The sequence below is a fragment of the Acomys minous genome (assembly GCF_964271855.1).
Source record: "Acomys minous genome assembly, chromosome: 18".
Taxonomy (NCBI): domain Eukaryota; kingdom Metazoa; phylum Chordata; class Mammalia; order Rodentia; family Muridae; genus Acomys; species Acomys minous.
The window spans coordinates 50,700,536-50,812,483 of NC_140501.1; the positions used below are offsets into that span (position 1 = coordinate 50,700,536).

Consider the following 111,948-nt stretch of genomic DNA (forward strand, 5'->3'; position numbering starts at 1 on the left):
TACATGGTAGTCCAGGCTAAAAATAGATTTCAATGTCTGTGTCAATTTAGGAACGCAAGGGGAAAAAAATCACTTTTTTTTTCTTGGACTTTCTTGATAAAGGCGTAAGAAGTGAGCACTTTCACAGTTGCGATGAAGCACAGCATAGGCATGCTTGTTTTCCCAGCAGCCAAAAAGGTAAAAGAAACTTGTTTGTCAAGTTGATAGGATACGAGGTTGAGGTGGCCAAGGAGCAATCAGTTGAGTGTTCCAAGTGGGATCAGGGAAGAGAGATCAGAGCCTGTCTCTGTGTTGGTTTCGTCCACATTTCTCTACACTCATCGCTATGCTCTGCCTCCCATCCTAAGCAGATATCTATTCTGTAGCATTGCATTTCCAAGCTGTAAAGAAATCCAGCATGCATTCCCAAAATTGTTATAGCATAAGGTGTCAGAGCCTATGACCCTAGGCATTCTGCCTTGTGAGCCAATAGTCACCAAGCCACTACTCACTTCTCTCTATCCCCTGGCAATCACAAAGGTGGTCCTTTCCAACTCTTTGTGCTTTTTCTAAGTATCACAAAGGTAGCTTTCCTGTTCAGAGTTGTCAGCAAGCAACTGGACATGTATTTAAGCTGTTTCCCTCTCAAAACTTTATTTTAAAAAAAGATTTATTTACTTATTATGTATACAGTGTTCTGCCTGCACATATGTCTGCACACCAGAAGAAGGCACCAGGTTTCATTACAGATGGTTGTGATCCACCATGTGGCTGCTGAGAATCGAACTCAGGACCTCTGGAAGAGCAGCCAGTACTCTTAACCCCTGAACCTTCTCTCTAGCCTCCTCAAAATTTTATTCTTAAATACAGAAAGAAAAAAAAAACAGAGACTTTCTTATTTTACTAAAAATCGCAAACACAAATTCATAAGAGATCACCTGGAATCAAAAGAAAGAATGGACTCTGAAGTAAAGACTTAGCTGACACCTTTGCTTAGTGTTGGAGCGTTTGCCTGGCTGACGTGAAGTTCCAAGTGGGATCCATAGTTCCTAAAGCAAAGCAAAAAATGAGACGTATCTCCCTACTTTTATTTTCTGTTAATGAATCTCTATTAAAACACAGTTTGTGTGGCTCTGGGCCAACAGTTCTGTCAGTAAGAACACCTGCAGTTCAAATACAAGGACCTGAGTTCAGTCTTCAGTGTGCACGTAAAAAGCCAGATGTGGAGGCATTCACCTGTAATCCGAGCTCTAGGAGGCAGAGACAGGAGGATTTCCGGCCTTACTGGCCAGCCAGCTTAGCTGAATTGTCAGACTTCAGACTCCAGACTCTGACTGGCAAGGATGTCTTCTGACCTTCACAGACACATGCACATATGTTTTGATAAACGCTTCTTAGAGAAGAAATCAAGGATTGTATGCCACTCTGGTAGAAGCTTTTTGTTGTTGTTGTTGTTGTTCAGTTTCAGAGCAACGGGTCTCAACCTTCTTAGTACTGTGGCCCTTTAATGCAGTTTCTAGTGTTGTGGTGACCCCCCAACCATAAAAATATTTTCATTGCTAGTTCATAACTGTAATTTTGATGTTATGAGTCATAATATAAATGTCTGATATGGGACTCCCAAAGGGATCATGACTCTCAAGTTAAGAAACGCTGAGTTAGACCTTGTTTTGATCCCAAGACATCCAGTTGATTTTTAAAAGATTTCTAACTTTACATAAATACTTAGGAAATATGCTAATGAATAATTATTACTGCAAATTCTTAGAGGGTTTTCTTGTTTTCCTTTTTATTTTTGGGCTACCCCAAAGTCTAGGATATGCTTGTGTGAGTGGGTGTGTTCTCTCATACTTGTGGGAGACATGGGTTGGGATAAAACAGAGGAAGTTGTCAAGAGAAATAAATGGTAGACATACTTTATTCTGACATCATGAGGAATGGTAGCATTTAAAATCAAGTGAAGAAAAGAGTGCAAAGAGCAATGCATCAGTGGGTACTGTCAATGTATAACACTCTGGGAGGGCAGAGTGTGTGTGCTAGCAACCACACCAAAAAAAATCATCAAAATTCACTGGAAAAACACATAATTTACATATTACTTCCCAAATAAGACACTCACATTTTTTGTGTGTTTTTAATGATTCACTAACTAAATGCGTTGTTCAAATGGGTTGAATTAACTCATTGAATCCTCCCACTAAATTAATGAGACAAGTACAGTGCCATCTCTGTGAGGCAGACAGAAGTCGTGCATGACAGTTCATGTGCAGTGGATCTGCAATGGCAGACAGTCAAGCAAAGACTACTGATGTTAGAAATGTTGCCAAATTGTCACTAAGGAGGTAATGACTACCACAGAGTACCACAAAACTAAAGAGCCAGATGGGCCTTTCTGGTTAGACAATGTTCTTTGGGTCTCGGAAGGCAAGACAGTGTTTTTCAGGCATCACAAAGTTTGCTGAAGCACGGTTGAATGAAACTATGGGAGCCTCTGCATCTTTTCCTAACCAGCTATCTGCAGGATGAGTTCAGTTATAACAGAATAGAGGTGGGGATCTTGGTGGGAAGAAATCCAGGGGTCTTCTGACCAGAACTTATACTTTTCATCTATTCTGTAGGGTGGCCCCAGAAGCCTCCCAGACAGTATAGGCTAACCCTGTTGCTCTTGGTTGCCTACCTTTAGTAGATGGTCAAGACTCTATTGCTGAGGAGTCTACAAACTTAGGTTATAGATGATAAAGAAATCAAAGTAGAACCAGCCTGAAATCTTCCTCCCTTGTGGTTGGCTTTCATAGTGCCAGAGGGTGTTATGTAGGCAAAGAAACCCATCAGTGTTCGTATGCAGTTCTGAACTCCACATACTATAATACTGATTGGCCAGGTGGTGGCCTGATTGTTATGGGGGTAAACCACCACATTTTGGATAGATTTGAGACATTCTTCTTGGGAGAGAATTCGTGTTTACTACTATAAACTTAGTGAAAAGGTGATGGTTGGGAGGTCATTGGTCTTAGGGGAACACCTGCTATTGTTTTACTAAATGGTTATATTGTCAGATTGACACCTAAATATTTATGTTTATATCTATAAAGCCTTTGCTACTCTCAACCGTCATCAGTAAAGCTCCTTTGTGTAGTGAGCAATGATTAATGTAGAGACTTGTAACTGGTTAAAATTCACAGAATAAGGAGCTGTTCCATACTCAACTCTAAATGGGACATCTATTTTATTCAGTGCTCATAGAACATTGAAGAGGAGGGGGTGGGAAAGGAGCCAGAGGATGTGGAAGAGAGATATGAAATACTGTCTTCTGGGTATGGCATGGCCACTCTACCTATGAGCTCATGGTATTTGTGGCATCTAAAAATGGTCCGTGTAACCTCAATGCAGTGAAAATTTCAGCATTGGGGAGGGGCCCACAAGACCTCAACATGAGCTGAAGAGCTATTGTCAATCAATCAGTGCTGCAAGGGGGCAGAGGATTACTATGCTTTGATGATATGGCTGCTGGCAGGTTGTCCATGCTCCAGTGTTTGTCTCAATGAGCACATGCATAGTGGCAACACTAGGTAGAATCAGTGGGTTAAACAACAACAACAACAACAACAACAACAACAACAACAACAACGACAATAACAATAACAAAAACAGGGTTGCGAATTTGGGAGGAAAACATGATATGAGTATCCAGGAGGAATTCAGGAGTGTGAGGTATAAATATGGTCAAAATATGTTGTAAACATGTGAAGTAAATAAATAATGCTTAAATATCTGTTTTGTGGACTTGAAGGAAAACAGAAAGCATTAAACAGGAAGTAAAGTAGACTAGAAATAAATATGAGAGACTGCTGTTTATAAATCAAATTAGTTTTGTTTCTTTCACTTTCAGTAAAATTATACACAAATCTCAAATCGTTTCCAGTTCTTTAAGAAGGGCTGGAATAGCTGGGCATGGTGGCACAAGTCTTTAAACCCATCATTCAGAGGGGCAGAAGTAGGTGGGTCGCTGTGAGTTCAAGGCCAGTCTAATCTCCAAAGTGAGTCCAGGACAACCAAGGCTACACAGTGAAACCCTGTTTTGAAAAACCAAAACCAAAACAAATTAAAAGAAAAGAAAAAAGAAAAAAGAAGGGTTAGCATTTCTCAAAGTGGGAAAGGGCATGGTGAGCTGTGCACTGCAGGTAGGAGGAAATCTTTATCTTACTGGCTTATGTGTACTGTTTTCTTTTGGTGCCATAGCCTTAAGCCTGGTGACCTCGATAGTCACTTAGGTGACAGAAGGCAGCTCTTGGGGCTTTTTAAATCCTCAAAATATTATAAAAGTTCCCATAAAAGAGGCTTCTCTTTGTCCAGCTGAGGACAGATGTCGTTCCACACTGGTTTTCAGTTTCCCAGGGAAGTTTGAAGAGCAGCCTTTCATTGTATTTCACCCCCTCTGAGTCACGTCTCTGCACGATTCCACAGCACACCCTGGGAAAGAATGACAGCATGGAACAGGGAAGCAAGAGCAATGGGTTCCATCATAACTGGGTGTTTACAAGGTGAGGTGAAGAAGCAAAGAAGCAAAGCCATCATCCTACATTTTCCAAAACTGGATACTTTGGTCAAGTTGTCTTATGGGCCAAACGGCTGAGATTAAAACTCCTCAAAATTAGGCTGAGTATTGTACACACTTGGGGAGTCCTAAATCCATACAAAAATCTGGCCTTCACCTCTGGATTTTTTCAGTCCAGTTGACATGGGTGATGACTGGGCAGTGGTATTTTTAAGAGCTCTCCAGACAAGTAGAACATGCCTTGCTAATTGTCTCAGTTGTTCATGTGAAATAACCATGTGATGTATTCCCACTGCCCTTTATTTCTGTGTTTACTGAAAATTCAGTTTAGCTGCTCCTTAACTTCCTTCATTTCCAGTAAATGATATCCTTAAATACACAAACACAGTAAAACTCTGGGATGATTCTGGCCTCTAGATAAATGCAGAGGGTTTGACCCTTAGCAAGGCCTTTGAAAGGCCGCTGCTCAAATTCTTCATGTGGGAGCCGTTATTTCAATAATAACCACTGGTTTGATAAACATAAGGTTGCATGGATATTCTTCTAAAATCAGATGGAAGCTCAAGCTCTTGTCCAGTAGGCTATAGGTAGGAGTTGGCAATTGTTTTAGCAAGGCTGCCAGTGTCCTGTTACTCCTGCCTCTTGAAGCTGAGGTGGTTACCTGATAAATGAAAGTAAATAAGTGAGGTGAAGTGCATGCTCCCATCAGCTTTCCCCACTGGGAAAGCGCTATAGCTTAAAGTAGCAGGGGCCAGTTGTGGCTGCAAGACATTGGGAAATCAGTCTGTTGACAGCAGAGCATGTGCACTCATGCACACACACACAATTATACACACACACGCACACAAACACACACACCATACACACATACACAAATAAATACACATATATACACATACATACACATATATACATGCATACACACATTAAATAAATGTGAAAAATTAAATGCAATCACTTTGATGTAAATCTCATAGAAGTCTTGAATTGGTACTTTGAATTTTTATTCCTTAGACTTGCGTATGACACACGAAATACTTTACTAGGCAAGAAATAAATGTCAAAAGAAATGAGCAGCAAAAGAAACAAAGTGATCAGGTCTGAGGATCACAGATTTTCATGATCTTTTTACCTTACACAGGGAGAGCAAAATTTAGAATTTACTATCAAGGGTGTATTCTACAAACTTCAGTCAAATTATGTGATGAACTGCCAGTGATAAATCTTTTTAAGTTCGCATGTGGCAATGTAAATCTTAGAATTCTTATGCCATCTGTAATTTGTAGAAATATTAAGTGATATGGGTAAGCTCAGGATGTAAGTTAATTCTAATACAGACAGCTACCTTCTTAGTGCCAGGAGAGATGTTTCATTTCATCTTCAGGAGATAACATATTTTATTCTGTGACACTGGCTCCAAGACATGGAGGTAACATACTTCAAGTGTGTTTTTGTGTATGCATGTATGTGTATATGTACATATGTACTAGGTACATAAATATGTGCATATAACATGTGTATATAAGTGTATATATGTGTGTTCATGTGCGCATGTGTGCACATGCATGTGTGTGTGTGTGTGTGTGTGTGTGTATCCTATAAGAAGAAGAACTGCCATTAAGTTTGTTATCACCTTAGAGTGACAGGTAAGTGTGCCTATTGCTCTTCATATTTTGGAAAATGGTCAACAACTTCTAACTCACATTTGCCATTACAGATGCTCAGAAAAATGCGCTCTTGGCTATCTCTCTTGTTGGTTAATCCTATCAAACCCTCCAGATTTAGGACTGGCCACTTCTGGAATCATCCACAGTTCTAAAATGGAAAACTTAAATCATCATGAGGCTGGAGACAGCTCAGCACTTAAATTCCCTTGTTCTTGCAGAGGATCTGGGTTCAATTCCTAACACCGACATGCTGACTCACAATTGCCTGTAACTGTAGTTTCCAAGGGTCTTATACTCTCACCTGACATTAGTAGGCATCAAGCGTACATGTGACATACACACCTACAAGCAGACACAACAATCATACACATAAATACATCTAAGAAAGACCCCGATTTAAAGTATTTTTATCTGGCTGCATTGATGTCCAGAGAGAATGTGTGACAAACAGGTAAAGTAAAGCATCTAAAGCTCTACGGTCACCACCCTGAAGCAGAGCCCCAAAACCTCAAGTCAAAATTGACCCCACATTCCTGTCTATATAGAGCCATCCAGTTTTTTTTTAAAATTACTAAATAACTGGAGTTGAGAAAGAGGGCATTCTAGGAAATGGGTGAAATGATGCAAGACCTGTCCCCTGGCCTACGTGGTCCTTCCTGCCAGAGGAAACAGTGGCAGTCTTGCTGGAAGCTGGCCCTCACTCTGTCCTGCCTGGCTGGTTTGCAGGGGTGATGAGGATAATACTTAAGTCCTGGTTACAGTTGGCATGCTGTGTTACAGCTTGTCCTTGATACACAGACTCAGTGTGTGTTCCAGAACAGTGATTTTGTGATGGGCCTACAGAATGACTTCAGAGAAGCACTCCCCACATAAAAGTCTTTTTTTTTTTCATTTATATGAGACAAAGTACATAGCATTTGTCTCATTTTAAAAAGTGTTTTATGAACTAAAGGAAACTTCACTGTTGCTTACTTACCCAGACACTAAGGGAAACTGAGTCATGTCATAACGCTGAAGTTCATATTTTCATCTTCGGATTTCCTGGTCTCAATAATATTTTATCTTTGTCCATAGTACCCTCTTGCTTAGCCCCATTCAAGTTCTGATCTTCAGTATTATCATAGTTTGTTTCACTTCAAATTCATCCGAAGAAGAAGAAGAAGAAGAAGAAGAAGAAGAAGAAGAAGAAGAAGAAGAAGAAGAAGAAGAAGAAGAAGAAGAAAGCTCTTTAAAAATGCATTCCCAGCTGAGATAAAGGTGTCCCCTAAGGTGTATGCCTCCCTACCCTTTCTTGCAGAGTTAAGCTGGCGCTCAGAGACAGATCAACCACTTCATACTTCGGTAACAGGAAAATGTCCATCTAGGTGGTGGTGGCACACTTCTTCAATTCCAGCAGGAGCAGGCAGCAGAGGCAGGCAGATTTCTGTAAGTTCGAGGCCAGCCTAGTCTACAAAGTGAGTCCAGGTCAGCCAAGGATACACAGAGAAACCTTGTTTCAAAACAAAACAAAAACAAAAACAAAAACAAAAAAAAGTCCTACACAGTGTCTATGGGAAACAGACATAGAGAAAAGGTTTGCCCTTCAGTGTTACACGTGTGGGGTAACCTAATGGCCATTGGAAGGATGGTTGTTGCTGGAACTCAAATATTAGATTGTGAGCTAAGAGAGAAGTTTGGTATTTGTTTTACATGCATGAAAACAGTCATGCAAATAAAGACAACCCAGAGGACATGTTTATGTCTGTCAAAGTTCTAGAGGAAGAAGCAAAAGATGGCGCTTGGTAAGTTAAAGTGTTTAGCAAGAGACTATAGGCAAAAGCGGGGACAGAGCTTAAGGGAACAAAAGTCTGTTTATGAGTTTGGTAAAAGTCGGGAAGCTCCATCAGCAATGAGCTCAGTGGGGAAGGGGAAGGGAAAGGTTCACTGCAGGAATCCACTGAGATGGCTGCTGTCTGGGAAAGACGCCCATAGAGGTAGAATCACCAGGGTGAAAATGTAGTCAGCTCATAGATACCTTGCATGGAAAATGCAACCGGAAGTTCCCCTAGCTACCCTCTCACACCATCTCCCTACCCTCCAACTGTGCCTCCCTTGGCCAACCCTTTAATCCAGGAGCAAAGTCCATCTCTGCAGGCCACCTGGGTCAGCTCAGTAGGAAAGAGCAGGATGGAGCCAGTCATTCAATGGATCTGAACAAACAAGATCCACAGTCTAGAGGGCATTGTGAATATATAAAAATAATCTCACTCTCTGGAGTCATCAGGAGCTTCAGGAATAGAAAACAATAACAACAACAACAACAACAACAACAACAACAACAACGGGCTAGTGATATCCTATTAACAGGAACTAAGGAGACAGACCAGGACCTCAGCGCCAGGGAGTGGGAGTAGACTGCAGAAAGGGAAAGTCCAGTCTCAGAGAAACTTCCTGGTAAGCACTGTGATAGTGAGGAGGGCCTTCATCAGTCACACAGCAGCAGCGGTGATGGAGGGTCCTCCCAAGGAGGCAAGAGAAAGCGCAGGTGTGGGACAACACCGGCAGCCTTCACTTTTCTCCAGTGGTCAGCTCCTCTTGAAGTCAATGGCCATTTTCACACTTTTCCTGTGGGAGGACAATTTCTCCCGCATTGTTCAGAAAGTCTATTCAGCAAAAGTTTTCTCAATGACTTTATAATACCTTAAACTGTGTGTAATACAAAATTGATTGCCAATATTTGGTCAATGATGGAAGCACCTTTGGTCTTTTCTTATTAATTTATTCCTATTACATCTCAATTGTTATCTCATCCCTTGTATCCCCTCCCCCCATTCCTCCCTCCCTCCCACTTTCACCCTATTCCCTTCCCCTATGACTGGGACTGAGGGGGACCTCCTCCCCCTCTATATGATCATAGGGTATCAAGTTTCTTAATTTGGTCATTTTGGTGATGGAAAGATGGGGATATGTATGCTCAGGTGTTTATAGAGAAAGTTTAGTGGTCAAATCTCTGAAATGGACAGGTCAAATTCTTCTAGCCATTTATTTGTCCAGCTGAAAATCTGCCTGAAAAGCTAGAGAAATATCTTGGCAGACTTAAATCATGATGTTAAGAACAATATAATAAAAAGAAAAGAACTTCCGTGCCAGGGAAATTCCCCTCAGTCACAGTCATAGGGGAGGGGAGTAAGGGGAAAATAGGAGGGAGGGAGGAATGGGAGGATACAAGGGATGGGATAACCATTGAGATGTAATATGAATAAATTAATAAAATAAAAAAATAAGAAGACAAAAAGAAAAGAACAATGTAATAAATTTAATATGGATTAAATACTGTGGCCAAATCTAAGACTGTGATTATTTGTAAGGAATTCAGTTAAATATATTTTAATTTTCTTATTTTGTATGAATAGTCTCTGAAACAGTCTTTAAGAAGGCAAGCTGTAATCATTCTCAAGAGTAATTCTCAATGAGCTAGTAGGCAAGAGTTAGAGTGTTACTTTCAGAATAAAGTGTTTTATACCACATGTACACATTATTAAAAACTTTTCTATAAAGCAAGAATTTGGAATTTCTTCAGAGGACTAGAGAAAGATTCCACATACATAACAAGGCTCAGTTTCCCCCACTGTATTTGAGTGACTGCAGCTGTGGCATGCTGTTGTGAGTGTTGCTGCAGCAGCGTGTTCCTTCTCACACGCTACAGAGTGCTGAATGTGGCTGGTGGGAGAATATTGGTGAAAATATTATGCACACCTTTTCTGTCTTTCACCTCGTGTTGAAAAGAGAGCTTGTCAACTTATAAAGAGAGGATTATATTCAAGATATACTCTATACTTCAAAAAGACAAAACCCATAGTGAGGGGCATGGATCTCTACATATGTGGTGATTAAGATACTTAAATACAAACTCTTCACAGTTAGCAGAAGACTGCAAACTCAAGAAAGGCTGAAAGAAGGTCGGGTCTGCAGGAGGTCCTGACTCAGGGAGTCAGCCAGTTTTGTTGTGTTAAGGCCATCAGCTAACTAGGCAAGGCTCACTCACAATGAGGACAGCAATCTGGTGTGCTCATAGGCCACAAGTTAAGTCTTAGCATCATGCTGAGACACTTTCACCTGCTAAGACAGAAGCACCAGCCATGGACAATGCATGGACTGGACCTAGGCCCCCTACAAAGATGTAGCTGATTAGCAGCTCAGACATCACATGGGTCCCCTGGTAAGGGGAACAGGGGCTAACTCTGATGTGGATTCTCTTGCCAGCTTTTTAATTACTTCCCCCTGTTGGGACTGCCTCGACAGGCCACAGGGAAGAGGACACATTTAGCCCTGCTAGGACTTGATGAGCTGGGGTGAATAGGAAGGGGGTCTCCCCTTTTCTGAGGACTATGACAAGGGGAAGAGGGAACAGGAAAGAGGGTGGGACTGGGAGGTAAGGAGGAATGGACCTGTGACCAGGATGTAAAGTGAAAAAATAATAAACAAATTTTGAGAGAGGGAGGGAGAGAGAGAGACAGAGAGAGAGACAGAGAGAGAAACAGAGAGAGAGACAGAGAGAGACAGAGAGAGACAGAGACAGAGAGAGACAGAGAGATCTTTACAGAACTGTACAGAAGAACATTTGAACAAATATCTGAACATCAAGGCTCAGTCAAGTTGTCATGTGAGATCAACACCACGGTTTCACGTGCCTAATTCTCTAAACTTTAATTTTTTAAACTCTTCCCTCAATTCTTGATATTTGGCTGCATTTATGTTCTCTGTTATTGAACCACTTTCAAAAAATGGCTTTATTTTGCTCAAAACAAAATGAGTAGAGTTTATGAATGAATATGTAGATGTCTATCATCCGTGCACAATACTTGCATTAATGTCATACACAGTCAGGAGTGACTGCTAACAGCTTTGGAGAAAGTAGAAGAACAAATGGGAAGGGATGACCCACCCCCCTCCCTTGTATGTGAATCCTGTCAGCTTTACTGACAGCCCTGTACCACCTAGACACACGGGCCACATAAGCAGGTCAGAATAGGATGCAGTACACGTGGAGCAAATGTTTACGCACTGAGTTTATGATTAAAAGAAGGAGACTTGAAAAGAAAAGTGGAACAAAAGGTCACAAGTCACAAGCTACTGAGTCTCAAAAGAAATGCAAGGAAAGGGTTGTGAGCCTTTTATTAGCAAAAACAATTTAGAGCCCTGCAGTTTCTTGTTCAAATATAGATTCCACCTGTGGTAAGCTAAAACTGTTTGATTTTCAGCTTAGTAAATATATTTTTTAAAAAGGGAAGCCATGAGACGTTGTTTTCAGCTTTCACTCATTTATATTTGCACAAGATGCTCTCTTGCTTAGAGTCTAATTCGTGATCAGCCAAAAAGTCCTCAAAGTCTGGATTAGTTAGGTAAGTATTTAACCGTGCCATGCTCCCTTGGGTCCCCTGTAGCAGAACGTGACTTCTCTCATTGTGCTTTATGCTGGCTAAATTGTGGTACCTGATCGGCAGGGCTGTTCTTTCTGTGTGTGATCAAGCTGTCACATTATTCACATCTTGGCAGAACACTGCTACCTAGAGTGAGGGCAGATGTTGCCCATACACAGACCTGTGATACATTTGTGTCCTTTCCCTCCACTCTTAGGTGGTAGAAAGACACAACGGAGCCAATTGTACGAGTTTCTTGGTGCCTTTGCATCCGGAGGTATGAGACAGCCTAACCACAAGCTGCATTCCCTGCCCACTCTTTTCCCACAGATATGGCTCTTTGATCAAAGAGCCCTCTTTGTCAGTTCCTGTCCATTTATGAGTGCTGGGATTCAGTTCCATGCCAGCTGCAGAACCACTCAGGTACATCAGTCACGGGAACTGGCCTTTACCTCCCTTTCTGACGTCAGAAGTCTTCTTCCCACAACCCTGGTTGTTCAGCATGGCCAAGTCGGCTGAGTGGCCTGGTAAGGCATACGGCTGTCCTCTTCCCTAGAATGGAGAATATGGGACATGTTCTGCATCATTCTCATCTGCCCATTTCTAGAATGTCATGTGTTCAATTGCCTTCTTAATCTCCTCCCCACCAGCAGGACACAGGGGACCACATATGAAGGTGAGGGACTATCCTGCACTGTGGACCCCTTCACCTGTCATCTGCCTTAGTGAAAAGATGGCGGCTCAGGTCTTCTGGTTCAGGACGTGAAGCAGTTGTAAATGATTAATTTTGAAAAGTGTCTTTAAGCTCTTAAATAAGGTAAACATACAGAGTATATGTATTTATTTAATCATAGGTAATCTCTAAGTCTTGAAAAGTCAACCAAAACTGGATCAGTCTTTCCTTTTCTGTTACTTTCCCACTTCCAGATTTTTAGGACAATCACAGATAAAATGCATTCAACTAGGGGCTCATGTGTTTTAGTGCAAGGTCACAAGCTTGCGCCTTTGCTATGGAAGTTTGAGGGACCTTTAGGACTTAGGGCTCCAAAGTGGATGCTAGAGAGGGATAGTCTAGTCCCACTTCCATCTTGGGTTTCCTCTACCAAGTGATCTGATAAGATGAGCCAACTATACTACCATCTCTCGTTGCCACGGCTACTCCAGTTACCATGCCTTTCTCACTAGGATGAACCAGACACTCTATGAACCACAATAAATGCCCTTCTCCTAGATTGTTTCTATAGGGGGTTTTGTCACTGCAATAAGAAAAGTAAACAACAAAGACCTTGAATACCCCCCTTCCCTCCACTTTTCTGGGTCTTTCTCTAACAATTTATTTCTTGAGATGGGCACCGGGTAGGAAAAAAAGTGAGGCAAAGGGATATTGTGTCCTACTGCAGACATTCTGTTCCAAGCCTGCCTTTCAAAACACAGCTAAATGTACTTTCTCAGGTTAGATATGTGGCAGATTGAATCTACAGCCTCAATCTCTCTCTTCTGGTTGCTGTTTAGTAGAGTGCTTTCTCTAGCAAGAACATCCCAGTTAGCATCCTTGAAGGACAGTTTCACTGTGACCTCCTAGTGAACTGTGTCTCCTCAGTTAGGGGGCCAAAAACCAGGTAAGTGCCTCAACCCCCACAGTGCCAATGGGCCTCTATTTCTTCATATATCACCAGCATTTCCAGTATCATAAAGCTTTCATGAGCATCTTCATATGAGACTGGAGAGATAGCCCAACAGTTAAGAGTGCTTGATGTTCTTGCAAGAGGACCTGAGTTGAATTCCCAACACCTGCACCTGGAAACTCATAACCTCCTTTAACTCAATCCCCAAGGCATCTAATGCCCCCTTCTGGCCTCCGTGAGCATGCATCCATATAATTAAAATTAAAATTAAAATTAAAATTAAAGAAAAAAGTAGTGAAATTACAAAAATGTACTCAAAATGCTATTCGGCATGTATTGCAGGAGGTGGATTTCCCAGCATCCTTTAATTAAATCACACCAGACAGGAGCTGCACAGTTGCATTCAGGATTTAAAGCATTGACGGCCTTTGCATCCAGGTCCAGTTTCATCCCCACTGTTTTTACTGTGATTCTTGAAAACAGATCATCTTGCAGGGATCTTTGTTCAGATGACCTGTAACTCAGAGAAGCTGAGCCTGTAGGAAACACTGTAGGCACTTTACAAATACTTGTCCAATGCACACTGTTATTGTTCCCCATAAAGCCCCCCCCCCACGTTTTTTTTTTTTTTTTGTAAAAATCAACTTCTGGCTGTTGCTTATTGTGTGATACTGGAACTTCCTATTTTTCTAGATGAGAGCTAAGACAAGCAATTCAGTGAAGCATGAGAAGTGATCCAGTGAGGAGGGATCGAACTTGTGTATTCTGTTCAAGAGCCTGTTATCCACCCCTTCTGTAGCAGCTGCTCCTGGAACATTCTGGCTTCTGGAGGGGTGTGAAGAAGATGTGTTCGCAGCATCACGCAGGGTTCTGACACTTCTTCACTCTCTGAAGGATCCACTTTGAAGATTTCTGTCATTATTCTTGCCCGTCGCTTCTACTCACCACTGTTTTCTTATTAAATTCCAAGTTTAGCTTGGTCTGGAGCTCTGTTATGACAATATCTTACACTGTGACTGGGGAACATTTATTCATTGCTCTGTGTACAGCTAGGTTGTCCTATGTCAGAGAAAGGTGGGGAACGTTAATTTCTGAGGATGCCTTGGCCAGAACACGATTGTGATCTCCTGTCCGAGGCCTGTGTACTGAGCCAAGAAAGCAATGGTGCCCAATCTCCCATACTTACAGATGACTACATATTCTTGTTCAGAAAAATCGGTGATCAGGCTCCCAAGTCATATGTTACATAAGAGTTATGGTCCCTGAAGTAGTTGTAGGGAAGAAATTTTATAAAAATATGTTTAAAATTTTTGTTTCTCTTCTTCCTCCTCTTCTTTCCTCTTCCTTTTCCTCTTATCATCATCATCATCATCATCATCACCAGCAGCAGCAGCAGCAGCAGCATGAGCAGCAGCACAGCAGCTGCACCAGTAGCACCAACAGCATTCTTTAGCTCAGGCTGGCCAAGAACTCACCATGGAATCCAAACTGGCTTCAAACTTGCAGCAATCCTCCTGCCTTAAGTTCCCAAGTGCTGGTGTTATATGTAGATTGAAAGTTCTTGAAACTTTTGGTAAAGAAGGCATTGCCCAGCCCACAAGAGATAATGGGCTTTGATCCCAGCCAATGATATTGAAACCTTGAAGTAACACTTCCTTATGTATAAAAGAATAGTTCAAGACAGTCCATTCAATACGGCATGAATGTAGAGCCAAAGTATCTAAGAGAACAAAGATGAGTGACAGAGAAGGGTGGAAACATCTGGCTTCCATTTTCCTTGCTGCTACAGAAGGCAGAAAGAGCCAAGGAAGACGTATACTGAATATCCTGCCCACGAAAAGAACATCAAGAACGGTCCCTGAGTATATCACCTTATCTTGCTTTCTTTGGAGTATTTCTTCTACCTGTTGTCTTGTTCCAACTAGATTCTAAGCTTTGAGGATTTCAGAGGTTTCGTCTCTACTGCTCAAAATGTGATCATTAAGGCTGATTGCTGTCATTGGTTCGAAGCAACTCTAAATAAGCATTGAGTGACAAAACCAAGTCTCTTAAATTTCAGCTCTACCACATCAAGTTGCCAAGTCTTACTACTTTTGATCTTTAAATGCTTAGTAAATACATTCCCTTCCTTCTATCCTTTTTGCTTCTGCCCTTGTTTAGACTCTTCTTTCTTTTTGGTTTGTAGCTACCTCCATTTCTTTGCTGTAGTCTAGCCTCAGGCATTCTATAGTGATTTCAACTGATTGCTTTTATGTTCAAAGCATGGACACAACCTATGTTGTTCCTTATTGTACTGTGGTGGGGTTTTTTTTTGTCTATGGTATAATGATATGTCCCTGCTCTTAACACACTCTTCACCATCCCATTTATTTTATGTCCTCCCAAAATGTAGCCAAAAATGATGACAAGATATATGAGTAATAATATTGTTTACATTAACAAAAGGAGAAGGACAAAAGCAAGATGGCCATTAAAACTTAGCCACTTGTCATTCGATATGCTTACATGGTGCATCTTCTAGCAAGTACTGGGAAGGTAGAGAATACAACTCATTTGGGTTTTCTACTAAAGTACTTTACAAATATAAAAGTAAGCTCTGAAGATTGACCCCAAACTATGAAAATTATAAGTGGACACTAGTCTGGTCAAAATCATGAATGACCACAGAGAATCCCAAGGCTACTGAAAAGCAATCAACAGTTTAAATGGCTCCCACATTACCATGCAAGCTGTAGTCACCCACCACCACACTTCTCCAGGGCGTTCTTCCCTCATAGCTGGGCAGATGCCCAAAGATAATGCAGCCACAGCATTTATTTCATACAGTGCCAAGGTCCAACATGAGCCATTTTATTCTTGGCAGGACCCACTGTCCCAGGTTCTCCGATAATGCCAAAATATGACCAGTCCTAAAATAATACATTGTAATATGGCCCTTTCATAGTTTCTCACAGTCAGCTCTTGGTTGACGACATTGCTCTTTCCTCCAGGAAGTTCTCTTTGCACAGCAGATGAAGAACTCTGACCTCTGTCCATACCTATGTCATAGAACTAAAAAAGAGGAATTATGACACAGGGTACCCCATTATATTCACTTTCTATAATTCCACGGCAGTGGTCTTCCTTATCTCTTTTACCAGACTGGAAGTATCTCAAAACAGTGTTTAGGTCATTTAATTGTGACCTCAACATGTGACACACACTAATGTGAATGTAATTGATTAGTATAATTAATTAGTATGTGGTAAAACTAATGGAGAGAAAAATAAAATGAACATAGTAACTCCTAATGATTTATCATCATACCCATAGATTAACGTGTCACTCAACTCTCATCACACAAGTTTCTGTTTTCAGTAGATTGTCGTAGATTAGCAGAGACCTAAAACTGACTACGGTGTGCAGAATAAGAGACTGAAGAACTCTCAGCTCTAAATGGAACATAGGTATCACATGCCCTACTTCCAGGCTCAGGGATCAGTTTAGAAGAGGAGGAGGAGAGTATAAGAGCAGAGATGGTGGAGGGCATGATCGACGACTGCAATGAAATAGTGTCTTCCAGACAGAGCAGGGAATGTATGGACTCATGTGATTGTGACAACATGCACAAGATCAGTGTGAATTCAAGCCAAGCCAAACCCCAGCATAAAGAGTAGATCTGATCAGTCATTGGGAACTGACAGCTGTTGGGAGATGGCGAGTCAGTGTTCTTTGAGAGTGTAGCTCATGGTAACTCAAGCACACTCTACTGGAAGGCCACCCATTCAAGACGATATGGTCACAGTTGATGGTTCTTTTTTTTAAAAGAGGATATAAAGGTGGATGTGTAAGAAGTGAGTGGATCTGGGAGGAGTTGGGGGAGATAGTGAATATGGTCAAATCTCACTGTATACTATTCTCAGAGAACTAATTTCAAAAGTGAATATACACTTTCTGTTGCCTGGTCAAGAGAAAGCTGTAGAATGTGGATTGAAGAGATGAGCTGTCTACTAGTAGACCACCCAATCTCCATGTTGAAATGCTCTGCAATTAGATCTAAATCCCCTTGGGGCGGGTGTGTGGTGTGACCACAGGAAGGCAGTCCTTTTTACTAACATCTTTCCAGCCCCAAAATGTGCTTTGTACTAAAAATGATGCATAACTCATGTGTCCTAGCTATGGATTTTGTAGTAACAATTTGCTCTCAGGGATATTTCTACTCCATAGGCATCTTACCATCAGAAATAATACTGTGTATGAGAGTCAGATAATCAAGTAAGAACTGTGAATGTGTGTGACCAAGACCTCAGACAGCACTGAGTTCGAATTCCACCCCTTCTATGTTCTGCATGAGTAGCCCAATCCTCTTAATCTATACAATGAAGACAATAAATCTTAATCTTTTTAAGGGCACCTTAATGTTTTTAAACTCCATTTTCACATACAAAATCAAGGTAGAATAGTATTTAAAAGATAAATGTGTCATTAGGACTAATATAACAAGAACAATAGATTAGAAGGGTACCTAAATTTAATAAGCAAACAATACAATTTTTAGTTATAGAGTATGATTTCTGTACCTATCCAGGTTAGCCTCAAAATGACAGTGACAGGCTCAGAGATGGGTCCTGCTCCATCCTTATTGGTGATCTTCTTCCATTTTACCCAGGCCATCAGTTAGAATTCAAATACTGTGGTGGTCTGAAAAGCCTTGTACTTATAAAAAAATTATTATTTCAGGGGATGGCATGTAGTCCAGTTGGCAAATGCTTGTCAGACATGTCTGAAACTCCATGCTTGATCTGCATCAAGTGCATCACACTGCATAAAAAGTGAGTGTGAAGGTCTGACATGTGATCCCAGCACTCAGGGTAAGAGGCAGGTGGACCAAGAGTTCAAAATTCACCTTGAGGTATGTAGTATGTTGGAGGTTAGCCTAGGATTTGTAAAATTCTATCTTTAAAAGCATCTTAGTTCAGGATAGTCTAAGCTTCTTGTGAACATGGTTGTGTAAGAATACAGTGCAAGATAAACCAAAATAACAATTTCATATGGATAGTAGATGTAATTAGAAATTCCTCCATAAAACAAATACATATGTGTAGGAGAATAATAGTCTCCATAACTTTTTATTGATTTAGCTGAAAATGATAAATCTACATTTTAAAATATATTACATATAGCACATGTACACATAATATGCACATGTTTATGCTATATTCTAAATATTATTATGTATATGATGTACAACCTGGCACATATATCAAGATATGTCAAGGCAGTTACCTCATTGTGACCTATAGAGCTATAATAATAATAATACATTGAAAAGTTGCTATTTTCCTTTTTTAAATAATTAATTAATTTATTCAGATTACAAATAAATTGTTTTCCCCCCGCACTTGTTTCCTCCCGTTCCTCCCTCCCTCCCTCTTTCACCCTATTCCCCTCCCCTAGGTCTGTGACTGAAGGAGACCTCCTCCCCCACCATACGGTCACAGCCTATCAAGTCTCATCTTGGTAGCCTGCTTAACCTTTCTCTGAGTGCCACCAGGCCTCCCCACCAAGGGGAAGTGGTCAAATATGGGGCACTAGAGTTCATGTCAGAGTCAGTCCCCTCTCTCCACATAACTGTGGAGAATATCTTGTCCATTGCCTAGATCTGAGTAGGGCAGAATGGGGAAATAGAAGGATCCAGAGGGTCCTAGAAACCTACAAGAAGAACATCATGACAGGCAGATCTGGAGCCAGGGAGGTCTGCACAAACTACTGCACCAACCAAGGACAATACATGCAGTAAACACTGAACTCCTACTCAGAGCTATTTTACTTTTCAAAGGGCAATGCAGAGAAGAAAGAGAGGGAAACAGTAGCTCCTAATACAGGAAATTCTAGAGCCAGACAGGAGGTGGCCCGGACTTCCGCCTGGCATGCCATTGCGCCAAGACCACAGCTCCCACACTGTGCAACACCTTCAGTAAACACTTGGTGAAGCATGCACAATGAAGCAGGGAGTTTCATTCTGTCTCCCTTAAGAGGAACCTGGGGCAGAAGCAGCCTCCCAGGCGTGAGCAGAGGCAGGCGCTGCTCCTGGGATCACAGCATGCTACAGTGGAGTCTTCTGCTCCTCTCTTTCCTCCTTTCTCCAGCTCCAGGTAGGTGTTAATGTTTCTCTGGGTCCTGTTCAGCATGTCACAGGACTTCAAGCTATCCATCGGCTCCTTGTCTCGTGGTATATAATATGTTGGCTAGCTGAGTTTTTCCTCTTTAACTAGTTTTTCTAACCATTTAGACTGGTATTAATCTGTGGTCTGGGAGCTGTGGTGGATGTGAAAGAGAACAATTAGAGAGTTTTTTTTTTTGAAACATTTACATGTCTGCTCGGATATCTTTAAAAGAAAAAGGGAAGCTCTTACACATTTAAACCATTAATGCAATCTTCCAGTCCAAACACAAAACCTATCAAAACTGATTGTGTCAATTTTTAGTTCAATAAAACAGCAGACGGGATTGGTTATGAACACCAAGACTTGGTGGAAAGTATCTGCTCTCATAATTGGGGTCAGTTCAGCAGCTTATATTACTTTGGATGACATATTTTCATGCTTAAAGATAATAGAGTTCATTGGTAGGATTTCATGCCCAGGCTTGCAATTCTAAAGCATTGTGATATTACTGGAGAGGAGGAGTTTCAGTTTGGTGTGGCTTGATAATCCATTTCTGTTTCACTGCTTATAGCAAAATCTAAGAATTTGCATGTGTGGAACACTACTTCCTAACAGCGTGTTATAGCAAGCAAGTCTCCCCATTTTATAAATTCTCAGCTCAGTTTCGCATGCCTGGGATCAGATGACACATTTCTCAGGCTTGTTCTGTGTCTGGAGCTGGAATCTTCACCCGAGCTGGCAAATGTTTTCTTGAACCATAGACTGTTTCCTGGGACTCAAGAATGAACAAATTAGAAACAAAAGTGAAGACATCAGCCACGAAAAGGGTTGTCTTCCTCCACAATCCCCTCTGCACTTTCTTTCAAAAAATGACTTCTCTTTTGTTTTCTACTCTTGTAAGAATTGTTCTTAATATCCTTAAAAATTTAGGATACCAATATGTCCTTAAATAAATAAGCCTGTGACTTCAAATTTCTAGATTTATAAGAATCAAAGAGTAGGACTTCTTTTTTTTAAAAAATAGGAATTCTTTCTTCACATTTTCTAAAGACACAATCCCCAGGACTGTTAGGGACACCACTCTCAGTAGAAACAGAAGGAGTACTTGGGGCCCAGCTCTGTTCAAGGAGAGAAAGTAACAAATCAGGCACATCGAGTTACAGAGTCTCATGGAAAATGGTGGGTCCTACTGTGCTACTATCTTTTCACTGAAATCATGCACCAAACTGTTTCTTTTCCTTCCACTCTGCATCAGCAACATGACAGCCTTCAAGTCATGGCAAGTCATGCCTTCATGTAAAGCCTTCAAGTCATGCCTAAAACTGTGAAATCATTCCAATCAGGCACTAATAGGCATTCTGATTGCTCTCCAGTAAGGAGGCATGCATCTTGAACAGGATACCACCCTTTGCCTTTCTTTACTATCCAAGTTGCACTTTTAAAGCATCCACCTGTCCACTGCAGTTGAAGTACCCTTGATAGACACCCCATGGGTGCTTAGTTTCCAAGACAGAATGCAAGTAACATTTAAAAAAAAATCTCTTTCTCTTTATTTCTCCCTCCCCATCACTGGTCCTCTATGCACATGCCTTCCGGCGATAACTTTTATCTGGTTACACTAGAAATACAGGATGAATATGTAAAATAGGGCCAGATGTTTATAATGAGCTTCACCCTCCCCTGAGAAAAGTGACACAGGATTTCATCATAGGAAAGGTAAAAGCAAGTATTCCAAAGGACATGGCAGGTGTTTGGGGGAGAGAAAAATAAATGAATGCACTGACAAAGGCAAGTCTCCATCCTGTTTCATGAGTATGTCCAGGGAACCGGTGCCTTTCAAAATAATTTTATTTCAAAGTAGCAATTACTTCTGGCCTTCATAAAGTTACTGTAAAGAGTAAGCCAGTGTGCACAATTTAACCTATGTAGACAAATAATAACTTCATGAGAATATGGGTTCTCATCTCCCCCATGCTCGTCTTTACTGAATAACATTTGGAAGTATAAACATCCAAGAGGGACAGAGAGTCTCATTTGAAAAGACAGCCCTGAAACAATTTTAAACAGATATGGAAGGAAATGAAGATGCCAATATTATGCACAAATGTCCCCAGCTAGAACAGCCATCTAGACTGAGGTCAGCTTCGTCAACCTTATCAATGAGCTTTGCTTCATCTTAAACTAATGAACAGTTAAAAATAATCTAATCAACAAACGACACACTCAGTCACATCTCTAGCTCAAACCGGAATGGCTGTCTTCTCTCTTGATCCAGTTTTGCCAGTCACAACTAACCCAGCACATGAGTTTTGTGGGAGAGAGAAAGCAAGCAAGCATTAAGACAAATTAGTAGAAACATATTGTGTTTCGCCTTGGATTTGTGTAATCCCTGGATGGCAGTTAGCTCTGTTTGTGCCACTGGCTTCTAAATAATTAACTTGATTTTATTCACCCGGGAGGAGGTTGCCCCAGCTCCGTCAAATGGGAGTACCTGTGAGGCAAACAATATCTGTGTCTGCTCTACTCCTTTCTGTGCTGTGGAAATCCCTCCATCTCAAATGTCTTAGTTCAAGGGCATTCTAGCTTTCAGGAGAATCAGAGCCTTCTCAGAGAAATCCTACCTGTGTTCTCTAGAGAACCGACTGTGTTGTAAGACTTTGGAGCGAACTGGAAACTTACCTGTTGATACAGCTAAGAGGAGTTGCTGAACGCTTCAAGAGGAAACATTGTTTGCTTGTTTTGATTTCTATTTGGAAGTGTTTCCCCCACCAAAGAGTGAGTTGGGGATACATTTTGTAGCTTATAGGTTTTTGACTCCTTAATTAAGAACTAGTTGGTGCCTCCCCTAGATGGGGAGACCTGGTGGCACTCAGAGGAGGGATAACAGGCTACCAAGAAGAGACTTGATACCCTATGAGCATATACAGGGGGAGGAGGTCCCCCTCAGTCACAGTCATAGGGGAGGGGAGTAAGGTGAAAATGGGAGGGAGGGAGGAATGGGAGGATACAAGAGATGGGATGACAATTGAGATGTAATATGAATAAATTAATAAAATAAAAAAGAACTAGTTAGTGATGACTGGTTTCAGGAAATATTAGGCCTCAGACTAACTGAACTGTGGGTTCGACATGTACAACACAGACCACGCCTTGCTGTTGGATAAGGTGACCTAGTTTCCTGTTCACGTTTCTCCTCAAAGAGGAATGGGACTGATAGCATGTTCTGTTTTTATAGGGAGGACCAGGGGAGTGTTGCTATCACCTTATGACTCAAAGAAAATTTCAGCTGACTTCCTGCTAGAATCACACATGTTGTGTACGAACCCCACTGACATGGTTTTGTTTTTTTTTAAATAAAACTAAAAACATATGTGTATGGGTGTTTTATTTGCATGTATATCTGCCTTCAGAGGCCAGAAGAAGGTCTTGGATCTTAGAGTCTCCAGGTGGGTGCTGGGAATTAAACCTGGGCCCTTTGAAGAGTAATTTAATTGAACCATTTCTCCATCCCTCCAATATGCCATTAAAATGTGTGTGTGTGTGTGTGTGTGTGTGTGTGTGTGTTCATAGAGTGTAGGTACTTACGCAGACCAGAAGAAGGTGCCAAGTGTCCCAGAGATGGAGTTTCATTCAGTTGTGAGCTACCTAAGATGTGTGATAGGAAGTGAACTTTGGTTCTTCTGGAAGAGCAAGAAGTATTTTTAACCATTAAGCCATCTCTCCAGGCCTACTCCTCCCTAGTACAACATTAAAAAAAGAAAGAAAGAAAGGAAGGAAGGAAGAAAGAAAGAAAGAAAGAAAGGCCGCATAAGTGAGATGTGACTTCATGAAGCAATGTCTATGGGGCTAATTGCGCTGATTAGGCACCATAATACACCAGGTAGCTTGCTGGCACCATATGCTGTGTTTGTTCTTTGTCAGTGAATTAAAGGAGGCAGCAGGGAATTGTGCCCATGCCACTAGCTCATTTCTGGCAAGAGCTGTTTCTTACCTCTTGGCACCTCGCTGCTGTGAAGGTAATCATGAAATTTTAACAGGAGGGAATGACCATCCCACATTTTAGAACTTTAAAAACATTTTCGTAAATTATACTACTACTTTTCTTCACCGACATTAGAATTAATTGCCTATATATTTAATAAAGATTTATATTTCAGGTGTATTCTTGGGATTCAAAGTGCTCGTGTAATGTGGAGTTTTTAGTTGGTGACTGTCCATGATGTGGGGGAAAGCATGGAACATGCTGTATAATCTCAATTACCTAAGTGTATGTACAAGTTGCAGAATCTACAAGGACACACCAGCCGAGCTGCTTGTGACTGGGTGACTTAGTTCTTAGATTCTTTTGTTTCTTCTAGTGCACATGTTGAAAAAAAGATTCTTTATAAGCCTTTTAAAAAGAATTATACAACACTTTATAAAAATAAAGAGCACAGTGGTTACCTCATGACTTCAAGAAAAGAGCAACTCAAGAACTTTATGAACTGGCTTAGTGGTGTGTGCCTGTAAGCCCAACATTTGGAATTGGGAAGTATTTGAATTTGAGGCTAGCCTAGTGAGGCCCCGACAAAACAAAGAAGAGATAAACAAAAAGAAGAAAAAAAAAAAGGATAAAGGAAAAAATAAAAGAAAAACTTTGTACAATTGTTACAAACGCGTTACGACGACTTTTCGTCGTACATCTGATGAGAATGTATGTTAATGCGCATGGCCCTTTTGAAGATCCTGCACTGGTTTGTGTTTATTTGTCTAATAGTATAGACTACGTGATACATCTTAAACACAGCTTGATTTGCTACCAGTTTTCAAGCAGTTAAAAATTTCCAAGTCTAAACTCAAGATATTATAAGATCTGTACTGTATCTTTAAATACTATTTATTTATATACATTTTAAGGGTTTTTTTTTTGGTCTATGAATATTTTGCCTATATGCGTATGTTTGTAATCCACATGCATATCTGGTGGCCAAGGAAGGCCAGAAGAGAGCATTAGATTCCCTGAACTGGAGTTACCCACAGCAGTGATGCGGGATGCAGTAGTGATGCGGGATGCAGTAGTGACGCGAGATGCAGTAGTGATGCGGGATGTGGGTGCTGAGCGTAGAAGCACAGTCTTCTGCAAAAGCAACCTGGGCTCGTAGCTGCTGAGCCATCTCTTCAGCTCTAGCTTTGTTTGTAAAAATGTTTTCTAAGAATAAACGCCAAGCCACGGCAAGGGAGGTGTTTCCCTTCACCACCTTAATTGCCATTTTGGCCTGAGCGTGCCCTTCAAGCCGAACAATCTCCCGGGTTAAATTATTCTTGTGTGATCAAATAAATTAGAACCATTCCAAACGGACCAAAAAAAATGACGTCACTAGAATTTTTTTTTTTTGCTTCAGTTCTCAGAAAAATAAAATAAAAACAAGTATGTACTTCATGCTCTAGGAAGTCACTAGGCTACGCTGTCCAAGTGACCCATGGCAATTACGCTTAGTGGATCCCTTCAGTTGTGTCATCTGCTATTGGGCGTTCCACAGTGGTATAGGTTCATATCACCATTATGTGCTTCGTTTGAGTATTTCAGTGAGCCAGAGTTACCTAGAGAAGCTCCAAATCACAACACAAAGAGGAAAAAGAAGCTTCTCTAGACTCGCTGCCTGCACCCTGTCTCCGCCCTCTAAGCTTCACTAGGTCTTCATCCCACGTGGGCCGTTAAGTACCTGTGGCAGGCAGAGTGGCTCCACCCACATTCCTTCTAGGGCTACCCACAGAGAGATGGGGCCAGACCATGTGGACAACAAAAAGAAAAATTAAAAATCTAATTATAAATATTGGAAGGCCCTGGGTTTGTCTTTAGCCTAGTTTCTAGACAAATCTTAGACATGAGCCTCCTCAGGTGTGAATTGGTTGTCTGAGGTGAATTTCCATTTTCCACTTCGTGTGGGACCTCAGCCTCCAAGCAGCCCTTCCCTGGGCAGTGACTGTGCTACAATCCTCTACTTCTTTCATTTTCATGTTGTTTTTTTTTTTATTTCTTATGCCCCATATGAATGCTTGTCAATATTGCTCATGCCAGCTCCTTCTATGAGCTTAGCGTCAGAGCCTTTTCTTACTTGGAACTGTAGTTGCAAAATTTGCTGTTGAAAATTCCAAGGAGTATGTGCTCAATCAGAAATGGTGTGTGTGTGTGCTTTCATTTTCATAGCAGTATGGTCTGCAGTGCTTCTGTTTGATTATGGGGGTGATCAGCTCCCAGGAGAACTGGATTCTGCCTAGTTTTAACCTTGTTTCATTCTCCTGCAGGGGGCGCTGCTGCCCAGATCCAAGTGAGTAAAGAGAAAAGGGCAAATGGACATCAGAGAGGCACTTGGAAATATCTCCCTGAGAAATAGTAAACGTCAGAGATTAAAGATTGGGGAGAGCAGGGAATAGGCTTCCAGTATTGCCCAGTTCTCCTCGTGTCTGGAACCACTGACATAAATCACTAAAGGCCTCTGTGGGGCATCAACCATAGGCGTGATCGTGACGGCCATTACTGAATAGCTATGTCTTCTCTTCCTTCTTTCTCCCTCAGCAAACACAGTAAAAGAATTCCCTAAGGCCAAGAAATATGAAGTGGTTTATCCCATAAGGCTTCATCCGTTGCATAAAAGAGAGACTAAAGAGCCAGAGCAAAAGGTTAGTGCATCTATGATTGTCTTCTTTCTTTCTTTTTAAAAATATATTTTATTAATTTATTCATATTACATCTCAATTGTTATCCCATCCCTTGTATCCTCCCATTCTTCCCTCCCTCCCATTTTCCCCTTACTCCCCTCCCCTATGACTGTGACTGAGGGGGATTACCTCCCCCTGTATATGCTCATAGGGTATCAAGTCTCCTCTTGGTAGCCTGCTATCCTTCCTCTGAGTGCCACCAGGCCTCCCCATCCAGGGGACATGGTCAAATATGAGGCACCAGAGTTCGTGTGAAAGTCAGACCCCACTCTCCACTCAACTGTGGAGAGTGTAGTGTCCATTGGGTAGATCTGGGTAGGGGTTCAAAGTTTACTGCCTGTTTTGTCCTTGGCTGGTGCCATAGTTTGAGTGGGACCCATGGGCCCAGATCTGCCCATCATAATGTTCTTCTTGTAGGTTTCTAGGACCCTCTGGATCCTTCTATTTCCCCATTCTCCCATGCTTCTCTTACCTAGAGTCCCAATAGGATGTCCTCCCCTCTGTCCCACTTTCTTATTTTTTGTACATGCATCCTATGTGTATGTTTGTGTCCAGGTGTTTACATGTGACAATGAGGGGGGTCATAGGTTATTTTTACATTGTTTGTTATGCTATCCACTTTGTTTGTGGAGACCTAGTCTCTCAATGGACCGGAACACACTCATTCGCAACTAGGTTAACCAGTGTGTCCCAAGAGCTTCCGGGCTCTGTGTCCTCTTGGCTGAGATTAGAAGCATGGGCAGTCATGCCAGAGTTTTAGAATAGGCGTGATCTGGGTGGAGAACTCAGATCCTCAGACTTCCTACCAGCTGAGGCATCTCCACAGGTAACTCTTCTAGTTTACCAATGACTCCCCCTTGGTAAACTCCTCTGGTTTTTCAAATTATATATAATTTGGAGACAAAGAGTATTAATGATTATATTAGCTTGTTTTCTCCAAGCTTTTATTCTTCACCACAACCCAAAATTCTCCTAGCTCCATTTATACATTAAGATCCTGAGAAGTGAAGAACCTAGTCCCTGGTCACAGAGTAAAGACGTTGATATTTTATAATTTATGCTATATGCTTCCAAATAATCATATATAAATTGCCTTACCTATTATTTACCTAGCTGCCATCTACACACACACACACACACAAACACACACACACACAATTGTTGCCTTAAATTAGAACCAGAAAGTAAAATAAACGTTGCCGATGAATGCGAATTGGCATTTTTATCTGGAATTTGTATCTTTTCTATGTAGACTGCATGAAATTTCATATAATTCTTACATTGTAATGAAACAACACGTTGTCAGCCAACACTGGCTTACATTTTTAAGTTGTGAGGGTAAAGATATAAAACATGATATCCTGATCTCGGCATAGTGATGCACACTGGTAATTCCCGAGGGTTTGTCTATGTTTGTGATGTGGATGCCAACTTGGAATATATAGTGAGTTCTAGGCCATCCTGGTCTATAGTTAGAAGGCCTATCTGCATAGTAGAACATGGTGTTCCATTCAAGAACCATATTCTAATTACCTGCACCTGCAACATTTGATGGGCGTCAGCAATACCGAGATAAATGAGACATAACTGATAACTAAGATGATCTGCAATGCAGTTAGCCAGGAGTACAGATGCCCCTACCAGAAGACTTCTTCATGGAACTTCTCCCAACATCAGTTGGTGCTAGCGGGACCCTTAGTGGAATCTGCTCCTCAAAATATCTTCACTAGGAAAGGATCCTCCTAACCCTGATGGACTCCATCAGCACCAGAGTCTTCTTCGAGGAAATTTTCCTTAGAAAATTTCTTGCAGTAACAAAAATGTCAGCTACATTTTTTTCCCTGAGTGTTTTGAGGAAAAACTGAATACACTTGAAGATTCTATCACAGCTATGAAGTTATTTCCTCACAAATGAAGGTGGGAATTGGAAATTTTTATTTTGGTATGAAACCATACATTAGTTACTGGCCATGGTAGATGGTGAATTAATTTTTAGAATTATTCATGTGCATGTGCCATGAGTCTGCGTGCACACATGAGAATGTGCAGGTATGTACCTGTAAAGACCAAATGGGCCATCGGATCCTTTGGAGATGGAGTTCCAGGTACTTGTGAGCCTCCCTTCCTAGGTGGTAGGAATCCAACTCAGTCCTCTGAAAGAGCAGCACGTGCTCTTAGTGAATGATCCCTGTATCCAGCCTCATAGGGCTGATTTTCAGAGATTTTGCAGAGGGCTGTGTTTGATGTGGTGTACTTGGTTTTCCTGTAGACATACTGAGTGTCTAACTGACTTCTAAACCGGAGGTCTTTTGTTAGTCTCATGCATGGTTAAGGGTGAGTGCGTGCTCACATCTTGGCTAGGCTGATTCTCCTGTTGGAAACTCAGGCTTTAAATAATCCTTTGCTTTCAAGTGTACACAATAATGGTGATGCTTATACAGTATGGAAGATGGAAGGTTTAATGTATGCAAAGTGAAGTAGGGTGCAAATGAGTACCCCGTGTTCACGGTTATACTTTCTCTGCCTGTGGTACTCATTGTGTCACAAGACTTATGACTCATTTTCAAGGTTTTAATTGGTTTCTGGGAATGGGCTTTTTTCCAGTGCAACACCAGAAACTTGATAGTGGTGTTTTTCCTCTCCTCACCAATGTTCATTTCTGCCCCTCTACACTTATGGATTCTCTGCTTCTTTAAATGTTCACATACTCACACACACACACACACACACACACACACACACACACACACACATTGCGTGCTTCACACTTCATCTTATGATTTCGATGAATGGCATATTTATGGGCAGCTTAACAGAATCATTCCCTAAATCATGTGTGTGTGTGTGTGTGTGTGTGTGTGTGTGTGTGTGTGTGTGTCCATTAGATTAAATGCAACCTTCCTTTGTACTTTGAAGATGCCCACTCAAGAATTTAAATTTTTTTATTTCATTTATTTTTTATTTATCACTTATTATTTATTTATTTAATGTAGTGTGTGTTTGTGTCTCTGTGTGTTAGTACAGATGTGTGTGGGTCCTCAGGCTTATTTGGAACTCAGCTGAAAGGCAGGTGTTGTTTCTCACCTTCAACCACATGGATACTCCAGTTGTCAGGCAAGGGCCTTCACCCCCTAGGCTGGCCCAGGCTAAAGGGACTTTCTATGTCTTTGCCATATCTCTACTCCCCACTCCCATTTGCTCCATTTCCTAACCTATGTTTGCTAATATTAATATTTCTTTCCATAAACAATTGCTGATCCAAATAAAACCCTGCCAAAATTATCAAGGCTGTATAGAAATATGTCAGATAAGGGGCCTAGAATATGGCTCAGTGGGAATGTTCTTAGCCAGCATTTGCAAAATTATGGGATCTATTCCCAGAACAAATACACACACACACACACACACACACACACACACACACACACAAACACCTATACACACAGGCACACACACACACATATATACAAATACATACATAACACTCATATACACATGTACACACATGCACATATACATACACAAGCACACACACAGTTAATTTGTCTCTTTAGTTGGCAGAGTAGTCTGTTGCACAGTGTCTAGACAGAGAGTTGGTCTCACTGCTAGAAAAAAAGCAAGCATTACTTGCTAAGGATTAAATTGATAGAAATGGCCACCTTTTGATTAACAGTAAGCCTTTGTGTATTTTTGCAGGAAGCATTTGAAACTGAGCTAAAGTACAAAATGACAGTTAATGGGAAGGTTGCAGTGCTGTATTTGAAAAAGAACGAGTGAGTATGAGTCCGTCTGCGACTTCCCTCCTCAACAAGTTAAAAAGTAGAAAGTGGCTGGCGATGCTGCCCCTAGTTTTAGTGCTTCCAAAACTTGACCCACCAGTCTTTACTACTAATCGATCCAAGGAGTCAGTAAATATTATTTTCTCTCAAAGTGGTAGAAACATATCAGGCAAAATAATAGCTTACTAGGCGTTTGACACTTTATAAAGAAAAACAATGAGATGCTAGTAGACACGTGTGATTCTTTTACCAAATGATGGGTGGTTCCAATATAATTTACTTTGGGTTTTGTTTGCTTGTATGTGTCTTGAGAGAGAGCCTCATAGGACTGTCCCCTGGAAAGTACTGAGACATGATTAATGCTACGCCTTTGTGCCAAACTGCTTCCAGGTGCTCACCTCTGTCACCTTTGACCTCAGGTCTGCTTCTCAAGTTTCTCCTAGAAATAGCAACCAAGTCCCACGTGAAGAAGGGCTTGTTCCACGGATCTTAGGAATGTCCCTGGCACCCCCTCCCCCTGCTGCCAGGCCAGTGTGAGCAACAGTTTCCTGTGTACATGTGTCTGGGCATGGGAGAAGCTGAGGAGCTGCACCTTGTCTGCGCAGCCTGAGAAGTCTTTGTTTTCGGACTTTGCAGTTGACACATGTAACCCTGCTCTTTCCTTTTCTTTCTCTAGCAAGCTCCTTGCACCAGGCTACTCGGAAACATACTATAATTCCAGTGGAAAAGAGGTCACCACAAGCCCACAGATCATGGTATGACAGCCTCACCAGTCCCTTCATAACGGATTCGTGCCTGAAGACCTAAACACAGTGTCCTTGGCAGGCAAATAGGACTGAAACTGCTTTTACAGCCTCCGTGCTGTTTTGTTTTGTTTTCCCTAGCACCAGTAACTGCTTAACTGGTCTTCTCAAATTATTATATTTTTCTAAGAATGATAAGGGATGACCCCAGTGACCTTTTCCAGCTCTCACAGGAAACAGGCAGAAGGAACATACATTTTCTTTAGATTTGCTTTCTGTGTACAGACCCTGTAATGGGAAAAGCTAACTAAGCACGTCTGTTATTTTTAGCTATTTGCTTTCACACTTCCAAAGTCCACAGGTCTGTCACACTCACGACTACCTCTTCAACAGCAATTGTAAAAATCCCATATTGCCCTAAGTAAATCCACTCTTGAACTGTCCTCTGAACTTCCTCTTAATCCCATGGAGCCTGTTACTGCATGGGTGGGCATCCTCCTCAGGGCCCCCTTATCTGTTGCAAGCCTTTAACCCTCCTGGGGTTCTGCAAGCCAATGCCTCATGTCTTCCAACACAGAAGGGCCTAACATGGGACAGCCACATAGAGAAACAACTCTGGTATTCTTCTCCAAAAGAATCATGGTATATTGTGCAGGTTCACTAAATCAAGTTTGATTCCTTGGACAAACAACCCAAATCACCCATAAGCTTAAAAGGCGGAGGAAAGGTGGCCAGTCATATTGAAGAAAGAATAATTTTTGAAGAGGAAAAATATAAGACATATGTTTGGAGAGTCAGATTTTAAACTTCGATAGTTAAACAGATTTTTGTAAATAGTGGTTAACTATTTTGTACTGTTTCAGCAATGCTAATCTATTGTAACAATATATAGAATACATTATATAGTGTATAATGTTACATAGTATACTGTATTTATGGCACTATATATAATATTCAGGCTGCATAATATAGGTATTTGAGGGTTTATTAACAATCATTAAGTTTTAAGACAAAAATGCTTATATTTAAGTCTTTAAAAGCCTCTAACTTAACCACTGTGTAGCAGAAAATTGTTCCCATTCCAGGATTTCAAATTCTAATTGGCCATGGAGTCTAAAAACTCTGAAGAACTTCCTTTACAAAGAGCTTTTTGTTTCCCTTAGGATAGCTGTTACTATCAAGGACACATCGTAAACGAGAAGGCCTCTGTAGCCAGCATCAGCGCGTGCCAAGGTCTCCGGTGAGCTTTCGGGATTCTACATCCCACCGAAACAGAGTTCAGGCTTGATAAGCCTGGAGACCCTCAAGTATAATTAGTTATATGGTATAATCAGGTGTGATTCCTCAAGGGTACACCATTTTGAAATTTTGCATCAAACCACCATTTCTCTTTAAAGCATGGGAATTATACAACTGAACTGCCATCAGTTTTATTTTTATTCTTCTCCTTGTTTAAAAATGAAGATTTTTTTGAGGCTCAATTTTATAGTCAGACTCTTTGAGGGAGTAGGGCTTCTCTTCTTTGTCTCCTCGCTCTTGTTTATCTCTAGTTTTTATTCCTAAGAACGCCCACATCTTTCTGCCTATTAGTGACTCCCCGTGTCTGTCTGTCTACCTTATGGTATCTTATCAATACCAACAACTGATTGATTTCCTGTTCTGTGTTTCTAGTTGAGCAACTTAACTGATCTAAAATGCCTATCTGTTCTAGACCAAGTAAATCGATTGTCTCGTAAATCCATTGCTTTCCCTGCGTCCTTGAGCTCAGTGGTGGAATAATCAAGTAGTAACTTACCCAGTCAGGCATCACGAAGTCTTTGAAGACTCCCCGCCTCATACCTCCAGCCTCCGTTTCCTATCAATCCCCAGTGACTGTATCTTCCATTTCTTTCCTGTTCGCTCACTACATCTGCCTCTACTGGAATGTCCTGTTTCAACCACCACGTACTTCAACCCAAACCATTTGAAACAAACACCCACACCTGCTGCCTTCCGGTGCTATACACTGTATTCTCACGCCTTCCCACTTCATACTAATTAGATTTAATTGCATACATGTGAATTCGCTAATAATCCCATATACACTTTTATTATTTCTACACATCCATTTTCCTCATTTCGTGAAGGAAGAGACGGTTTCTTTTACCCTCTGCTTTTAACACAGTGCTTAGCTTAGTACATTAAATATAACACAGATTTTTAAACCATTGGAACTCTAGATTAGTTAATGAAAATGCAACTGGGATTACTTATCTTTTGCACAGAAGCAATCAGCCACTAACAGGGAGAAGGGAGTGGGGTGGCCAGTGAGTCAGCTCAGACTTTAGTACCAGGGCTTGTGACGAAGTTGGAAATCTTTGCTGACCCCATGCTTCACCCGCCCTCTTTCCACCCCATACCATCCACTTATTTGGCATTATATTTTTGTATCATATAGACTAAAAAAAAATGGGCTACTTAATTAAACACCATTTCTTTGGATTCACAGTTAATCAGAGGCAGGCCTAGACTTTTAATTCCTTATTAGATTCCAAAGCATCCCTCACCTTCAAGGCCAGGGTAGTGTAGGAAGAGGACGAACATGTCTAGTGTCAGAAGCAGATAAGCTGCCTTCTTTTCTTACCATAACATTAGCTGGCCATAAGGACTCTGAGGACTCTCTGTGGACAACTCCAAAGGAATACCATGTTGTTATGTTCATGTCCCCCAGAGGCTACTTCAGTCAAGGCGATGAAACGTATTTTATCGAACCTTTGAGCTCTGAGAGCCTGGATGAGCAGGCACATGCACTCTTCAAGGACGACCCCAATGAAGTCCAAGAGAACGGCAGCTGTGGAGTGGACGGTGTGCCATGGCTACGCGGGTTGCGCCATGATGTGGTCCTGTCGGCCACCAGACTCTTTGTAGGTGCAGTTTTGTTACTACCTATTCTTTTGTGTCCTAACCTGGGTCCTAATTCTTTTTTTTTTACTTTTCTTCTTTTTTGTATGTGTGTGCATTGTATATGCATGCATGTATACATGATCCTATGTGTGTAGAGGGAGACCCCAGACTGACGCCAAGTGCTTTCCTCAAATGATCCCCACATTATATATTGAGGCATTGCTTCTGGAGGAACCCAGAACTTGCCATTTTGGATAGCCTGGTTAGCCAGCTTGCTCTGGGAATTCCCTGTCCCTGGCTTTTCTGTACTGGCATCTGGGGCAGGCCACTACATCCACCAGTCTTTTACAGCACGTTTGGGGATCTGAATTCCACACTCACGGTTTCGCAGGGAGGGCTTCATGTGCTTAGGCACCTTTCCAGCCCTTGGCTCTAATCTTAGCAGTGTCCTCAATTCACATTGTATAACCACGGCCCAAACTAATTGTTTATAGTTTTATTAACAGTACGACGTTGCTGTACATTAGTAATTTGCCGAATAAGAATCTGTGCAGAAATTGTTATCAGTGACAATGTGCAAGGGCTAAAAGGAAGCCAGAACTATAATATATGACCGCTAGGAGTAGACAACACTCATAGCACCCTCTAGTTCTCACAGTAATGACCGCATGATGAGATTCTGCTTGTGATGTGGAAATATGACAAATTTCTCCCCCCCAAATGTCCAGTGTACTAGCAATGGAGTAGGCAAGCAACATAGACACAGGGCCTACCTGTAGGAACATAGAACATTCTTTCTGTTACGGAATTCTGTTATGACCACAGAAGAAAAGACAAAGCCAGCTGTTTCCAGCTGTGTGGTGTGCACTAAAATGTTTCTGTCCTTTTATTTTCACTGCTTGATTATGTTTTCCAAGTGTTCTCAGAATCTGTAAGCACCAGGTGGCCTGGTTCTAAGAAAAATCTGAGCTTGTTCTCTTTGCTGTGCATTTGCATTTCACCAGCCTTTCCTCGGAAGCCGGCATCACTGACCTTGGCTACATGTTTCTCTCAATATCACCACGGCTCTGGTTGGCAGCAGCCATCTGGGTTCTTTGGGAACCATGTAGAAATGGCCACGCTTTCCTAACATGCGATTGTGTTGGCTTGCTGGAAGCCCTTTTCATCCCCCCTCTTCTGGTTGCTCACTTGATATTAGAAGTCTGGGCAAACTGTTGAACTGGTTTTTGCTTTGGAATTCTTCCCAGATAATCTCATCTTATCCCACACATTCTTTCCTTCAGTGGGACTCTAGGGCTGGGATGTTGCGTGCCATGTTAGGGTGTATGAAACCGTAGTGTTCATGCTAGGCACTTTATAAGCCACGTCCAATGGTATATGCCTGTAATTCCAGGTGGAGGCAGGAGGCTCATGTGTAATGAATGCAAAGCCAGCCTGGGATACATGAATTCTTGCTTGTAAAAAAAAAAAAAGCAGGGGAGGGGAGAAGAGAGACTATTATTGCAAATGTATTTTCAGTCATTTAGCCACTTAAATATTTGATAACACAATAATCAGACGATAAAAAAGAACCACTTATTTTAAGTGCCAAAAGCATTATGCTTCTTTTCTGTATCGTCAACCCCGGTTAAACATTACCACTGTTCATTATTTGTTGTGGCCCATGTATTAGAATTATTGTTGATTTTTCTTTTCTTTCCTTAATGGTGACCATCCCGTCACATATTTCAGCTCCTCACTGATCTCAGTGAGGGTTCCAAGATCATCACGACAACAAATTGTATCGGTCCTTCTTATGTCTGTTCTCACATTAACAGATGCCATTCTCTGTGCACTAGGTTGAGTGTTCCTTCATTATAAACCTTTGCTACTCTGAGCTACATCCCAGCCCCCAGAGAGTCCCATTGAAGGAAAGAATGTGTGGGAAAAGATGAGATTACCTGGGAAGAATGTTTTCCCATTCATTGCATGTTGCATAAAATTCAAACCACTGCCATGAGTTACAGATGTCTATTTGATTCTGCCCAGCATACATTACTTTTTATGTCCCCTCAACCTATGAAGTTTACATTTCATTTATTCTGAAAAAAAAGCCCATCTTTTGTTCTTTTTTAAACACATCATTGTCAATTAATTGTAGATATTAGTGGTTTACATTTTTTTCTGGATTATATTCCAAGTATTTTCATTTTTTGGCTTCCTGTTTTTATGTTTTGTGCTGCGTTATCCAAGACTTTAAAAAGGCCTTTTCTAACTGTCTATTTGAAATCACTATCTAATCACTCAGCTTCACTCTTTGGATCCACCCTGTAGGACTAATCACACTTGATACTTGTGCGTATTTGATGATTCCTGTGAGTTGCTAGGTTAATGGACCACACTGACTTATCTACTCCAATCTCCAGAGTGCTGTGAGTGCATAGAAAGTGCTAGTACATATTCTGTTCCTATGGAAAATGAGAGGCAAGCATACACCCCACTAGATCATATATGAGTCTCCCTCCAGTTATTTGTTCCTGACGATGGAATCATAAAAGACCATCGCTTGCCTTCACCTTCTAACATTCTGAGCCTTGTGTGTATACATGCCTGGATATTGAGGTAGAGTTAAAAATAGTAATATTGTCTGTCTTGATTCTCAGATGCAATCCAGCCTCTCCTAAGATCATACGTGCTAAATAAAAGATCAACAGTGAGAGATACTGTCTTAGTCATGGTCTCCATTCTATTTCAGAAGCTGAATGATGAGGTGGCTCAAGAACCCAAGAAATACATAGAATATTATTTGGTCCTGGACAATGGTGAGGTAATTACATCAGATAAATACATCCCACAGATTTCTCTTGTCTATAGCTTATTGTGTGAAATAGAAATATGTAGATACGTTTAGAAATATCAAGACTATGAACCATATGGAGAAATTATTCTAAGTCTATGAAATTTGATATTTATAATGAAACTGCCAGATGTTTCTTCTCAGAAATAAGCAACTGACAAGTACACATCCTATAAATGTCTTTTCTTACTATCTTTAGAGATCCAAATTTAGTTTCTATTTAAACTTGTTTGTCATGCTGTCCTTGGAAAAGTAGTTTATTTGAAATGTAGGATTTATACTCTGCAGGGAGCATCATATAGACAAAAGCCCATGGATGGGCTCTTTGGAGAAACACAACTCTTGATAGTAGAAACCATTTACTTTCTTGTCATGGAACACATTTTTTGATTGTGGTTTCTAAAAAAGTTCTCTATGTGTTTAATGCCAAAAACAACAGCAACAACAACAACAACAACAACAACAACAACAATAACAAAATGATTTAGATGTCAAAACTGCTGGGAAATTAATTGTCTCAGGACTTAAATCTCTGGTCTTGTTGTTTTGGGCTCATCTACTATACATGTATTTTAAAATGGTAGACTGTGCTTTCTAATGATTAGGAAACCATGGAAATTAAAGTAAAACACATTTATAATGATCCCTCACTTTATTTTAGTGTGGTTTTGCTTGGGACAGAGTCTTGCTCTGTAGCCAAGGCTGTCCTTACTCATGGTCCTCTTGCCTTGGCCTTCCACTGCTTGCATTACAGGTGTGCCGCCATGCGTGGCTAAATTCCTAAGAGCTGGATGCTGGGTGCTACTTCAAGGGTGAAAACAGAATGCTTTTCCCAAAATTATTTAATTTATATGAAATAATGACTAAATTTGTTTTTATTTTTTAAATATTAACAACTAATAATTATAATCACTGTAAAACTGTCTTTTTATCTTCTGATTATGTTAGTTTCTGTCAGCCCCTATTTCTGTTTTTTCATTGTCTTTTAGTTTGAGAAGTATGATAAAAATCTTGCTGAAATAAGAAAGAGAGTGCTTGAGATGGCCAATTTCGTCAACATGGTAGGATATGTTTTATTAAATGTAATTTCAGACCCTTTGCGATGAGATATCCTTGAGTTTATATGGATAAACATGAATCCAGGAAGGGAAGCAAGCCTCTTGAGGCTAAGACTTCCAGAATTTCTAAGGAATGACCATGAATTTTGCTATTTACTTGGATATTAATACCATGTGTTCTTAGGCCCAAAAGATAACAAATCAAGTTTTATTTGGAAGGATTTTGTGTCCCAAAATCCATTTAAGAAAATACTGATAACCAAATTCTAGTAGAAAATCATTTCAGAGACTTAAAGAAAACAAGAAATAAAATAGGCCTATTTTCTCTGGAGCCCTGGCACCTCTCTTACCCACAGTGTCTCATTCAATCTTAAAAACATCCTCAAGAAGAAGTTACTTAAAATGTAATGTTCAGGGGAGCATTTTATCTGGAGAAGTGCATTAATGCTCAAGGTGATAAAGGAAATGTCACACATTATTGCTTTTGAAACATAAAGTTCAGTGGAGATATTAATAGATAATCTCACTCTTATAACTTGTGGCTTTGTGATGTATTCTCTTTGGACAGCTTTATAAGAAGCTTGACGCCCATGTGGTCTTAGTTGGACTAGAAATCTGGACTGACAAGGATAAGATAAAGATAGAAAAAGATGCCAACATCACCCTGAATAACTTCTCTAAATGGAGGAGAAATGACCTGCTGAAACGAAAGCACCACGACATTGCCCAGTTAATTTCGTATGTATAGCTGTCTCTTTGCACAATGAGAGTGAGGTCTTGGGACACAAGTAAGATGTAAGGAGCTACACACAGGGAATCAATCCAAGTATTGGCTTAAACAATACAGATGAGGCACTCTTTTGATCAGAATTTTGTTTTATTGGGTCTACACAAAGGAAGGACAAATTTAGATCATAAAAAAGGAACTGAGACTCTATGTTTAGGAAACCTGACTGACTTTAGCCTTGAGTTAAGGGAAACTTCTAGAATCAAAGTAAGATTCAGATTATATTAAAACTCCATACTTAAGACTATTCTGTTGAAAGGAAATTTAATAAAAAGAGCTGAAATAAATACGATGAGTGAAAGAAGCCATGGACTTTAGTGTATGAGATCAAGAATGTTGATGAGGATCTCATATGATCTAAATCATTATTTTAGTGGGCATCAGACAACAGAAAGCTGCCAGTGTGGACTTGAAATGGCTAGAGTTGGCTTCCTCAGGGATCAGTGCATGCCATGGAAATGGGTGGCCTACACTCTGTAGGATTTGTATTTTTTAATTGATCATAACAAATCAGTCCAAAACTTATATATATATATATATATATATATATATATATATATATATATATATATATATATATATACACATATATAGACACAAATATATAGACATAAATATACACATGTGTGTGTGTGTGTGTGTGTGTGTGTGTGTGTGTGTGTGTATGTGCGAGCATGACATCTGGGGTAGTGTGGCTGGAACAGGCCAGGCCATATTACTCTATATGCAATCTTTCATGTGACCAACATAAGCTTCTTCCAGCATGGGCATCTCAGCAAAACAGGATCTTTAAAAAGGTTTGGCTTCTCTCATACCAGCATTCCATTAATCTCAGGAGAAACCTGGCTCATTGTGATAAAGCCTTAAAATTTACATAGCACCACAATGGATGCATGCTCTTGACCGCAATGGAAGTATGATCTTGACCACAATGGATGTATGCTCTTGACCACAATGACTATATAATCTTAACCACAATGATTTTATGATCTTAACTAGAATTCCATACCACAGGGCCCACCCATTTCCAAGGTAAATGTGCTCATTGGGCAGTGAGCACTAAAGGGATTACTCATTGAAAGACATGGCCAGAGACTAGCAGACACAACTCCCTAGCTTGGATAAATGTCTCTTAAATCAAGACACACTTTGGGGTGGAGTCTTTTCTTTGAGGAGAAACTTAGTGAGTTCTTGAGCTATGAACTTAGTAGCTAGAAAACCTAAATGATTTGAATTCTTCCAGACTGGCTTCCCAGTCAGTCACATTGCTATATACTCATACACTACAGATCAAAGGCACAGAAAGATAAAAATCATAGACAATATTTAAATGTGTAGCTAATGTTGGTGGAATACTAAGGAGAGGTTTCTTGAGGAGTTCAGAGAAGAGAAGAAGAAAACCCCACTAATTCCCTAGATGTAAGATTTATTGTTTCATTTATGAACTGTAGGTCTTACAATTTACTAGACAAATTAACAAGGTAGTTATGTGCAGAGATAACCAGATGAAAGTATTAAAGTCCAAATATACTCTATCCATGGAAAAAAGAAGCCACAATAAGAGAATTTGGCCTGAAATTTTCTTTCTTTGTTGATTCTTTCTGTGGTTTATGTATCAAGATGACTGTGGCCTCATAGAATGAGTTTGGCAATGTTCTTTTTGATTCTATTTTGTGGAACAGTTTGAAGAGAATTAGTATCTGCTCTTCTCTGAAAGTCTGGTAGAATTCTGCACTGAATCCAGCTGATCTTGGGCTTTTTTGATTGGGAGACTTTTGATGAGTGCCTCTATTTCCTTAAGAAATAAAGAATTATTCAAAGCTATCAAGAAAATTGCCCATATCATTTAGGTTTTCAAATTCTGTGGCTTATAGGCCTTTGAAGTAAGACCTAATTCTTCTTTGGATTTCCTCGATGTCTGTCCTTATGCCTCCCTTTTCATTTCTGATTTTGTTGATTTGAATACTCTTCCTCTGCCTTCTAGTTAAGTTGACTAAAGTTTTGTCTATCTTGTTGACTTTCTCAAAGAACCAGCTCTTGGTTTTGTTGATTCTTTGAATTGTTCTCTTTGTTTCTAATTTATTAATTTCAGCCCTGAATTTGATGATGTTCAGCTATCTACTCCTCTACTTCTTTTTGTTCTGGAGTTTTCAGGTGTGCTGTTAAGTTGCTAGTGTGTTATCTCTCCAATTTCTTTACAGCCGTGCTTAGTGCTATGAACTTTCAGTGTGTTTCATAAGTTTGGGTATTTTGTGCCTTTAGTTTCATTGAATTCCAAAAAGTTTTTGATGTTTTTACTGGGAAAACACAAGTTGAATCAACTGGGAAAATTAAAATTTTGGCAAATGCTTAAAATTTCTTTAAGTGAACAAAGGTCAAAGCCTGCAGCAGATAGCAAAAGAATACCAGCAAAGGAAGGCACTGTTGCCACTGCTAATTAGAAATAAAGTCCAAAAGAAAAGTTAAATTGACTAGCAAATAAATGCAATTGGGCTAAACCTATTTGTGCTCATTAGCAAAATATTGAATAACATGAATGCTTTTAAAATTTTAGTCTAACAAAAACATTATGAAAAGACCAGGATGATAAATAAATAAACAAGAAAAAACTTGATTAATAGAAAAGAACGTAAGAATAAGCAGTTTTAATAAAGTATGATAAAGATATAATTTAAAACAAAACATAAAATTTAGCTTATAACCAAGCAATTATATACCAGGAAACATTTGTTAGGACCCAAAGAGAAAAACAGTTTCATTTCATGACAAGGGATAAGGGATAAATTTAAAAGGGAAATTATAATAGTCACTAACACCTGGTAAACAGTGGACCTTCTCAAATCCAAATGCTTGGACTATAAGTTCTGTGGAAGCCAATATAGGAAAATTCAGACTTCATATTTCAAAACCCAAGGAAATTCTTAAGTGATGGTTGGCAATTTATTTTTTTCCAGTGCTTGCTTAGAGTTCTTTTTTTTCCATCTTTTAAAAAATATTTATTTATTTTTATTTTTTACATACACACTTATATTATTCCACATATATGCAATAAACCACCTATAGCAAGAATAACCATGACACAATCAGGAATTTTATAAATGTTACATTCTTAGTGTTAACATCCATCTTTTCAACATCCCCCTTTGGTCTGTTCACCACCAGCATTGGGAGCTAATTCACAGGACCCCAGATCTAGAGGATCTAGGAGTCAGGGTCCACATCAGGGGCAGGTGTCCCTAGCATTCACGAGGCCCTGCGTTCAGTTCCCACTTTCCAAGGAAAACATGGAGCCTATGATTTGACTCCAGGCACAACAAGATTAAATCGCAGCTCAAACTTCATCAAGCATTTGTAGTATGGTATATGAAAGCAAAACAGCAAGAGTTAGTGTAACTAATGTATCTATTTGAATCTGAAAGAATTCAGAGAAGGGGAGCCAAATATAGTAAAACCTAAGATGGCGGAAAGCAGTTAGTTAAAAAGCTGAGAGAACAAAGTATGTTTTGCTTGGATGTGTAACTGAAGGAGCCTGCCAAGGATGGTAGGCAAAGGGTGTGAGATCCATGAAAAGTCTCCCAAGTCCTTCCGGAAACGAGCAAGGATGCGATTGTGGGAGAAGTCGGCTTCAAGCCTCCCTTGGCTTTCATGACAAGAAAATAGTGATGACTGTAGACACTTGTGGTCCTCAAAGCTTGTCCCCAGTAGCAGAAAATGCAGTCGTTGTCCTGAATACCGATGTTGAAAGGCACCATGAAATACATATTACAAGGACACAGTGGCACAAGGAGAGCTTTCAACTCTGTGGACACAGCAAACACTTCACAGCCAACATGTTGCCATGTTCAACGACAAGGCACACTACCCAGGAACAGGGGAAGAGAACTTCACACACAGAGATCTGAGTCAAAACTCAAGAAAGGAGGTCAGAAAGAGGTCACAGTACTGAGGGTTAGCACTTCTGAGAGGTCTCCATCTCTAAGTTTTAGGCACATGAACGTTACAAAAGCTCAACTACAGCTGCACGTACATTATGCTCCCCTTAAGACGTCAAGTAAGCCTCGATCCAAACTGGGGTCTAATACGGTATTTGGTGAAGAGCTAGGCTGTGCTCGTCACCTGTAAGGTGCATCCTAGTCAACGCCATCGTCCACTTCTGCTTTCAATCCTAAGAGAGGCACTCAAAAGAGAAACAAAAGCGAAAGTTCCTGAAGGAAAACACACTTGTAACCTGAGCACCAAACTGTCACTGAGAGACCTGAACCGTGAACTCGGGACACCTATCACGTCCTGTGAATGTAAATTAACACGGTAGAACACGAATCCTCCCAGTGCTCTGCAAGTGTCTTCTCAACCCTCCCTGGACCTCAACAGCCATTTATTTAAAATTTCTACTTCGATAAATTCAGTCGTGATGCACAAACCCTCCGCTCCCCTCCCCAAAAAAATCCCCAAGCCCAAACCAAACCAAACAGCAAAGCCCGTACTGCCACAAACCACACCTAAACTGTGTGTCCTTCTTTAGGAAAGGGGAGCAGAAAGAACGTCTGAACTGGTCTGATTCTGCCTGCCCTGGCCACTGGCCACGCGGTGGTCGCAAGGACCGGCACTGGAGCAAACTATTTTACAACTTAGGAATGCAGCGGTTTTTGATTTCTCTATTGAAAGGAACCTAGGGCCTCTGGAACCAGTCGAGGGCGAGCAGCCGGGTACCCAATAGAAGGATGGTGGAGCACACGGCCCGCGCTTAGAGTTCTAGATGAATTGCTTATGTGTTTTTTAAAAGGTCGGTTTTTTCATTTTTATATCTTTTCCTTTCTTCCTTATAGCTCTATGGATTTTTCTGGATCAACCGTGGGCCTAGCTTTCATGTCTTCCATGTGTTCCCCTTATCATTCTGTTGGCATCATTCAGGTCTGTTGGTTCCATGCATCTGCCAAATTTTCCTTGTCCATATATAGAGAAGATCATTAGGGCTGTCCCACTGTCTGTTTCTTGGTAAATATGGTAACTAAATGGCAAATGTAGACCTAATCCTTAGCTCCACCAACCCATTAAATAGATGTTGTATTTTTCACTTTAAATACTTAATAAGTTTTCTTTTGAGATTTAATTTATGCATTTTAAGGGTTATGTAAAATGTTCCTATTATTTTTATGCACTGGCGTATACTCTGTACTGCTTTGATTTTTGTCTTTAGTTAATAGTGCCATATACAGTGACATATAAGTGTCTTCTGTTAGTGTTCTACAATTGTTAATAATACCAAGGCAAGTTATGGTGCTGTTGGGTCTGTTCAGTCTTAATGAAAAGTAGGCATTGAAATATATAAAAACAGTTACTGGTTTGTTCATTTTTATCTTTCAACTACATCTTTTTGTTTCACGGGTTTTGAAGCTCTCTTGTTAGGTGTTTACATAAGCATAGTCATTGTCTCCCTGAAGAACTGACCCTTTATGTCATCCTCACAAATGTTCACTGCTGAAGTACTGATTGTTCTGGAGCCCACTCTGTCTAATGCTGTCTAATGTTGGAATGCTTGCACACACATGCACACACATGCACACACATGCACACACACACACACACACACACAGAGAGAGAGAGAGAGAGAGAGAGAGAGAGAGAGAGAGAGAGAGAGAGAGAGAGAGAGAGAGATCGTCAGCTGAACTCAACACCAGGAACAGTATGTCACTATGAGAAGCACATGCCATTTTCTATGTTATTACCCTTAGGACCACAGTAGCCACCATCTTCGAGTCGCTGGGACGATGGCCCATGAAATGGGCCATAACCTTGGCATGATCCACGACTACTTGAGTTGCAGGTGTCCGTCTGAAGTCTGTGTAATGGAGCAGTCACTAAGGTGAGGGTGTTCGGGGCATGCTTTGTGTCCCTGGCTTTGATGGACTGTGATTGGTCATTCCCAACAACATTTCAGTAACTTACATCTTAGAATTAGACGAGTTTCAGTAAAATCAGCAAGCTTACATTTTTATGTATATATGTGTATATATGTATGTATGTGTATATATATTTGTGTGTGTGTGTGTATATATATATATATATATATATATATATATATATATATATATATATATATCCCAATAACAAGCAAAGGAAAATGTCACAGGGACAAAGGTTTGTATGGGAGAGCAAATATAAAACAAGGGATAACCCAGACTTTCAGGAGCCACCATGAAACAGTGGTGCTCCTGAATTAGCAAACAGCTCATACAGCCTCTCAGCTCTGGACTCAGACACAGTGCCCACAGCCTCATTGGCACTTCCATTTGAATGTTGGGAAGGCAACAGCAGACAAACCTTTCATAAAGCTAAGTGACATTGACCACCAAACATTACTGTGCCTTTAAAAAATTCATTGTTTTCGTTTAACTCCATTTAATTCATAAGTAATTTAATATTTAACATTTTCCAATGGTGGACCTGTGCCATAGCAGCTTACTTGCACCTATATACATTTTTTAAATTATTTATTTACACGTGGATGGTTGTCACCTGTGTATATGTCTGTGCACCAGTTGCATATTGTGCCCTTAGAGACCTGAAGAGAGTCTCATATTCCCCAAGACTGGAGTTACAGAGCGTTGTGAGCTGACATGTGAGTGTTTACAGTCAAAACAGGGTACTCTGGAGGAGCAGCCAGTGGGTAATTTAAACTACTGAACCATCTTTCTTTCCCTATACAGAATTTTAAAAATACTGTCATATGAGAAATATGCTCTCTCATTGGGGTTGGGACAGGTCATCATTTTATCCTTGTATTGTCTACATGGTACATGGCACCAAAATATCCTTAGATTTTTGTCACACTTTCCATACACTCAGAATAGGTGATTACAGAGAAAGGGTTTTTGAGGAAAAATTTAATGCTGTCCCTCATCAGAAGAACAAATTGAGAAGATGTGGTACATTTACACAATAAGGTTTCTCTTAGTTGTTAAAAAAATAAAAAGACATAATGAAATTTGCCGTCAAAGGGATAGAACTAGAAAAAAAATCACCTTGAATGAGGTAACTCCGATCTAGAAATACAAATATGATCAGCTGTCATCAGAGAAGCTTCTTTCTGCTGCAGAGGGGGATGTATAAAGAGACCTTATGGCCAGACATAGAGTGAAGACCTTGGCACGCTCAGCCCTAAACCAGATCCAGTTCCTCCTCTCAGAGCTCAAGGAACCCATGAAAGATGAGGTGGACTGGGCGTTAGAGTCAGAGGAGATAAAGGATGCCAAAGAAGCAAAGCCCCTATGAACTCACAGACTGAAGCAGCATGCGCAGAGCCTGTGGGGGTCTACACCAAGCCCTCTGCCTATATGTTCTGGCTTCCAATATAGTGTTTTTATGGGATTCCCGAGTGCGCAAACTAGTGGGTCTCTGATTCTTGTGCCTTCTCTTGGGCTCTTTTCTATCTGTTGGTTTGTCTGTCCAATTTTGGTGTGATAGTTTTTGTTTTATCGTATTATATTTTGGAATATTTTGGTATTTTTCTCTTAGAAGCCTGTTCTTTTCCAATAAGAGACAGAAAGGGATCTGGATGGGAGGGAGGTGGGGAGAAATTCACAGGAGTTGATGCAGGGGAAATCATAATCAGAATAGATTATGTGAGGGAAAAATCTATTTTCAATAAAAAGGGGAAAGAAGAAGGAAGTTCTCACAGGAAAAAGAAAAGAGAAAAAGATATTTATATACTTGTCTTGCTGGAAAAATTTCTAGGCAATCTTATCGCGAATGAATCACATTCTCTCTCTCTCTCTCTCTCTCTCTCTCTCTCTCTCTCTCTCTCTCTCTCTCACACACACACACATCCTCTTTTTTGTTCTTGTTCTCACCTTTTTGCCTGCTCTGTTCAGTTATTTTTCTATGTTCCTTCCACCCAAAGGATCTGACATCTCTCCAGTTGCACATCTTGTGTCATTTCTCCCAGATACCATTGCTTGTTTAACCCTCACCTTCATTTATAAGATGGAAACAATGTCAGTTGATACATATCTAGGGAAATATGAATTATTATGTGCATGTATAGATATGAATCTGTCATTCCAAAATGATCCAGGGTTGGGAATGACAGAAACAGGCCAAAAAGCACTTGTGTTCTCAAGAGAAGTGGTTGGCATGCTATCCTTTAGTATGCTCTTGTTTCCACACGAAGCTGAGATAGTTATATCCACACAAGTGGGTGAATTTAGAAATGTCAGTCCGCTCACATCTTGGCACCTGGTCAGCATGTTGGCTTTGATCTCTGGGGTAGTTTGTAAGAATCGTTGTAGTTGGTATTAGCCATTGCTTCCCATATGGAAAGCACAAATGTACTGGTTTTTCTCTCTCTACATAGGTTCCATATACCTACAGACTTCAGCTCCTGCAGCCATGTAAACTACAGGCATTTTCTTGAAGACAAATTATCCCGGTGCCTCTTGAATACCCCGTTGCCTTCAGACATCTTGTCTCCCCCAGTCTGTGGGAACCAGGTAGTAGAAATGAATGAGGACTGTGACTGCGGCACACCCGAGGTAATCCTAGCCCTTTCTACAACAAGATAACTCATTTATCAGTTGCTAAGAACATAAAGTATACAAGAGTATGTGGCTCATCATAAAACTGAACGATTCTTGGGGCTTTGGCTAGGTAGGCATTTCTCAGGCTAGTATGACAGAGTGTACAGAACTTAATGTGTCTTTAACTTCCTCATTAGATCCACTTCCTTCCTGACTTTGTGGAGCCCCTCATCAATACAGACTCTGTGTCTTTATCCCTAGCATTCTGGTTGAAATTATCCAGGTAGCCCAAGCATCAGTGGGTTAGTAAGCATCTCTTTAGGTGTAGCACTTAGAAGAGGCAGTAGTAATTGGCTTCCCCGAGCTCATAGACGTGATCAGAGCAAGAGTCAAGATCTAGACACAGGTCTTGTTTATTGACTTTCACACCCACTTTCAGAATGCACTGCCACGTCACATATCCCATATCTGTCAAGACTCACAAGTTGTTGACATCACAGTCCCTGTCTTGACCTCATCCTATTCACAGGCCAGCCAAATTTCTAAGAAGGGTTCTGTTCTAACCCATCTTATTACATTTAACAGGAGTGAAGCATGATTTCTTCTGTGGATGGCTTTGCAATGATTTTGGAATAAGATTAAAGCTGTATTTGATCTATCTGCAGAGACTCTCTTTCCCTGATGGTGCTTATTTAAATGAAGAGAAGTAGTTTTAACTCTGAAAGTACTGTAACTTGTAGTCTTGCTTTTCAATAAAAATCTTGATAGGTGCAATGGAAGTTGCCTTAGGTTCTAGGTGAAATATTGCAACTCTTGAAGTCCCTCTTTTCAATAGGAATCTTGACAAGTGCAATGGAAGTTTCCTGAGGTCCTAGCTTCTCCAGCACCTATGAAGAAAGGGCTTGAATCTCTCAAAAACAAAACACCAATATCAAAAGAAATTATATTGCTTTCATGGGAGTCTAACCATTTGACATTGTAATATGAAATCGCTTACAAATGTGATGGATCACCTCAGTAGCTATTCTAGGATATCTGTTAGATTTGAATTAGAGGCCAAAGTATGTATGTCAAAGACTAATTTAGTAATATTTGGTATCTCTGTTGAGGATGGAATTGAATTGAATATGAGATAGAAGCATAACTGAAGCATTGTATTAATTAAGTTACATTTTCCTGAAAACTATGCTTTTCATTTTGTTTTATTCATATTTTACCAAGAAAAATAGAAGCTAATTACTGTTCACATGAAGGGCTTGGGAAAATATATTTGTTTAAAATGATAGAAAGAATATGTCCATTAAAAATATATAAGAAGAAGTCAGATAAAAACTATCCCCCAGCTGTTCAAACTCCTTCTAATGTCTTGGTTTATCTTAACTGTACTGAAGGAGAATTTTAAATAATACACAGTAATGTGTATATATGACAAATAAACTATTTTATGAATTGTACTAAAATAATATACCACTTTAATCTGTGGCTGATATTTCCTAGGAATGTACCAACCAATGCTGTGATGCAAAGACCTGTAAAGTTAAAGCAGGTTTCCAGTGTGCTCTGGGAGAATGCTGTGAGAAATGCCAAGTAAGATTCATTCCTTCCATTTTTTAATAATTTTGATTATTTTCTATATAATGTTTTAGTGAATGTGTTACATTATACAGTTAAAGCAGTGTTTTTTTCCTAGAAAATAATGACTCGATTACTTACTGGGTACTTTAAAAATTCAACCAATCTCCCAACAATGCCAAAAAGATATCATCTCCTTTCTCTTTTGAGTGAATGGAGTTTTAGAGCAGAAAATGTGAAAGCAGCCGTGCCTCCTATTAGTGACAACCAGGATAATCTACGAGAACATTATGTCAAGCGAAGGAAAACAGACTCAGAAAGACACAAGAGACAAACCCCTTGTAAACACAGACTGTAAAAGAGTTGACCTTAGGGCTGGGCATGTGACTCAGCCTGGCGGCTCACGCCTTTAATCTTGGCATTCAGGAGATGGAGGTGGGAGAATCAGGAGTTCAAAATTATCTCTGGTTGTGTAAAGAGTTCAAGGCCAGCCTGGAATACATGGGGCTCCATTTAAAAAAAAAGAAAAGCTGACTGTGCAGACACAGAGGAAAGCCACGAATGATCGGCAGTGGGAAAATGAAAGGTTGTCAGCTAAGGAATACCAACTGGCAGTTGTGTGGGATACATGGAGACGGAGGTGTAGTGGGCAGCAGGAGCATGGTCCTGTATACAATGTAGCAACCAGTGGATACTATAGCGGAAGTTTGCTGAGAGTAGATTTCAAATGTTCCCTCTATAAACATACATGTATGTACACAAGGGTAACTATCTAAAATCAATGCTAATTCGCTGACCGTAATAATCGTTTCACTATATAGATGTGTACACATACACACACACACACACCACAATGCCACATTGTTCACCTTAAATTAATATATTATAATTTCTGAGAAACAAAAAATATGGTCACTATTTAGTAGGCAAGCCAACATAAGCAAACATGACTGATTCCAACGCCATTGGTAGTTTCTCCCTTCCGCTGCATCTTTTTTGCTGCAGACTCTCCCTAGACCACATCAGGTGAACTGATGGCATCTATCTGTATTAATGGATTGTTATTAAAATATTTTCAACTGAATGGGGCTTCTCTCATCTTCAGTCAGACCACAAACTCAAAATCGCATTATTTAAATCTAAATTCAAGGGCTCACTCTCACTAGATGAAGGAAAAAAAAAAGAGCAGAAATCTACATTGGAGAGATCAGAGTACATCACGTGAAAGGAGCATTTTTGCTTACAGGGAAATAGAATAAATTCATTTTAGATTTAGATTTAGACATTGAAAGAAAGGATGTCTAAATGATAAGGGAGGAGAGCAAAGAAGGGACCCCGTGTGGCTGGAGCTGTAGGAACCACACTTGGGGGCACAGTAAGCTCTGGCTACCGTTTGGTCTGATCCTGTAACTGGGATTAAAACAGTGGAGGTTGTTCAGTGCACAAGAAGGCCTGTGCCCACTCACGCGTCTACCAAAGAACGGGACTCCTCTGATTTGCCGAAGTGTCAGAGGAGTTTGTTCTATCAAAGTTTCTCTAAGGAAGCAAGGGCAGAATTTACCGGACTTTTGTAGCAGATTTCTCATAACAAGGGGGTGCTTGGTTGTTTCTTTCTTCACAATACAACATTCCATGACAAAGCTGACAAGAAATGCCAGAATCTGCAAGGAAAAGAACTGAAGAAACGCGATGCCTGGGAAACCCTTGAGGTATGCGGATCTGGTGTCTGCAAAGCTGCCTCTCTTTCACTCCACTAGCAAACCCTGAAGTCGCAGACTTAAATCTTGTAAATCATGACAAAAAAGCATTCAACAAAAGGAGAGGTACAGCTCCCTGCTTTCCATCTGAGAAGCTGACCAGCCGGCATGCCTCTTACTTTACTGTATATTTCTTTACTGATTGTGTTGCAAATTCAAAACATTAACTGTTTTAAGACTCACAGAGTATTAACCAACATCAACACAAGTGGCAGCGCATGGATGTAGTGCAAAACAAAAACAATCATAGTAAAATTATGACATGTCCCAGAAGACAATTGTTTAATACGCTAATCTAAGGTGTCAGAACAGAGGGGGCACGGTGATGCACACCTTCTATTTTTGTTTCTTTGTAGTTTAAAAAGCCTGGGGTTGTGTGCAGAATGGCAGAGGATGATTGTGATCTGCCTGAAATGTGTGATGGTAAATCCAACCACTGCCCAGCGGACAGGTTCAGAGTCAACGGCTTCCCTTGCCAAAACGGGAGGGGCTACTGCCTGCAGGGCACCTGTCCTACCCTGCATCAGCAGTGCAAAGACATGTGGGGCCCAGGTAAGGAGCTGTGCTAGTTACTTTTCTTGCTGCTGTGACAAAAGAACCCTAAAGAAGGAAACTTAACAAAAGGAGGGTTATCCACTGACCCCAGCCTGCCAAGTCTCATGGGGACTGCCTGCATCCTCTTCATCTCTTGCCTGGTAAGGAGCCCCGCCAGGGGGTAGTGACCAAAGAGCAGACGACAGAGTCCACGGCTTTTTTAAAAATTAATTTTCTAAAATTTATACATTTTACATCCCAATAATAGTGGGACCAGGAAAAGACTAGGGAGGGGGCTATGCTTGGGATATAAAGTGAATAAATTTTTAAAAATAAATTTGAATTTAAAAAAAGCATAAATTGGCATTTAAACTTATGCCTTTATGAGCCAAGCATTAGGAAATACAAGACTGGTTGTTCACTTAACACTGCACACTGCTGGAAAATATGGATTAGTGAAATGTTGGCAGAGACGAAGATTTGGAAAACTAGACACACAGCCAACGACACTGCTTTGCTCTCACTTGCCCTAGCCACTGAGTTCAGAAATATTTACCAACGAGAGGTTTTCTTCTGACATTTTTTATGACAGTGAATAATTGAAGAGGAATTTAAAATTCAAGACTAAATATGGATCAAACAATAATAATTGTGCGTTAATCTAATGTCACCAGGTCTCCCCGTCCAGGGGACATGGTCAAAGGTGAGGCACCAGAGTATGTGAGAAAGTAATATCCCACTCTCCACTCTACTGTGGAGAGTGTTCTGTCCATTGGCTAGATCTGGGTAGGGGCTTAAGGTTTACCGCCTGTATTGTCCTTGGCTGGTGCCTTAGTTTGAGCGGGACCCCTGTGCCCAAATCTGCCTATCATAATGTTCTACTTGTAGGCTTCTAGGACCCTCTGGGTCCTTCTACTTTGCCTTTCTCCCATGATTCTCTCATCTAGAGTCCCACTAGAATGTCCTCTCCTCTGTTGGTGGCACTCAGAGGAAGGACAGCAGGTTACCAAGAAGAGACTTGATACCCTATGAGCATATGCAGGGGGAGGTAATCCCCCTCAGGAACAGTCATAGGGGAGGGGAATAAGGGGAAAAGAGGAGGGAGGGAAGAATGGGAGGATACAAGGGATGGGATAACCATTGAGATGTAACAAAAATAAATTAATAAAGGAGAAAAAAATAAAAATAAAATAAAATAAAATAAAATTCCAAAACCATAACAAAAAAAAAAAAAAAGAAAAAGAAAAAGAAAATACCTCAAAATATAAAAAAATTGCAGTAAAAACATTTCCATTCTCGAGGATTTTAGACAAGGGTTATTATTACATTTGTACTTCATATGCTAAATTTATATTTTGTTAATGCTCCATAGTATTACTTTCCTTACCTATTTTTGTCTTCAAATATTCCACTTTCATCTGTGCCTGATCCCAGAAACCAAGGTGGCAAATGAGTCATGTTACAAGCAGAACGAAAGTGGGTCAAAGTACGGATACTGTTACGTAGAGAACGGCACACACATACCCTGCAAAGCAAAGTAAGTGGGCATACTGTTGGAATCTTCTCTCCACAACTCCCCCACCCCAACAACGATGGCACACTTCCTCTCACATAGGTTGACATAGTCTAGTTCAAGAGAAAGTGACTCCCAGGCTAGAGCAATAGTTCAGAAGTTAAGAGCACAGGCTGCTATCACCAATGACACGGGTTCAGCTGCCAGCTCCCACGTGAAGGCTTTTAACCATCTGTAGCTACAGTTCCAGGGGGAACTTAAGCCTCTCCTGACTCCCTTGAGCACCCAGGGTGCAAGTGGTACACATACACACACAGGCAAAACAGTCACACACACAAAAATTAAAATTAATGTATCTAAAACATGTAAACAGAATTTGCATATACCTTAGGTGTTTTTACAGTCTAGTGTTTTTCTTTATGAGTTTCTGGGTAGAAAATTTTATCTACCCAGACAATCACTATAGATGTATGCATGTGTATGTATATATATGCATGGGAAAGACTATACTATGAAAATCACCCAAATCAGCAAATCACCCAAAAAACTCATTTTAATATTAGTATTGAATTCCTGAAAAAATAATAAAAACCACACCAGATGAACTTGAGACTTTTTAATACATTTTTTATTCTGCAACTTTAAATTCAACCTAAATATGTTATTTTATTTATTCATTTTTATTTATACATATCAGGTATGGCAGGTACACACAGAGGCCATATGAGGGCATCAGATGCCCTGCCACTGGAGATACAAGGTTGCTGGAAACATAACTCTGATACTGTGAAAGGAACAGCAAGTGCACCTAGCACATAAGCATCTCTCCTGACCACCCACACCTGTATAATAGTGGATCAAACGTTTTCCATCTGCTCCAAATTTTGTAGATATAATATATAACAAAAGGTTGAATGATAAGAGCATTTCTCAAAGTTTTTCTATTAAACAATGATATTGTTGGACAATCAATATTAAACTATTTGAGGCCAGGCTTGGTGACACATTCTATTAATTCCAGCCCTGGTGAGGCAGAGACAAGTGGAGTGGATCTCCATGAATTTGAAGCCAGCCTGGTCTACAAAGTGAGTCCAGGACAGCCAGGGCTCTGTTACACAGAGAAACAATGTCTCAAAAAAAAAAAAAAAACCAAAACAAACCAAACAAAGAAACCCAAAAATTAGTTTGGATGTAGAGACCCATTGAAGGGATCTAGGCTTAAGGACAAACCATATAGTGTGACCTTTCCAATATAGGGACTCAGAGCAGATGCAAAGATGAAACAGTTATGGGAAAGGCAAAACACACGATTCAGCAAAGCACTACATGGGGTGTGAATAGGGCCATTCCATCCTTCCTCTCTATAGGCTGTGGGTGTCCTGTTAGCCTTCATAACTGTGTTACCAGTTGATGATGACTGTAACACGATACTCAGACATTTCATCCTCCATCAGACACCACCTAGTCACTTAGTAGTCACTGCTTGTCCTGGGCAGTTATCCCCACATTTCCTGTGCCCAGCCAGCACCATCCTTACAGATTCATTCTGCATCATTGCCTGATTCTTGAAAAGCATCCGTCCTATCAAAGCTTGGAATAGCTGTGCCTTGCTAAGTTTCCCATCCATATGTTCTCCAACCATGAGCAACAACAGAAAAGTCTCATTCTCTCCTTTCTAGGTTCCATGTTCACCAGCTTCCTCTGACTTTTGCATAAAGCAATTGACTATGGATGTATCGGCTTTGGCCTTCCTTACATTTTCTGGTGGTGGTTGGTTAATGGCTTCCCTGAGTTGAGCAGCTTCATCTGCGGATGTGGAAGGAGAACTCTGAGGGCCACACTTAATACTTTTAAATGTCAAGAGATCTCTGGCTTTGTGCAGGCCATTCTGTTGTGGAAAACTGAGCCTTTTACCTTTTAGAGTTTATCTAGGAAGGCAAAAATAACAAAAATGAAAATAAGTGGGTGTCTAGGTACCTTAGGGAGGTCAGGGGCCTGGCCTTAGTGTATCTTCGATCTCCACCCCCACCTACTTTTCTCAGTCAGCGATGGCTTTGCTAGCTCCACATGTCATGTCCGGTCCCAGTTTGCTTTCTATCTCTGTGATGAAGCTCCCTGACCAAAAGCAACGTTTGGAGGAAAGGATTTATATGGCTTAATCTTCTATGTGGCAGCTGATCACTGAAGAAAGCCAGGGCAGGAGCTGAAGGCAGCAACTGATGCAGAGGAAAGGGAGGAGTATTAATTACTGCCCTATGCCCCATGACTTGCTCAGTCTACTTTCTTATACACCCTAGTACCACCTGCCCAGGGATGGTACTGTCTATAGTGAAGTGAGGCCCTCCTACATCAATTATTAATCAAGAAACTACCCTGAAGAAATGCCAACAAACCAGCCTGACTAGGGGGCAATCTCTCAATTAATGTTCTCTCTCTTTCAGTGACTCCAGTTTGGGTCAAGTTGACAAAAACTAACAGGCACACAATCCATCATCAAAATTGGGGGAGGAGGAAGGATGCCCAGAAATAGGGCATGCTTCCTTATTCAAGACTACAGTCCACAATTTAGGCTTAGGGTTCTGCCCTCCTCCATTAGGGAAAACTTAAGACAACAGGCAAACATTGGTTGTAAAGAGATCTGCATTTGAGAAACAACATATTTTGCTAAAACTGAGGGTCCCATTGATGCAGAATAAAGACACTGTACATAGGTACAACCAGAAGTCACTTCTAAAAGGGAAATATTATTTAGTAAATATTGATAGCAAAGTCTGGCTCATGTTTGTATAAAACTGAAATTTGATCCTAGGATAACATTTGTAATTTCTTGTTTGTAGAGATGTCATGTGTGGGAAGCTGTTCTGTGAAGGTGGGGCAAACGATCTGGCCTGGAGAGGGCTTACAATATCTTTCCTGACATGTAAATTATTTGACCCTGAAGACACCAATCTAGGCACAGACATGGTGACTAATGGAACCAAGTGTGGAAATAACAAGGCAAGTTGAAATTGTGCTTCCAAAATTCATTATCCCACATATGTACCTCAACTCAATGCTGTTGATTATGATTTATGTAAGCATAGTCCACATGCCAGGATGATACAGCCTGTAGAAGAACAGAGGAAAAACTAAAAGGTCTGAAACAATTAGACAATTAGTAACTCACAAAGTGGTAAGTTCAGAGATGCAACAACTTTCACCAAAAACTTGGTGATGCAATACCACCATCAAGGACCAAAGTTGTTTTTCCTTGCCTCCTGCCATGTCGAGCATGCTGCTGTACTATTTATGCCCATTGTTCACCATTAAACTTTGCTGAAGCAGGAAACACAGGCTGTCCTTTGTGTGCCTTTTCTTAACAAGAAGGCAGTTTGCTCTGAAGCATTATATAGCTATCAACATAACATGCATTTTCATTGCGCAGAGTTTTTTCACCCAGTCTCTCATAGTGCACCTGACCAAGGTCTGGGAAGTACCACAGTTGACCTATGCTTCTTTAAGTTCACTCACAGGTCTAAGGAAGGACTTGGTCAGCCCAGGGGGCACAGAAATACCTACCCCATTAATATACTCAGATGTCTATAGCCACCTTCCACGTATGTCAAACAGTTCAAATTAGCAACAATCCCTGAACTCTACTTCAATACACTTAGATCTTTACTGTTGAAAGTTTCCCTCTTGGTATTTTTTAAATTTTATTTTTAAATTTATATATTCGCTTTATAACCCAATCATAGCACCTTTCCTCCTTTCCTTCCGGTCCCTCCCTCCCACCCTCTTCCTCTTATCCCTCCCCCATTGTCTTCAGAAAAGGGTAGACGCCCCACCAAGCCACCCAAGCATATTAAGTTGTATGAGGACTGAGCTCCTCTTCATCCACTGATGCCAAACAAGGCTTCCCAGTTAGGGCAAAATGATCAAAAGCAGGTGACAGAGTCCATGTCATAGACAGCACCTGCTCAACTCACTAGGGGACCCACATGAAGATCAAACTGCCCATTAGTTGCATACGTGTAGGGGGCCTAGGTCCAGTCCATCCATGTTCTTTGGTTTTTTGCTTCTGTCTCTGTTCCATGGAGAATTTTATTCAAGTGCAATCATACAAGGAAACTCAAGTGTAAGGAAAGAATAAGAACAGTGCCACACTCCACACCCGTGACCACCTCCTGTCTTCCTTGGAGCACCATGTTCACAATATCTTTTGGCCATTGATTTATGCATTCCTACACCCATCCCTCTGATAGCACTTACTAAATGCCCACCATGTTTTTTGGATCATGCTATCCAACTTCATAAATATTTGGGTAGGGCATTCTTTCTCTTTTATTCATTGAGTCTTTCAGTAAAATGTGATCAGATACATCCCTATTTCTCCCTTCTACTCTCCTAGCACCCTCTCCACCACTTCCTCTTTATAACTTCATTTATTATCATCCCCCACCCTCATCCTCCTCCTGCTCATATGTGTCAGGGTGTAGGAACATACCCTGGAGCATGAAACCTACCAGTTGAGTTGTCACACACTCAGAGAAGAACAATAACCTCTACTCTAGCAGGTATCAACTGCCAATAGATCCTTACTAAAAGGTAGGTCCTGAAGATCATCTGCGACACCTATGCAAAAAGTGTGGGTAGTTTGATGTTATCATGTGGGTCTTGTTAAGGAAATTGAACCAACTATACCACTCCTACACAAACTGAAAAGAAATTAATATTCTACTACAAAGACACTTATATACCTATGGCAATTGCCACTCTGTGCACAATAGGTAGGAAATGGAATAAACCTATATGGCTATCAACAAATAAATGGGTAAGAAAGATATGGTATCTTTGGATTAGTAGCTGTAAAGAAAAAGAAAAGTACAAAATTTGCTGGTAAGTGGATATAACTAAAACAAATTATCCCAGGTGAGGTAACTCAGGATCGGAAAGGCAAACTTTGTCAATTCCAGTGCTTCAAAACTGGTGGGTGGTCAATCAATGGCAGGTCCTCTGGTAATGCTAAAGAGGAAAAGAAGAATATCATTTGCTTTCCACTCACGGTATTTACTGTAGTAGCACCAGCTGTGACATGATTTCATCACTTACTTCCAGATGTTAATTATAGCTATGCTTGAATCTCTGATCCACAATGTGAGGAACTGTTAGAGTAAATGAAATACCCATCAAGAGAGAAGCAAAGGCATCATAGAGAGGGCTCCCTGGATCCAGAGTCCGATTTGTCTCTTTCAAAACCTGCTAATGTTTTCCTAATAACGTGTTGAGAGTTTGGTCACTGACAGATGAATCAGTGGTTAAGAGCACTTGCTGGCATTCCGCAGGACCCAAGTTTGGTTCACTGCATCCATATGGCTCACAACTGCATGTAACTTCATTTCTAGGAGACCTCAAACTCCCTTCTGGCCTCTGCGAGCTCCAGAATATGCATGACAGTCACTCGCAGACACATAGAAAAACTAACAATAACAAATCTTAAATACAGCAGGACATTTGTAGATATGAACTCAATGCTATGGCAACCGCATGAACAAGACCTGTGTGAGCTCAAGCCAGGCAAAATCCCAATAGATAAGAGGCACAAAGCCCCACGCCTACTTGAGGTACCATTAGAATTTGCTATCTACTGGGTGAAAGAGTGCCAATTCTCTCTAAAAGCATACTCCCTGGCTGTTGACCACACTCCAGTGGATTCAAGAGTATCTGCACAGCGCAAATTAGTCCTGATTTTTTTGTTGTTGTTGTTTTAAAGACGCAAAGTTGGGTGGCTAGGAAAGAGGCTGGACTTGGGAAGAGTTAGGGGAACAATTCTCAAGGAACTAACAAAAAGTTCTTTTAAAAAGTGAGTTTGAGGACAGAATTGATGAAGACTCAGTTCCAGCTAGTTGTTGACAGAGATGGAACCATTGGAAATGCTTTGTGGAGTTCATGTTTACACATCATTTCAGGTGTGCATTAACGCCAAGTGTGTGGACATGGAGAAGATATACAAGTCAGCCAACTGCTCCTTGAAGTGCAAGGGGCATGCAGTAAGTTTGAAAAACCTGTATCCCTGGTTTGCTGAGCCTAATGCAATTCTAGTTCTGCTGTGATCAAGCTGAAAGAATGTGTCAGGTATCACAGCTACTATGCTTATCTGACACTCAGGAGCAGATAGTGTGGGAAACTACCTCTGAGAACCCATTACTGAAACCCTTGTGTGTCATTTCATACCTCATCTGGATAGGTGAAATCCAGAAGAGCAGGGGTCTTTCTCATGTCAAAATCAACTTCAATGTGGAAGAATGGGGCCTTGAAGGGTTCACCAAGTCACATGGTGGCGCTCACAGCATCCTTCTTCCACTAGGTGTGTGATCATGAGCTGCAGTGTCAGTGCAAGGAAGGATGGGCCCCCCCTGACTGCACGGATCCTACCACAGTCTTCATATCTGGTCTGATAAATTGTCTTCTTATGCCAAGCTCTTCCTATGTGTTTGTGTTAGTTACTTTCCTGCTGCTCTGATAAAAATGTGCAACAAAAGTGAGATAAGAAATGCCAGGCTTATTTGGTATCATAGCTTAAGGGTGTCACCTATTATGTTGGGGAAGCCATGGCAGTGGAGAGAGCATGAGACAGCTGTTCACGTTGAATCCATAGTCAAGAAACAGGAAAATGAATTCTGGTTCTTACCTTTCTGCCTCTTTTTAAAAATATATATAATTTTATTACAATTTGTTTTCTTGACTGTACTCGATTGTATCCTTTCCTTTCCTGAACTCCACCTAGATTCTCTGATCCTCCCTACCCACACTACACCCTAGTTCATCTCTCTCTCTCTCTCTCTCTCTCTCTCTCTCTCTCTCTCTCTCTCTCTCTCACTCAAAACTCAAGAATAGAGCAAAACATAAATAATTCAAAAACTGCCAAAACAAAACCTTCACAGACCCTCATGGAATCTATCTTGTGTTGGCCAGCTCCCCCTGGACATGAGGTCTGTCCTGAGGATGACTTACAAGCCCAGCACAACTCCACTTGAGAAAATGGAATTTTCCTTCCTGGCAGATATCAATTACAAATGGCTTCTTGGTTAGGGGTGGGATATTGTGTCTACTTTCTCTTGTCCCTACTGAGACTTTGTCTTGAATGTATGCAGGTTTTGTGCATGTCATCACAGTCTCTGTTAGTTCATTTGTGTCGGTCCTCTTGTGTCATCCATTACCTCTGGACCTTACAGTCTTTTGCCTCCTCTTCTGCATAGATCCCCAGCCTTGAGAGATTTGATAAAAACATCTGTTTAGGACTTATCTCTGTCCCTGGCCCAAGGAATGGCTGTACCTACATTTAGGGTAGGTCTTCCCACCTCATTTAATTTAATCTAGACACTTCTTCACTGACACCCCAGAGATTTGTTTTCTAGAAGATTCCAGATCCCTAAGCTTAACAGGACTAACATTTACTGTGGCATATAGAGTTCACCATCTCTTTTCTATCCTCATCAAATTCCTGTTCTTCAGCTATTGGTCATGTGGTACTTACTCCCAAAGTCTCTTTAGCAAGCAACATTCAAATCATAATTTCAACAGTCTTTCATTTGTCAATCTTCATACAAAAAGACACTTTCAAGCTTTTCATTTGTAATATTACTTTTATATCATATTTTCTTGCTTTCTGTTTTTTTCCATTTCCACAGTAGACACACTGTTAGGTCATATGAACTTAAGAGACTCTGAAAACATGACTTGGATTTTGTTGGTAGGTCTTGTTCTTTGTTCTGTTCGCTGAGTTATTTGTTTTTATTTTGAAGTGTGTTGTCCTGTTCACTCACATGATGCCTCCATTTCACTGGACTCGCTTTCTTTGTGGTGTGTCATCTTCATTAGACCGGGAAGTAGGCTAACTCAAACTGGCCCACATGGGTTTTCCTTGCATTCTGGAGTGCTTGTGGCCCCTACTGACATGTCTTTGGATAGAGGATAAGGCTGTGAGGAGGAGGCAGGCCTCCCTCTTGGTTGTAAAGGAGGCGAATGAGCCAGAGCCGGAACTTTTGCAACTAGTTGCCATCATGAAGAATATGCCAAGTAGAGGAGAAAGTTCTTTAAGTATTCCCTTCTTACTTTCCTCCTTGAACTCTTTTCTCTGCATGGTTCTGGATGATTGCCTGGAGCCAGATTTGACCAGCTCTGGGTACTCCTGTGCCAAGCCCCAGTGTGTCTAGGGAGAGATTTCTGGATCTTTGTCATGAATCAATATTGTTCACAGAGGATAGGACTGAAGATGTGGTTAGGAATAGGCCTGAGTGAACTGTTTTTCCCACATTCAAATACTCTTAGATGTTTCAAACAGAAGAATAACATTTACTTTTTAATGTTCAGGCTTCAACTTACTTTCTGTTTACCCAAATTTCTTTACTTCCTATCTCTCTGGAGATTGTAAACTTCATTACTTTTCAAGGTTATATAATATTATTATCATGATTTATCATGCTTGGAGTAGGTTCCAGGCTACATTCAGAACAGAATCAACTATTAAATTAGAAAACTCTTGGATGATTCTGATTTTCACTAAAATAACCTTAAACTGTGACATTGCTCTTCTTGAGACCTTGATTTTATATATATATATATATATATATATATATATATATATATATATATATATATATATATATATATATATTAAACTATGGGAGTTCTGAATTCTTATGGGGCTGGTGAAGATTCCACATACAAATTTGACATTATCCTAATTGATCCATTCCATAAAGATCAGAAGAAATACTGACTCCAAGTGGATCACTAAAACCAGTCCGCAAGCACAGAGGATGGTGGGCTGGCACCTGCAGGCTGCAAGAGCTATGGCCTTGGGAAGAGGCCACCAGCTCCTTCGTTCAGTGGGTGGTTCTTATCGTTCAGCTGGGAGAAGAAACAGCAGTCTCTGGCCCCACTGTCACCGTTGAAACAAGCGATGTTTGTAGTGAAATTCATGTCCAATAAACAATTTAGGACAGTAAAATTTACTAAGAGTGTGAGTAGTCTTTCAAGAAGATTGTCTTCACCCAACTTTCTCAGTTACATTTAGGAGCATTTATTTATGCCTCAAATAGTACTATTTATATTCTGTTAGCAAGGAATCCATACAAGTAGTATTAAGTTTTTAAAATTGGTTCTGCTTCATAACTATATTGGAATATGCAGTTTTATTTGTTCTTTAGTTAATTGACAGGGGGAAACCTAAAAGCATATGATGAGTGTCTGTATGAAATATTTTGGAACATGTTTACATTTTGTAACTTTGTTTAAAGACAACAGCTCCTTCAACCATTTATAATATTTTTGGCTGAGAAACTTCTATTTTGTTTTATAGTCTGCTGTTACTTTTCCTGGTTTCTATTGAAAGTCAAATTTACTTAGTGAAGCTTTTAAGGCCACACTGCATGAATTGTTTTCTACTAAGTCATATTGTGTCCACAGGTAGAAAACAATGTGATTTGGAGACACAAATGTATAATTATTTTCCAGGTTGACATATAGCCTTTAAATAGTTAGATATATAATATACAAATCACTGTTTCTAATTGGACTCTCATCTTATCGAAAGTCTCTGAACAGACTCTAGTTCTTATAAACATGGCTGTTACATTTCAACTTCATTATCCAGTGACTTGGCCAAAGACTCTAAAAGCATAAGTAAAACTAACTTCTTATACACATTAAATGAGCCAAAAATATGTGCAAAAAAGTAAACATGCTGCATGCATACATTATCAGACAAAGTACAGTGACAAACATTTATAATTTCTGTATAGTAAAAGGAACCCATAAATCCCTCAGCCAGAGTTTCACCTGTACAGTACATTTCTATTTACGCTGCCCATAGTGTGTAATACACCAGATCTCATTTGTAGCTGACAACATAATATATTCCACTGCCCCCCTGGCTCTCCCCACCAGCATCTTACTACCTTCTGCTTCCTAAAATGCAAAAAATGGGGATTTTTCTAGTTAATACTTAGAATAATTACACGGTAAGAATATATTATATGGAGCATATGGTAAAAGTCATTATTGTTTATTTTATGGCTTAGCACATAATCATGTGTGCATGTATTCTGTGTATGAACAGAAAAAAGTATGAACATAAACTTTGCACTGTGTCATCCTGTGTGTCCATGTTTTCTGTGGGCTAGGTCAGTCAGTACCATTGCTCATATATAATCACAACTAAAATTTATTATTTTATTCCATGAGTTACTGGTAGAATATTTTAAAAATAGCCACTCTACAGGTGGATTTGCCGAGATGATTCAGCAGTTCAGAGCACTTGCTGCTTTTACAGAGGATGCTGCCTTGATTCCCAGCACTCATAAGATAGCTCACAAACATTTGCCAGTTGTGGGGCACCCTCTTCTGGCCTCTTCAGGCCATGCAGTCACATGGTGCACATGCATGCATGCCACCAAACACTCACACACAAATAAAGTAAAATGAATAAACCTTTGACTGAATTTTTATATTATGACTTGGACTGTGAGAGACTTTCTGCTTGGTCATTTGTATACACGGATAGAACACATGTCTTCTTGGTGGATTTACATGGCCATCACTGTATACTGATGCTGTCTATCTCTATTGCTTCTTGCCTTTCAAAGTCTACAGTTCCTGGAGACCAAGATGGCTAAACCATACTCCTTCATATGTCTGCATTGCTATAACATCTTAACACTTACATTCACCGTTTCTGAACGCTCTTGAAACTTGCATCTTTAAAAAAAAAACACGCAGGTTTAAAATGATTCGTATCTCACATACCTTTGGGTTTAGCTTAAGCTTTCAAAATAGGCTGGAGAACAAATTACTGATGTGCTGGGGCCCAAAGCCTTAATGATATTGGGCAGTTTCTGTGTGTCTTGCCTCACCTAGGCTTCTTATTACTCCTTTTCCATTTTGTTTTGTTTTGTGCCATATTATAAACCAGTTGTCCACTTTCTTAGCCTTTTTCTTTTTATTATTTTTGAGGGTGTGCATCTTTTATTCTTTTATTAGTTGTCCTAAAATATTCCACTTCTGTTTATTGGTCTAAGTAGATTTTGCTTTTGGAGTAGGTTTGGAAACACAGCAACAACATTGAGCACAATGTACTGGGTTTTTCCCTTGCAACCCTGCACCCCCGGTGAAGAGTGGGTGCAGCTTACAGTCCGTACAGTTTACAGCCTTATGGAGACATCATTATTACCCAAAGCACAGTCCCTCTTAGGCTTGCTCTCAGGTCTTTGCTCGCTCTCTCTCTCTGCTTTTCCGTGTTTCTAAACCGTTCCTCCTCCTCTTCCCATGCTTCTCAGTTTTCATTGTCGCTGGAGATTATACCCGAGACCTTGTGCATGCTAGGCAAGTCGTCTCCCACCAACCTACCTCTGAACCTTCTCTTTCTGGGATCACTTTCCTCTCTGTCTTTTTGTTAAATTATATTTGTATCAGTGTGTTGAGGATCCCATACAGTGTATTTTGGGTCTATTTGCCTCTTTCTCCCAACTCCTCCTCGTCTCGCCCTCCCACCTGGACTTCCAGACATTGTCATCTTCTTCTCTGCTTCCCCATCTTGTCCTCTCCTGTGAATGGAGGTTGGGTCCTCCCTGGAGTGTGTTGACCTACTAGGGGGTCACACCATTAAAGAAAACTGACTCTTCTTCCTTTATGTTTTTCCAATTGCTTGCTACCTCATTGATGTCTACAAAGAAAAATTTCTTATTCTTTAGTACTTTCATGGATTGAGGAAGTTGTTTGTTTTGTAAAAGCATGATGTATGCGCTTTAAGGTCACCATTATTAGTTAGCAATAGAAGGAGCTAGATTTGCTGTTTAATTTTTTCTGTCTTAAACTGCACACTTACTCTAAGTTGTTGTTGTTGTTTTTTTTAAACCCAAAGCCACAAATTTGTTCTCTCAGATTTGGAGTGTTTGTAAACACTACTTGTGGGGAGCCATGCTAAATTCAGCCATGTTAGAAATCCCGCGCTTAGGCTGCAAGCTGTGACCTTCGAGTTGCTGACCCTTGCCGAAAGAGGTCTTGTGTTCTAGGCTATCTTTGGGTTTTTTACCTTTGAAAGAAATAGGGAAGTCCTTACAGGGAGCCACCCAAAGGATTAAGGAAGTTCTTATAGGGAGCTTTCTAAGCTATTTTGTTCTTACCTGCAGGCTAGACAAAGTGGCATTAAAAGAGGTCCTGTTGACCTTGCTCTATAAAGTCTCACTCGTCTGCATTAAAGAAAGTCTTGATCAGAAATTTCCAGACTTGACTCAATATGTCTCATATCTCTGTCCCCCACTTTTAATCCCCACTCCCCCTTTCAGGTGAACTCTGGTTTGATTTGTCCAGTGGGCCGGGACAACTACTCCATTTATGTCCTTTGATATGGTGTTCTTAAAATACTTAATATTTTAGTGTTAGTTCAAATGCACCCACTCACCCTCATTCTGAAGCTCAGTTGGATCTATCAGAAATGACACAGAGTTTTATTCCCCTTTGACTTCATTGAACAATAATTTTATGGAAGTTGAAGATAATTAGATATTTGAAAGGACACCATTCTCTTATCTTAAGTTCTGCTTTCTGGGTTGTCTACATCTGCCTGTGTATTTTGTGTTCATACTTGTAAGCATTTCTTGCATTTTTGTTACTGTTAATCTTGTTACTGGATTGCTAAACCATGTCCTAGAGCAGTGGTTACTCTGTTTTTCAGATACATGTGCTTTCTGCCCTCTGGTGGTTTCAGATGATTATAAGAGAAATGAACACGTGCAATTGCAAAGGATCCAGATTGAATTTATTACTTAGACTAATGGGTAAACAACAAAGACAAAGCATTAATTATGCTTCTATCTGTTTTTTTTTTTAACTCGTGCCTCAGCTCTTTATTTATCAATAGGAGCAATACCATCTCAAGGGCTTTAATTTCTTTCTTGTTTCATTCCAAGACTAGATTTAAATCTGTTTGTTCCTGTTCCGTTTCCCTCCTTATCCCTTATCCTTCTGTAGTCTCCCAGCGTTCACTATCCTATTACTGCAACCACTCTTCTTCCCCTCAAAGAATTCTCAGGAAGATGACACGTAACCAACCTCCTATGGAAGGTTTCCTGTGAATTTTTCTTTTACTTGCTCAGTATAAACATTAGCACTGCAGTTAGGAACAACGCTGCTTACATTTTGACAACTTTGCTAGTTTTCTTGTTCCTTTGACAAAAAAAATATTTAATAAGTATCTTAAGGAAGGAATGCCTTGCTTTGGCTTACAGTTTTGAGGATGTGGTCCACCATGGTGGGGAAGTGGGAGTGGGAGAATGAGGTGGCAGGTCACATGTTACGTACTGTCAGGAAGCATAGAGATGAGTGCAGTGCCCAGAGGGTTTTCTGCTCATTCTCCCTCTTCAATTCAACCTGGGGATCCAGCCCACATGCAAGGTGGGTCGTCCCTCCTCTCCCTCAACAGACTAGATAATGGTAAAGGTTAACCATTATATTAGTTGTGGGAGACTTTCCAGGGAGACAGCTTCGTTTGGTAAAAGCTAGCTAAAATTTATGAAAAAAAAAAAAAAAAGGTCAGACCAGGTGCAGTGTCAATCCATTGTAATTCTGTTACATGGGAGTTCAAGGCAGGAGGATCACAACAAGTTTGAGACTAACCAAGGCTACATAGTAAGTAAAAGGCCAGCCTGTGCTACCCGGCTGGATCCTTTCTGAAAAGGAAAGGAAAGAAGGAAGGCATGGATGGAAAGGAACGAGGAAGAAAGAGAAAGAAGGAAGAATGGAGGGCGAGGGGGGAATGAAGGGAAGGGAGGAACTGAGGAAGAAAGGAGACAGACTAGAGCGAGGCACGCTCCTTGGTCCTCACCAGGGTCCCTGTGCTCTCTGTTGCAGACTTCTCCATCGTGGTTGGTGTGCTCTTTCCCCTGGCAGTTATATTTGTGGTGGTTGCTATGGTGCTCCGGCACCAAAGTGCCAGAAAGCAGACGAGAGTTCAGAGGTAAGCCTTTGTGCTTTGCGAGCCCTTTAACCTTTAGTTTGACATTGAAGCCTATGACTTAATTCTTCAGGTTTAATTTTGTTTTTACTTCAAACACTGAGAAAACCATACAGGTCTGTTTTTCACAGAGTACAGACTAGGTGTCCCTTTGACTGGGCGATTCTTCACAGCAAGATATGCATTGTTTTCTCCTGTGAGTGGATGTAATTAATGACAAGAGTGACATTGGCCCTTATTAAGTATTTTTACATCTATTTTAAGAATAGAAGAGAACACATGACAGCTATCTAGTTGCCACAGACTGGCTCAGCCAGGGATAGGACCCTGGAAACAGGGGTTCTCGAATCATCGGTGAACAGAGATTAGGCTTGTGACAAATAGAGAGACTCCAGATTGAGTTTTGCGTCCGAGTGTATTTTGCAGCTAAGCAGTCTAAGTTTTTAAACATACAATTCAAAAGCAGGGGGGCTCGTGGTTACATTTTCCCACAGAGTAGATTCAAGGAAGTCAGTGAGCGATCAGGCATACACAGTACAGGTACAGAATGTGAAGTTATTGTATTGTCATATTTTGAGTTACAACTTTGAATGAAACAATGCAGGGTACGGAACACACAGCAAAGATGTCATCGCTTCTAAGTTACTGGCTTGGCATCAATACGTATGTGCTCCCTTTGTCCAGGGTCAATGTTCTCTCCCTAACGAAACTTGTGCCCAGCACCTGTGTGCAAAGACAGGTTTTTTTTTCCTTTTCTTTAGCTCACTCTTCTGATATCTGAGTGCCACTATCTGGAGTCTTTTGAAATACTCCATTTCTTTGTAGACCATAGTATAACTTATTAACTAATGATTAATTTCTAGCCATGTCTCTTTTAGTAAGTGGAAGTAAAGCAGAACTACTCTGGACCTGGACAGTGCCTGGCTGCAGTCCCGAGTCAGGGTCGTCTCCTAGAGACTGTGGTTACACCTGAGAAGTCCTGATTTGGGAGTGAAGTACAGTTAAAAAGAAAGAATAGATTCCAGCACAAAGAAAGAAAAGAACTGCAGTTTCTCTCCTGGCAGAAGCATCAGCTCCAGTCCAGGAGACTCCCCTTTTCGGGGGTAGCTTCAGGCCTGTGTAGTATTTGTCACACAGACTCCACTGGAGGGGTGACATCTAGTCGACATTGTGCAGAAGGTTTTCTATCATTAGCTCATTGAATCTTTGAGGGGACTTCATGAAGCGGCTGCAGTATTCCCACTTTTTGGATGAAATGTGACTTCTATGTCTCCTAAGGTTATGGAATTCACTTTTAATGAGTGTGGAGGAAACAGGTTAACAAAGGCCTTGCTTTATTCTGAAGTGAAGTGCTGAGGCTTGATTAGCAGGCAGAACCTTTCTTTTGCACACACCATTTTAGCACAACAAGATCATTTTTCATCACTTTCCAAGACGGACTTACTCATACAAAATAACTCTTAGGTAAATACTTAATGAGTCAAAATTAATTGAATGTCATGATTTAGATAAAAGATAACTCAACACCACTATTTTTAGGGATCAGGGTTTTGCCAAGAAACAAAACGAAAATGTCTAGTAATGGTTATTAATCACAGGATAGTAATGGTGGCTAAATTGCAACTAAATGCTGAGAAATGATCTGGAAGAAGGAACCCTAGTAGAAGAGCATGGCACAGGGGACAAAAGATGTTGTCCATCCTCTGTTGAGTGTCCCTGGCACGGTGAAGGTACTGTTCAGTTCACTTATGTTTTTCCTTACAGGCCACCATCCACCACGGATGCCAAACTACACAAGCAGAAGTGTAAACCCCAAAAGGTGAAGGCGGTTCAGCCCCAGGAGGTGAATTCTAGTTTGAACTGTTTTTGTGAAGGCCTGAGTTTATGATTTACCCCCTTCTTACATTCTGACCATGTGTACGTCAGTCATTTGCGCACAACAGCCACCTAGAAATCTACCACACACCAGCAAATAGGAAGGCTTGTGAGCTCTGTGCCTACGCATTCAGTCGACTTCCCATAGTGTTTTTTGTTAACATAAAAAGGAATCTCAAAAAACAAAACAAAACAAAACAAAGCCTTATAGAAAAGACTCATAAAATACAATGAGAATAAGAGGGAAATGCTGGCAAGCTCGCTCTCTCCTTTCCTCTCTCCATCTTCTTTCTCCCCTCCCTTCCCACTCTCATTCTGTCCACCTTGACTCTAAGTTTATTCTTACTCCTGATAAATTCCTCTATAATAAAGTGATGTGTATATTTGTATGTTCAACCGTGTAATACGTAACATGTGTGACACTTATGGCTTTTATTATGTCTTACGTATTTAGGGCTTTTAGCTGATGTGGACCAATATCATAGCATCCGCAGTGATGGTTGTGACATAAGTTATCCCTGGTAGCCCTTGGGAAATCCCCCTGTAAATAGTTCAACTGGGTTACTAGGGTGAGGGTTAGGTCTTCCCCTCACAGTGTCAGCTTCACCCTTGGCATATAGGTGGGGAGATGGTTACTCACCTGCAGGCTGTACTTAGGAGCCTGGCGGTTTCACTGTAAAGTTTGACTTCTTCATTTTAGATGAGTCAGATGAAGAAGCTCCACACGTATGACTTACCCACTGAGGAGAATGAGCCTCCACCTGATGTCGTGAGTTAGCAACTTCCCTTCTCTTCCGTCCAATCCAATCTCAAGGAAACGCTCTCAGAGACACGAGCCACAGTGCTCGACTGTTGATTCCTAAGAGTGTTAAAGACTTGCACGCACATTAACATAAACTCTAAACTCTGCTGCAAACTTCTTTAAAATGATACATGTGGGAATATACCTCTCTATAATTTTACTTCCGAACTTACTCCCTAAATTAAGAACCTAGAGCTGAAAGTTAGTAATGTGGAATAGTCATGTCTCAGTTGGGGTTTCTGTTGCTGAGTTAAAACACCATGACCAACATCAACTCGGGGAGGAAAGGGTTAATTCCAGCCCATCACTGAGAGAAAGTCACTGCAGGAACTGGAGCAGAAGCCATAGATTAGGCTGCTAACTGGATTCCTTTTCCTGCCTTGCTCAGCCTGTTTTCTTATACAACTCAGTACAAAGGGTATCGCCACCCGTAGTGGGCTGAACTCTCCCACATCAATCATTAATCAAAGATGATACTCCACAGACTTGCCTGCAGGCCAACCTATTGAGATATTTCCTTTATTGGGATTTTCTCTCCCCACATAGATCTAGGTTTGTATTAAGTTGGCAAATACCAACCAGTAGAAATCATCTGCTATATAGAATTCATTTTTGATTTAGGTTAATGTAGCAAACATGGGATAGGCTGTATAGATTAAAAAACAACATTTATATCTGCCACTTCTTGAGACTGGGAAGCCTAAGATTGGGGAGCTGGGAGTTCCAGGTGTTTGGTGAGGGCCAGGGCTGCCTCCTGGTTTGTTAATTGAGGGGAAGGAAGAGAAAGAGAAGAAAGGAGGGGAGGGGAGAAGGATTAGAGAGAGGAGGGATACAACAACCTCTTTGCACCTTTTCGCTTAAGGATGTTGATTCAGTTCTGACAACTCCACCCTCAAGGTGTGAATGCCTCTAACCTAACATCACCCCAGAGTCTAGGGCTTTAACAGCTGATTTGTGTGGTTGCACAAAATTTAAGTCTGCAGTAAATGTTTTCATCAACACAGCTGTTGGTACGGTGCTCATGTCTGGATCATATGTATGGAACTAACTGAAAGTGTCAAACTCACGGGTTTAGAAAAGTTCCTGTGCGTGAATTTATAAAGTCACTTCCCTGAAAATGAGTTAGACAATTTCAGTATGCATACACATTTTGAGAAATGGACTCCAAGCTGATTTTCACTCTTTATCTTCTTACTAGCTAATCACAAAGCCAAATTTCCCACCACCGCCAATTCCTGCCTCCTCGTAAGTATCAGATGGTCACTGGTGGATTTTCTGTCAACTGGTTCTAATCCACAGCCTCTCTGTCAATGCTCCTGAGGCTAATTTAACCTCATCATCGCACATTCGCTCTGAGGACCCACTTTCTGTAGTGATTGCACGTGGCTACTGAATCTTTATTATGAAAAACAATTAGTTCTTTTATTGTATGACTATTGAGAAATAACTAATATATCTCTTGTATAAGGTTAAAATCTTTCAAAGAATTGTTTCTGGATGCTCATTCTAGAGGACATAAGATTAGATCATTATGAAATTATTGTTATTTTTCTAAGAGGTTATAAGAGGTAAAATATGAAAAGTCAACACACAAAGGGAAGCTAGAATAAAATTCAGGTGTTTTGTTTTTGTTTTTTTAAGTAAAAGGAAGACTGAGTAGTTCTTTGTGCCCAGCCCTGTGTTGTATGTAGACTAGGAAGAGCCGAAGTCCCTTTTGTCAAGATGTTTCAGAGTTTAAGTGAGCAAACAAGTCACATATGCCTGGTGTACCTAGATGCTCAAATATTATTTGTGCCAAAAGTGTTAGATGTTAGTGAGAAAACACTGTGATGTCAACATGAACGGAGTTGGTGGAGAAGAATGAGAATTGGGCCTTAGAAATTGGAAAGCACTTAAGTGAGTGGTGGGGAGGTGGGCAGTAATTTCCTGAAGTAAGCTTGGCTAAAATGGGGGGGGGGCGGGAATCTGTCATTACTACTGGCTGATTTATTTTTCTGTTTTATCTTAGTAACACAAAAGCACTTCCTTTTCCTATTTTAAAAAGAAGCCTACTTCTGCACCCACATAAAAGATCTATAATGAAATTATTATTGTCTTTTTTTCACCACCACTGGCAAGGAGAACAGTCCCAGTCACGTCATCTAAGGTGTTTGTTGTGGGACAGGGACTGGCATAAGTACCTTGATTCATGTTTTCTCAATAATGAAGAAAAGGGCGACTGAACAAAATCTCTGCTTCAAAGTTGTGGCGACCCCAGCTCCCCATTTTCTCACAGAAGTGCACAAGAATGGTGGGAGTAAATGCAAGATCCCATGGACAGCTTCCCTACACTCATAACTCCCTCTGCACCTCATCCTCTTAGTAGGCTAGTTGCCATGACTACATCCCTATTCCCATGACTCCTCCTGCCTCTGTCCTTGGTCTGCTAATTACTCACACTGGCATTTGAATCCCAGAGAAAGAGCTGTCTCACCCTTTACCCTGGCCTTCTGCTGTTTCTAGTTCTCCATTGCTGATGCGTTAAATAACCTAGAGAGAGTAGAGTTTCATGGAATTCTTTCAATTTTCTTATTAGCATCATCTTACATCTTTCTACCTACTTAACAAATTTCTTTGGATGCTTTGATCATTTGAGAGGTTTTTCTTTCTTTATGAGTCTCAAATGCAAAAGTCTGAAGCGCCAGCTAAGCCAGGGTCTATGATCAGATGATCAGAGTGGAAGCCTCGATGTTTCGGATAGAAAGGAGATGTGATTACTTCCTTATTGCTATTTCTCTTGACATTCAGAGGTTAACATTTCCTGGTTCATGCTCTTTTGTGAAAGATTAAAACTTTCAAGAAAGATACACTTTTGAGAATCCTTGTGCTAACTTAAATGAGCTCCTGTCCATACTCATAGAAAGATGGCTAGAGGACCACATAAACTGTAAACTGTAATTAGTTGATTCAGCCTCTTTGTTTTTACTGTGATGTTGCCTGACTGCTCAAACATTTTGAAGACCTTCCATTTCTCATTTGGAAGGGATTGATAGAGCCTCTAATTAAAACCAAACAGAACGGAACAAAACAAAATCATAAGACACTGGGGAAAAATACATTCATTATTAAATAATTAGATACATAAATTATTAAATTATTAAATAATTAGCAAGGTCTTGACTCTTCTAACTTGTCAAATTAGAACATACAGCTAGGAAAAATACTATGTACGCCCCTCTTGTTCTATATGTCTTTGCCACTTTTTCTTTTGAAGTTTTTATTAACTTTGCTATTTGGGGGAGTTTTCTACAATCCAGTAAAATGGGTTTCTTTAAAAAATTTTAGTCACAGATATTTGTATTCCTACTACTGGCATATTTTAGCCTCCCTTTCTAAATAGAGAATGTTTCAGTTAAAGAAATGAACATAAACCAGAAGTTACAAACTGGTGACTTGTTGGCTGGGTTTGGATTGCAGATGTGTTTCATTTGGTATAAGTCAAAGATGTTGACCAGACAGGTTTTTAAAAACTTTTTTTTTATTAGAAATAAATTTTAAATTGTGAGATCTTGTATGGGCATCTAGATTCCTGGATAAAAAAACCAATCAGATGGTCTGTCAACAATTGAGTCACATAACATCTTCAGCTTCATCAACAGATGCTAGAACAAACATTGTTGGCTGGGTACCAAACATGCCTGCCTTGCCATAACTCTGAGTCATCTAGCTGTTCAGTTTTAGGGCAATGGCACAACTCCATACCTGTTATTAGCATAACTACACAAAACAACCACAATGTCCTTGCCAGCAAGTTGTGAGTGGGTAACTCCCCATTTTGTCCCTGTGAGATGAGGGAGGAGGTATGTTGGGAAATTTCTGAGGAATATTTCCCCATTCATCCTTTCCTCTGGTTGTTGACATCTGGTCCTGCTGCAGCTGTGCTGTGATCTGAAGACAAGGATGAGGTGGACAAGATGGAGCAGAAAGATAAACAGAATTCAACTGAACTTCCTAAGTTGTTTTTGAACTGGTAGATTAACAGTTGTTGAACTGGTTCCATGTTTTGCTGGGACTTCTTGTACAATCAATAAATTTTCCTTGTTGTTCAAACCCTGTCGAGTTGGGTTTTCTCTCACGTGAAATGGCAGTCAGTCTAATGAGTGAAGTCGTTTCGCCATGGCCAAGGTGCATGCTCTCCTGTTATCATGGGAGCATTTCCCTTTATTATACCTGTGTTGTTGCATCCATTGCCAACATCAATTGCCCCCTGACAGTCTTTTCACTCTGTACCTCGAGCAGAATGCCTATCCAATAATTCTAGACCCTGTCTATCACTTCTCATTGTGGGAGCCTTTCTTTCCACGTGGAGGTTTCCTAAGTACAGAGCTACTGTAGTATGGTTGAGTCTCTAGGATAAGACTAGAAACTCAGACACACTCTTCTGACATGGGAATACATCCCTGTCTCCTATGAAGTCTTAATCTGCTTATGAATAACCTTAAGCCCCTGTTGGTTTTGTTTGCTTGTTTGGTTTTTTTTTTTCCTCCCCTTGTGTTACTAACTCTTCCCAGGCAAAGATTTACTTTGTGCTTTTAAGACAGCTACACTTATTTGCTATGTATGTGTGTGGTGATCAGAAGAGAACTTGCAGGGATTAGTTGTTTCCATCTACAGAGTCCTTAACCCACTGAGTCATCTCACTTAACTCCACAGGAAGTAAAGCATGCACAGGCAATATGTATATGTGATGTATGGGTGCCTGCCTCTCTCTCTGTGTGTGTGTGTTGTGTGTGTGTTCCTACACCATTGCATGCATGTGTATGGAGCTTAGAGGAAAAATTAGTGAGGTCAGCTCTTCCTATCCAATTTATATAAGCCCAAGGGACTGAATTCAGGTCACCAGGCTTACTCTACAAGCACCTTTACTTTCTGAACCATCTCACCATCTATCACTTTATCTTTTTCTTTTTCTTTTTTGTATTTTTTAATTAATTTATTCTTGTTACATCTCAATGCTTATCCCATTCCTAGTATCCTCCCATTCTTCCCTCCCTCCCATTTTCCCCTTACTCCCCTCCCCTATGACTATGCCTGAGGGGGACTTCCTCCCCCTTTATATGCTCATAGGGTATCAAGTCTCTTCTTGGTAGCTTTCTATCCTTCCTCTGAGTGCCACCAGGTCTCCCCCTCCAAAAGACATGGTCAAATATGAGGTAGCAGAGTACGTGTGAAAGTCATACCCCACTCTCCATTCAACTGTGGAGAATGTCCTGTCGATTGGCCAGATCTGGGTAGGGGTTTGAAGTTTACGGCCTGTATTGTCCTCAGCTGGTGCCTTGGTTTGAGCAGGACCCCTGGGCCCAAATCTGCCTATCATAATGTTCTTGTAGGTTTCTAGGACCCTCTGGATCCTTCTACTTTGCTATTCTCCCATGCTTCTCTCATCTAGAGTCCCAATAGGAACATCAAGTGGCTGAGAAACACTTAAAGAAATGCTCAACCTCCTTAGTCATCAGGGAAATGCAAATCAAAACAACTCTGAGATTCCATCTTACACTCATCAGAATGGCTAAGATCAAAAATTCAAGCAACACCACATGCTGGCGAGGATGTGGGGAGAGAGGCACACTCCTTCATTGCTGGTGGGAATGCAAACTAGTACAACCACTTTAGAAATCTATCTGGTGCTATCTCAGAAAAATGGGAATAGGGCTTCTTCAAGACCCAGCTATTCCACTCCTAGGAGTATACCCAGAAGATGCTCCAGCACACAACAAGAAACTTTGCTCAACCATGTTCATAGCAGCCTTATTCATAATAGCCAGAACATGGAAACAGCCTAAGTGTCCCTCAGTAGAAGAAGAATGGATAAAGAAACTGTGGCCATCACTTTATCTTTTATCTTGTGGAATGATGAAAAATCTTGAATCTAGGACTCTCAAGTGGCCACTTTTTATGCCTGGAGGTAGAGATAAGTTTATACACACAAAGAGTAATGTTTGAAAAAGTTATGGTTTGATGAATGATGTTACTTTGTCCTTGATCAACCAAATAGTTAAAAAGTTTGTAATACATCTCAAAGGCTCTAAATCATGTGGCCTCTTACTTTCTCATTCTCTCTCTCTCTCTCTCTCTCTCTCTCTCTCTCTCTCTCTCTCTCTCTCTCTGTTCTTTATTGCTCTCTTTTTAAAAAGTTAGTAGCAGAGCCAATCTACTTGAGATTACCTTTCATTTATCTCTCACAAACACACACTCTCTCACAGCTGTTCATCACATTTGCTTGTTTGGCAGTGATAATCCTTTTCATAAACTATTTAGTGCCAAAATTAATGCAGCCTCCCTTCTCAGCCTTCGGCTCAAAGGGCAAAGTTCATGCAGTGATGGACGATCATACAGACACAGTCTTCCAGAAGCTCCTTGTGTTGAAGTCTGGGTTACTGAAGGGGCAGACTCTGAGAAGCATTTCTAGCAAACTGATTATGAAGTGTGTGCATGCTACCATTGGTGTGATGGGAGATGAGGAAGCAAGATTGGGCAGCATGAAAAAGAGGGCTTGGTAACTCTCAGTGAAAGCTTTAACTAGCTACAGTCCATGTTTGACTATGGAGTGACTCTTAGAATGGAGCAAAACTGACACAGGTGGCACACTAGACCACAAGGTCCTCTACTGTCTTAGGACAATTGTAACCCCAAGATTTATGTTTTTCCAGGGAGAGATAAGTCCTTTTAGTCTTTCATAAAATTATAACCTAATTTAAGGAGTTTGCATTTTGGTGAATACAAAGCCAAAGACAAGAAAACCCAAAAATAACACAATAAATATTTGTTCCTATAGCAGGTAAGAAGAGCCTGGAGTTGGAAAGGAAGGTTGGAGTTTTTAGAAGAAAAATAAAAGCCTTTATTCTCTAATGTCAATCAAACACAAATACAAGTTGCCCCCAAAGAGATGAAGTCTCGGGCAGGATTGCTTTTGTAAGGGGGAGTAATTTCCAAGGAAGGCTGATGGTTCTTTGCAGGCAAAACTGGCAACCACTGGGAGATTTTTTGACATTGGGTGGGTATCATGGCATATACCCTAGCTATTATTTCTATTTATTCACTTTGTGTATTACTTATCTATTGACTAGAGTTTTTCTTAAGTCTGAGGGCCTTGGCATATATTGAGGATTTTTCTCTAAATAGTTTACTTGAACTTATGACAGGCTCCCTACATGGGTGTCACACTGAACCACAAGTTTCTCTCAGGACAATTTTTTTAGGCCCCCAATGGAGTGCACCATTTTTGGTGGTTCTGCAATAGCAGGTTGATGCATGGAGTGGATGGAGCAAGCAAGCTGGAATAGGTTCCAACTCCTACTTCCAAAAGCCCATTTAATATATTGTCCTCGGATAGAGGACATATCAGATATTAAGCTCATAAGAACAGATACTACACATGATCTTAGCCAAAAGGCCGAAAAGCGATCTCTCTCAGGACAATTTTAACTCCAAGAATTATGCTTTTTCCAGGAAGGATAAGTCCTTTTAGTCTTTAATCAAATAGTACTCTAACTCAAGCAGTTTGCATCTTGGTGAACACAAAGCCCAAGACAAGTACATCCAAGAAACAAAACAATAAACACTTACTCCTACAGCAGGTATATCTAAAGCAATAACTCCACACCCCCAAAAGAAAGTAAGAGACTTTTCATTTATAATTTCTATACATAATGATATAGAAAAGTAGTTGAGTGTGACTATCTCCCTGAACATGCTCAGCTTAATGTCATCTTTATATAAAGAAAGATGCCAGACACATTTTTAGTCAAAGCTTAGATCAAGTTAATAGAACTATGTTCAAAAAGGTCCAAAGTCAAGGAGAGACTCTGAGCATGTTCAGTTTAGCTTATAATCACAGCATATAAAAATATTCTAAGCATATTCAGCTAATATGAAAAAGATGATGGGCAAATGTCTCTTTGTGCTCTCATTTTCTCCAAAGTTTTAGCTGAAAAAAAAAAGACAAGAATAGTTATTTAAGTTGAGTTAATATAGAAGTTTTTATCTAAAATTTGCCTTACTTAAAAGCTAATAAAATGACAAGTAAAGCAAATGATCCAGATTATCACAACTCACACAAAAGAAGAAAAACAGGAACAGGAAAAAAATAGAATAAGTGAAGATATAAGTTGGTGAAAACTGGTTGACTGAAAAATGCTAATGACAGATGAACCAGTGCACTGTAAGAGAAATTACTTGAGTGGCTTGGAACATGGTAGTTCTCACCTCGATCCAGAATGCCACCCAGATGTCAATGACAAGTCAAAGGACTGTTCACTTGAACAGGGCTCCTAGAAGTGACACCTTTCAAAATAAGGTCACATGAAAGTCAGGGTCAATTGCCCAGCCTGAAGGGCCTAATATTTTGTGTCCTGAGAGATTAATTATCTCAGCTCCACAAATCAGTTTTATAAATGAACTTCATGGATATGGTCCCATCTTCATTTCAATGAACACTTTTCAATGTGGCTGCCTTTCGGAAAGTAACGAGGGATGACTTTCTGATGGCCACTTGGCTCAGTCTCAGCTTATGCCACAAGAGCAAGCCCCAAGTGGGGTTAGTGCCACCTAAGCACAGTTCACCAAAAACCATGAAGATTCAGAAGAGTCATAACACTGCAAAAAAAAAAAATACATCATAGCAGCAACTATTTCCCTTCTTAATATTTATCTCTCACACATCCCCATGCTTGTAAGAGGCACACAATGAACATCTTGGTGGAGGTAAAGTGCCTTTGCTATTACAGTACTTAGAATGTCCTCCCTATGCTCTTTCCCAGCTTCATTGTAATAATCACAGTTGTTTCTGAGGATCTGCTCTCCAGATGCAACCTTCAAATAAAGCGGCAAGCAGAGTTGTCAGTGGTGGTGAACAGGGTGCTGAGTTTTGAGTGTTTCAGGAAGCCATGGCTCTCGGGCTGGATGCTGGCTCAAGTTTGGTCTAGTGTGAATGGTATCAGCAGTGAAAGCTTCATGACAGAGACGGTGATGAGATGGGTAGAGTTCTGGCCGCCTTATACGAGGTGAGCTGGAAGAGCTGATGGCACAGCCATCGAGCCTCCTGCTCTACACTCCTGCTTCAGCAAGCTACGCTGGTTTCCTTCCATTTTGTAAGGTTGTAAAATACGAATAGCATATAATATATGCTCTGTGATTCAGTGGCTTTACCTACATTCACAGCACCGTGACACTGTGGTCTCTATCGGTGTCTAGTCCTTGCCAATCTTCTCAGAGTGTTTTTATCCATTAAATAGTAATTACTCACTGTCCCAGTTCCCAAAAACCTTTTACTTTAATTTCCATTTCTGTGGATTTGCCACACCAAATAATTTGTATAAGTGTGTGTGTGTGTATGTATATATATATACATATATATATATGTATATGTGTATATATATAGATAGATAGATAGATATAGATATTCTGGTATGTGTGTGTAATTTTGTTTGATGCTTTATGTCTGGAAGGTTTCATATGCAGAGCATATATATATATATGTATGTTTGCATATATATATATATATATTTGTATGTGTGTGTGTGCATGTATATATGTATGCCTGAAACATTTCTCTTAGGACAATGCTTTCAAGCTTCATCTGCTACTGCAGCATTTATTTAGACAACATCATACTTTAAAGATTAATCAACATAATAATCTCTCCAATTACATCTATTTCCTGCATCTGTCTGCCGCAGGCAGATGATGGGTAGACCTCCGTGAGCTCATACACATCAACACCACTTTTGTACTTGGTCATTTTCCAGCTGAAATAGTGTTTTCTACTTTTCATTTTGACTTGTGCTTCTTTGAAGAGAAACTTAAGTTGATGGTTTTATACTCTGTCCCCAGTATTTTACAAACCTCATTTTTCTTTTAAATCTGAATTTCTGGCATCTGCTCCTTAACGAGATCTATCTCCAAGGTTGTGTGGGGAGCGATGAGCAGGCATCTGTCTTCAGTCCTATCTTGACTTCTAAGTTCTGTAACCATCATGGGAAATACATTTTAAGGAAGTTCACACATTCAGCTAAGTGAAAAAAAGAAACAGAAAAAAATATTGTGGTTATCGGTGTCGCCTTGATGTCTCAATAACTTTTATGAAAGGAAGTGCCAGCCAGTGACCTGCAGAAGTCATGTAATTGTAATGCAAGTGCTTTTGACCCAACAGAGAGCCTTCCGGTCCCATGGAAGTCCATGCATGCCACTAAACTGACCTTGTAAACTTTTTTGGCTGCCATGGTAACTTGATGGGACATGTGTGTTGTTTGCGCCTATAATTGGCACGGCGCCTTCAGGATCCAGCTTCATCAAGACTTCTTTAATATTTCATGCTGCTAGCAAGACTGAACAGATCCACCAAAAAGCTGAAGAGGCAAATGGGCAGAAAAAGAAACTTGAGAGGAAAACATGCTACAAGCATCATGCAAAAAACTAGGAAGAAATAGAAAAAGGAAACGTTCATGTCCGAAGGAACAGCGGTCCTCCTGCTACTGCCTGCATCTGACTTTCAGCCTGATTCAAATCATTTAAGCAGTCCGGCCATCTTCAGATTTATTTACATATAACATGAGCTAAAACTCATTCTTTTCCCACTGTCAAGGAGGGAATGCTGAATCTTCCCAAAGGTCTATGGAGTAAAGGCTTTGGTGCTCTGGGGAAGAGGGTGTGACTTTTAAGAAGTGGAGCCCGAGATAGAGGCAGCCAGGTCACTGAAGTCCTATTAAAAGGCACTGAGAGGTCCTGGCACCCTATTTGTTCTCTCCTTTGGATCTCAGCCACGAGCTGAACGGCTTTGTTGTTGCCACAAGAAATTATGGGTTCAAAGCCATATGGCCAGCTGACCACGAACTGAAACCTCCATCTTACAGACATTTCCTCTTTGCTAGTGGCTCTTCCTGGTGCGCTGTTATAGCTGCCTCTTATTAACACTGAGGGCTTTCTAAGAAGCATGTAAAATAACTATAAAGCAAAATAAAGAGACATGATGATAATTTGGGAAGATAGATGGTATATATACGCTAACGGCTTCTCAGTAAGAAAACTGCTGTTAAATGTCAGTCACAGAGGCACTCTGTACAGCATCTTACGTCACAGACACTTGAGAAGGATGTGGGCTTGGAATAATTGGTGATTGTATATTTCACATTGGCAAGTCTTCTTTGGTTGTTCCTTCATTTCCACTTGGGTATGTGTTTAGAATTTTTATTTATACCTCTAGTCAGCTTCCTTCCCTTTTTTTCAAGCCTAAATCTCAATTAGAACTTGTATATTGGACTAAAGTTTCTCCTTGCTTTGAGGCCATGTGGAGCAATGACTTTGGGTTTATATATGGAAATCAACAACAGCAAACTTGCCAAGTATTTAGGAAAAAAAATCAGCCAACTGTAGATTTGTTCATTTATACAGAGTAACATAATGTAGTAACACAAGCACACAAATGTGCCACGTTGTTTCGTGTGGCATGTTCATATAACTTTATAACAGTATTATAGAAAAGTATTGTCACATATTTCAAATGAGAAAGTTGAGATAAAGATGAAAATGGGTGGTTTTTCTCCCACATCACATAGCTACTGAGCTACACAAGCTTACCTACCTTTTATTCCTACTTCTTCTTTCAGAACCAAAAAGCAAAGCCAGAAAGTCATGCGTGCTAGTCCAGAACCCTACCACTAGGACACACCCTCCTCACCTCAATCCAAAAGCGCCACCTGCACCATTATGTGACCAACTGCGAAATTATTTTGCATAGAAAACACATATAGTATTTTAATGTTGAATACACATATTTACTATTTTATCTGTAACAACGTTTATAGGCATCCATGAAGCTTTTGTTGCTGAAGTAAAATTGTTCTGATTTAAGATTAACTTCTAAGATTACTTCTCACCCTACCTACTTCATTACTGAGATGACGAATATTCACTGCGCCAACTAACAACAGGCTTTTTCTTTAAAGCTTAACGTGCTGTGCAGTCCTGCTTATCTGGTTGGTTACTTCCTTGGTTCTCCAACACAAATATTTTACAAAGCCTCCATTTAACATGTTGATATTAGTGGGCAGATTGTTGACCCTCTTTTCATGATGTCTAGCCTGGTTGTGGAGCTTTATGTGAATAAAAATAAAGATAAAATACTTGCTGGACTAGAGATCCATGATGACAAGGATGCACAGAGGGGATGTTTACCAGGAAAGGGCAGAAGAAACCTGTCAGTAGAGCTATCGTATAAATCTTGAGTTACATTTTACCATATGCTTATAAAGGAAAATGGTTGTCCAGAGAGACGCTGGGATGAGTAAGAGCCACACTCCCTGCAACTGTAGAGCATGCTCAGTTTTATTTTGCACAGCTTTTCTGTATTTGTATTTTGCACTCTTTTTTAAATGCACAACATATTATATGTACATAGGTTAAAAAAAACCTTTAGAACACAAAGAAAAAGGAAAAGTTTTTTTTTTTTTAATGAGAAACTTCAGAAATTGTAGCAGCCAGGCCAGATGAGATGCTTAAAGTATCAAACACACAATGTTACATGTTTATGAGCAACACTCATTGCCTAGAAATAAATATTAGTTAAGCAGGAAAGACAAGTAAAGGCAGCCAATGTAAGAGTCACAGTGCTGCATAAAGCAAAAGAAAAAAAAAAGCTGTGATGAAAGGCAGGAAAACCACAGAAACAAAGAAGGACCAGAGCATACAGAGCATCAAAAGGAACTTGGCTCTTCCTGCTCTGAGACCTGAAACTTTCCAGGATGTCCTTGCTGTTTGATAATGCTAGAAGACTTGTCTATATATCTTTTGCCTAGATTCTCATGCTGGTGGCTATGGACGTTCTGTAAAAATGCACTCAATGGCTTTGTTCATGATCCACCCTTGTATCACACCCATTTGGAAAGGCATCCTGACAGAGTTTAGAATAGAACATCCATGATCCCTCCCTTTCATCATTAAGTATCCACTGATAAGAGTAAGGGAGGCAGTAAAGATCCCTGCTGTTCATCTCCCCTTCCTGTGTCTTCTGTCTTTGTTGAGTTAGTGTTTCATAGCATAGTCCAGAATGCAGTAATTCATGCTCTCCCTGCCTCAGGCTCAGTGCTGACATTACAGGCATGTGAGTAAACGTTTCCAGTTGAGCTGAATTCCAGGAATTGAGAACTGAAAAAGCAGCTTTGATATTTATAGCACTGAGTAAACATAAAGAGTTGTTTTCTCTCATCTGTAAAGTTTAGTCATACCAATTTTAGTGACTGTGGCTACATTTTGTATCTTCTGTTGAATAGATATTTTGGTTTCAGAAATTATGAACATTAGAAGTACAAATTCTGAAATCCAGAGAATACAAATGTAAAAATATCATGACATTTCCCCCTCTCCAAAAAATTAAATGTAAAGAAATACTTGAAAGACATACATATAATTACTTTCTGTTTATTCTTCCTTAGACTTATTGTACTTTTTTGATAATTTACACTTATTGAGGGTATGAAAATATCTTTACTCCTACCTAAATAATGATTTTATTTGTCATTAATTCTGTTCGGAGTGATACTAAATAAGGCAATAATATAGAAACTCCTTCATGTGCGCAAAACAGTCAACTTTGAAAATATTTGTCATGTGATGACAGTTCCTGACCAAATGTAGGCACCAAATGTTTCTGTATATTGGTACATCATCAGCATTTTACATTGTTAGGGTTCCAGACCACGTTGAGAAGGTGTGTGCTTTCACTGTGGAATCCCTAAGGACACGGCTGCAAAGCATTACTCATGTGAACACTTGCCAGACATGGCCTATTGAACTGATCCAGGAACTTTTTGTTTTGTTGCAACTGGAGATAATACAGAAATAGAAATTCTGAGTTCTTCAGTGTCTCTACAGACAGTGCATCTTTCCCTGAGGACTGACTCAGATGATCTCAGAATTACGCAGTTTCAGCAATCTTTGAGGTTGCATGCAACAAGGTTTCACCACAGAAGCCACATGAGTTGTGTGGCCTAGAGTTTCTTCTTAGAACGTAAATGGAGAAATAAAAAGGAAGAAGTCTAGCGGGGACGGCATAAGTAGGCTTCTACCAAAAAGGGTTGTTTTAAGGATCCACGCCATAGAAGTTGGCTATGAAGAACACACGTGCATCTGCACCATTGGAAAAACACTCAGTGGTCACCAGCAGATTACTAATGTGACAGAGTTCAGGTTGGAGATTATAGGGTAGGCTGTTTTGGACCTTTCTGGGCTTTGGCTTAGAACATGAGCAGCTTGACAACTCTATGGGATGACACAGGAGAAATGGAAATCACCCAGATGCTTCCCTGGAGGTTTGCTGGCTCAGCCTTGACTACATACTCCCCTGAAACCAGGGCTCTTCCTGTTGACTCAGGAGTGAATTCAGTGTGATAGAAAAACAGCCACAGTTTGATGGCTAGGGGAATGTGTCTAACAGGTCCACACCAGGTGGCTTGGCACCCAACTTCTCTAAAGCCAATAATACAAGTCACACTTGAGAGTTTATGTTGCTAAGGCCACACCTCAGAGACCAAGAGTTGAGGAGCGGACTTGAGGGCTCTGTGGTGGAAAATGGTGATAGAATTCTTGAGTGTCCATACACACTGCAGAGGATTTATCTTCTAGACTAAGATTCTCTAGCTATGATCCATGGCCCGCCTTTCTCTGCATGCACTGCTAAATTGAAGTAGAAACAATTTCATTAAAAATGAGATATCGTGCTAGAACAGCAACATATAACAACAACAAAAACAAACAAACAAACAAACAAAACCAATACTGAAAGATAACACACTGAGTGAGAGGTTCCATCATCTGCACCGATGGTAAAAGTTGTAGAAACAGAACATTACATTCACAAAGGAATGTGTTCAAAATATGAAACAGTAACAAAAAGTTTAAAAGTGAAAATATGTTAATTCTTGAAATTTGAATGGCAGGAATGCATGATAAAGTATGTGGAATGCACAGGGAGGTAGATAAAATTGAGGAACAAGTCAGAAAATGTAGAAAAGTTTCAGAAGGAAACAAAAATGCAAAAAAAAAAAAAAAAAGCAAGAGCAGAGGTTATAGAGGATGAAAATGCTAAAATTAAAGTGATACTAACCCCAGGGAAAAAAGAGATTTAAAAAGTGAACAAAAGGAAACGCGACAGATGACTTGTATACACTTAAAAAGAAATACAAATGGGAAGAAAAAAATACCATGGAAAACTAATGGAATGAGAAAACAAGGCATGAAACAAAATATTACCCCTTTAAGAAATATTAAGACAAATTTAGAATAGACTTAGAGGGGAAAAAACTACGTGAGAGTCTAAGAGTTGAAGTATACTACACAGAGAAAAATCCAGGACCTATGTGTAAAAGCAATCAATTCAAGGAGGAAATAGAGTCTATAGCCATATATTCACAGTTAATCTCTTCATATTTAGATAAATTATATGTAGGTAAAATTTGTAAACACTGTGCACCTATATTTAATATCTGTGCTTTTCTAAAGTACAGGAGGGCTATATCATCAGGCAGCATTCATTCTCTCTCTCTCTCTCTCTCTCTCTCTCTCTCTCTCTCTCTCTCTCTCTCTCAGAAGAGACATTTTGAAGTCTAATTTTATTTCAGTGTCTCTGTGTTAGTAAATTAATTGATTTACTACAAATATTATTGAACATCTATAATGCCAAGAGAAAAAGATTCTCCTAAAAATTTTGAGTGGTGTTGGGCTTCAGGTTCAGTGCAGGTTCTTTACTGTGTCTACAATATCCAAAAGAGTTCCTTTTCTATAAACACACACACACACACACACACACACACACACACACACACACACACACACACGAAAACTGTTAAAATAAAATGTATTTGATGAAGCTAATTAAAATACAGTTACTCAGACCTTATTCAGAATTTCTGTGATGCATATAGGAAATATTATAATATAACTATATCATTTGAGTAATAAATCAAACTGTATTCTGGGTTTAGCATGGGTAAGTGGGAAAATACAGCCAGTGAACTTGGTGGAAAGAGTGAAGGACACAACTGAAGGGCATGATCCTGTGAACGAGCATCTATAGAGATGCTTCCCTCTAAATCAGCCCCACAGGGTTCTTGTTGCAAGCACAAAGACGGTGCCTTATTCAGGGAATGCTACAGGGCGCGCAGCACTTACCAAACCAGTAAGGCCATTACTGACAGTGGGACCATTTGCTTCCCAAGAATCAATGATGAGAGATCCTCCAAGGAGGTATATTAAATAAATGAATCAATTCAGAGCTGGCTCAATGAGATACTCAGGAGCCTGACATAAAAGTTTTCCCAAAAGTAGAATCCTTGTTACAGTCCTGAATGCACGTGACATTTTGTCTGAGAAATCCGTATCTACTACTAATTAGTCTGACAGACATTCTAAATGTTCTTTAACATAGGATTGACGAGTTTTAAAAGACATAAACTTTTGCTTTTAAGTAAAGGCATATTATTAAAAGAATGTGTCAATATGTAGGATACTGTTGTTACCAACTTAATTTAAATTCTGTAAGTATAAATGTGAAGTAAAATAACAAAAATATTATAAGTGTTTGGCAAAATATATAGTCTGTCGGAGCTGCAACATTAATGAAGAAGTAAATGTTATTCCACAAAGCAGAACATTTATTAAAATTTTGGAGGAAAAAAAATTTAAGTTAGAACTTTATATCTAATCAAACTCATGAGAATATAAGGGTTGCTTGAAAAGCATTTTTGGGGGCATCTAAGACTGCACAAATTTAACTTCATCAAAGCTTAAAGCATCTATATTTTAGGTGAGGGATCCCAGGCTCAGAAAGACAAATACCAAGTGTTCTCTCTCATATGCAGGCCCTTTCTCCAAAGGGTTAAAAATATCTAGTTAGGTGGAAACAAGCGTAAAGTGAACCCAGAAAACTTAGGAGATACCCATGAGATGGGGAAAAGGGTGCTGGAAAAGATAAATAAGTGTGGGGCAGGCAGCAGGACCCAGGGAACACCATGGAAAGCTACCGTGGGGAAAGAGGACTAGATGGAGGGGCCAAGAGCTGGTGAATAGCATCAATACTGAACATGTTTATTTGTCTTTTGTTATAATTCTTCAAGACTTTATTCACATGATATTTACACTGTATTAGCCCTTATAGATAAAATTACATAAAGACAACAGGAAGTCTTCTAAATAAATTAACAAGTAAGGGTAAGTCCATATTGTACTGTAAAAAGCATAAGAAGCAGGGGATCATATGCCTTGGTGAGCTTTATATGTCCTAAAATGAGGTTCTGCGATCAAAGACCAAATAAACACAGAAACTATGCTAGTAACTGCAGTGTTTCCAAGGCCTTCGTCCATTGTATGTACCACAATTTCTCATGATTCCAGACATCTATGCGTTCTCTGTCTCCACTGTGCTTCCCACACTAGCTACTCACCGGTGGCCCCCGACCATTAAACTATAAGTGCAGAATGCAATTTCTATTTCATGTTAATCCCTTGTTTAATGGTATACATGGTCATTGACCACTGTGAGAGAAACATAAGTTTATATGTTAGTAATAGAAGAGAGAGCCAGGCGGTGGTGGCTCACACCTTAAATCCCAGCACTCGGGAAGCAGAGGCAGGTGGATCGCTGTGAGTTCAAAACCAGCCTGGTCCACAAAGTGAGTGCAGGACAAGCAACACTACACAGAGAAACCCTGTCTAGAAAAAAAAAAAACAAAGAAAAAGAAGAAGAGAGGGCTGGGGGAGAACAAGGGCATGAAGGGTGGGGTGAGGTTTGTTTGAAAGCTGCACATTAATGTAAAATAAGAAGTAGGAAGTGTGGGCCAGTGAGATTGCTCAGTGGGTAAAGGGCTTGTTGTCAGGATGATGACCAGGGAGTGATTCCCAAGCCCACATGACAATAGGAGAGACTTTGTCCAAGTTCTTCTTTGACCTCCATACGTGTGTTATGGCTGGTACATGCATGCACATGTGAGAACACACATACAGAGAATAAATACCTAAGTCTAAAAGAAAAGACACAACAATTAAAATAATCAAACATAGATGGTAATATTTATAGTAAATATAAATACACCAGTAAATGATTAAATTCAGACAGTGGGGGGAAAGTAAGTACAGAAACACATTGTTTACAAATAACACACATACGCTATAATCCATGCTGAGGCTAAGAGTAAAAGAGAAAGAACATAGGCATTTAATTATCAAATTGATTTACTTTGTGCATGAAAGTACTATTAAAGCTGGGAGGAGCAAGCAATAGATAAGGAAGTTACTATGAAATTCTCAAGCGTACTCTTTGCTTTTCAACAAGGATTATGAGTCGTTATATAATTCTATAAGTTTGTAGTAAAAACAGAAATTGGTATTTTCTTTCTAATTTTGATAAATGTAATTATCCTAGTGATTATAATTTTTTAGACACCCCAAAGGAAGCAAGTGTACACACACACACACACACACACACACACACACACACACACACACGAAACAGAAAAATATTTTTTGTTACGTTTTGTTTTTATTAAATTGTAAAACCCTACTTTTACAGAGAGTTGAAAATGGCTAGTTTGAACCCCAAGATAAAATTTTTACTATAAACTATTGTTAAATGATTGATAATCTAAACACCACACTGAGCACTCCTGGGAAGTATACAGCCCCCAATGCTTATATCTCATGAGTTTAGACTCAATTACTTCAAACAATAAAATAAAATAAATTGACAAATTAAATTATATACATGAAATACGATTTTAAAAGAAAAAAGGTAAAGCTGCCTTCAATAAAATATTAATGGGAATGACAAAAGCAAACATAGGTTATTCAAAAAGCACCTTTACCAAAGCACATCACCCATGAAGAGAAAGGAAAGAAAATACCAACATAGGCAATGGGCGGGCTGGGAAGGGATCTTCAAACATGAAAAGGTTGATGAACATGTCTTTGCAAATGCAAGTCTTAAGTAAAGTAGGGAAAAAGTCCCATAGTAACAATTACATCAGATAGATGGAGTAAATGTCCTTTATCATTTTACTCCATAAAGCACAACAAAACCCCACCCATATAGAATCCAGAAAGCAAATATAAGGCTATAATAATGAAGGGCCTGGAACCTCAGGCTACAAGGATGACAGGGTGGTGAGTTCCCTGAATATTCTGTTTGCCCAGACTAGATTTGAAGAAGCCAATAGCCTAGAAGTATTGATAAAAAACAAAACAAAACATTCCCCAGTGAAAGTTCAGCCAGTTTAGCCAAAGGATTAGAAGAGCAAGGGAGAGCCAGCCCTCCATAAAACTTCTAAACAACTTCTCTACCCTTGCCAAACCAGACATGACACAACAAAATACAGATAAACATCAACAATAAAACAGATACAAAATAGCCCCCCCAAAAGCCCCACAAACTGAATCTCATAGCACATTTAAAGGCTTATTCGTCATGGCCAAGTGGGATTTGTGCTAAAAAATTCACATACAAAAAATAAATGAAGCATACCATATAAGCAGAAATGAAGGTTAAAATCTGTATTATTTTAAATAGGCATTGAAAAGTTTAAGATGAAATTCCCTTCATGACTAAAGCTCCAAATGAATTAGGCATAAAAGGATTGTATCTCAATATTCTATAACTTATCTATATTAAATACAATCAAAATGCATGGCAAACCCACCGTCAACATCATACTGAATGGGAAAAAGCATTTCCTCTAACATTCAGGATAAGAAAAGGATGTCAACTTGTTCAACATTGTAAAAAAATCTGTCATTTAAATTAGGAAAGGGGAGGAAACGAAGGTTCTATACTGATGCGTAGAAATGATGTGGCTGGAGAGCTAGGTCAGCAGTTAAGAGCACTTGCTGCTCTTTAGGTTTCAATTCCCAGCACCCACAGAGAGGCTAACAAACCTTCCAGTTCCAGGGAGTCTGATGCCCTCTCTGGACTCCTGCGTGCACTGTACTCAGAGGGTGCTCTTACTTTTAGGCAAACATTCATGCATGCACATAGAAGAGTTGTCATCTCTTAAAATGAAATACAACAAAACAGCAAAAGTGGAACACCACCCCCTCACACACACATGCATAGGTTAGGCAACACAATTTTATTAAAATGTCTGTACTACCTAAACAACTTACACACTCAATATATTCTCCATCAATGTAGCAATGAAATTCTTCAAAGAATAAAGGGGGAAAAACTTAAAATAGACATAGGAGCACAGAGAAACCCAAATAAGTCATGAAGCAGAAGCAGAAACAGAGGAGGACGAAGGAGGAGGAGGAGGGAGGAGGAGGAGGAACTGGAGAAGGGGAAGCAGAATGGAGAGGAAGAAGAGAAGAAGAAGAGGAAGAGGAGGAGGAGGAGATCACAATATGTGATATCAAAATATGTCACAGGGCCACATAAGCAAAGCAACATGGTAATGGTTTCATAAGAACACTGAGATCATTTTTTTCCCACTGAGATCATTGAAACAGTATAGAGACCCAAAGAACAAACCCATACATCCATAACCACCTGGCTTGTCAAAAGTAAAATTAAAACTAAATCACAGGAAATATGGCATCTACAGTAAATGGTGCTGAGGAAATTATTCATGGTCAGATATTAGTATTTGACCCCATATCTCTCATCCTGTTCTATAATGAACTGCAGTGGATAAAAGACCTAAATATAACACCCCCAAACTTTGAAACTAGTAGGAGGAAATACAGGTAAAATGCTTAATAAGCATTAAAATGCTGGAATAAGCAATTTCGTCTTTTTAAAAATATTATTCCAATTGCACAGGAAACCCAGTGAAAAGCAGCCCCATGGGCTTACATCAGACTCAAAATCTGCCCCCGTGTGGGAAACAATCAGCAAGGCAAAGAAGCAACTTGTACCATGAGAGGCATTGATTACCTCCTACTTAACAAGAGGGTGATACCGATTTAGTAAAGAGAGTTCAAAAGTAAGAGCAACAAGTAACCTAATTAAAATAAACAGATGGTCCGGATAGATCCTTCTCAAGAGAAATAAGGCAAACAGCCCACACATAGGTCATAACACTGTCAGTATGGTCAGTCACAGGGAAATGAAAACCAAGATTATCATAGTGGGATGTCTGTCATCTTGCTCCATTCAGAATATATATTACTAAAATAACAGGAGCTGGAGGGTGTGGGAGCAGGACCTTAATGCTGACTGATGGGGACGTAAATTAGTAAGAACGTATGAACAACAGTATGTTCATTCTTCACTGGGCTAGAAAACCTTGGAGGCCCCTAACAAACCTAAAAGTAGGCCCACTACGTTATCTAACTGTCTCACTCTGTAGATCCAGAGGAAGTCAGCATCCTTACAATATCCATGCATTTTCATGTTTTATAGTAGTATTTAGAGCAGCTAAAATATAGCTGCGCAGTGGCTTGCCGTGACCATCATTGGCACAACTCACATGTGTGGGCAAGTTCAGCTCGGAAAAGCTCCAATATCCTGATGTATCTATCCACCAAGGCAATGGGTCTGTCTTTATCCTAACACCAGTCAAGAGCAAATAAATTCCTGGTCAGTTGCTTCAGAGAAATAACATTATCTCCCACCTTAAACTTGTCAGCCACCCTACCAACTCCTTTCCCGTCAAACCGCCTAGGCATAGCCCTAGAGGCAATTGAAGCCATTATAAAAATTGTCTAATCTCAAATATTTGCCGTCCTTTGATACAGAAGCACCATTTTCCCAATCATAATGACATAAGAGACATATATTTAATAGGTCACGAAAACTGGAGCAAGTCTCTTAACTTCTTTCAGTAATATATACAATGAGAATGATAGTCTTTGAATTTATATTCCATAGCTACTGTTATAATGAAAAAGATTTTTTAAATATGTGAAAGTGTTTAAATGTACAAGGGATCATTGTAATTTCTGTGAATTTACAAATTCTCTTCCCATTTCTAGCTAGACAATATTTAGACACCAACCCCAAACCACCCAAAACGTTTTATTATGAAACATCCGAAAGTGCTGCAAGCTTTATGGGAACAAAGTTCTCTGTAATCAGGATGTTTGCTAAAATTCCTTAATTTTATGGTCGTAAGTTAAGGTCTATGTTTAGTTGATCCTTGAAAATTGTATTCAACAAAACGCCTGTACATATGCTGTTTCTCATTCCCCTGCAGACGCATTTAGTAAACAATTTCTTCACTGTTATTATCACAGTTTTAATTTATAGACTGATATTAAGCTATCTAGTAAACATCTACACAGTTGTTTTTAAAAAGTCTTTCCATGGAATATCTGTTCTCAGAATGCTGTCAAACATTGGTCTTCAAAACGGGTGCCTCTCACGGGCATGCCAAGAGATGCATCTTCTGTCTTTGGTGGATTGACAGACTGAGAGTCTTTATCAACTTACCAAACGGGACATTGTCAGCTATAAAGACACATGCATTCGTGAAGCAGAGTGCTAGAACTCATTCCAGACTTCTGTGTCCCTGACTGATTCAGCCAATCAGTCAGCAAGGCTGGCAGTTTTATGAGCTAAATGTTTCTCAGATTTTTATCTTTTGTTTTTTTGAAGTATCTTTGTTACTGTTGTATTTTAATTTAATTTAATTTTATTATTTTTATTAATTTATTCATATTACATCTCAATTGTTATCCTATCCCTTGTATCCTCCCGTTCCTCTCTCCCTCCCACTTTCACTCTATTCCCCTCCCCTATGTCTGTGACTGAGGAGGACTTCTTCCCCCTCTATTAATTAACTTACTCACTTTGCATGCTGGTTGTAACCCCCTTCCTTCTCTTCTCCCAGTCCCATCCCCTCTTCCTCCTGCCCCTCACCTCACCTATTCCTCAGAAAAGGGGAACCCCCGCTTACTCACCCACCCAGCTAATCAAGTTCTCTCCCCCCGTGGCCTGACAAGGCAGTCCCATCAAGGGGAAGTGATCGAAAAGCAGGCAACAGAGTCCATGTCAGAGACAGCCCCCACTCCCCACATGAAGCCTGAGCTGCCAGTCAGCTACATTTATTTTAAAATTAAAACATAATTACATCACTTTCTTCTTTCCTTTCCCTCCATCCAGCCCCTCCCGTGTACCCCATTGTTTGCTCTGTCAAGTTCATTGACGCTAAAACACATGAGGATGATGAGCAGGATAGGCAACTGTTAAGTGTTAAGACATTCCAGGAACCTTTTAGTATTTTACGCTGAAAGACAAAATCTTACACATTATTACTATTTTAATGACAACTTGCAAAGGCTAAAAGTGGCATGCCCATCTTCTGGATGAGTAAAAGGAAATATGGGACCTCACAGAGTCAGTTCAAGAGGAGGATGAAGATGAACAGGGGCAGACAGACCCAAGTATGACAACAGGAAGCATGGCCGGCAGTTGGAAGTCATAGCTCGGCAGGCTGGGGAAGTCTTCTAAGAGGAAGTTTAGTGTGGGGCCCAAGTTCCTGAAAGTCACCGAATCACTTTGAAACATTAACTTCTAATTGATTTGTCTTTTTCAACTTTGTATTTCCATTTTAGAAATAAATCTAAGAATCAAAACCATGCACATAGCTACACTTAACAATGTGCACACAATATTCCAAAGTTCTTAAAGTATCATATTACTATTCGATGCCGTGAAGATTTTTATATTATAATGGTATACAAAAACATCAAGTGCTTTTATGTCCTGCATAAAAGACAAATGAAAAAGAACCATGCAGATGTCAACAGAGCTCCTCTCCTGCTCTTGGGCCATCAGGTGGTTAATTGTATATCCTGTATGCTTCTTTTTAAGGACTGAAAATGCAGCGATTGGGTAATCAGAATATATATATTTTTGGCTGAAGTGAAGTTCATTGTGTACTTGAAGTAGATTCATATGCATGCAGTTGGGTTGAGGCTAACACTGTTCCACTCTTCACAGCTTTGTATGTGTGTGCAAATGTCTGCATGTTTGTGTAACCTCATATGAACTTTGAAAGAAGCTTTGTAGTTGATATTCCATTTAAAAACAGAGAGGTTTATATTATTCAAGTCTGCAAGACTTTGTTTGGTGTTATGTTCTTAAGATGATGCTGATGTGTCTCCCTAAGGCTGGGGATGTGTCTCAGTGGTTAAGAGCATCAGTTGCTCTTCCAGAGGATCTGAGTTCAATGATTTCCAGCACACACATAGCAGCTCACAGCCATCTGTAACTTCAGTTCCAGGAGACCCAATACTGTCTTTAGCATCAATAGGTACCACACATGTATATGGAACATGGAAATACATGCAGGCAAAGCACCCATATACATAAACTTTCATAAAAAGTATGGCATGTTTTCTGTGTCAGTTTCTTAAAATGTGGGCACAATAGTGACATCGTAGACATTTGCAAAAAGCGTGCATATATGCACAGGCCCCTGAGTGTCAGTCTTCACGTTCCCTTCAGGGTGAAACTCAAGGCAAACAGCTGGCCAGCTGTGCCTCCTTAGTGAGCCTCCCCACAGATGTAAACATTGTTCTCAAGGGAGGAACATTCTCAGTTCATTGGCCAGGCCACACCACCATTAGGAAACATCCCTTAACTCAAAGTAAAACTCGAGACTTTATGTTCCTTCTCAACTTCTAAAGAGAACTAGAAGGAGATAACACTGGCCACTGGAGAGACTGTAACTGTATGCTGCCTGAGACCTCTCAGCTGCCCACAGAAGCCAGAATGTCTTGGGTCCTGCTTTCTGTCCTGTGGCTCAGCATTCAAACCCAAGGTAAGTATAGGCATCTTATTATAAAATCAGATTATTTGATGAGTGTACCCATGAGAAAATGACCTCTTCACTCACAGGGTATAGGTTAGTACATCCTACACAGTATATTTTCTGTGTATTTGTCTTGTATACATGCATAGTAGTTTATACACACGCATGTATGTGTAATGTTTTTTTTTTGGTTAGGTCACATGGGAACCATGTAGTCTAGAACTCACTATATAATTTTTTCAAATTTCATGTACTTCCCTAAAAAATGTTTGTATACAATGTGATATTTTTTCAAAATAGTTGCTATATTTACATTTTACTAGTAAATAAAATTGTTAATATACTTATTACTCAAGGCTAATTAAGAATTGGTATTTTAGGATATTTCCCTGAGAAAGATTCTCATTAGTAGAACATAGTCAAAAGAAAAGTCCTAGAAAGGTAACTGCTCCTCCCTTTAAGATGATTACTGAGAGATGGATGAACAACTTGACAGCTTTTATCTGCTCCCTTACTGCACATGGATAAGCTAAGTGCATTGTCCCCATCACTGGTTATCTTGCTAGATAGGATGACATCATAATCATGCTAAAATGTCAAATGCTGGGAGCCTGCACATTTCCATTTATAAACATGTGCAACAGTAAATATCCTTCTGAAACAGCTGAAGACTACTTCTAGGGGTTTCTCTAAGTTCAAAACAATCACTACTTCTTCAATGATACTATATACTAATGTTCCTATCTAGGGCTGGCTTTATAGCCCTTGTATGTCTCATATGTTTCTTAGACTGTTAATTCCTAGTGAGGACCCCAAAGAATAGTAAAGTAGGATAACACTGATAATAATTGCATCATACATTGATACATCCTGGTGGAATCTTGTCAAGTCCATTTAGTCAGTCCTTGTGAACACTGCGGTCTTGGTAGTGGCTGTGATTTGCAGGATAATTTAATTATGTCACATGCCTAATGCATTCTGATCGCCATAATAAATAAGAATTTGTCCTGAAGCCACGGAAACACAGAATTCAACAGTAAGATTGACCTTGTGTGAAAAATGGCAAAACTCCGAAAAACAGAAAAGATGTGTTTGTGTTTTCCAACGATGCTGCTGCAGTTTCATAGTTTATGCGTGCACTTTTACACTAATCTAGCTAGAAAACAAATGGTCGGGAAGCAGAGCGGCTTTCTTTAGGCCTTTTAGCTGGGACTACGAGCCACATCTTTTTGACTGTGAGTCAGTTCTTTTTCCTTACCATTTGTGATCAAGAGAAATGTTCCTTTGGCACAATTTAAAGTACATTAAGAAGAACTTTTTACCTGCAAACACTTTCCTCAAGTGTTCTCTGTTTCTTTAACAATTTCTTTAAGAAAGGTCAATAAGAACTTTATATCCTGTGGGATCTACAGTTTTGAGGATGAAACCATAAAGGAACGTCATCTTGACTTAATGTTAGCAGAGGTATGAAATCACTGGGAATAGAGTCTCTCCGGGTGGCCAGTGAAATTGCACTTGGAGGAGGATTGTGCAGGAGAATAAAGTCAGCTACTATAGGCAAAGTCCCGGCTCACCCCAGTGTTCCCGGTCCAAGATAGAGAGCTTCTCTATGAGACGACACACAGTTTTCCCCGTCTTCCTAGCAGTTATGAGGACAGCGATCGATCCTTTGTCACTAAAGTTGAAGCAGCAGTGCAGTTTGTTCTGAGAAGCTAATTCATGTCCATAAAACATGGCAACGTAACTCATACAACATAGCAACCAGCCAAACAAACCAAACAACTGTCAGTCTTTCATATCCGTATTTTCTGGCTTCCTCTAGTGATAGATACAACATCAAGCCCAGAGTTAAAGCTCCGTCAAGTAGTCCATCCTAAAAAGCTACCCATTTCACACGGAAGAGGGATCGAGGGCAACCAGACAGAGAGCTATGGCAGAAAGGTGAGTTATGTTTCATGATCATCTAAAGACAAAAGGACGAAGGCCTCCTGGGAGTAGTGTGACATCACAGCCAACATCCGTCAGCTTCATCTTGCAGTCCGGCCATTAGTTCTGTTTTTGAAGATTCTTGGATATGGTGCTCAAGGGGGACACAGAAGGATTATTGGGTTGTGAAGTTTATTAGAAGGCTTATTAAACCCACAGACAAACAAATAGGCAGACAGCAACCTGGCTAGGCGTGTGAATAGAGTTTGTGTCCCAGCACCCGAGATAGACAGTATGGCAGCTATCTGAAATGCAAGCAGGCTTAAGAGGAAAATTTGGAGGTCTGTCCTTATAGGTTTCTGAGGAAGTTAGGGTTTTCCCAGCAGGAGCCTACAGCCAGGCTCTTTTATTCCCAGGGAGCATGGAAGTAGGCTGGGGAACAGCACGCTAGGCATTGGCAGCCTTTTAATGTGTCCCAGGCCATAAACTTACTTCCTTAGGTGAGAAATCTGGGCACCTAGAAGTCTATGAGGGAAAACATCATGAACAGTGCTCTCAGGAGGGGGCTGTCCACCTTCAGGACCGTAGAGGGGCTGCCCAGTACCATGGCCCGTGCAGTGGTCTGGTCTTCACACCTTGAAGGAGAGAGAGTGCATAACTTCTCAGAACTTGGTTAATGCGGCTCTAATTTGTGTCTGTTTTAGTGTGTAATATATTGTCCTGTGTACCATAATAAGTTACCAACAGGGCAGGAGCGTACCTATTTTTCCCTTAAAATAAGTTGAAATATACTTAAAAAATTGTTTTTGAAGTCCACTAAGAATCAAAGGGATAAATATTACAGACTGAGAGAACACCTGTCTACATTGTAGAAAAGTGCAGCCTCTTGGGGGAGGGGTGGTCGGAGAGAAGACAGGAGTGTGAAAAGGATGGAGAGAAACAACGTCTTCTTCAGGAACTACCTGCCTTGTTTGTGATTCTCTTCTTCTCCTCCCACAGACTTGAGGACACATCCAGATAGCTTTGCCTGTATTATCAAGTGAGGCAGCTGGTTCTCTGATGTGAAATTATAACCAAGTTCTGAGAACTCATTCGCTCTCTCCTCCACAGTGTTAGGACCAGAACGTCCATATAGGGTGCAGACTGCATTTATTTTAGATATAAGAAATGTACAAAATGTAAGAGAGATGCTTTCAGTTTCTGTATTTCCTCTATTGCAATGCATAGTGTACATAATTGGTGTTATAATAGTTTTAAATTTTAGATTGGCTGTGTGCTATAACTATGTGCTATAACCACATCATTAAATATTTTCAGGAAACGTATGCCCCTGAAGTTCAATATCAGATCATACTAAATGGAGAAGAAATTACCTTTCACCTAAAGAGAACCAGGTAAGGACAGTGTCTTCCTGGGGGCCCACCCACTGCTTGTATCATCAGAATGTTGGGAAACTTCTCCCTCACTGTAGCTTCCTTTCTGTGGCTGTGAAAAAAGCAAGCTAGGGGAGGAAGGGGTAGCTTTAACTTACAACTCCAGGTGGTGGCCCATCCCTACATGGAAGTCACAGTGGTAGGATCTCGAAGCAGCTGGTCACATCACACCCACAGTTAGAAGCAGAGTTAGAAATGCCAGCATGCTTCCTGCTCAGCTAACTTTGCCAACCCTCACACTCCAAGGCCCCAAACACAGGGATGAATGGTGTCGTGTGTGCACTGTCAGGCTTGGTTTTCCAGCATCAATTAAGGCACCCAGGACAATCTCCCATAACAGGTCCACAGAGGCTCCTATGCCAAGGTAAGAGGCAGAAGCAGGAGAGCTTCTAGAAGTTGGCCTCTCTTACACAGTGAGACAAGACACAAGCATGAGACCCTGCCTCAAGCAAGGTGGAAGGTGAGGACTCACACATGAGCTTGTCCCCTGATCTCCATGTGTGTGCTGGAACATGTTCAGTTGCACACACAGACACACACACACAGACACACACACAGACACACACACACACACACACACACACACACACACACACACACACACACACACACACACACACGACTCCTTCTCCCTACCACACACACATACAGAAGAATTTTATCCCTAAGCCTGAATCAGGGTACATGTTGTAGCAATAAATTCTAGAAGTGTGAAGGGGCGTCACAAGTTTTCCAACAGTTAGTAAATCTCATTCACTGGCCCCTTACTCACACTTGTAACCCAGAACCTTCGAAAGACGGTGTCCTTGCTCCAAAAAATCCCATCAGGGCTCTAGCCATTCACGTTTGAAGATGAAGAGCCTGCACGTGAAAAGTAACTGAGTGAATTTCCCCCTTCAGGGTTAACGGATGTGACCAAATGCTTGGATTTCTTTTTAGCAGGAAGTCCCAGTGTTGGAAAATCATCAATGGTCAAAGCCTCACTGTATACATCATTATTGCTACAGAACAGAAGATGGTGTCAGATAAATCAGTATTTATTGGTATCATTTATTTCATGAGCGTGTTGTACATCTTTTCACTCTGCATAGGCATCTTCTGGGACCAGACTACACTGAAACATCTTACTCACCGGGAGGAGAAGAGGTGACCAGAAGCTTTCAGGACATGGTAGGTACTGAATTCATCCCTTGTAAAATGTATCCTTGTAAAAATCCATCTGTGGACAGCTTTTAAATGTATCGGGTGACATGGAAGAGAAGTGTTTACCCATGGACAGAGAGGCAACAGGAAGGAAATCACAGTGAACTTTCTAAAGATAGAAGCAGACACACAAAAGCACATGCACACAGCCACACGTGCACACGCACGCACGCACGCACACACACACACACACACACAGAGAGGGAGAGAGAGAGAGAGAGAGAGAGAGAGAGAGAGAGAGAGAGAGAGAGAGAGAGAGAGATGCTGGTATTGTGGAAAGTCGACCAATCATCATAAATCCTGAGAGTCATGGCTTCTCACTAACATCAGAAGACAACTGTGACCTGTGTACTCTCATCAATGACGTATGTGTCTAACACGCCGGCATGTGTGTATGTGTGCACACATGCATGTGTGTGCGTACGTGTAATGTCTATGTTTCTACAGTACAATATCTTTTCTACTCCAGAAACCCTGCTACTATGAAGGCCACATCCTGAATGCAAGAGGCTCTCTTGCCAGCATCAGTACCTGCAATGGGTTGAGGTGAGAACTGTCATAGAAAGTATTAAATGTTGAGTGACTTTTGTCACACAGCCTTGAGTCTTCCACATGTCTTCTTACTACTTGGCTTGTTTTTGCTCTTCACTGATCGCTGGCCATGTGGTGTTAAGCTGAAGAATGAACTGGCATGATACAGTCACTTCATTAACTATTGTTCTAGACGTCAGCCCCAGTGGGGTCAGAGCTACACACTGGACCCCAGTGACATCATCTGTGTCCATTACCAGGCTCATCTACTTCACTCCTGGAATATATTGTGTCATGTTTTCTTAACAAATATGTTTTTATCTAGCATGTGATTAATCTGTCAAATAAAATGTGTAATTGTTATTCTATCATGGTTCATATTTAATATGGAATCACTTTTCCTATATTATAAACGTGTCCCCCATGCACATATTTCTTATTAGCTCTTACATTGGCTTTACGATATTTCAACATATGGAGCGACTGCCTAGTTCTGAACTAAATCTTTTAATAGAAAAACTCTAGTGAACCTCTTCTGCTCTCTCTAGGGTTCTAGGTGACTAGACAGTCATCTACTCCGTTCTCCACTCTCTTCATAGAAACAGACAAGGAATGTTTGATAAATGAATAAACAAACTATTGGAAACTATTACACTAATGGAATTATGGTATTATTATTAGACTAACGGACTTATGGCGTTAGGTCTAATTTATTGGAACTGCTTCATTTTAGCAATTCTTGAGACTACTCTGGGTGAAAGGCACAGGCTTCATTTAGTTCTTTTATCACTTTTGTTGAAACTAGCCTTTTTTTTCTCACATAATCTATCCTGATTATGGCTTCCCCCGACTTCTCCTCTCAGTTATTCCTCTACTCCTCCCATCCAGTGCCACGCCTTTTTTGTATTTTATTAGAAATAAACAGGCTTCTAGGAGATAATATGAAATATAATATAATATGATAAAATGAAAAATAATATATTGGAAGGATAAAACAAACAAGCAGAAAGAAAAAAGTCTAAGAAGAGACACTGGAAACGGATACATACAGACACAGAGGCCCACTCATTCACTCACGTAGGAATCCCATGAAAACACAAAACTGGAGGCCTTAAAATACACACACACACACACACACACACACACAGATATCAAAGAACATTCAAGCCAATCCCTGAAAAGTGTCATTTGGTGACAAGAGATGGCAAGTTGGGGCTCTATCTCCTCAATTATTTGATGATTTCATTTAGATCCCCTTCATATATGTGTATATTGTATAATATATCTTACTGTATTAGATTTTCATACCTCCTCTCAAATGGCTCTTAATTTTAGCTTTCTCTCCTAGTATAGACTCCCTTGTCCTCTCTTCCCATTCCCTGTTGAATCTCCCATTTCAGTCCCTCCCATCTATTTATAACTATATATTCTATATCTCTTTCCTAGAGAAATCTATTGGCACCCCCCCCCCGTATCATAGTCTATACCTAACCTTCATGGTTCTACAGATTGAAGCTTGATTATCATTAACAGATAATATCCACAGATAAGCAAAACCATATCATACCTCACTCAGGGTGGTGGTTTTTGTAGTTCTATATGCTTACCTATGAGTTTTATTACGTCATTTTTAACAGCTGACTGATATCCTGCTCTGTGAATGTAACACGTTTTTATCTATTCATCTGTTGAGAGACATGTAGGTTATTTTCAGTTTTGACTACTGTGTGTAGAACAGCAATGAACACAATTAAGAAAGTGTCTGTGTGTTAGGATGAAGTATAGGTTAATTTAAACATATTCCTATCTTTCTGAGGAGCCCCACACTGATTACCCAAGTGTCTGGACACGTTTGAGCTCCCACCAGCAATGGATTAGTGCTCCTCTTACTCCTCACCACTGTGAACTGGCATTTGGTTTAATGATCTTAACCATTCTTAAAGGGATAAGATTAAATCTTAAAGTAGTAGCCTCGCATCTCCCTGATGGCTAATGATGTTGAATATGTCTTTCAGTGCTTCTCAGTCATTTGATGTTCCTGTTTTTGAGAATTCTCTAGATCTGTAGCCTCATTTTAGTTGTTGTTTGTTGTTTTATTTTTATTTTTTCTTTATTTTTTAATTAATTTATTGATATTACATCTCAATTGTTAGCCCTTCCCTTGTATCTTTCTATTCCTCCCTCCCTCCCACTACCCCCCTTCTCCTTTTCCCTATGTCTGTAATTGAGGGAGAACTCCTCCCCATATATATGCTCTTAGAGTATCGAGTCTCTTCTTGGTAACTTGCTATCCTTCCTCTGAGTGCCGCCAGGCTTCCCCTACAGGGGACATGGTCAGAAAAGGGGCACCAGAGTCCTTGTGAGAATCAGATCTCCCTCTCCATTCAACGGTGGAGAACATCCTGTTTATCACCTAGGTCTGGGTAGGGGTTCGATGTTGATATGTAGAATTTTTTAGTTCTTTATATATTTTGCACTCCTCTATTAGATATGTAGTTGGTAAAAAAATATCTTTTCCCACTCTGGAGGCGGCCACTTTGTATACATGTCAGTGTCCTTTGCTATACAGAGGGTTTTCAGTTTCATGAGGTCTCATTTGTTAATTGTTGACCTTCCTTTCAATATTGGGCAAATACCGGTTGAACCTTGAACGATTAGGTGTTAGTTAAAAGATCTATGACTACAAATCTCTGTGTGAAACTGAGATAGAAGGCGATTATCGGTCCATTCTGAGTGGGATGTATGAATGGGCGAGTCAGGGCATCCTAAAACACCATCTCATACCTCACAGAGGCTTCTTTACGCATCACGATCAGAAATATGAAATAAAACCTCTACAAAGATCAGATGAAGGAGAACACGCTGTTATTCCATACAGTCAAGAGGAACCATACGTGGCTCATGACCAACGTGGGGAGAAACACGTTGGCAGGAAACGTGGCCATCTTCGGACTTCCAGGTCACTCAACGGCCCAAATGTAAGTATCGCTTTTAGACTCTGTAGTTTGATTGTCAAAGTAAGGATATAAGAAAAACAGGTGGATGGATGCACATGGAGATGTCCAGGAAGCACCAGAAGGAATGAGCTGGACGTAGAATATGAGTAAAAAAAAAAAAACAAGTGTAAAGTGGGAAATCAGAGTGGGAGGAAGCTACACTAGTTTGAAAGCTTAATGGAGTAATTACTGCCCAGTACTGTGCTATAGGCAAATTAAATAGATCGTAGTAAAAAAAAAATGAAAAAAAAGAAGAAAGAAAGAAAAAATAAAAACAGATGTGTTCAGAAACTACTGGTCTCTACAAAGTCCCTACTTACTTCTTTTATTTGCGTTGGAAGAAAAATTGTAAGTACCTAAATCATTGTGAGTAGAGATGATTACTAATGAAGTTCTCTTGTTATTTGTAAAAACAGGAAGACTTAGTTCAAGGACAGAGGTACATTGGTCTTTTCTTGGTGCTGGATAACGCCTTCGTGAGTACAACCTATAAGTACCTCTTTACTTAGCTCTCCCAACTTATATGTTAACTTAAAAGTAAAAGGAGACACAATTCTTTTTAGTTAACAATGTATTTTTGTTCAGCTAGTTTTCTTAGATGTTTTGGTTTCCTGGTTAAAAACAGTTTTCACCCATGCCATCCATATATTTTCTACCAGTCACCATATAGTTACATAATGGCAACATGCTTAATGATATATACCTATGTTCTAGCTTGCTTTCTGTTGCTCTGGTAGACACCATGGCCATTGAAACGTGGGGAGGGAAGGGTCTATTTGGTTTGCAACTGCCAGTTCCTCGCTGAGGGAAGCCAAGGCAGACACTCAAGGCAAGAACTGAAGCAGAGGCCATTCAGCAACATTGCTATTGGCCTGCCTCCCTGGCTTCCTCAGCTACATTGCTTATACAGCCCATGTTCACCCACCTAAGTGTGATACCAGACACAGTGGCCGGGCCCTCCCACACCAATAGGCAGTTAAGCAAATGTCCCACAGTGATGCCCACAGGTCAGTCTGATAAAGGCTATTCCTTAGTTGATGGTCTTCTTAGGGACTCTATATTGTGTCAAGTCAGCAAAAACTAACCAGCCCAAGCCTGTAAGCAATCAACCATAAAATATTAAAGAGCAGTATTTTAATAAAGTATTAGATTGCTTTAATATTTTACCATAAAGCATAAATGTAAATTTAATAGGAATTATGTAAATATCAACACAAAAATTATATACAACTTACAAAAATATAAATTTAGAGAAGCTACAGCTTATGTTGCTTTATGGTCAAACCTGAATTAATATTGAGTTAGTGCAAAATATTTTAACTACTAAATTGATGTATCTAACTTAAAGATGAATAAGAAAAGCCAGTTCTAATCCTGTAGACCAAGTTTGGAAATCTGAAGCAGAAATATCATAATTTTGATGGCATCCTGACTCCATAGTGAGATTCTACTTCATACCAAACCAAGTCAAATAGAGAGGAAGATGAAGGACATTGTGATTTGTTATGCGTGCCTAATTCTTATCTTATCAAAACCTCCATATTTGAAGTAGAATTTGTTGAAACAGAGTACACACACACACACACACACACACACACACACACACACACACACACATATATATATATATATATATATATATATATATATATATATATAGAGAGAGAGAGAGAGAGAGAGAGAGAGAGAGAGAAAGTCATGGATTGATAAGAAGTCAACTATGTTATGACATGTGAATTTTCTATTTAATCCTGTACCCATCAGCCTTCTCACTTTAATTTTCTATTTTTGTGTTTTATAATTTTTAGTATAAGATGTACAAAGGGAATGTGACTCAGATGAAGAGCTTTGTATTCGAGGTGCTGAATCTGCTCAATGTGGTAAGGCATTTGTCATGTATGTGTGTTTCCATGCCTGTGCTTGGGGTTTCCCTGTGTCTTTACACTGTAAGTGGCCAAGAATCACCTAAGGACAAGAGCTCATCAAGACAAAAATCATAGGCAGCAATAAAGGTATTGTCTAGAATTTCTATTTTCAAAATGGAAATTCATGACAAGTATTGCATCCCTTTATCTATCACTTGTGGTCACCAAGAATGCTAAAACTAATCCTGGGTGTTTTTATGAAAAATGTTCTTTCCACAGATTTATAAAACCATAGACATTCAAGTGTCATTGGTGCGCATGGAAATCTGGTCTGATGGTGACAAGATAAAGGTGGAACCCAACATTGGCGCCACATTCACAAACTTCATGAGATGGCATTATTCTAACCTGGGAAAAAGGACCCATAACCATGCTCAACTTCTCAGGTGAACTCTTTCTTGCCAGGGCAGGAACATGTAGGCAAAGTGGATGTTTATCTCCAGGGTTTCTTGACAATAACTTCTATTCAGTCATATCTCTCCAATAAGTGGTGAGAGACCAGATGTTCCTATCATCAGCAATCAGTCCTTGAATTATTTGAAGGTCCCGTTAAGATCAATAAAGCATTTCTTGGATGCAAAATATGCACCTTTAATTGTGGGAATGTGGTATGATGGAAGCTGTGCTAGGGGACACCAAGCGAGGTCTATGACATCATTACCAAACACTATTGGTTCCAGAGTCAGATGGTTATAGTCCCTCTCTACCTTTCCCACAGTGGAACTGGCTTTCGCGCTGGACGTGTGGGAATGGCAGCTGCAAACTCCTTGTGTTCTACATCTTCAGTGTCTGTTATTGAGGTTTGTACACTTCTGCTAAGACATTCTGCAATGCCATTTCTGTGAAGATGGGCATCATGGCACTGTACCAAAGTAATCACCATGACCATCAGCTGAATTGATAAGTCAACGTAGAAATAAGACCATCATTGACCATTGTCCTGATGGGTTCTACAATTGTTAAATATTAGCTTTGCCAAAGACCTCATACCTCAGTGTGTAGCAAAGAGTAAGGACTACGTGTTGAGGCTGAAAGGAGACCCAGATCCTCTCTATGGCCTCAGAGAATTATACATGAATTGTTTGGTATAGCTGCTCAGAGGTCAGACAAGGAAAAAAGAATGCAATGTTAGCCATCATGTGTCCATTGCTACCAATAGCTTAAGAATTATAACCACAGTTTTGTGGATGTGAGTTTATACGAAGGCACCTAGTAGCACTTTCCATAGAGAATGCAATTAGTCCAAGCCTTATTTACTGAGAATTCAGGGTCTACGATTAATATTCATTGACTGAGCTTGAGCACCGACTTAATGCTTGTATTCATAGACACCAGTCATAGCAGGTACACTAGACAAAAGCAATGTCAGAAAAATGAGCCTAGGGATACACTAGTCTTCCTCTCTTGGTTTTTTCATATTACATATAGCACCTTGACAAGAACTGAGAAATAACTGAATAAAATCAGAACTAACAGATGCTTGTGTTTCCCCCCAGGCTAAAAGAAAGAATAATGTGTCTCTTGTAGCAGTGATGGCACATGAGTTGGGCCATGCCCTTGGTATGAAGGATGTTCCATATTATACCAAATGTCCCTCTGGAAGCTGTGTGATGAATCAGTACCTGAGGTAAGATGGTACCATGCCAACGTAAAGAGGAAAATCCCCATTTCTACATAATTAAATGTACTGGGCAGATGTGGGAGGGTTATCTTCTCCCAAGGGCTGAGTAATCTAATAATTTAATCTCCAGCTTTTTCATATATATTATAACCAAATTCAAGACTCATTAGTTAAAATTTCTAAGTATCCCACCATAGAATTTACTAACATGGCGACTTCATTATTTTAACTTAAGGTTGCTTTAATTTAAAGTGGTATTATGCTTCCTGAAAACACAAGATTGGTTAAGATGACAGTTTTATCCCAAGATACACAAGATAAACAAGTCTTTAGTCCCATCATCAACTGAGCAGTCTCTTCTGGCATAGTCATTTATTATCTGATAATGCCAGTTATTTTTTTTTACCAAGACTTGCGATATAAAAATGGGTGTAATTGTCTTTTGTCCTTGAGGTGCTCACAAATCAGATGTTTGCCCACGGATCACAGTAGTCTTCACTTATCTCCTTTAACTAGACCATGAGCGTTGTCTCTCACTGCTCATGCCTTGGTGTGGCCTGAGGAGATGATCACAGTGATAGCATCAACCTCTCTTGATACTTCAGATAGTCTTGAGCTCCTGTGATGACTAGCTCTACACACTATAGAATCATCTGGGAGGAGATTCTCAATGAAGCATTGTCTGTATTATGGGTCCTATGGGGGGTTGTCTTATGCAGGTTAATGGATATACGAAGACCTGGGTAACTTTGAGGGTGTATTACTCCCTAAGAAAAGGGCCATGACCTATGTAAGTGTAGAGAAATAGAGCTGAGTACAACAAGCAAGCGAATGAGCACACATGCCTCCATTCTCTTCCTTCTTGACAGGATGTGACATGACTAGCAATTTTGACTTTCCTTTCCCTCCCAAGTGTTCTTTTGGATGCGGGGGGATCAGGATATTCATGTTCAGAAATGAAACTAGAACAATTAAAATGAATTTAAATTCTTTCTTCTTTGCTTCTGGGGTGTTAGGAGAAAACATTCAGTTAGAATGTTACATATGCTTCACCACCTTTCACAGGTAGCACAGAGATGCTCTGGATATTGGCCACTTTGGTAGTTTCTACTGAATTGAGTATCACCATGGGATACAGTAGATTCTTCTTATCACCCACAGGTGTCTGCACTGTACATCATGCTATCCCATGTTTTCTGTTACAGTTCAAAATTCCCCAAGGATTTCAGTACCATCAGCCGCTCACATTTTCAAAGATTCCTTTCAGCTAGAAATACAAGGTGTCTGATGCTGGCCCTTGATCCTAAAAATATAATAAAGCCAACATGTGGGAACAATCTTCTGGAAACGGGAGAAGACTGCGACTGTGGCTCTCCTGAGGTATGAAAATACATGAGGTTTAAAGTTGTATTTATTAAAAATTTTAAAACATGGCTGCTGGGGCAAAAACTATACACTTGAAATTTGCATCTTCTTCTTTAAAATATTTTAGGCCATGCTTCACATGTGTGTGTGTGCTCGCACGTGCACGTGTGTTTATGTGCACACACGTGTGCACAGACAATATCATATCAAAGTGTGACATAGGTTTACTAGTGGCTTTGCTTTGGCTTTTAGTTAACCATACTACGAAAGACAAAGCCAAATGTAAAGAAGTTCGTCATTACCTAGAGCATGCCACATTCCTTGTAGACACTGGATTCAGAAATTCCAAAGTTTCAGGCCATGGTCGGTCATGTGTTAAACAGTGACTCACAGATCTACATGGAAGGCCTCCTCGTGTGGAATTTTCTTTTTTTCACAAAATCAGCATGTGAAGTAAGCAGTTGATAATACAAAAGAGGAAATAAAAAATTACATGAACCTATATAGCCTGCAGGTTCCTAGCACAGACCACCTAAAACAGTGGTTCTCATCTGGTGGGTTGCGACCCCTTTGGAGTTGAGCCACCCTTTCATAGGGTCACCTAAGAGCATTGGAAAACACAGATATTTACATTATGATTAAACAGTAGCAAATTACAGTTCTAAAGGAGCAACAAAAATAATTTTATGGTTGGGGGGGTCACCTCAACCTTATAGGGTCTCAGCATTAAAAGGATTGAGAACCACTGCGCTAGGGTGTGAGAGCTATTGTGATTTTGCTAATGTTTCTGTCATTTCAAGGCATCTGCTGTATCAATGAATGCCTCAGACTGATGCTCACAAACAATTTCCTGTTTATTTTCTTTCTGGGACAGAGTTTTATGTAGTAGTCCACGATGGTCTCCAGAGCATGATCCCCCTGTCACAGCCTCATGTGTGCTAGAATTACAAGTCTTTACCACAGGACGTGCTCATAGGAGACTTCTGAGAAATTCTACTGTCTGATCTTCTGTCAGTTTTAGGGTCTAAAACAGCATTCATCTTAGAAGAGATTTAAATGAGTCAATCTTCAAAGTACTCCATAGATAGCATCTTATTTACTTTGCAAAACAAACTCACAGAATAGGGATTGCCATTATCCATATTTAGAAAAGTAAGGCTCTTTAGAAAAGAATAGAAGCCTAAGTTCAGGAACCAGGGCTAATAATTGGCCTGGAAACTTAGCCATTACTTTTTGACGTCTCTCTGACAGGTTTCTGTGTCTCCATGAATTCTTCAGAAGTTTGAATTATGCATCATATTTTTATGTACTTTTGTCAGAATTGATTCCTTATTTGGAAGTATTTTCCTATTTTCTTTTTTGCTTATCTAAGATTTTCTTTTTTATGCAGATTATAATTCATTGATATCATCTTTGATGTCATTTTGTTATTACCTTGAGCAATTATCTTAGTGATTTATTTAAAAAAATTTAAGAGTTGACCTTAACTCTTTCTATGTAAGGAATTATAACCCAAACACACGGAAAATATGATTTATACTTTTTTATTATATCTTCATATCTTTTTTATGTCTTATGGTATTTATTAAATTTCCCATAAAATATACATTATGACTAATCTTTGCTCTATCCTTCATTTTATTGAATGTGGTTTTGACTATACATTATCTATATTTATTGATGATGATGATATATCATTTATTAACAGTGTTTATATGTGGAAATCATGGTTTTTTATTGTTTTTTGGTTTTTTTTGGAAAATCATGTTTTAATGCTGCAATTTTGGCTGCCAAACTTATCTGCTAATTTTGCTACTTACCAAAATATCAGGAGCTCCTTTCTCCCTTAAGTCCCTTAATTTAATGGATTGTGTTTCTTGTATCTGTATGATTAGGAAACCCTTACATTTTTTACTAAGAAAACTCACATAATTGAAATGCAGTTATTACATTGATAAACTGAAGTTTTATATAGTACATTTGTGTTGTGCATATACACCTGTGTGTGTGTGACATTTTGTGTGAGTACATGAATTGCTGTTAAATAAAGTAATTGATTGTTGGTGGCAATACTCAGGAGTCAAAGGCAGGCAGATCTGTGAGTTCAAGGCCAGCCTAGTATACATAGGAAGCTCTAGGTCAGGCAGTGATACATGAAGAAACCCTGTCTCAAAAAAAAAAAAAAAAGATGCAAAGTTGGGAGGGATGGAGAGGAGCAGGGGGGAATACGACCAAAATAAATCACATGAAACTCTCAAGTAATTAATAAGACACTATACTTTAAACAGTGAGATTTTCTTTCACAGCTGTCTTGTGCTAAGTGCAGGGATTGTGTTGTTTGTTCTCTGAAGGAATGCACCAATCTTTGCTGTGAGCCTCTGACATGCCAGCTGAAATCCCAACCTGACTGCACAGAAGAAGCCTCCAACCACCTCACGTGAGCACCACCTTCTCTATGTTCCCCTAATGTCTTCTCACTTCCTTTAAGATTTGCAAATGGATTCAACAACAACTAGGAATGCTGTAGTGAAGAAAGAATGCATTTATGCACAAAACCAAGGCTGTGTGGCTCATCATACACACATTAAAAAATGGGTTGTTCTGACATTTACAAGATAAATGTTTCCTAGGACTTGTGCTAAAATTGCCGTGATTTCTTATAACTAACAAGTTAATATGAAAAAAAGTATATTTTTACAATATTTGATTGATCGGCACATTTCATTCCCCCATAAAGATGATTGGTATCATTTGCAAGGTAGTCAGAAAATCAATAGCATTTAAAAACTCAATGTAAGAATTATACAGTTTTATTCCCTTTAAAGTTTCTCAGTGGTCTAGGTGTCAGTTGGGGGTGCTTTACAGGCAAATGTGATTTGAGGTAGGGAAACCAATAACTTGGCATTTAGGACTAGTTTTTTTTTTTAATGTAAAAAGTCTCTGTAAATAAAGACTATAACAACATCTGTCAGAAAGCTGGGATCCAGGAGATGTGATGGGGAAAGACTTAGTCTGTGACCTTTTCTCGGACGTATCCTGGAATTAAAACTGCAAGGAGAGTAAAATAAAACAATCAACTCCAACACCATTCAGTATCGCTTCCTCAGGAAAGGCGCAGGGTCAAAGGGGAGAGGAGATTCCGTTATCTATTCATTAAGCAGTGCTGTACAGTTCGGTGAACTTTGCAGAGAATTCTGGAAATCACGCTCAGACCAGAAGCAGAGTGTATAAAAAGTGAAAAGCAGGGGGAAAAAACCCCTTAGTTCCTTGGAGGGCTGGAATGACAGGGTAACTATACCCTGTTCCGTGTACAGTGGTCAGTTCAACACCGACGGGGGAACATTGAGCTTGGACTCTGGACATGCCAATTCTGGTCTTAACTCTGCAAAAGTACTGTGGGATTTAAGACAAGTGACTGAATTCCTGTCCTTCCGTGGAGCTTTTGATGTGCTCTCCCATTGAGGCTGCCGGTCTTTCTTAACGTCCGCACATCTCCATCTGTGTCATTCCGTAGCATTATATATACACACACATATAAAATACATATGAATAACCATTGCCTGTGGTTTTCTGGTTTTCTTTGATTAGACAATGATCCGTGTCCACTTCACGGAGAAGCTGCTTTGCCAGGACAAGGGTCTAGGACCTGACTACGGGAAGAGTCTTCCTAGCTTCACTTGGTGCTTCTAGACAAGCCTCCGCATGCCACGGGCTGTGTGAACCCACAGACTCAACCGCTCAACAAGGATATCCCAAAATACGCTTGTGCCTGTAGTGAACACATAGAGACTTTCTCTTCCGGGTTCCCCGAAGTAATACAGCGTAACAACCATTTGCACAGCATTTTTGTCATTTACGTGTTAGCGGTCTAGAGATTGTATGCAAATACACTGCAGTTCTTACAAAGACCTCTCGTCCAGAGATTTTCTTACCTGTGTGGTGGTCCCGGAGCCTTCCCCAATGGGCACTGAAGCAAGACCTTTGCTTTTCTCTTTCCATTCTGCTTTCTGTGTTTCTACCAATCCAGTAGACACACTTTGAGATGAGATGCCCTCTATACACTCGTGTCTTAGCTGCAGTGAGAATGCGAGAACCCTGACTGTGAAATTTTAGTTTCATTCTTTGGAGGACAAAAGAAATGAACTTTCGCTGAAACTCCTCAGGACACGCCAGCCACGGAATTGTTAAGTTAATCACGAACTGCAAAATGACAAGAAATTTAACCCTAAATCTAGCGTAGAGTTTAGTGTAGAGTGTGGAGGAAAAAAAGATGCCACCCGCTGAGGGAAGGAGCTACCAGGAAGGAGAGCAGAGTCCCAGGGCCTTGCTGTTCCTCAGCACCCATTTTCCCCTACATCCTGTAAGCATCTCTGCTTTTCTGTCTCATGGGAATATTGGTTACACTCCAACACTTTTCATTTGCCCAAATGCAGTTTCTAACACAGTTTTCTCACTGTCATCTATAAGAATCATTCTGAGAGGTCTGTGTTGCTTGGAAAGGTAAGGCTTCATTCATTGATTGATGTAATAAACTATGCTAGCAGTAAAAACAATGAATTCTGTGTGGTCATTTTTAAGAAGGAATGTTTTCACACTTATTTATATGAGTCGAGATTCTAGCTATTGTTTGCCTTAAAAATAATGTGCCTCAGTTACTGCAGCCTATGTAGACATGGACAGCAGGGGAGGGGATAAAGTAGGATGCTCTGTACAGATTCCATCCAATAGATTACAAAGTGAAGACAGGGGCTGGAGAGATGGCTCAGAGGTTAAGGCTGCCCGTCCAAAGGTCCTGAGTTCAATTCCCTTCAACCACATGGTGGTTCATAACCATCTGTAATGAGATCTGGTGCCCTCTGTACATGCAGACACAACACTGTATACATAATAAATAAATCACTAAAAAAAAAAAACAAAGTGAAGACAGGATATTTTCACAAAAGAGTCACACTTAGCCCCATATGGTTTTAGAATCTATGTCCTAAGAACTTGCTGAACGAGAATGTCCTGTTAAAAACATTTTATCATGAAAGATACACCTTTTGGTTTTTTATTTTTGAGGCTGTATTTTAATTACAACATTTCTCTCTTCTCTTTCCTCCCCCCAAACTGTCCCATATATCCCTCTCCACTCTTCTTCAGATTTGTGGTCTCCTTTCTGAATCAACTGTTATTGCATGCAAATGTGTATTTGTATATACACATACATTACTAAATTTATATGGCCTGCTGAATCCATATTATGTTACTTGTCTGTATGTTTTCATGGCTGACTGTTTGGCCCTGCACAACCAAATGATGTGGTCTTCCTTGGGCAGGGCCACTTCCCCTACCCCCAGCTTTATATTTTTGTGTAGGGTGGAGGCCTATGGCCTTTTCCCAATCCACTTTTACAAAAAAATAAACTTAGATTCTTGGACTGTAAAGAAAAGCATACAACTGACATGTCACCAAATC

The 111,948-nt window shown here is 40.1% G+C and overlaps 2 protein-coding genes across 4 annotated transcripts; both read left to right on the forward strand.

Annotated features, from left to right (window-relative positions):
• Nucleotides 1–19,202: 19,202 nt before the first annotated feature.
• Nucleotides 19,203–72,807, forward strand: ADAM28 (ADAM metallopeptidase domain 28). Of its 3 annotated transcripts, none has more exons than XM_084766929.1 (23): nucleotides 19,203–19,359; nucleotides 25,928–26,031; nucleotides 29,767–29,843; nucleotides 30,526–30,604; nucleotides 31,756–31,832; nucleotides 33,303–33,495; nucleotides 36,210–36,281; nucleotides 37,301–37,372; nucleotides 37,938–38,107; nucleotides 42,983–43,067; nucleotides 43,889–44,019; nucleotides 46,510–46,687; nucleotides 48,170–48,259; nucleotides 50,358–50,553; nucleotides 51,970–52,072; nucleotides 54,886–55,045; nucleotides 57,997–58,077; nucleotides 58,395–58,479; nucleotides 65,939–66,044; nucleotides 67,806–67,884; nucleotides 68,617–68,685; nucleotides 69,917–69,963; nucleotides 72,634–72,807. In XM_084766929.1, the coding sequence occupies exons 1-23, from the start codon at nucleotides 19,308–19,310 to the stop codon at nucleotides 72,647–72,649; spliced, it is 2,322 nt and encodes a 773-aa protein (XP_084623055.1). In that variant the 5' UTR covers nucleotides 19,203–19,307; the 3' UTR covers nucleotides 72,650–72,807. The 3 variants fall into 3 exon arrangements, with proteins under 3 accessions (XP_084623055.1, XP_084623056.1, XP_084623057.1); XM_084766930.1 differs by having other exon boundaries at nucleotides 67,806–67,860; XM_084766931.1 differs by lacking the exons at nucleotides 65,939–66,044; nucleotides 67,806–67,884; nucleotides 68,617–68,685; nucleotides 69,917–69,963; nucleotides 72,634–72,807 and adding an exon at nucleotides 60,793–61,101.
• A 20,478-nt stretch (nucleotides 72,808–93,285) lies between these two features.
• ADAMDEC1 (ADAM like decysin 1) lies at nucleotides 93,286–111,036 on the forward strand. The gene is made up of 14 exons (XM_084766932.1): nucleotides 93,286–93,500; nucleotides 95,314–95,432; nucleotides 96,735–96,811; nucleotides 97,942–98,020; nucleotides 98,523–98,599; nucleotides 101,376–101,562; nucleotides 101,997–102,056; nucleotides 103,389–103,460; nucleotides 103,725–103,891; nucleotides 104,224–104,305; nucleotides 105,002–105,132; nucleotides 106,332–106,506; nucleotides 108,843–108,928; nucleotides 110,080–111,036. Exons 1-14 carry the CDS (start codon nucleotides 93,413–93,415, stop codon nucleotides 110,084–110,086), a joined length of 1,407 nt encoding a protein of 468 aa, XP_084623058.1. The 5' UTR covers nucleotides 93,286–93,412; the 3' UTR covers nucleotides 110,087–111,036.
• Nucleotides 111,037–111,948: the final 912 nt, after the last annotated feature.

Coding starts and splice junctions, on each gene's coding strand:
- ADAM28 (XM_084766929.1), top strand. CDS start 19,308: ATGCTACAGTGGAGTCTTCTGCTCCTCTCTTTCCTCCTTTCTCCAGCT. Junction 50,554..51,969: donor CAAAGACATGTGGGGCCCAG/GTAAGGAGCTGT, acceptor GCCTGATCCCAG/AAACCAAGGTGGCAAATGAG. Junction 58,480..65,938: donor TACCACAGTCTTCATATCTG/GTCTGATAAATT, acceptor TCTCTGTTGCAG/ACTTCTCCATCGTGGTTGGT.
- ADAMDEC1 (XM_084766932.1), top strand. CDS start 93,413: ATGCTGCCTGAGACCTCTCAGCTGCCCACAGAAGCCAGAATGTCTTGG. Junction 93,501..95,313: donor GCTCAGCATTCAAACCCAAG/GTAAGTATAGGC, acceptor GGCTTCCTCTAG/TGATAGATACAACATCAAGC. Junction 101,563..101,996: donor GGTCACTCAACGGCCCAAAT/GTAAGTATCGCT, acceptor TTGTAAAAACAG/GAAGACTTAGTTCAAGGACA.